Source organism: Chlamydotis macqueenii, chromosome 16, assembly GCF_036417535.1.
Source record: "Chlamydotis macqueenii isolate bChlMac1 chromosome 16, bChlMac1.mat, whole genome shotgun sequence".
In the NCBI taxonomy this organism is placed as follows: domain Eukaryota; kingdom Metazoa; phylum Chordata; class Aves; order Otidiformes; family Otididae; genus Chlamydotis; species Chlamydotis macqueenii.
This window is the reverse complement of record NC_141571.1, coordinates 6,603,204-6,714,140: the sequence shown is the minus strand read 5'-3', so window position 1 is coordinate 6,714,140 and position 110,937 is coordinate 6,603,204. Positions and strand designations below refer to the sequence as shown.

The 110,937-nt window shown below is 41.3% G+C and overlaps 1 protein-coding gene across 2 annotated transcripts; it reads right to left on the bottom strand.

Moving 5' to 3' along the window:
* Positions 1-4,815: 4,815 nt before the first annotated feature.
* EYA2 (EYA transcriptional coactivator and phosphatase 2) lies at positions 4,816-102,790 on the bottom strand. 2 transcript variants are annotated; one of them, XM_086760540.1, is made up of 16 exons: positions 102,697-102,790; positions 62,317-62,435; positions 57,163-57,211; positions 56,399-56,541; positions 53,447-53,563; positions 39,504-39,571; positions 37,317-37,494; positions 35,579-35,706; positions 34,998-35,081; positions 21,625-21,714; positions 15,000-15,058; positions 12,616-12,776; positions 11,522-11,636; positions 10,784-10,905; positions 9,886-9,986; positions 4,816-5,837 (listed from the first exon to the last, which is right to left on the bottom strand). In XM_086760540.1, the coding sequence occupies exons 2-16, from the start codon at positions 62,423-62,425 to the stop codon at positions 5,757-5,759; spliced, it is 1,605 nt and encodes a 534-aa protein (XP_086616666.1). In that variant the 5' UTR covers positions 62,426-62,435; positions 102,697-102,790; the 3' UTR covers positions 4,816-5,756. The 2 variants fall into 2 exon arrangements, with proteins under 2 accessions (XP_086616666.1, XP_086616665.1); XM_086760539.1 differs by lacking the exon at positions 102,697-102,790 and adding an exon at positions 102,257-102,371.
* Positions 102,791-110,937: the final 8,147 nt, after the last annotated feature.

The window sequence follows — 110,937 nt, the reverse complement described above, 5'->3', positions numbered from 1 at the left end:
CATGCATTTGTTATACAACTGAAGTTCATGTTCCCCATGCTGCTGTTTAGAGAAAAGCACAAATCTTGAAAGCCTGATGTGATGTTTTGGCCTTCTCGGTGTAATCTGAATGCTGGTATCACTGAAACAAGCTCTTGTGTTAGGGGGAAAAAGGAAAGAGATGAGCAGGTCAGAAATTGTTATAGGAAACCACACTGCTTTCTGAAGCCTGTTTCAACCTGGTTTTTTCTTTCAATCTGCATTGTTTTTTTTTTCTATAAAAGAGTTGTTTTCTTTCCTCATGAGAAATAATAGGTGACCAAATCCTAGTAAAGATTTATATAAAAATGAAATAGTAACTCCCAGCAAGAGTTATCAGGTCAAGATATAAGTATCATCCTGGATGTTGTGGTGACTGTGGTTTTTTTCCGCATTTTAGCTAGTTATGAAACGAAGTTCATTGTTTTTCTGATGTCTGTTTTGTGTTAACTGACATGAAGGAAGAACACACATATATCTGGCTTGGACAGTATGGGAGGAGATGACACTGATGTGATATGAATGTAAAAGATAGGCTGTGACTGTATTTAATGTATGATTGATTGCCGTGGCTAGGCATAAGCTGCATCCATTGCTTGTGTCTGGAGTATCCCTTACCCTGTGTAGCGTATCCCTTGTTTATTTCAGATCTAAGTTTGCGAGGAATTACTGTACTGGGTCCAGAATGTTTTCCTCTTTCTGATGGTGAAGGGTCATCAGTTGCGGCACCTGACTCAGTCCTGGCTTGAAGACAGAGTCTGGGTGGCTGGCCTTTCGTTGTCTAGCTGCAAAGGGTGGGGCCAAGGATCAGGTGCTGAGTCAATGGGGGCCAGGAGTAGTAACTTGTAAGTAATGAAAAGCCCCTTTAACCATATACTGTCCTGGGAAAACTCGCTTTCACCATTCAGCGACAGGCACTGGGTGTCCCTTGGCTTTGCCATTCTCTGTTGCAACCTACTGAACGACCTGCAGGCATATTACTGCAGATTCTCCGGTACTGGGGAAAAAATGAACTTGTCTTGGAGTCTGAGCTTAGAGATCTTTGTACGACTATGCTCTTCTGTTATCACGTGGGCCTTCAGTTAGGCAGGAGATTGACACTGGTGTTCCTTATCTGCGCCAGCCAACTCCAAAGCTTTACCAAGTGGTGGAAGCGTTCTCCTAGCTTTAGTGTTACTCCAGGAAGGTGGGCACCCGGGGTGCTCTGAGGTTTTTGTTGTAGCCCCCAGAATGTTATGATCGGGATGGAGTTTACCATAGCAAGGTTTCATCACAGAAGCCTGATGTCAGCGTATGGACATGAGCAGATACCGATAGCTGGATCAGCGGCACACAGCTGTGAGCGCTGCAGTAGCCGCAGCCTGGCCGGCAGTTCTGGCTGCAGAGGCCGCTGCGTTTAAACTGGAACTTTATGGGCTGGCTATGAAGGCAGAGGTGAAGAATTTGCCATCAGTTGTGCTGTCACCTTCTGCTGGTGCTTGCTGCGTTAGCTTTTTAGCACTTCAGTCGCAGCAATGTAAGTGGTTACATTGCAGAGGAATGCGGAGCAGCCAAGGGGAGTGTAGTCCTTACAGAGCCACAGGCTCTGAAGTTTTTCATCCTCCTCAGTACGGATGGCCAGTTCAGAGGGGGTGCTGCAGGTTCTGCCACCCACGCTCAGCCGGGGCTCAGCTGCAGCCCTTTGGATGCTGGGGTTTCACCCCTTACACAGGGAGGTAGAGCCACGAGCCCAGGGTCCCTCTGAAGAGTCACCCTTTCCTTGTCAATCACAGAGGCTAGTTTTTGAAATGATTGTACAGCTGCACCTTTATTGAAGGCTTTTTAGAAACAATGATTTCTATTTTCCTTCTCTTTTAAAAAAATCATTTTTATATAAAATGCCATGCTGTACTTCCCCAGTGTTATGCTCGCCTTACCTGCCCAGGTGTGTGTCTCATAGCAAAATGGCTAAATGCTGAGAATATGCTTTTACGTATCCACGGCTTGTCAGGCGAGACGGCTGTGACTCGAGAACTTTGCAATGGGCCTCAAACCCCAAGGTTTTCAGGAGGCTGCCTGGGGGAGGAAGGCGGTGGTGGGGATTCCCGCTTTGTCCTGCGGGGCCCGGCTGCCCTCAGGCGGTCACACGGGAAAACTGTGTCACAAAGTACAGAAAACAGGTTAAACGGTGCGATTCCAGCGGGTTCTTCCGTCCCCAACGAGGAGGTGCTTTGGCAACTATGCTCTCTGACATTTTTGACAAAAATCCTATGTTCTGTTGTTACCGCTGAACTACTCAAAGCTGGGTAAGGCCCAAGTGTGGTTTCTGTCAAAGCTGCTTTGAGAAATGGTCCAGCTCCAGGCCCCGGTTGAACAGAATGACTGTGTGTGAAGATGGGGACCGAAGCAGATATTCTCTTTTGGTGCATGTCATCTCAATGGGTTTTTTTGGTTGGTAAGAGCTGTATTTACTTTGTCTTACAGTCCATGACTTGTTAGGAATGGCAGTGGAGAGCAGATGGGTGGAGAGACAGTAAGGATAAAGTTGGGGGGGGGGGGGGAAGTGTTGTGTTTCCATCCTTCACTTGAAGAGGATGTGTGGCACAACAGGTGTGTGGTGTGGGTCAGTTCCTGCGAAATTCAAGAGTTAAGCTGTGTCAAAGCAGCACATTATGCGGGAGTAGCATGGCAGGTCACGCTGTCCCGGCTCAAAGGACGTGTGTGTATATACGAACACTGCGCATCAGGTAAGGCACATTGCTGCAGGAAGCATACCTGAGCTTTAGGCCAGGCCAAAGCACAGGCGGAACTGAAATGTGACACGCAGAGCAGAAGCCAGTCTTAGAAAAAGGAGCAACAGTAGCAACTCCATCGAGTTCCTTTCTGAGGCCGTGCCTGTACGGCCCAGAGGTGGTGGGAAAAGCAACCATGTGCAGAAAGCCTATTCCCTATCCCTGTCTGCTGGCAGAATTCCTTGACTCCCGATTCCCAGTGACAGCACTGGTCATGAATCAGTCTTCATTTCCGAATGATCTTTGTATGGTTTCCAGTTTTCCAGTGTGTTGCTCCTTGTGTTACTTCTCATTTTAAGTAAGTGTTCAGTAAGTTAAGTTCCCTGTTCTCAGGCCAAAAGGCCTTTATAGCTGAATTGGCTATTGCTCTCTCTTTGCTCATTTTTCAACAACGAACACAGGTAGCTGAAACTCAGAAAAAGGTAAAGACTCTCCATGTTGTTCTACTCACATTTTGCATATTGAAATAAATAGTGTTTTTTAAATCACATTTTGTTTGTTAAAAATAATGCTATCTTCTTATTTAGAATCCCGGCAAGCAAGAAAACCTTATGGTGAGAAGTAAGTGGAAAAGAATTATTATGAATTATTAGGATAAATTCTTGCACAGTACCTTGTAAGTCTGATGAGTACTATTAGATACAAAGCTCTAGTCATGCTGAAGCGAATTAAAACATCAGGGATAAAAGCTGGACTCTGATTAAAGCCTACAGTTTATTACTTATGAACAACTCCAGGAAGTGAGGAAGGTCCTGGGCCGCACCAACTAGACGGAAGCGGTACGCCTGTTTGACAAACACGTGTCTATAATGCTGGTGTACCCCCCCGCCCCCAGCAGCTGTGTTGCCGTGGGTAAGCAGCGATCATTGGCTGGGAGGAATATGGAGAATTCACTTCCAGCAATGGTACGAGGAGCATAGGCAGGCACCAAGAGAGAACGGGCCCAAAGCTCTGCCAAGAACTTTGGAGCAGAAACAAGAGAGCTTGAGAATCTTTAAATACATTCAATAAGCAAAATCTTCCTAAGAAGCTTTAGGGGGGGACCAAAAAAAAAAAAAAATTCAGATAACTGAGTCAAATAAGGCAGCTGTTAAATTTGAAATTTCAAAGAGGAGCAATTAGCTGATTGACAGGGTGTTAAAAGCTGAAGTCATGCCTTCTTAGGAGTCTGCCATTCCTGGCATTTGTTCCTCTTTCACAGGTTTTATTTACAGGTGTGCTTCTCTTGCAAGCATCTGTCACTTCTCCATTGAGTTTGATTTTCTTGACTTGTGATAAAGCTTCCTATTTCTGACAGTCTTACAGCTGGAAAACCTTGAAGGCAAAAATTCTGCCAGACTTGCCTCTCAGCAGGCTCTGAGACAAGCAACTGCTCTGCTATAAAAATCACATTATTTTGTTTCGTGTTGTACTCAAGCCAGAGAGCCAGCGCTTTGCAAATGCCTCCAAAGTCTGTACTTAAAGGATGCTTTTGTTCATGCCTGTTGTTGACAAGTACAGCTAACATCTTCTCCAGCTGCTGCATGGCTGCTGCCTCTTGAGCTGAAGACAGACTGGCCTATTTTGCGATCAGATGTTCTGTTTTAGTCTGGCAGAAAATCCCCTCTCAGATCTAGCAATGAATCTGTTTCCCGAGGTAAATGTTTTCAGACGTCAGGAGCATCGCTCAGGCTCGTAACTTGTGTAACCCTTACTTGTCTGATCCCAGTTCGCATGGGATAGATAAGCGGATTGTATTACTGGCTGCGTCTCTCTCTTAACACCTTGTTTCAGTGAGAGTCTGATCCTTTTGAGATTCTGTGGTGCCACAGCAAGCAAAAATAAGCAGTTCTGAAAGCAAATTAAAGATTCATCCAGGCCCAAAGAATGGACATTTTGACAGCAAGAATTAACAGGCCAGCTCAGCCGAAATCCTAAAACTGAAGCTTACTTGTAGATGCATTTATTTACATAAAAATAAATATGCACAGCTGCAGTATTTGCTTGCCCTTTATCTCCCTTTGCAGGACAAGGCAGATTTGCCAATTCTCTCCCAGCGGACACGGTCGCTGTCTTCAGTCTGTGCCCCACCAACAGCCAGAACAGCTGGCTGTAGGCTCGATCTTGCACCCAAGGAGCTCCGTTCAGTCCTTCTGGCCTAACCCCACCCTGAAATGGGGAGTATGTGTTCTACAGGCACCTCTAAATCCAAGAGTGGCTGGAGAGAAGAGAAGGCAGGTAATACAGTCCCCCAAAATGTAAACATGTTTTTATTTAATGCCTTTCACTCATCACAAGGTACTTTTTTCCCACCCCCACCACCAAGATGGCAGCATAAGGCACGGTATAGACACACGCACAGCCCACATACCATCTCTGTAGGATTTTAAAACACAGCTGTAGTTCTGACCAACAGTACCATGTGTCCTTATTAGTAATGTACACAGTATGATTCTCTCCAGAGTTTGTTCTGGAGAAGTGAGCTATTAATTTAGAATGGTAAGACTTTCCCCACCCACCCACCCTAAAAAGCCAGATTAAAAACACAGGTACAGAGCTTAATACCAGAGTAATGAGATTAGTTCATAAATTAAAAAAATTAAAAAAAAAAAATCAACAGTTTCATTCTTATTTTCAGAAGGTCCCACGTGATGTGATGTACTGTGCAGAGACTCCTTACTCTGTCCTCTTCCCTTTTCAAAAGCAAGAAAACTGACAGGTAGACCCAAGACTTCTAGTTTGTCGTTGACGGCAAAGAGGCAGTTGCAGCTCCAGGCATCTGGCCTAACCATTAAACTGCAGGATCCCCAGCGCGTTATCTGAAGGCTTTTCCTCTGTCCAAAGGAAGAAGAACTTGATACAATGTTCTTTGGCTGCAAGTTCTCAAAGGCTTCCACTGAAAGGGTTCTCCTTCAAAAAAAAGAAAAACTGTAGTTGCTGTGTAATAGTTTGAGTGAAGCCCTCACAGTGCTAAGATGCTGGGGTCTGCTACAAATATTCAAGTTCCAAGGCGTGCCGAAGAGCTTCCAGGTCAGCATGACAAGAGATTCTCCAGAATGGCATGTTGTGCTAGAGTGAAACCAAAAGAGGGTATTTTTTGTTTAATACTGAGATCAAAACAGCTTTCTTAGTTTGCACCCTGAGGAACAGAGCTCTGTGCTTGGGCCACCAGGCAGCCATGGTGTCACCAGCAAGGGGACTCATCTTAGGGATGGAAGGGAGCGGGGAGGGGCTGTTTGCTGATACATTTCTCCTACGCAGAGAGGAAGATGGATCCTCCACAATTTGGGAGTGTCCTGCTTCAGAGATGATGTGGGCTGACTTTCTGAATGTACTAGCTACTGAACTACTCTCCCACTTCTCATGGATTATTAGGCACGTTTCTAGAACCGAAGTACTCCTAGAGACACTCTTCTTGCCACTCAGTGATGTTCACCTACTGTAACAAGTCATACAAGAATGTTAGGACTCCAGAAAGCATCATAGCCCTACCCCACACCACCAAAATTGGTCTGCTTACTACTAGTGAAGGCTGCTGCCACTGCCTCACAGATGAGTAAACAACATATATCACAAAGTTGAGTTATTAACATTTACAAAAATGTAAAGAAAATAACATAATACCACATAAAGTCAAAATGCTTTCTAACCATTCCCTTTCCAAGTTAACTGGAACAGCAGGGCACACTGCACTGTTTGGAAACACTGGAACTGGTAGAATTCCTCAGATCAATTATTTATTCAGCGTAACGCTACTGCCTCAGAGAAAGTCTTGCATGACAGCTTGTCCTCAAGAAACTTCCCTAATTCCTGTTTTTGAGAGACTGCCTTATCTTCTTCTCCTGCCTCCTTGTTTTTCAATTAATATTTACTGTGATAAATCTAAAGTAACGATACAAACACCCAATTTCTAACCAGTCAGTTCCCCTTGAAATCTTAGTGCCTGGACAAAATGTGGAAAGATCAACTATCTGTGACCTACTCTATCTTCTTTATACCTTGTTTCATCTCCTCAAAATTGTGAATATACTCTAGGAAAACCAGACTTGCATTTGCAAGGACAAAGTAGTACATATATATTTTTTTTTTAAGTGCTGTGAAACAAGCGCAGTGCTGTTATGCAGGGGGCCTGAAATGGAAACTGTAATCTGGTCAGGTACAAACGGTACTCCAGCACCACTGCACTGACACAGCTCTGCAACCCTTAGCAACAGCGGGGATCCTGGTGGTCGCCTGCAAAGAGATAACCTCAAAATAATCAGAACTTGCTTAAGTTGTGAAATACAGCTTTTCTCGGTATGTTCTGGCGAGTGTGGGGTTTGAATTGGATCTGTTTCTTATCCAAACCAGTTAAAAGTAGTTTCACTTTACATCAAAGGCACAGCTTGTTTCTGCAGTTAGATTTTATAACAGCATTTGGTATTGTGATTTTCTTAGCTTCCTCCCAAAATACCAGTGTCTGTACAGTCTGTGATATGTCCCCAGTAACAAACGTCTAAAAAGCCATAACTGACAGAACTTACTCCCCTTCCAGTGTGGGAATAAAATTTCTGAGTGTTTTATCACTGTAAATAATTCAACCATAAAAACACTGCTTCTGGATAAATAGCTTAGACACAGCTTCGTACACTTCCTAGGCAGTTTATCCTGATGAAGGGAGATGTTTCTTTCCCAAGTGTACCTACCTGTGTGAAAAAAAAACTCCAGTGGTGCCAGATGTTTGCTTTACAGAGTGTCTATTTACACTCCTCCAATGTTTACATAAAATTCAAGCTTCCCTCTGGTATGTTGCCTACCAGTAAACAAATGTTTCCTTCAAGCTATTTATCAGTGTGTGTAGAGACAGCAAGCAAACCCAGACAGCTGAATCCACTGCTCTGCAATTTCACTTTAAGGGGAAAAGTTATTTCCTCTGCCCCCCTCCTCCCCTGGTTGTTATTAACCCCCTTCCATTAAATTATCTATTTTTCTTTCTTAAATTAGAGGAAAACTTGGCCTCCCGGCCACTCCTGTTGTTCAGCATTTACAGATTTATCACTCAGCAGACAGGTGAAGAAAAATGACCCACTAAACTGGAGATACCATCAGTGCTGTCAGCAAAACAGTGAAAGGCTCTCTGCCTGCCCCTTCTCCACCCTTCCCCTTTTTTCTGTATAAAGCTCAGGTGTGTAGAAGCCTTGAGTAATGATTGTCATCAGTCAAAGGAGGTGACAGCCCAGCAAAGAATCTGCTCTACTAATGGGAGAGCTTCTTAGGCCAGGAGACACAAGCAAAAGGGCCCTTGAAATCCTGCCTATAGACGGTTGTTGAACCTTCCCACTTCTCCACGCAGCCAGAGAGCCCCTGCAGCCTTTGATGCAGTCACGTTCACTGACCCGCTGCCTTTGAAGTATGGCACTGGGCTGCCCAAAGCAGCAGGCTATTATCACTTCATTCCCAGTCACTAATTTTGGACTCTTCTCTGACAGCTCCTTAACCCTTCATGAGCTAGAGAGCCATCTGCACATTTAGTTAGTTTTCCAAGGTGGGGAGAGGTGTTGTTGCTTCCATTGGCCAGGGGAAATACACTATAAAAATGAAGGCCTCTGCTGCTTTGAAGATGACCTGAGATACAATTCTGGGGACAGAACATGTGCCAATCACCTTATTTGCTGGGATCCCTTTGTTCCTGGGCGTATGCACCAAAAAAGCTCAAATTTGCTTGGAAAGTCTTTGCAGGATCTTCATTCAGATGAGACATCAGATCCTCCAGCACAAAGTACATCACAGGAACTCAGCTGAACCATTTTGCACATCACCTGAGCTACAACAGTCATCTGTGTGCCCATTAAAAATGACCTAGTTTGCTGAAGATGGCACTTAGGCAGTCATCTCCTGCATCTCACCTCATGTGCAATGCTCCTGAAGCAAACGCAGCTCAATCACATTTCTGCAGTCACATCAGGAGCACGAGGCACCGGATGCACAGAGACATCTTGCAAATAACACTGCCCATTAAGGAATTGTATTCCTGTCCCTGTAAAGCCAAATAAATGGAGATTCCAGGCAGGCTTCTGTTCTAAAGATCAGGAAATCACAACTTTGGCTGTTCAGTCCTTACATTGTACAACTCAGCTGATGTACCCGATTGCTTTCTTTCGGGTTTTTGGCTGTTGCTCTCCATGTTTCTACCACTTCCTGGGTTTCTGTAATACACTGACATCCCACGAGCACGGTAGAGGGTATTCCTTGCTGGATCTCCAAACCCACCCCTGCTCTGCAAATCACTGTAAGTAGAACGTAAGCTTTGGTCTTCTCAGATTTTGCTTTTATCTTTTTCAAGCTCTGGGGTTCCAGCTTCTCTCCTCTTACAATCTACCCAAAACAAAAAAAGCTTCAGCTGGTCCCTAAAACTCCAGTTCTCATTTCTCAGTGAGTGGCCTGTGGATCCTAATGACTGGAGGACTCAATGGGATGCACAGGTTTTAGTCCATTTAATCCTGTCTCAGGCTACGTATGCCAGTGGGTCACACCTATGCAGTGAGCAGGAAATATTACTGAGGGCTTGTTATTCCTGATTGTCCCGCATTTGCAGTTTCTGTTCTACTTTGTATTCAGTACGACTTGCAAATTTCATTTTGCTTGAGAAATTAATCATAAATGCAGCAACTTGGTACTAGTGATTTGGTATTCGCTCTAATGACGTTACACCTCATGATCTCAATGAGTCACAAATCAAAATACCTGCATGTATATATGCGTGTTCTAGTGAGTAATTCAAAACTAATTCCAATAATTCGGAATTTACAAAAGCAACATCTGTAGATCAGAAATTCACCCTGCTTGCTCATCTGAGTTCACACGCTGGAGTTTTCCTTTTCATGTGTTTAAAGCCATCTTAATTAAAAAAGGATGATTCCTGGAATACGTGACGCAGCAACTGCCTGAAAAGTTGCACTGGCTGTCAAGGCAGGGGAATGTACAGGAGGAAATTTCTCATAAGGCTGTTGAATATTTTTCATATTAAGAAAACAGACCAACTGTAAACTGTTTTAAATGGAGAGAGCTTCAATAAATAAAGAAAGGGTCATGGAAATTAAAACTTGGGAGAATCCAGCATGGCATCCACAAACTGTACCTTTTTTGCTCCCTGTTCCTCTTCAACACCATCTCCTATTACAATGTACACGGCTTTCCTTCCAAACCTTTGCATTATTCTTTCAAAACAGCTCTCTTTCCCTAAGCAAGAGAAGAGAAGACACATTTTTTTATCTGGACATACACAGCAGGTGGGGCTAATGATCAGGTACTGGAACTTGCTCCTGCATTCCTCATTTTCATCTGAAGTTAGAACCCAACTGAATCTTCATCTGAGAAGGACAGTTACTAGCATTTTATCAGCCAAGGTCTCTCAAGAACTGCCAGTTTTCCATAAGCTTTGTGACTGATGCCCTTCTTAGACCTGCAGTCGGTAGACTGATGTGACTCATGGCATTCAGTTTCAAAAGCCCTCTTTTGTTCATTCTGGTTGCAGTAAAAACATTAAAATACAAAGCTCCGAGGTTCAAACTCTTACATCAGAAAGAACAGAACACAAAAAAAAAGCCCCAAGCCAACCCTAGCAGTATTCACTACTCACAAAGCTTTGTGAAGCTCACTCAGCACTTGACCCCTCTGCAAGAATAAGAGAATCCAAACTTTTTCTGTACATAACAGGTCCAACCAGACTGCCCTCCTCCTAGCTGGGTGCAGGTGAACATCACACACACAGCAGATGCTCCATAGGCTCACTCCCTCATGGAGACACTTGGGAAGACTTTGATGGTTTGGTTTTTTTTGTTTGTTTTTTTTTTTTTTTTTTCCAGTCTGTACTAGCTTAAGTGTGGGCAGTCAGGATGTGAATTAGAGATGTGTAAACACGGAGCTAAAAATAAAGCTCATACATTGCTTGCTGCAATCAGGTTGGACAGACGTGCCTGACTTAGGGACAAAACTTCAGTCTGTCTTCAGTGAGGCCTAAGTTAGTGTGCTCTTACCTGTTTTTGTTGCACTGTAAATGTTTTCAATGGGGAAAACGGGACCTAGTCCATAGAGAAGCACTTTAGCGAGAGCTGGTATAAGCTGAGTTGTGGTGACCAACACATTCACACAGTTAGGCCTAGAAAACAGAAGTGAGCAGAAGTTACAACCTGTGTTCCTTTCGTTCACTCTAGACTGAAAGACAGTAGGAAGCAAACCTTTCTTGCAACTGGAAATTCCCAAGCCATTGGGACATTATGCAGCTAGAGGCAGGTAATGTGAGTACTGGCAATGTCTTTTGATCAGCTTAGCAGAAATGAAAAAAAAGCATAAAAAAACTAGTAGCAGCGACACAGCCTTACTGCATGCGTGCCAGGATCTATTTTGCAGGAATTTAAACACCATATTGTAATGTTCGTGCTGCGTTCTTTGAGTGAACATGTTCAGGGACAGAAGGGTCCTTTACTCCCTTTCCTACTCTTTTCTAAATCTGCTCACATGAAGAGCGTGCCACAGATGAGGTAGCCAAGGAAAGGCAAGAAAAAGGACTGTTTTTCCTTTCGTTCAGTTCTTCGTCTCAAGCTCACCTCGACCCTTGATAATTCCAGTCTGGTAAACATGTGCAGACAGGCCTCCCACGGGTTCGGCCAGCAAAGTCCTACAAATGTGTCTCGATTTGTTTAGAGAGTGAAAAAAAAGGTAAGCAAAGGAGATCCTGGATCAAGCCTGTAGGCAATTTTTTAAGCTGTTCTTACCGGGAATGTATCAAATTCAGCGCCTTCAGGGCATGTGTGAGCCAGAGATCAGTCAGCGCTTCAAGTTCTGCTCTTAGCTGCAGCCAGGTTTCCCTCTTAGGAGCTCCTATTAAACCTGTAAGCAGAGAAAGCATCTTTGCAGAAGCACAGAAAGGGAGCTGCATGGCTCTGTATGCAGCATGCCAAAGGGCTCCTGCCTGTGTTCTGAACCCTGTCTCTTCCACCGCCCTTCTCCTGGCCCTGGTGCAGGGCGATGCCCACTGCGATGTCGCTCCAAGGGTCTGCCTTGAGGTACACGAGGCCTGACTGCAGCACACTCCTATGCTACTGCAGCTCAGCTTCCCTCCTCTCTGGTGGAATGGGATCAGTCACCTGCAGGCTGCGGGACCTCGTTAAAACACCTTTCCTGGAGTTAGCACAAAGCTTGCACAGGAAGTGATCAAGAGGATGAAAGAGCTGTGTATAGCATGTAGTGGCTTGAGCTGGGAGACATCTGAAAACAGGATGGTTCTGTTTCTCCTGAAAAGCTATGCACCATTTCCAGTACACGTGGGTAGACTACGCCTTCAAACAAAAAAAAAAAACACCTTGTGGTGACACTCTGAGTTTTGCTTCTTTCTCTTTCTAGTCAAAAACCTGGCACTGAAGTCTTAAAAGAGAAGCAGAGCAGCCTCTTGGAAGAACTGCCTGGAACTAGACGAGAGGAAGGAGCCCAGAGCACTGGTATCTGGTGGTACTGTTTTGGGGGACTTAAGTAGTTATAAGAATGCCTTCAGATAGAGATCAGCCATGTGTTCTGTGGGGGAAAAAAGCATATTTAGTTTTGAACTGTTTGCTTGCTTACCAGACATTTGGGAAAATTGGAGAAGGTTGCTTTCCTGCCAAAGAAATTACAAAATAAAGCCCCACACTCAAACTTGAGTCCTCCTCAAAACACTAAACCACGTATTTTAGCTTGTCTCCAGTAAATCCTGTACAGAACCTTATTTAAGGATGACTGCTGAAACACTTGCTCTGTGAAGTATTCTTATCACGATGCCCTCTACACCTCCACAGATGAAAGGCACGCTTTTTGCCTGGCCAGAGACACTTACCCCCTACATTGTTTTTGTAGGTGTTGTACATCTCTTTCACCCGACGGTAGCGGAATGCTAATTTCCTCATCCAGTCAACTCCCCCGTGAACACCCGAGCCCAGACACAGATTTGCACTGGCAGTTGAACTGTGAAAGCCGTCCGCTGAGAAGTTGTATGTACTGGGAAGGGAGAAGGAAGGGGAGAGGTCAGTATAATTACAGTCTACACAGTGCCAGCAGGGAGTGGAAAGAATTGTAAAGAAATGTGGAGAAAGTGGCAGCAGAGATACACACAGGACACGCTGCACAGAACAGGAGTTCATCTCTAGCACGGTTAGTGGCACAGATTAAAACTGTTCTTACTGCAAACACAACGCAGGTTACTTGGCACTCCCTGCCAATTCTGAGGTTCTCTGGACTACAAAACTGTCCTCAGGTCACTGAAACTCCTCACCTGCCTCTCATTCAGGCTGCCAAGGTAACTGCAGAAATACTCAAACCCTAAAGAAGATTCTGGTGTTTTCCTTCTAACTGCTTGGCTATATTGCTAAACAGGCTCTGAATATGCATTAGAATAAGAAAAAAAATTAAGAAATTCACTGAAGGAGCCTTAATTGCCTGCAATATGTAAAGCTTTTTTTTTTTTTTTTAAACTGAGTTAATATTTTAAAGCAACTCTGGAGTAATTACCACAATGAACTGGGGGCAAGCGACAGTTCCACAAACACCTTAAACACGCAGTTTATCTGAAGAAAGCAATCCTGCCTTCTACCAGGCATTTGTCCCTGTCTTCAGCCCTTCTTGGTGTTCCTTTCTTTGTACCAGCACAAGCATTTCTTCAGCACTGAGGTGAATCAGATCAGGGAACTGTTCCAGTTAAACGATAACACAGCTTTAAAAAAAATCAAGAAAGTTGCTTTTCAGCTGAATCAGTTCCCTGGCTCGGGCGGGAAGTGGGGCAAGGCAGCACACAACGAGGCCGTACCAGCTCATGCCATCTTAAAGTGTTTACCAGGTGACAGCATCAGGATGGGTTTCAAGGTTTGAGCAGATTTCAGACTGAGCTGCGATGGAAGAGAGCAGCCACAGCTCATGGCGTACAGTTGGCTGGAGCAGGTCACAGAGCCTGTGGATTTGGACAAACTGAGCTTGAACCAGAGCAAGGCAAGGGACAGAAAGGCTCAGTGACACAGACCCACCCTTCTCAGCTGCAGCTTGAAGTCAGCTCAGCGTACAGTGCTTCTGACACCTGACTGGGGGAGCAGCTAGTGCTTGTATATTCACATCCTGATTTACTGCACAGTAATTTCCCCTTCTAGAAAGCCCTGATGCCGCTTTATTTCTGTATTAGAGCATCCAGATAGCAGTTTAACATGCTTAACATACTTCAGTCAGCTCAGCTTCACTTGCCACACAGACAAGCCGTGATCAGCTGAGAAGTATTGCTGAAACAACTGAAACCACTCAGGCAGGGGCTCTTCACAGGATTCAAGATACGCTGCTAGCATAAGGGATTTTTTTGTTCACTCAAAGTAAGCGCACTGATTGAGATAAAACCCAAATTAGTGTTTTAATCAATGCCTGAACAAGTACCCAGACTCACTCCCTTGCAGGCCACTGGAGCCAAAGGACCTAAATATACATGTGCCGTTTCAGTGCATTGCAAAGTACAAACCAGCATTTCAGTTACAGCAAAAAATCTTCCAAGTGTTCTCTGCAGAAGAAGTCTCTTCCCTAAAACACTTCATTGTTTTCTGTGCTGATTCTGCACCAATTTCTCATAATAACCAGCCACAAAAACACAAATTGTAAAGCTCTGTATGAGCTCTGCATATTTGATTCTTCTGCCAATTACCATGACTCTGCAGACAACACTTTGGGAAAGGCAGGCGTAATTATATAGAATTAGTTTTTATGTACACAGTGACCTAACTTATACAGATAATGTTTGCTGCAGTTTTGATATAAGTTCCTACCAGTGACAGGGCTCTGACACGGCAAGGTCTACCACGATCCTCACTACTAAGCCCATTCATTACAGACCCAGCAGTGGGAAACTTTTCAATCTGGTTTTGAAGTGGTCTGGCCACACCTGTGCCAACTCGCTGGCCAAATTGTATCAGAAACTAGTGTAGTCTGACTGGAGTTCAGCCTGATTTTAGATATATTTCCCGGAGTGGTTCAAAGCTCAGTATAGACAGGGCTTGACTGTAGGCACTGGCATATTAACGTGAGAAAGGGGACTCTGCACTTCTGTGTGCTTAATAAATGCAGACAGCATGGAGCCAGGGAGGGCAGAGGACACAGCTCAGAATGTAATTTTACATCACTGACCAGCCCCCTGCTATTTTCAAACAGCTGGGGACTACCTGACCTGCAACTTCCAGCCTGGACATCCCGTACCTTAGATCTTGACCATTATCATCTGACGATACATCGTCTATGTGGATCTGGTCACAATCCTGAGAAGTGTATGAAAAAAAACACAGCAGTTAAGTAAATGCTTTGAAAAAAAATATGAAAGAATGTGATGAAAAATTACTTTAACAATAATATTAAGGAGATAAAATCTTACATACAGCTAGTATTGTCTGGCATAGTCTAGCCAGTTAACTGTTAGGAACAGGTATCACACAGCACGTGCACAAAATATGAATAGACAGAGCGTGTGTGCGTGTGTGAGATCTGCTATTATCTAAGGGCACAACAGCTCGTGAATAACACAGTAAGTGAAATTCTTTCCTATGCAGACAGGAGGGAGTTGCTTGTGTTTTAGCCAGGAAAACTGTGGTTTTTTAAACTTTGTATGCATGATAAGGCAAAGATTTGGCAGCCTCTCTCCCTCTGAGAATACTGCTTTGGACAAGAAGTGTATGCCCACGTAATGCTCAAGGGGAAAAGATCCGTCCCAAAGAAATTTCCAAAGATGCCTGTCCTGGTGGTGTTTTCCCAGTTCCTTCTGAGGGAGCTGAGCTTCCTTTGATGTGCAGGGAAGCTGGGCTGAAGCACTGAAGGTGGCACCCTTTCGTAACCCCAGTCAGAGAGAGAGGTAAGGATTAATGTGTGTCAGTAATGAGGAAATCCATGCACAGGAAATTTAACCAGAATATACACTTGGAGCTCAGCCTGCATGAAGTATGTGCTCCAGATCTTATCTCCCTAAATTCTTCATTGTTTTAATGGTGGAAGCCCTGCCTCAAAAATTTAAGAAATGTTATTTTTTTGGTTTCTTTCCTACTCTCAGCATTAAGATTAGAAAGAGAAAAATCAGGAAGCTTCTTCCACCACCTTCAAACTCCTTTCTCCATGACCCTTGCAGGTAAGAACAAAACAGAAAGCCTTCAAGCTGATGAACACTATCTTTTGTTCTGGCTGATTTTTTCAACAGAGGTAAAAGCACTTGGTACAAGAGGACCCTGAAGTCAAAACAAGTTCAGCTAACCAAGGTACAGTTAGCTTCACCACTTCAGTATTCTATAAACCACGGAATTTGTCTTACCTTTCTGAAACAATTATGGGTTTTATAAATAAAACTCTTTCCAAAAAAGAAAAAAATCCCCAAACAAGTAACCAAACTTGCTATCAATAACAAAATGTCACAGATAGCTCTTGTCCATAATCATGAGACTTTCTGCACTTTTTTTTAGGTAATACTCAAAGACAGGATTTTATCTTGTTCTCTTAGCAACCCATCACTGGAGTGTGCATTTCTGTAGGTAATTGCAGCCAAGCAGCTCAACAGCAGATCTCTGCTGGCACCTCTCTCTCCTCCACCCCCATCATTTTTTGAGCCCCTCTCCCAATAGCCTTTGTGAGCCATGCTGGGATAATATTGATGCAGCCCACTCCAGTTGTATGATGCAGGGCATTAAGTCAGGGGAAAGGTATTTGTGGAGGGATCTGTTTCTCTCATTTGTGAATGAATTGTTCTGGACACTGAAGTGTGACAACAGTAGCTCTCACATTTCCAACTTAATAAAATACCATGACACTTGGTGAGACGCTACCTCATAGTCCGCCGGCTGAGCCTATCGTGTTACTGGGTGAAACACAGGGAAGCTGGTTAAAGCACGAATGTGGACCATGTTTTACTACTTGGTTACGAGACTAATTTTTCATTCTTGCAGAATTTCCTTGAAATCTTAGTCAGTAGGGAATCAAGGCAGGATATCTGGGCTGCTGAAAAGGAAGGTCCAGATTGTTCAAATGAAGTCTGCAATGGGGACGTATCACAGTTTTCACATCTGCTGACTTTTAAAAATAGTACTCTAGGATCTTAGTGGTATATAAACTGAGTCAAACGTCTAAGACCTCAGTCAGCCCTTGCCAGCTCTGGGAACTGAACTGTTTTTACTGTTGTGATCTCTCTCGGTCAGTCTGTGCGACACAACCTGCCTCCAGGTGGGATCAGACCCTTGTACCCACGTGTAACAGAGCCTGGGCTAACGCAGCTTTGAAATGCTACTGCAGGCTTGCGGAAAGCCTCTGCTGCCTCCTTGTGAAATACAAGCTGTTCCTGAGGAGGCATCGAGAAGCTCCTTCTGTTACTACTTAGGCTCCCTCTGAATACTCTCAAGGTATGTCTCGTGCACATATGAAAACAACTTATGAACACACAGGTTGTCTATTTGTGTATCAGCACTGTGTTAGATATTTTTCATCTCGTGGATTCATTATCAGTCAAGCTTGCATCCCTCATTAGGCAGGGAGTTCACAGTTCCCAGAACACAGAATCGCCAGGGATAGCTCTGAAAGGTAGTACCTTGTAAACACACTAATCCCCTTGTTTGTTAATTCCTCATCCCCTTGTCAGTCCTCCTGTCCTTAATACCTGTTTTCCAGAGTGCTAGACAATAGTATCTCCAGAGGGACTGTGGGTGGAAAGTACTGTTCTTTAGCCAGCCTTGCACTGTGCAGAAAAGGTGTCCGGGAGAAAAAAAACACAACCCTGGAAAGCCCAGAGTTCGTATTTTAACTTCACTGTGATCTGTAACCCTGGGCACTCCTTTTCTCCCTAATTTCCCAAAGAAGGAACAGTGAGAATACGTCCTTTCAAGTGAATATTCGCTCGTATGTTCTGCTGTGATCAGAGCCCTTTGTACACAACACCTTGCATGGCCCACACTTGCAGACTGTAGGGATTTAATCTGCCTGTCCCGTTGCAACTGCAAGCAGAGATTATGTGGCTGACAGGCATCTAAGCGCTACAGGAGTGGATGAATTAGTGTGGCAAAACCAGACTTGTATGATTTCAACACATGGCTTAGCAAACACAGAACTTGCTCGCCTGGGTTGTGCTGCTATGATGTCCAGAAAGGAGCAGTGCTTGTGTCACTGCATCCCCTGGAAGTGCAACACACTGGCTGCCCTTCTCAAGGTCTGGTGCTGTGATTCTTCGCTATGGGGCAAGCACACCACCAAGCTGTGCTTCAACAAGCATCGACCTCCTACCCTGCGCTAAATCAGCTGGAAAAAAAGTCCAGCTTCTAAGCTGAACAATTTAAGAATTAACTGGCTGACAGAGAATCTCTTTCCACAAAAAGACCAAAAGTGTTTGCTAGGACTCTTAGGTCTAAGGCTTCTCCAGTCACCCACCTGCCCTGGTGACCAGAGATGAGCCTCTGTCTCTCCAACTAGCCCCAGGTTTGGGATGACTCGAATGGGAAACTGGCCTCTCTACCAGGCTGCAGCACTAAGAGAGCATGGGTTGAAGCAGGTTATCTGAATGGACCTGCTGGTTCTTCTTCTCACACATCCAAGATTCCCACTCTCAAGCATGGGAGGGAAAACGCATCCAGACAACGCATCCACAAAACAGTTGCCTGACTCGCTTCCAGGAAACCACTGAAAATGCATAAAGCCCTGGCTAACAACAGGGTCTCAGAATTTTTTTTTTTTAATAGAAAAAGGGGAGTATTCCAGTTCAGGCTTCTAATTCAGACTTCGAAGCCAATTTTTTTTTTTTTTGCTAGGATGTGAAGTCAGATCTTCAGCAGCCTAAGGAGGATCACACAAATGCTAGTAAGAGCTGCTGCTGTCTATGGACAAACGTTTCATCCTCATCAGGCACTTTCTGGGAATGCTTCAAAAGAGCTTTACACCCTGGCAGCACCTTCTGCACAGCACTGAAAACTGCAGCCAGCAAAATAAACCATTCCCTTGTGTTAAAGCAAGGTAATAACTGATTTCCTTGTCCAACCTGCTTCTCTGGCAAGGATGGGTGATATTTCCTCCACTTCTCCCCTTGCTTTTGCTGTCAGGTCCAAGGCCACCCATGCTTTTGTCGGTTCAGCCTGCTATGCCTCCTAAAATGCCTGAATTTGTCTATGGATTTGTGCCAGAGAAATATTTTGCTATGTTGAGCATTTTCTAGTAAAAGTATTATTGCTTTTGTCTTGAATGGGACAACTATCCTACTGCCTTCCCAGTTACAGCTTCTTTCACCCTGCCCCGACACAGAAGATGGTCAGAAATGGTTTCAGCTTCATGTGGTTTCAGCTTGTTCTCTCTTGTACAGGCCAGTGTTATACCACAGGATGGTGCTAATGTATACGGTAATGTTTGTGTCTAGAACTGAATCAGCTTTTGTGCTTGTTTTTTTTTATAAATTTCTTTTTTAAAGAGTATCATAAATCCTTTTTTTTTTTTTTTTTTTTTTTTAAGTCCAACACTTGGTGATGTACAATCCTTAAATATCACTTCGTGAATGCTCAAACCTGACTTATTTATCATCCTAAACAAAGAGTAGGATGGTTAACGAACAGAGACGGATGACTGTTGTTGCAAATTCTTCCAAACTAAAACGGCTTTTTTTGGAAAGTGACATTTTGTAAAGAACATGTACTTCTCTTGAATTCTCCCTCATCCCTAGTTTTTCCTCTTCTCTTTCCAGCTACCTGGGCCATGCATCATCATTTAGAACACTTAGCATTTTTACCTTGGTGCTGGACCTAAGATAAAATTGTCTCACAATGCGATCTCTTTGCTTGTTTCTGTTCTGGCTAGCTGGAATACTACTTGTTTTCAAAAGCCACCTGGGTCCAGCAGTGAGTTGTTCTCACCTTTAGGTGCCTGTGCTGTCCCTTTACACCCTTTGGCAAGTCCATTAAGGCTATATTGACTCACACATTCAGCTGCCAACTTTGTGTTTCCCAATTTTTTAGTAAAAGCAGGTAAGCTGATAAGATAGCCTACGAAATCGGCAAAAATTGCTTTTCTTTTCTCACGCAGCAACAAAACAGCACTAGTAACATAAATGTTATTTATCATAGCTATAGCCCAAACTACTTAAAGATAATTTCCCATAATATTTTGCTGAAAAGATGTGTCCTGTAGCACCTCTCTTCCTGTGTTGGAAATAGAGCCCAGGTATTTTGCAGAAGGTTCTGATTTCTATTTGGACACAGTGCTAAACTTTACCTCTTCACTGGACTCAGTTACAGTTATATTCTTCCTGGAATTGGAGTCCTGTATCTGAGAGATTTTTGTTTAGCTTTTGCTTCCTTATTGTCTAGAAACCACAAAAGAAAAATATCTACAACATATTAACTTTTTGTAATTAAAAACTTTGCTCTGCTGTAGTGGCTGAAGAAGAACTTGAGAGGCCACGTGAGACAAAACTGACCTAAGGACTCTGCTTCTAGCAGTCAAAGCTGTTACTGACTGATAAGTGTGCAGAATTTGACTATGGCCAGACAATGTGCTACTGCATTTCATGTTTTAGAGCGGTAAGTGAAGCAAAGAGAAAACTTGTTTTAAAATGATTTGGCAGCTTATACTCTTGCAGAAGTCTAGATAGGCAAAGGGTTTCTGGAGGGTGGCTCTGTGCAGGACATGGAGCTTTGTTGCGCCACATGTTGAGACCTGATGGATGAAAAGTGCTGGTTGCTTGTTCAATGTTATCACTACTTATATAGCGCCCAGGACTCCCAAACAGCATTTCTTCCCAACCCCCACCCCACCAAGAGAAGGATTTTTTACTTTGCATGTTCTGTACCCTCATCACCAACTCATTTGAAAAAAAGCTGGAAGAACAAAGGTCTGTCAGTTCAGGTGCTATCCACTACTTGTCTTTGAAAGGAAGTAAAAATTCTCAGCAAGTGAAACCTCAGCAAGGAGACAGATGGCAGGAAAGGATGTACCTCCACAGTGCAATTAAGCAGTGAAGGAACCAGAAGGTTCGCTGAACTCATCAGGTACAGAAAAAGTTCTCTCATTTCATCTGGCACAGAAACAAATTCTTCCTTTTTCAAGTGAAGAAAAAGACCACAGAAGTCTGCCCAGGAATGGCAGGCTTTTCACCTCCAAACACCTCCAAGACTCCAAGGTGCCTACAGCACAAACTCCATCTTACTCACTCCATATGTGACTCATTCAGACTATTTCTACTGACTGTAAATGCAACCAACTTTTCATCAGTGCTGTATGACTGTTTCTCAGCTGGTGACAGACTTCCACTAGCATCACTTTGCTTTAATTTTATCATATATTCAAAAGGATTTTCGCTTTGTATAAGGCACAGTCAGCTCTACCCATGCCACAAGCACGAAGGAGTTTTTTCTCTTGGTCTTTTATGTTGAAACTCCCATAGTTTCATCCTGCCGTGTGCCTGAGCTTGAGCAGACCTCCTGCTCTGTGTGTGCAAACAGAGCTGCCTCAACAACAGAGACCATTTTTAAAACCTCTGCATTGGCTTATAGCTAATTGCTACCTGCCCCATATGATCTATGCTAATTTAGCTTAATAAAATCATTAAATAGCAAATTTCAGGAGAAGTGGCAGCAATATCCACATTATTAGATTTAGTAAAACTGCCAAAAGCCATCATTGTTACCGTGTATCTAGAAAAAAAATTCCTTAACAGCATGAAGATGTCAAAGGGATACATTAAAGTATGCTTCCAATAAATCATTTAAGGCCCATTTCTTTGGGGTCAAAAATGAAAGTTTCTTGGCCAGAAAAACAAGTTTGTAGACCAGATGCAAATTATTACAAAGAAAGATATTAAATAAAATAAGCAGCTACATACCTCCAGGTCATTAAAGAACAGATGTGTATCTGCAAGGTTGAAGATCATTTCTTCCATCATAAGACCTATCCGCACAGACGTTGTAGTGTCCTGTTAGGGGAAAATCATGTTTTTTTTCCATTTGCTTTGATTTTCTTTTCCTTTTTTTTTTTTTTTTTTTTTTTAGGGAGGGGAGGTAGGAGATCTTAGAGCAAACATAGGATCTACATGTTCCTGATACATACACCTGATAGAGTATCTACTGTCCTCAGCAGCACACGTGCACCTAGGCAGGAGATGCAAGAGCAGCCACACTACTGCAAAGCCCCTCCATCCCCACTGAAGCTGCCTACTTATTTAACAGCATCAGCAGAGTTAAAACAATCCCATCCTACCCCACAAACCCAATTACAGCACAATAAAATGCTTGTCCAAGTATGACTATTCCTGCTCGGGACAGCGTGTGCTCTGCAGTGGTATAAAGCAGAGCCAGAACTGCAGCCATAAGGGCAGTTACACCCAAACAACTACATAGATAAAAAAAGACAAACCATAGCACATTAAAATCCTGGATCATCTATCACTCCAGCTAGTGTTAGAAATGGCAATGTGCACCCCACGCTCCTGCCTGCGTGGGCTGGCTGACTGGGACGGTTTGATCATTCTGCCATTTTCTTTACCAGCAGACCCCGGCCTAGCTGGGTGTGGGCCTAACTCAGCCCTTCCCCGAGAGGGTCACAAACTGCTTCCTAAAAGGGAAGGAAATGATGCAGAAGCTCTGGCCGCCTGCAGCATTTTTAAAACACACTTTCTTAACGATTAAGAGAATGTGAAAATGCACATGCCAGCAGCTCTAAAACAGCTTCTACACGTTCTCAAGCACGTGTGAACTTTCTCACATCCAGATCCTGCTCCTAACAACATCAGCAGCGAAACCTTAAATAAATTCCCCTGGAGAAGGACTACACTACCGGCAGCTCCACTGTAGTGAGTTTAGTTGATTCGGTTTCGAAAATTAATGTTTCTCCCTGCGCCTTGCTACCCAGCCGAGACACTACAACTGCCTGTGAGAGGGCTGTCACTTCATCTCCCCGCCAACTCAGCCAGCGCAAGCTTAAATCAGCCCAAACTGACGGGGCTGACTCTGCCTGACCAGAGAAGCCACCCACAGACAATCCTGCACGGCAGAAGTGGCTGACACTTTTGGCCAGGCCATTTAGCTTTCTTCTGGCTTGGAGCTACATTAACAGCCGACTGCCTGCGCAAAGCAGATCCACCTGGTCCTCCAAGCCACCTCTGGGAGAGGAGATGGCAGCTGCTGGGCTCCTTCAGCTCTTGGCTCACAGCTTCAGAGCTGCCCAACAGGCACTGGGCATGCCTCTGCGGATCTACTGCTCTTAAACACAATCCAGCGACCCACTGGAACCAGCCTGGTGCGCTGCGATATTAACTGAGTCTCAGTCACTTTTCCATGTCTCTCATGCATAAAATCAACCACCCTTCCCACCTGCAAACAACTGACTTTGTTTCTAAACCCACAGGAAAAGCATAGAAACACACTGATGCAAACAAGGTCATCAGCAGAACATTTTCTTATTCATTAAATACTTCAAAAACACAGGCAAAAATAAACTGTGGTTAATCTGATAAACACTCATAGCTCAAAAGCATTGTGCCAGTTCAAACTAAACAACAACAGACAACTAGGAAAAAAAAAAAAAAAGAGCACTCCCCCAACAGACTTTTATTTGTAATTCATCTTCATTAGGCCAGGGATTTCTCATCTTTATGTTTATGTGGGTGGTTTTCCTCCACTGCAGTTACAAGCCATGCTAAACCAAGGCAGATTTAATGTAGTCTTTGCTCTAATTTTCTGCAGATTTCTGTGGAGTCATGTTATTGCATGACAGGACAGAAATAAATTAGTTGAGGAGCCCTAACAGGGAGCACAATGTTTGGAAGATGACTACATTTCAATCAACCTTCGCAGCAGATGCTGTTGACATGGATGGTGTATTACACACTAACCTAATTATTACGCATTCTTGGTGTAGTTCTCTAATTAGAGCAGAAAGGCTGTGGTTTCAGCCATGTGTGTGATTCACAAGCATTGTGCCCATCTAAAGAAAAGCTCCGTCACTCATGTTTAAACATGCTTGTTGCTGTCCCAGAAAGAAGGGTACTTTCTCTTCTGGGCAATAAGTAAACTTCAGCAGACTTGCCTTGAACATGTCTCTAACTTTATGCCCCAAACTTGCTCCCCTGACAAGGCACAGGGACACAGGAGTAATCAGGGCATCTGACTGTGGCCCCATGCGAACAGCACTGAATCAAATTTTACTACCCAGGTGTAGCTACACGGGGGAATTGTTTTGAAGAAAATATGCTGCCAGGAAGAAATGATTTTGTAAAATAGTTTTTAATGAAGCAATTTATTTTTATACATTTCAAGGATCATTAGCCTTTAAAACTCTTTCAGGAAATCTCATTGGTTGGTATCTGTCATTTGTCCTCTAGGTTTTGTCTTCAGCTTTATTGGTATTAATCACTAATGGGGAGTAGGAAACATTTCCACAGTGTATGAAGTGACCTTCTCTAAAACTAAACAGTATGGAAGTTAAACTGTAGATGAGAGGGGAAAAAAAAAATCTTCCTCTTGAGATAGAGAATATGATGGAATGAAAATAAAACAGAAAAATGCACTTTACCACCCAGAGGGGAAGTAGCTTGGGGAAATGATTTGGCATCACTGCTTTCACAGCAGGGACATTTCCTCTATAGCAAGGCATGCTTCCAAGTCTCAAAGAGGCTGATAAAGTTAAAAGGCAAATCAGCACTCCCAGTATGAAATAGGTGTCTAGAGGCACTAGGCCAGGGTTCCACTGGCAGTTATTTATTTGCATTACTGTAGCATCTAGAAGCACTAGTCCCAGACTTGAACCCCACTGTGCTAGAGGCTGTACCCACACAGAGGAAAATACACAGTCACTACAGCTTTCAATCCAAGTATGAATAAAGAGGAAAATCAGGCTGCCAGGAAGGCACCAAAATGAGATAGGTATAGCAATCAACGTCTTGTTCAAATTCTCTGTGTAAATAATCTGAAAGAGAATGATGAAATTTATCTGAAGATGTGGATGGAGAGCTCTTCCTGGGCACAGAAATCTTGTACCACTAAAGGATATCTCTATGCTGCAGGGGATGCCCTCGTGGACTGCTAATGCCTACATTAGAGCAGTGTGAGTTTAGCAGAGCAACATAAATTTGCCACATTCATACCAATGATCCCTGCTAACACATCCTTCCATTGGAAAAGTGCACCCTGAAGCCCCGGGAACAAGCTTCCTGAGTAACAGATCTATCCAATGTTTTCTGATGCATACGAAGTCCAAGAAGAACAGACCACAGACAGCTTGAAATCAAATCTCCTCCAGGAACCACTTTTAACAGTGAAAACAGATTAATCTAAAACCTCAACCCTGAGTGCTTGTTTAGTAACTTTAGAAGACCGAGGTCCTACCCCTCTGCTAATCCACTGGTCATGCATTCACAAACAAGGACAATGAGAGGCAGGGATAGAAAGTAGGCAATAAACTCCTTTTGTAAATAAAACCTCCAGCACCACAGCGTATCCCTATATTCCTCACCTCTGCCATGCACCATTGCTGGAGCTTCCTTTAGGGGCAAAATTAAAGAGCCACACAAATTACTTTTAGTGCTAACCTCTGGTGCTCAGACATGACAGACCAGGCACGCCCGACACTCCAACACACACCTTAACAGGCTTCTTCCCATCAGCTGCGGGAAATAAGGACCAGGGAAGAAGTGGTCATTTTGAACTGAGAGACTGATATTCCCCCTCCTCAACACAGCCCTCACTCCCACTTTTAATGAACAGGAATAGTAGTTTCAGAGCTGCCCATTTCTGCTTAGTGCACATCTTGAGGGAACTGAGAGGTAAAAAGCCCCCATTCCCTAACACTCCTTCATAAAGAATACAGGATCAAAACACACAAAGAGTAAGATAAGTTCATTTTTAGCATTTTGGATAAAAAATGTTTGCCCTAGAGAGTATCCTTGGACATGTCTCTCTGCTGTCTCTATCACAGCCATGACCTTCAGCTAAGGACTGATGGGCTATTGCCCATTGCTGGCAACGGCCACACCTTGTGAGCAAGGTCATTTTCACTGTAAGCGAGGCACTGCCAACTCCCAGCTCCGCATCTGCTTGCTTTGGGCTAACTGTGCTGCCTGTTCAGCAGATAGTCCTACGAGAGGAAAATACGGGCAACAGAAGCATGTGGAACACGCTACAGAGGAATACAACAGTGTCCATTCACCAAGGGGAACATTTTCTTGCATAACCCAACATCATGAGCTGATATATTTGCTCTGCTAGTTGCACACGCTGTTCCTAATCCTTGAACTAGTTAGGTACGTTTGAAGCTAAATGCACTTTAAAATTACAATTTGAGTTCAATTATGTCCTCCAAGCTAATAACACCTTGCCTAAAATTAATTTGTTTCCATGTTGTCCCCTCATTTTGAGTTACAGGATGACAGAAGATCGCTAATAGGAGGTTGTTGAACAGCCTTCAGTCCGTCTTTGCTTGAAGATGATTTCCACAAAAACTGGAGGTAAGCAAAGAAGAAATATTTCCCTATCAGGGCAGTGAGTTAAAGTGGGAAGTTAGGTCTCTTCACTGCACGAGAAACTCCAACTAGTCTGCATTTTAGCAAAGCAAAGGGAATGCAGAATGTGCAGGCATACCCAAATTAGCTTTAAGCTACCGAATGGGGGTACAAAGAGCTGCAAGTATGTTGGAGCATGTGCTACGTAGGTCACCAGACCCCTTTTCAGGAGCTAACCCGCACAGAAGCCTAAACTGCCGTATTTTCACTACTAAAGGTATTGCCGTTACCTACACAAAAGCCCACATGCAGCAACGCTTGAAACTGCGATGTCAGCATTCTCCTAAATGGCTCTGTATTAAATCCTTCTTACCACTGCTTCCCTGAAACACGGAGATTGATTTTTTCATAAACTGCTTATACTTGCCCTAGAGTATGCATTAAAAAGACATGTATTTGTTAACACCTGCAGCTACTACTAATCCAGTTGGCTGGAGGTCCACAGCCAGCTCTCATCTCTTGTACACTGTAATTTTGAAAGGAAGAGGGAAGCAGACTTATCTCTGGCAATCTCTCAAGTGCAAGTCACTCTCACCTCCAATCCTGGCTCCAAAGCCCATTCCAAGCCGCTGCCTTACAGGTACCCTGTTCAGACTTGCAGGCCATTAGCAAAGAGGTAAAGCTGGCTCCTTTGAGATGGATAACAAATCATCTCGTTGTCTGACTCCGCTTCTATTTAGCAATGTGCCAATTAACCCGACATTCAAAATGTTACGACAAAGCCTTTCTGAGCCTGGATCCTGAATTCAGACCTCCCTCCCACCCCTGCTTTAAAAAAAAACAAAATAAAGCCCTAGTATTTCAAACTAATCAGCCTCTTCGAATCTCTGCCAAATACCTGTTTATGCCATGAGCAAATAATTACTTTTCTACAAGGAAGAAAGTATTAATTAAGAGTATTCATCAGACTCCTATTCTATAGGGTTTATCTGCTACAGGTGTCAGCCAGAGGTGAGAGACGGATTAGTGTACAATCAAGGGCTTTCTAAGTTAAATCTCCTCCTTGTGGTTAGCTGTTAATAATGAAGTTGTCACCAAAAGAAAGAATTTAATAGTTTTAATTGTGTTTAATTACTTGGAAACTCCTGGAAAATGGACCAGCTTGGTTGTAGTATAAAAATAATAATAATAACAAAAGCAAAGATAAAAATGCCTGGGCCACATGTTTGAACAGAACCAGTCTGTGAGAATAATCATTCTTTGGCTGTAACACTTTACACCTTGATCAGAATTTGAGACATGAACAAGGCTTTCCTACAGTAACGGGAAATTAACCATGTGCATCAGTTCTAATTCAAGTAAGCCCAAGTCTTTTTGAGGAAGAGAACACATTTAGCTCTATTACTACACTTCAGTAGCTTAGCTTGCAATTTTATCTTTTTCATAGACACAGGGGACAGCCAGACAAAGCCTCTCAGAGCTTTTCAAGTGAGAGAGTGGGTATTTGTGAGACAAGTTGTTTTAAGTAACTACAGTAGCTCAGCAGCTGAAATGCATTTCAGAAGTTACTTAAGTGACTGCACTTTTGACTTTTTAAAAAAGGATTGTCCTTTTTCAAATAGAATCACTCAGCTTTTGAGGCTTTAAACTTTTTTTTTCCCCCCAAAATGTTTTACTCTAACATTGATATACCCAGGTTTATTAGACAAGCTACCGAATTTAAATGAATAGTGTGTACAGCCACCACAGTGTGACCTTGTGAAAAGTCCATGCTAGATGGAGAGCAAATACAATTTCATCCCTTCAGATACCTTTTCGTATGCACCCTTATTGTAACTTAGGAGGTACTTCCAAAGTATTGCTTATTATTTCCTGAAGGACTGTCTTTTTACTGGCACGTATCTGTTCAGAAATGGTTGGGGACTACACCTTGGAAGTTATGCCAATGAGCAAAAGGGGATGTCAGTCACTAAATCCTCACATTCAAGAGCACACAGAGGCTGAAAAGGTTTTCCTCCCTCTCTAAATGAACGATGATTAGGGACAAGCAGTAATGACTACACTAATTTATCCAGTGTCTGAATTCATGAGTTCTGAAATGGATTACAGTCCTGCGGGAATACTGTACTTAAATACAGGTTAAAAGCTGGGCCATTATGCTTGAGGACAAATGGAAATTATTTTTATTTAGTAATACAAAAGGTTTATGACCAAAAAAATCTACAAATAATTTATTTTTACTATACAGAGCATAAGTGTCAAAAGGAGGAGTGGAATTTAAACCAAATGTGTCTTCATTCCCTTCCCCTCAACACAGGGAAATCACTGTATTTCTATACGTAAGCTGTTAATAGCTCTGTGAAAAAAACACAAAAACTCCTGGAAAGCCTGGTGGAAACACATCGCAGTGTGTAATTCTCAGCACATCTGCATATTTTGCACGTGCAATTCCTAACACAAGTTACATCCCTTTGGTTTTTTTTAAACTATTTTTCCTTTAAAAAAACAAGTCATGATTCAGTGATACTGGAAAGCAAGTTCCTGTTACTCATGCTTGTTTGACAATCTAGCATTGTTTCTGATATATATTTTACATCAAAAATAATCCTTTAATACTTCCAAATGCCACACGTGCACTTTGCTTAGAAAACCCTCTGCTCACCTAAGCTCTAGTACAAGAGGTTACATCTACACGAGCTCACAGCATCTCCCATGCCCACCATCTAAGCTGCTGTGGATCTGGTTTTGCTGTTTCTGCTGCTGCTTCTCATCAGCCAGCACAGATGATAAACACAGATGTTTGCTCCTGAAATACACATTTGAAATAATCAAATGGCTGGAATTATTTACTCCCTTCTCTCCAAAAATGAACTAATCATTGATATAGCAGCATGTCTAAAGTAACAGACTTTTTTATTACCTGCAGTGATTGAAAGCTTTTTTAATTTAACTTAAAAAGGCATTAAATACAAGGTTTAGCCTCCAGTGGGTAAAAAAATCTCCAACTTCCTCAGAAAATCCTTTCCAAATTGTATTCATCTTGACTTAATCCATGATCTACTGAGTGAATTAGGCTCTATTTGTTTTTAAAATCTATTTTATGGAGTTCCAAGGACTGTGTTTTCCTTAGGAAGGGCTTATTCTGCCTTTCTGACCAGGATGCCTGCTAGCAGCCCTAAGCATAGGCCTCTGCAGGTTTTTAATGTCCCAAGGTGCCCCACACATATGACTAACAAAATGTAAATAAACACAGCTGAGCCAGTAAGAAATTGGAAGGTTTTCTCATTAAAGAAATAAAATAAACAGATGTCCTTAAGCACTTTGGCTCATGTTTGTCAAAGGAATGGAAAACTCTCAGATGTTTGAACAGCAGTAGTGATATAAGGCCACATCTCAAGCGAGAGAAGAAGAAAAAAAGCGACGGCATGGCACTTAGAATTAACTAATAGTTCTCAAGGGAGGGCACTTTTGATTTGAACCTTAGCAACTTCTACAAATAGTTTTTAACAGCCGAGCAATAAAATGAGGTTTTATTCCTTCTCAGTTTGTAAAGTAGTAAAGGACAGATTCGGCCATTAGAAGCATGAATCACCATCAGGTTTGATTAAATCCCTATGGCATTTCAACCAGGCCCTGGCTTTAGGGTCCTGCAAGAGAACAAAGCAGGGAAAAGCACAAGCTACTTGACGCATTCAATGAAAGCAGGAAAAAAAAAAAAAAAAAAAAGAAAAAAAATTCAACCCTAGGGTCTTACAAGGATCTTGAGTAGAGCCAAGTAGGAACTTTTCAATGACTTTTTTTTTTTTTAAATTGGAAATTACAATTCACTTAAAGGAAAACTTCTAAGAACATATAACTGCCAGTGAAACTCCTGAGGAATAAGGTTTCTTAGATCCACACCACTTCTGGTGAGAACAAGACAGTCCAGTTCACAGACAACGAACATACAGCAGTTACGACATTTGCTTGAAATGCTAGAAAATCATGTTTATGTCCTGTCCTCAACTGGGCCAAGCAGCAACTTTAGCTACTCTGTCCAAAAGGTCTTAAGGCTCTGCTGTTGTTGAAAGACCCTCCCCTAGTCCTTCACATACCTGTGCCCCTGCCAGTCCCTCATCAGAGAGGCAGAGCCCACGTTCACACAGGCTAGGAACCTGAGTCCATGCCCTATCCCTACCTCACTGATATCTGTCTGCTCACCATTTGGACAAATCTCATGTTCCCACTTCTGAAATGCAAAAGCAATTAAAAACTATGGCTATCATAGAACAGCCGCCTCTACATCAATCAAGCAAATACAAGGCAAACTGCAAGTCCCCACTGAAAGCAGCCAGCGGTCACTCCAGGCAAAGTGACCACATAGTCCAGGCTCACAGGCACAGTGTAACACAAGCAATCTACACACCTTTCAGTTAACGCTAACAAAAATCTAGAACATGACCTTGCATGACTGATTTAAAACTGGGACATCATGTGCTTTATTATTTTTTTTGCAGTATGTTTTTCTTAATTCAAGCCAATTCAACATGCTGAACAACCTCAGAAAGTGCTATGCATCTTACAGGGAATTCTACAGAACGTAACTCCCAGGTACCAGCAGACATCATTAAAGTACTGGTAAAGATCCAACACAATTCAAGAATTTAGACTGTCCTATGTATTCAGTTCTTTAAGTCAGTGCTAAAATAAAATCCTTTCCATTTAGTTCCAGAATTTCAGAGTCGCTTGCATGTAAAGATTAATTTTAACTCCAGATTTTACTTTACTCACCATTCATTCTGACACTAAAATCCCAAGGAGTGTACCAACACAGAACAAGAACACACATTCTGGGAACAACACAAAATTCTGAAAGAAGGTATTAGCTTCACACATGCCCCTCAGCTAGGGAAAACAATGCACCCAGTGCTCCCTTTTTTCTTGATAGCCGTCCTTCAAAAAGCATGGGAATGAGTCTACAATATAATACTTAAAATTTCTCAGACTGGAAGAGATGCAGAATGTTTTTTTTAATGCTTTGACAACGCAGATTATGGAACAAGCTTGCAAATTATGTCAGTCAGGGAAAGGGGAATAGACATGATTTCTTTTTGGCACGGGAGTGCATGCAATCTCCTTTTATTGTGTCTGAATTAATACTACCAAAAGAGGCTTTCTGTACTGCGGCTAGCTGCCTCAAACAAATGGCCAAAGCCCTCTGAATTTTCCCCAGCTCACAGGAAAGCCCAACAGCAGTGTTATGGATTTTGTTAGTCAGTGATTTGGCAGGCAGATCTCTGCAGACACAGTAAAAGACTGCAGACATCTTCCTGTTGAATGGGAGCTCTACTATACATGCCTGAAGGGATTAAAAGGGCTTGGTGGACAGTGCATTAAGCTATAATGATGGTCTACATCTGCTGTGGTCTCTAGGCACATGGTAAATATTCTGCACCCATACAGTGATGAGAAGCCTGCAGAACAGGTTTCTAAACGCTCCTGAATATAATATTCAGGGTTAACTGGCTATGGAACTTTTTTTTTTTTTTTTTTTGCCTTTTCTTGTCAGAGGGCCTCCTTGCTGAGAAACCAAAGGGTGGAGAGATTTCCTCAGGTTTGACAGCTTTGCTGCCCTGATCACTTAGACCGTGACTGCGTATGTTTGTGCAGGTATGCAACCATTCAACCATGGGCAAGAAAGCAAAAGGAGATGTGAATCTGCAGGCCACTGACCGCCACTATAAAGGTTAAACTGCAGTGACCGTATGGGAAAGACATTAAGACCAAATGTCTGATGACTGTGTAATCCATGGGATAGAGCAAAGAGAGGGGACAAAAAAAGAGCAACCTGGGCTGGGCTAGTCATTCATGCTTCAACCTTGAGTAAATGCGTTTTAACTTCTATTAATGCTGGGAGCAAATAATTTTCTAAATACCTGAGATGAACTGTCCATGCTCTGAGAAGCCAGTATCTACGGCAAGGACCATAGAGGTTTCTCTCAGAAACCAAAGAGAATTTTCACATGAAATCAGGTCAGAAAAAAAAAAAAACAACATTGAAGGATTAATGATTAATACGACTACAATTGATAGTCCTTTTTGTAAATTCTTTCCTTTTTTTTTTTTTCTTTTTGTTTTTAAAAAAAAAAAAAAAAAAGTTTTTTTTTTGGACAGCTCCCTGTTGCTGCCATTACCAAGGAGGGGGCAACATGCAGAACTAGTTGAGATTTTGAAGCTAAAGAACATTGGAATTTAGACCCACAGGTCTGAAGCTATGGTTCATGTTCCTCCTCCCCTCTTCCCAGAAAAATCACCCCAGAAAGAAGTGTTATTCTTCAGCTTGATCAACTTCATAGACTAATTCTTTGAGTGGCTGCACAGCAGCTTTACCCATACAACAGACAGGATGATACTGGGGCATTAATGTTGGTCAGGGGAATGATGAAGATCATATAAACTGACACTTTTTCTGGAGGAAGACATACAGAAGAACCAAGACCTCCACATGTGAAACGTAATTCAAAGCATGTGCATGTCTAAATCTTTTACGATCAACTATGGACAAAAATAAGAGTTTTGGGCCTTGATACTTAATTTACTTTGAGATTAACACTTCCTACATTTTTCAAGTTAAGAGATTCTGAAACTCTACTAACCTCTGGCTCACTGCTTCACTTGTACTTGATAGCTCAGCTCACTTAAACATTTTTTAATTGTGTTACTATTTAACGGTTCCCAGGACAGGCTGTCTGAGTATGCTGTATTTCCCTCTTGGTTTAAGGTCTGTTCCAAAGCCCACCAAAGCCTCTGGTTGTCTTTGGATCAAGCCGTTAGCCTATAATACTTTTATAACACAACCATTTCCCTTATAGTAAAGCCCTGAGGAATTTAAAATTGATGAAACAAATGAAGAACTATGAAAAAAATCCTTCTAGAGAAGTCTGTCGTAACTTCATACAAAAGGTGATTCATTAATTAAATAAAAGTCAGTATCATTGTTCACATTTGTGTAAAGAAAACAGCCAACAGAAGTTTGTCATTTTGCACTTTTAAAGGCCTTTGAAACCAGACAATCCCCTGAGTTTCCATTTTCCTGTTTTCCTCTTTCCCTGGTCCTTTTTGCAGGCTGCTGCTCATGAGTGCCCTGTCTTGGCCTAACTGTGCTCTCACAGCCGATGGGAACGGCTCGGCCACTGGTGAGTGCCTTCGATAAACCCTTTCTGGCTCCACTCCCTGACCCCACTTCATCCCCACACCAGTTGCTCTAGAGATGGCAGCTTCTGCCTTTGCGGCAGCCTGTCAGCAAGAGCTCCGAGGTACTGCAGCGGTAGGGCTTCTCATCTCCACAGGGCCATCGCACTCCTTGGTCCATCACCATCTGCCCCCATGCAGCAGATCCCCACACCCTCTAAACTTGTGCAGGAGGCAGCACATTAAGGTGTCTGCTTCAGAGGTTTTATGCTAGGACAAAGTCAGCCTATTAAGAGAATTCTCCACATGCATACTGCAGCTCGTACCCAATGCTAAGCATGACCGCACAGCAGATCCACACAGCCTAAGTTTATGTTTCCTGATCCTGCCTAATTCTTTCTATTTTTTTTTTTTGCAGGCAGTAGGTTTGAGCTTACACACGTATACCTCAGACTGCCTCATTCATTATGTTCCCTGGGAAAAGTAACCACTTCAATTACATTGTACAACATGGGTCTGAATAAATCCCTACTTGGAAACACGTGCTTGGTTTTCAGAGGGTGCTGTTGGAAGTGTTAGCAGCATTCCAAGTGCTGCAGTAGACTTCCACACCACAAACACCATTTTATATCCCTTACAACTGTGCACATCTAACAGTGAACAATAAATCTATCTTACTAATTACACATTCACCTTGTTATAACCATCGTAAAACAAGTACAGCTGGTAAAGCCATGAAATGATGTCAAATCATATTTCTGCTTTCTAAGGAGAAGCAGGGTTATTTTCCAGTCTCCTGATGAAGCTGACTGCTCAGAGCCATGTGTGGAAACAGCTGCCAACTAGGTCATCCACCTTTAATTAGGTAATGATATTGTCTTTTTTCCTACCCATTTAAAAGTGTTTGACATTCTGTAATTCAAAGTGACTTAAGTGTTTATCGTAAAAAGCTGCCTTAGGAAGAAATAGAAGCACACGGTACTAAATCCAAGAACAAGTGTTTTCTCCTTAGCAGCCAAGTTCAATCTGTTCAGCCACAGAGAGAGTTACCTAAAAACCCAGAATTGCTTGCATTTCAAAGAAGGTTTCTGAAGTATGGATAGTTAAAGATATGGTTCCTAAAATCCCTTAAAAATGTGAGCTTCAGCAGCGACGTGGGAAGCAGAGCCAGTATCCTTCATGGTCACCTAGACTGACCAACACAAAATCTCTCCTGAAAAGCTGTCTGAGATTCATAAGAAAACACTGGTCTAACAAAAAAATGTGTTACCTCATTCAGGCTAGTTAAGGCTGTCTGGCTGCTTGTTAGGCTCTTTCTTGCAGAAGACAGACATTGAAAGAACATCCCAATGTCCTATCTAGCAGCAGCTGAATAATACAAGCTTTCAAAAAACAAGGGGCTACTTGGAACTTGAAAGGGAGGTAAATTAAATTTTCACATGTTAGAAGGAAATACCACAGGACATATTTATACAAATATGTCTGAATAAAATCGGCAGCATCTGTTTGAAAAGCTGTCTCATTAGCTGCCCCCACAGTTCCCGATGCAATTTGGCTGGACAAGCAGTAATGCTAAAAAAATTAAATTTTACCTTCCCATATCTGGACGCGAAGGTCCCCGTGAGTAAGGAGTGAAAAATAATTATCGTCTCATCCAAATCCCACACAAACACACGCTGCGATGACAGACAAGGTGGAAAAAAAAAATATAGTTACATATTAAGCAACTGTGAGAATTCATTCAGTCAGGAAATATGTCCTGTTGGACTAGAGCTTTTTAACATCTCAAATCCATTAGGAGCACTGACTGTAGATGCTTTATGAAAGCAGGCAAAATGAAACATCAGGAATTTTGGAATTACGTGTGTACTGGTCATCCTAAGAATCTGCTCTCCTAACAACCACAGAAATCCCCTGTTACACATCAAGCCAGGGGAATAAAACAGCAGACTTACAAAAAGCCCAAATGAAAAAAAAAAGTACATATGACAAACAGTTTGAGATGCTGATAACATAGAAACTGAGCAATTACTTTGACTACCCATGTCTGTAGGCTCCAGTTATATTACTGATTTTATTCTGCCTCTTACTGCTCACCGGTCTGATGGTGGGATTTGCTAATACTATTTATCCTTGCTGGATTTACTATGGGAATATAAATTAAAGTTATTACCTCAATGTCACTGTCAGCTGTAGGGGAAGGATCGTTGCTTCTTTTTGACCGGGCTCGTACCTTGCCATCTGACCCTCTGTGATGTCTGTCTGTTTCTATATCTTTTGCTGGTGTTGTTGAATATTCTCCTTTTATGAAAAAAGACATTTCATAGTAGACTTAAATTTTGCATTGTATCATTATAACTAAAGCATGACACCTTTTAATGGAGAGCACTAGAAACACTGTGAAAACACCATCAGAAAATCTTACTTTTTTAATGTCAATAGCTAACATTGTTAGAGAAATAACTTTTAACTCCTAAGATTTCTTAAAACAATTTCAGAAATCACCACGACTGTAAATGTAACATTTAAAAATGGGTACGTCATTTCAAAAACTTTATCACATTTTTCATTGGAAAAAAAACCCAAACAAACCTTTTTGAATTTTACCCCCCCGCTTTTCAACAGAGAAATTACAAAGGCAATGGAAAAGGAAACCAAGATCAATTAAGTTTCTGACTTATTTTTTAATTTAATGAATGCTCATGATTAAAAATAAACTTTCGACATCAACTTTTATTTAAAAATTTAGAACTAGACTGTTTAGCTGTATTCTATTTCACAGAGGATAGTATTTTAGAAATAACTGAGAAGAGACAGTCAAAGGTGAACTTCCCTTGTATAACGTACCTGTTTTGATTGGCTTGAATTTCATAAACCTGTCCAGATTTCACCCACCTGACATTGCAAATCCTTTGCAAACATATTTTTCTTTTCACCTTGCTAAGTTGCGGCCTCTCCAGCTTCCTAGAATAACCATATTCTTCTTCAGAGAAGCTTGGATTGTGCCTAACAAGCCTTTTTGAAATCACTCTTTCTCAAAAAGGCCGCGATAAGATCTAAGGAACAGAAAATCTCCCACTGCTTTTAGAGCAATCTGTGATCACTTCTTTTTAAAAACCAGTATTAGTTTATTTTTCTTTCAGAGCAACCACAGATGTTCGGATTTGTGTCATAAGTCAGCAAGACCTACAATGGGTGTATACTGTGACAATCCACAAATTATGTGGTGTTTTATATAAATGTTATTGCATGCCAATGAAAACTTCAGTAAGGAAGTGATAGCTGAAGATTGTACTTGAACAGTACATTGGAGGATCATAATCCGTCAGTAATTCCATAAACCATTTAAGCTTTAAGACTTTAAAAATTAAGCACTCAAAGAGAGGCCACAATTTTTGAAGCCTTTTTGTGTTGAATTCATCTCGAACTTTCAACTTAGACAAACAGTTTGTGCTGATTTTTTAGAGAGGGGCATTCTCTTGATGTCCTTATTTAGGAATGCATATATTACATGTTGTTGTAAGAGGTGAACATAAACCTGGACAGAGACATGGGCTAAAAAGTCATCAATCAGAAAACTCTGGGGCTTTTTCAGAACATGTCTGTTTGTTTCAAACTCCTTGCTACCCATGTTAGATCTCAGTACTCATCTGGATTTTGTGTGCAATTGTTTTATCTTTCTGTACTACCTTTAGAGGAGATCAAACCTCGCATACTCAGGAAAACGATCCAGGATGGTTTTAGAGAGGTTGGTTGTTCTCATCTCTTCCCAAAACCCTGTGCACTGTGTAAGCAGAACTTAAGTGCTATGAAATCTGCACATGTATTTTTAAAAATTACAACAAGGTTATAGTTTTTACGTCTACAGGTGGCTGAGACTGCCAAACTGAAAAGAGAAGAGATGCACCTACCAGACAGCGATTCTGTGCTCTGACTGGTGATATTGTGAGAAGACTCCTGCAGAGAGTAAGTGGAGGTTGGGATGGCTGAGGGGCTGATGCTGTTTGCAGACACATACGGAGAGTTGTAGGAGGAGCTGTAATACTGTGAGTACTGGCTTTGAGGGAAGCTTGGATATGATGAATATTCCTTTGAGGAAAAAAGAAACATCTAACTTCAGTGTACCTGGCTTTGTCTTTTGAATTAGTAACTTCTGTGTATCTGGTTTTATCTTATAAATTATTAAGGCACCACAAAGGTAGCATTATCTACACACACAGAAAGTCACGGCTCAGGAATATTTCACTAAAGAACCAAGTATCATTCATTTATGAAATTACATTTCCGCTTCTCCCAAATATACTCCTATTTTACTACAATCGACTAATCAACAAGAAGTCAGAAATCAGGCGAGTTCTGCTCTTTCTATAGGATTTTACTTATCAGCACTGACACATTTTGTATTTTAGAGTTCAACAATTTTAATAGGAGTGAAGTAGGGCAGCTTTTTGAAAAGGGCCAGGATGGAGCACATAGTCTCCGTAAACAACAAAATACCTAAGAAATGAGAAGAACAGAAGGAATAATTGGGTGAGGGAAGGAGCAAAACAGGCTGCCTTTCCCCATGATCAGCAACATTTTCTAATCAGCTGTTAGAATAGGTTACAAAAATGAAGGAAAAAAATAGCAATTGTTTTGCAGAAATGGTCACAGTTGAGATTGTCCAACTATTTCAGCAATAAATGGAGGCCTGAGTAATCTTCCCTACCTAGACAAAAATGAACCAAAAACACGAGATGCAAGAGACCCTGGGGAGCTGAGGTAGCACAAAACGCTTTGTCATCACGTTAAGGCTCCCAAACAAACTTCACACCATTATCTTCATATGTTCTTTTTTTTTTTTTGTGAAAAGCAGGACACTGGAATAGTTGTTTTTTTTTTCTCCTCTGGACAATTCAAAGATAAAAAGGTTTAATTTGTTTATTTTCATTTTAATTGCAACTCCTGCTCTTGTCCACCTATTTGCTTTTTCAGATAGAGAACTGTATTCATGCTCTGGAGACTGTCTCTAAGCAAAAGGTTTTTATTTCCTCAGAAATGCTAATTAGTCTCTGGTATTAAATAAAATTAAATAATAAACAGTCTTTAGAAAGACTAAAAGCACTTTCCTCCTTAAGAGCTTACATCTTTGCCTGTGACAAAGCTATTTCATTAACTTTCAGTCACCAGGGAGCTCTCAAGAACAAAAGACTCAAGTTGCCATAATAACAGTTAAACTAAAAAAGAAATGAGAGAATTCCATTGTTTTATCTTAAAGAACATAACAAAACAATGAAAACAACCCAATTACTTTCGCCCTTCTTAGGTAACCTCCATTCTTCAAAGGCACTTCTATCAGCAAATGCTGATGTTTTTAGCCAAAACTGACGTAATACAGAAATTGCCCACTGTTGTCATTAAAAATACAAGTCAACAATCACCTTAAAACCAAGGAATTGAAATTACTGGCCAACCAAAACACATTTTCTGAGACAGCATACTCATTTGTTTGGTCCAATCAAGAACAGCTGTTTGCTACTAAGAAACATCTGTCTTGCATACATATGCACGGTGTTTATATTTATACACACATTTATCAGGGTATCTGAAGCATGAAGCCCACAGACAGGTGTACTCTCAAAGAAGGAAGCACACAGACAACTCAGGTGGCTCAATATTCATCAGAGCCTGCCAAAGCCTCTTTCAAATTGTTCATATTTATTACACAGTGCCAAGACAGCAGATGACAGGATCCTAGAAGTGGAGCTCTCTGTAAAGGATGGAAAACATATCTGAAAGTTGTAAGATGGCAGAGGAATAATGAAACTCTTGGCATTTCTACAGTAGCACAGCAGAGAGTGCCAGGGCATCCTCCTCCTGCAAGGACTGCACTCTGTGCAAGCTTGTGTATTGGCACACACATCTTAAAATAAACCAAGATACCTAGGAGTCCAGCAAAGGGACAGGCCACAGGAGTAGAGCAGAACAGTGTTCAGCAAAACACACAGCAGTATCTTCCTTAAGTATATGTATACACCAAAATAATCCCTCTGATCTACCAGTCTTCTAAGTGTTTAAAATAAGTTACAAGGTTGCCAACAATAAATGCTGAACCATACCTGATGCACAGCACTGAATCCTGCAGAATTTGCCAGGCCATTGGCTCCCTGGTAAATCCCTGTTGTGCCTAAGGGAAAGAACATCATGGTCATAAAACACACCAGCAATCAAAGTAACAGGATATATTAATACAAATAATTTCCAATAGGAAGTAAAGTACCAACTCCCTAGAAAATTGTATATCACAAATCTTGGCAAATAGAGGCTGTAAAGACTTAGGGCTATTACTGAGGTCTGCTTACTGAAAGGCATTCAAAGACAACCTTTACATACGCTGAAACATCACTTACAGAGCTGGGAAACAAAGCTGGAAAACAAGAATTCAACTCAAATTTAAAATTCAATTACTTTTTTTTTCCCAATAAATAATGGGAAAGTATTTTTTTTATCATCATCTTCTGTAGGAAAACCCCACAGATCACATATAAAACCACACACACTCTTCCATGCAGAGGTATGTCCTGGGATGTGTCCTTATGGACCAGGTACCTGGAAATTTTTAGAAGACTTTGAAAGTTTGTTCCCTGGTGTAGATATCCTAAACATAAGAACAATATTGCTGAGATTTCTCAGACAGCAGGGAGAAAAAACACTGCTTCATCGTGGGATATTAAGGAGAGAAAGGATGGACAGGAGAGTGCCCGTTGTTATGTTCTATATGTTCTATGCCAGGTGCTGTCCCAAATGAAGCAGCTCCTTAGCCTCCTTAGCTGGAAAAAGCATAACTGCAAAAATTATACAGGGAAAGAAGTAAAGGTTTAAAAAAGATACACAGGGACAGTTCTCCTTTGCCTCCCACCAGGGAAGTGGTAGGAGAGCTGCAAGATTCACATCCCCTGGATCCTGCACCCCCAGCAAGTTCTAGCCTTGATTTAACTCCAGTCTATGCATTTTTCTATTTCAAAATTTTCCATTTCACATGAGTGGAGAACTTCCTCTCGAGTTTCTGTGGTTTGATGAGAATCTATACTAAAAATCTTCTTCCAGTGTTTTGCAACAGTGCTTGCTCCAAGAGTTGGCTGTTCATATACAGGAGGCAAAAGCTGCACTATGCCATATTCCAAGGTGATGGGCTCCAACGAGCACTCAGGCTACTGCTTCCCCAGTGAAAGAGGTGTGATTTTGGTGCTGTGTGACCACAGTGGGCACTTGTCTGGGCTTCATTTTGTCACCTTGATGTATCACCAGACCAAGCCCTAATTTGGCACTCAGCCTTTTTTTTTCTTATCTGCTTTCTTACCACATGAATGACTTTCAGCAGTGCTGTTTTAACCATATGTCTTCATGTGGCAACCCTTCTCCAAAGATCCACTTGCTTGTTTTTATTTTAAGACACCAGATTAGCTAGGGAATGGACAGCTGAACAAACTCCACTCTGCCAAGTGCAGCTACAAAGCACATACACTGAGAAATAAATCTAAAGCCCAAGAGAAACAAGAGGGAGGACTCTACCCTCCAGAAATTATTTTCTGCCACATGTAGTCTTCAAAAAGAAAAGGGCAGAGATGGGGGAAAAGAGGGTGCAGGTGACTGCCAGGTACCTGGAGGCCTGAGTCTCCCAATGCCACCTGCATATGCTGGCTGGGGAGCTGAGCCAGTGCAGATCGGTTCAGGTGATGGCTCTTCCTGGCATTCACGCCTTGGAGGAAACTCTGGCTGGATTTGTGTCCAATCTCTCTGCCTCCTCACAACCCATATGGAGAGACTGCCCAGAGCAGCATCCCAAAGACGGCAATGCGCACAGCTATTGGCATTTCCCCCACTGCCACCCACGCTAGGCTTTGCTTTTCTGCAGAGTTTTTCAAAAAGTCACAAGTACGCAGCAGGATGAATATATTCCTGTAGTAAAGAAGGATTTCTCACCACTGCGAAGGGGAGTAATAGAGCCCTAGCGCTTACAGGCAAAAACAACTTTCACAGAACACAAAACAGCTCTTGTACACCAGAGCTCAAAACAATACAGAGGGGAATTTTTGATCTTCCTAAACTGTCATTTAGATACAATCCATCATCCTTTATTAAAGCTGTCAAGAGGGGGATGAGTTACCTCGAGGGACTCACGCTTTATGTGTAAATTGTGATGAGAACATGTTTATTGCTGTGCTACCTGCACATGATACCATAGCTTCCTGGTTTCCAAACAGAGAGAATTATAAAAAGGAGAGATCTGCACAATTGGAATGAACTTACTCTGAACTTTGCACCAGCTCTGCAAAACGAGCATGTCCATGGGAGGGTATGGGAACAGGGAGAACTGGGTAGAAACGTAGGGGTGAGAGAATGGGCAATTACTCGTGCTCCGCAGCTTCCCACAGTACCTTGTGACTAGACCCTGTGTGGTGGATTTTACATTGTGGTTTTGTAGAATAAATTTTTGCCATTTTAGCTGAACTACCCTAGGTCCAAGTTCAGGTGTCCCTACAGGCTGCTGCAGTCTGGCTCCCTCTGCCCAGGAGATTTTCAAAAGGAAAGACTGTGGTGCAGAATCAGAAACTTAACTTCCTAATTTTTTACTTGCATATAAAAATACTTGTGAAAGTACTTAAGACTAGTATTTCCTATAACCTGAATTTCATCAGATCTGGCAAAAGATTTTGGCAACTCAGGTTTTTCACTTATTCTGACCCCTGTCATTGTATTCTGATCAAGTAGAAGTATTATTGGAACACAGTTTGTCCAAACTGAGATCAAACAACTCTTTTTCTGCCCCTACAGCATCACATTTGGAGAATGCAACCTCCCCCACCCCGCCCTGAGATACACCTTGAGAGCTGCTAAGCTCAGTATCTCTCGACAGCTCTGTATTGTTATAGCAGAACAGTAACAGATAAGGACACTTGAGACAACCAAATAACCAAAGCTAGTAACAAGGATGAAAAGCTTCTTCCCAGCTGAACAAGGACGAAAAGCTGTGAGAAACAAAACAAAAACCAAAAAAAACTGCATGGAAAAAAGAGTTCTTGGAAGTTCAGAAACATTTCATTTCAACACCAACCTTTGCCTTGGGGAGTACAGCTGTTCCATGGGCACTACTACAGCTCAGTCCCTGTTCCACTCCAGGCTAGACTGGAGAGACCACATTTTCAATGATGCACAATGAGTTCAAATGGAAGGAAAGCAAACAAGCATCACAGGCAATGCAGACAAGGATAAACCCTCTCTCTTCATGAGCAGAGAATGAGGCCTGCTAGTTACAGTTTCTGTGAGCACCCCTGTAGAATTCAACAGGTCAGAACACAAATTAGAACTGGCTCCGAATGTTTGCTTTTCCTCCCCAAGTTGTTGACAAGAAACAAACATTTCTGTAATAAAAGTAATTCTATCACACGCAATTTCAGTTTTGTGTCAGTAAATTTTACACTCAAGAAATGCTGGAAAATTATCAATAGGCCCTGCATACTGACATCATCACTTTAGCCCTGTTCCCCATGTAACCATTTTTTTTTCGAATGCTTTTCCAGGTAGTAGCACTTCTTGTAATACTCAGAAGTAGACTGGAATAACACTAGAAAGTGGTGCTTACGTGGAATGAGGCACACCTAGGAAGCAATGTACAGGAATGCCTGGGCCCTTCTCATTTCTGAGTGGATACTGAGCACTTCCACAGGACTTTCGCTTTCACATACATTGGCTTTTTTCCCCGACTTCTGAAGACGGTGCACTATCCAAACTGCAGCTGATTCTGCATCTGCCTACTGTAGATGTGTGAGCAAGTGATTTTTTTCCATCTATGCTGGTAGCTCAACGTCATATAATTGCATTCAAAAGCCTACTTGCAAATCAGAAACAAGCCTAGGATTTCTCCCTTTGGATCTTCTCCATATGGAATATGGTTCACATCTGTGTTCAATCAAACCAGTTGGTAAATGTCACAATGCCCTCATTCACAGGTAGCTTAAAGAACATTTAGCTGGTAATAAAACAATCTGGACTCTAAAGAAGGATAGCTCTTTAGATGTACGGTACTGTAAATGTTCCTGTGAAGTATGTATATCACAAACACACTTGCATGAAAAGATGACGCATAAAAGGCATGCATATGCCATGCACATTCAGTGCCATGACTTTTCCTGCATAAACAGATGTGGCCCTTCTCTATGTGAGTGTCCACAGGCAACATGTATAGAGAAACCCTTTGTGAGCTGATTGATGGTGTATTCCTGTTCTCATACAGATGGATTTCATTTGCTATTTTCCTCTCATTCCCTTTTTAATTCAAATATTTTAATACCTCTGCCACAGTCAATGTTAATTTCATTGGTTTGTGATCTGAACTGTGTTCCTGCAAAAACTTTCATGCCAGCTTCTCCTTCTTCTCAGTTTCTCCCTTTCTATCTTTCAGTCACTGCAGTAAGAGGCTGCATTTCTTCCCCTCCTTTCCAGGTAAGAACAAGTAGAGAAAATAAGGGAATATTCATGGTTATTTTCAGTATCTTCAGAACTAAGCTCTGGCATTGCTAAAAGAAGTTTTCTTTCTGCTTATGAATACACAGGGTGACATAGGAATATTGGTGTCTTAGGGAGTTGTGATTACAGAGACAGGATGGGTCTGTGGTATAGTTCTGATCAATACCTGTTTGCGTCCTTGCATTTCAGAGGTCAGAGAGGCCCTGACCTCAGGGAGATGTTCTCCCAGTCTCCTGTGCTGCTCTAAAGAGAATAAGCCGCTATATTTAGAAGAACAGATGGTTTGCACTTCCAATATTCAATTAAATACTCAAAATCAGAGGAGGAGATAGCCAGGTTCTACACATGTGGACAGCAGGGGGTTTATCACAGCTCTCTGGGTAGCCTGCAGCAATTGTGTGTCCATGAATACTCAAAAGATGGAACACTGGACTGAGATGAGGGTGTTCAGAGGGTGGCTACCATGGGCACTTCTGAATATGCTTGAAACAGAACAATGAAGCTTAGATCCAAGCATTTCCTCTAACTTGTAGATGAATTGCACAGCGATTCCAAGGACAATTCTCTCAAAGGATTATTTGGTCACTTAGCACTAATAAAATAAATGCCTACAGGGTTCAGCTGAATTGCATGGTATTTTACAAGCTTGCATATAATGGCTTGTGTATTCTTGCATCAACGAGCTGTTTTCCTACAGGAAACAATGCTGACTGTGAGTGATGCAAGGAAACGCCTCAGTCTAACTCCCAGTAGTGCGTGCATTACTCTATGCTACGAAGAACATCTGGCTGAAGACTTGCATGGTCGTTCAGAAAGGTTCTTTGCAGTGCTTTAGCTCTCTTACAAGCTAATGTTTCCTGTAGTAAATATTGCCTTCTTCAAGCTGCTACTTTTTTAGTGAGAAAAAAAATTACCTCCCACCAGCTATACTCCAGTGCCTTGTAAGGTTCCAAATCCTACAACATCTGCCTGCATTTATTGGGCAAGAAAACTCAAAATGTTGCATGGCTGTCAGCTGTGGGGGTATTTCAAGACTATCTGACCTGTTAAAGGAGAAGAAACATTCAGCCCATATGTACTTTGCAGCAAACTGCTCAACTGTTTGTCATTAGGCATAGCGAACCCTTCCCCAAAAAGCCCTGTATTTCTGTCTGAAAGGGGTCAGACAGTCTAGGGAAGAGCACGCTATATTAACCTAGACGAAAAGCATGGTTCTACAACGTCACAGCACTTGACAAAAGCAGCGTCTATTAAAGGACATTGCTCCCAGAAGCATATGAACACCTCCTGCAGATAATACCCACTAATACGCAACCCATTTAAAATCTGTCCATTTGTCTCCCACTACAATCCCATTCAGTCTCGCTAGCCTGACCAGGTGTTTGAGGGCACTTTCAATGGTGATAGAAACCACACTTTACAGTGCATTTTTTCTGAGTCAAAGCTCTTCCCCTGCTGCCTACTTCTGGGAGTGCTCAACCCACAGAGCCACAAAGAACTTTAACAAGTGATGACCAGAGCAGCTTTAAGGGCCTGCCTTTTACCGGCCTTTTGAGCCTGGTCACCTGTGTATCTCAATCCAGCTCAACAATGATCTTGAAAGTGCTGGGCTGGTTTATATTTACTGTCAGGATCTGAACCATGGGCAAGCAATTAAATTTTATCCTATTTTGAGAAAGTGTTCCTTTTAACCACTCCTATCAAATGACACTGCAGCTATAGAAGGAAATCACACTGGACTGTCTTCAAAAACAAATCACAAGAAATGTTTTGGGCCAAAAAGTTAACATCCTTACAACAATGATGTATACTACTTCTGTGCAATCCTTTGTTCAAAAAACAACTAGCAAAATTGACTATTTGGGCGACTCCATGGACATCGAAGATTAAAGATTCCTCCAGCTGCGGTTTCACCCTAGACACAATCCTCCACTGATAGATAACAAGGCAAGATAAAGGAAAGCTGAATTTACCACCTCCTGTGCTGTTTAGTGGCTATGAGATTACAGTTCCCAGGTCAGCACTAAAATCTAACTAGCCCTACAACATCTGCTGTCATCATCTTCAGACAGTGCAGGTATTCTCGTTGTTCTACGGGTCACAGTATTGTAGTGCAGAAGTTTCAGAGTTTAAACTCTGGCAATATAAACATAAATTACATATAAAAAAGCCCATGCAAGAGTGCTACCCATGCCAACACAGCAGTTAAGAAACTCCTGACTTGCAGCGTCTCTGCTAACTGAAGCAGGGTTAGACCTTATTTGTCCACAAACATCACCACAGTCTTTGACTGTACGACTGCATTCTATTTTTTTTTCCACCAGAGCATTACCTCACACAGTGCCTGGAAATGAGGTACAATGGAAAGCAGCACCAATACTGCAGCAGCAGCATGAATCTGATGTTTCCTAACTTTCGAGTCCTTGAATATGCAGGTATGGATGTTTCTTGATGCAGATTTTTATATGTAATTTTACACTAGCTCTTCTACTGCCTTCTAGGTATTTTCAAGAAAAAATTATTAGGTATATCGAATCAATTATTCAGTGAAGCTTCTGTAACATTTTAGCATATTCTATGCCAACTGTACTATAAGCTGAATAATCAAGGCAATATTCATAATTTCCCAAGATGTTACCATTGTATGCTTTTTTTTTTAACAACCCACAAAAGTGATGAAAATAAAATCCACAAACAGAATTCTCTGTGGCTGTTTTCTATGCTGATTTTGCTCATTAACTCATGGTTTGAGTATTCTACCTGACCTCCACAAATGCTCCCAAGATAGTCAAGCAGCAGGTTCAGGAAAAATCACTCCTTTCTTCTCTGGTGGCTCCCACTTCCTCATCATACCACTGCAGAACTGCATTTTCTTTATCCAGTCCTTTCACTATTGCCCCACTGTTATTGCTTTTCTCTCATTCATAACTGTCATGCCTGCTTCCATCTCCCTGATACCACTCTCTGCCAGCCTGATGACAGAGAGTCAAATAAAACTCTCAAGCTTCCTCCCACACTGCTCTTCACACTGAGGAAAGAGTTCCTCCTAAATATTTGCAAAACTATCCTTTTTTGTGACACTAGGTAGGAGGCCAAGATGCTCAAATTACTGCTTCTAATGCAGATTAGTATTACTAATCTTCCTTTTTACTTTTTCTAGCTCTTTATCTACCCTAATTTACAAGCAAGGATCATAGTTGCAGTGATGATGTACAAAACAGCCATCACCACCACAACTGGGTAGCACTCACATTTTCTTTCAGTGTGAACACCAAGACAGCCAACTGATGGTGGAGCTGGACTTTATGGATATAAAGGCTGATCTTTTGTACAGGACAATCATAAAACTTTATCCAACACTTCCTGCAGTGAAACAATGACTTGTCTTACACTCAAACATATCCTTCTAAAACTACCTGTTGTAGCTCTTAAGTACAGATTTGGGCAGGCACTCTGAAACACAGGAACAAGCTAGAAGAATGAAGCCTCATGAAGTGCAAGCCAGCTTTTCACAGGTGTGGGTGTGGGCAGAGCCCTCCTCCACACATCCCCTCTGGTGAAACCTCCTGTTGAGCACCTCAGCAGACAGCAGACGCAAGATACTTCCAAAATCAATGCTCTGTCTCAGAGACAACTCCTGGTTTTGGCTGCACTGCCATCATCTCTACAATTGATATAATTTTGGCATTACTTCTGAGTTTCCATGGGTACTGTTCAAGCACACGGACCTGTGTCCCCACATAAGCTTTAAACACAAACCCTGGTGTTCGTCAGGGACAATGACATTGACAATAAACCCCTGATGAGCCTGGATAAAGCAGAAGTTACAGATGACTTGCCAGCCCATTTCTCTCTCGCAAACACACGTTTGCTCCCCTAGCTTCAAGACCGTCCACCCTGGTGTCTACTCTTTCCAACAGCCTATCCTCTTCCCAAGTCCCTCCTGTTTAATAGTGACCAAGGAATGAGTTCTGAATGGAACCTCAAAACAAGCAGTAAAGGAGAAAAGTTAAAGCAGGGCTTCCTCCTTGGGTAGCAGTAGCAGTTTACAGTGCAACACTGTCAACACCTTTGCCTCTCCCCTTGACCTCCCTCTCCTCTAAAAAAGCTCATTTGAAAACAAAGTAAATGTACCATGGTCAGCCTCTGTTGTTTAAAAATTTTTGAAAGGGAGCCTGTGCTGTTATTCTGAGGAACCTTGTATTTACACTGTAAAAAGTGAGGTCTGACCGCTCCTGAAGAGAGGCCTCTCCCTGCTGAACTCACCACAGAGGCACAGCTTTACTGCCACAGTTTTAGACTGCAACTAATGCAAACCAGCTGTGAAGCAGAAGCTTTTGAAAGAGACTACTCATTTTCTACTGAGATTTTAATTTTATGAACCTAAGGCATCTGAGTGACAGTTTGCTGAGAACATATGCTCTTGGTCTCCTCTATTTTCTGGGAATTCAGATGGATTCACTATCTGTATGTCGAAGTGTGATCCACATTTTTCAACTGTAGACTGAAATTTCCCCTTCTCACACATTTCATCACCAAGTACTGAAAAGAATTAAGCTTAAAATTAAACATGCCACTTCCTTTACAAAATTCATGCATGTAAAGTGAGCTATTCATGCCCAATATATATTTACAGGCTCATATTAAAATATGTAACACACAAACTGGCACACAATTGCAAGAAATTCAGGCATCTCTTGAAAAAAAAAAAAAATTGTCAAGATTATCCCAATATTAACAAGAGCCAAAATGTTGCCAGTATAAGAAAACATTTCAATTGATTAAATATTCATATTTTACTTGGTCTCAGCCCAATAAGCAATTCACTCCACAAACATAAGCAACGTATATAATGAGTGAATTTCAAAAAAGAAATGCTGCTTTCTATTCATTCATTATTTGACAGCTGATCAGAATGGACTCTACAAAGAAAACAAATACTCAGCAGTAGCAAAGAATTTCACTGCGTAGGTCTTTGGCCTCAAATTTATGTCTGTACTAAACTCAATACTGCTTTGCAATTCCTTGGCAAAGGAAAGTTATCCCAGTTACATAACTGAATTTTCCTTTGTAATGTAAAAAGTATTTTGTGGGTAAATTGATTTAGATATTAAAAAAAAAAAAGTGGTTAAATCTTTTCCTGCCCAACGACAGTATCTGCAGTGGTCTTTGGCTACAGTTTGAACTGTTGTGCAATTTCATAGTTTCATACCAGCTGTCATTTTAGCAATAATAACTGAAGAGCAAGGCATTGTCTAGGAATTAATAACAAGCTGAGAAGTGATGGCCTGATGTGCAATAAAGGGGTAACACATGCTCATGCGACCACAGGAAACGCTCCATAAGCTGGCTGCTATTTGGCGCTCTGCATAGCTGATGGTTTTCTGTGTTAGCTAATGTGCTGGCACAGGTTTCTCTTTGTATTTTACACAGCTCATTAAACGATAAGTTTCTTATACTCCAAAGATTTCCCCCCCACCCTCAGCAACGAGCAGCTTCTTCAATCGCTGGTTAAGATGGTAAGCTCTTTGGAGCAGCAGTTGAATACAATCTTTGTGATTTCTGTTCCATTTCTATCATTGAATAATAATTTTACCAAAAGTCTGAGAAAAATCACTGAACTGCTAAAATGCGAAAAAATGTAAACTTAGAAAAATGTGTGCTAAAGAGCAGTTCTAATATCTAGCCTACAGTGTTATCTGGAGATCTGCTGCTGTAATTGTAAACTTACATGAGGACTGAATAAGAAATGGCATAGACCTTGAAGCAACATACATTTACCAGCATTACAAATTTATCACTTTAAAGAAAAAAATCTAATGCAAGCTGTTACCTCCTTATCTGATTCATGACTCTAAAAATAAATGGCATCTCCAGACTGGTCACATGCATATTTCAAATATCTTTGCTTCATAATGAAACAAATTAATTTTGTAAATATTATAAGGACATGAAAAAAATGCTGTATACAGCACTGGTTAAAAAAAAAAAAAAGATAAATAAAGTCACTCCTTCAGAGTAAGTAAGTGAATACTAGATTTTAGTGTTACTCAAAGTCTGGCGATATATTATCATATCCACTGTTACACGGCAATTAAAGCCATTATTTCAATCTATAGTCTGTTTGTGACATAGTTTCATGTCGTAAACCCATGGAACTTGCCAATCTCATATTTTATTTTTATATACATGTGTGACATATTGCACTAGCTATCTGGCTTACAAACCTTTCCACATTTAGTTTATTTTCATGCTAGGGAAGCATGAAAATAGATTTCCCCTTCTGGTTGGCTGTAAAATAGGTTTGTTTTTTTTTTTTCTTTACCATTTAATGACCAAAGGAATGTTCCATCCTCATTCTTGCTTTTTAGTGGATTCTGCTCCCACTCAAGAACTAATATACAGTTGAAACTGGAGTTAAAGATGAAAAGCTGAATGCTGCCCCAATACACCTGCATCATCTGTGTTTGTAATGAAAACGAACAGACTTGAAAGGGCAGGATTTGGCCTCAGAAGCACTATGTTACTGACAACAGCCATCAGGGTGGTGAGGCTGCAACCTGACACATGTATCCCTGCCAGAGGTAGTGCTGGTACCAAACAAATGTGAGAACAAACAAACCAGCACCAACTACATCTGCACTTACCAAAGGAGAACATTTGTCCTAGAGCCCTGTGAAACAAAGTATTTGTCACCCAAGAGGTCATTTATTCCTTTGTGATTGGTGTAAGACCAGTAGGCACCCAACAATGCCTACTTGCTGCCTGGACCATGTAACTCATAAATGAGGGGACAGTGATGAGAAACTGCACAGGCTGCACAATCTGCTCGAGATTCACTGTCTGACCACCCATGCCTGCTAGCAGGTGACTTCACTACATTGCTCTGGGAGCTGATTCTCAATGGAGGCAAAGGGTAACAAAGTTATTTCACTCATGTACTTGAGCTATTACCATCTTACAATACCTGGAGAGCTTAGCTTAAAATATTTTTTTCCTCACACTTTAAACTACAAAACTGAGTAGCACACACTCCTGGAGACACCTGTCCTTGCTGATTCTCTGTACATAACCCTCTTCAAGGTCTCTCTTTCAACATTTTGTGCTTGAAGTGGGAGTTAAGAGCTTCACTCTTAAAGTCCCCCTGAAACTTGATTTTATAAAAATTTCTAAATAAAAATTTGCCCTTTTCAGCTGGTTATACTATCACCCAGAGCCCCTGCCTGGGTCAGCAACAGGATAACCAAAAGTATGATGTGAACTTAATGAAAATCTCAATGGTCATGGAGCTGGGCAGCATGGAGAGTTGCTTCCTTGCATTACGGAGACGGAGCGATCACCTCCCCACCCCCAAGTGCTGTGGCGTGGGAAAGCACTGAGCACACATTCCTAGGTAGCACTCAGCACAGGAAGGCTCCTGGCTTCTCACTCAAACCTTTCACTAGCACTCAGCAAGGTAAATAAACCGTATGGTCAGGGAGCTTTGGACTGTTCCTCTCATGAGCAAGGAGAAGAAGAGTGGAAATACTTGTTTACAACAGGAAGACACATTTATTCCTGCTCCTTTTGCCTTGCAGTAAGCACCTGCCACTTGCAGAAACTGTTTTCCTCTGTTTTCTTTTGCATTAAAGGCTTAGTGAGCCAGCTGAAATTATCTTCCTGCTATAAAAATCTGAAAAGAAGTGATTTCACCTAATACCATAGCATTGCCCTAGGGAACATTATCTGAAAGCACTCTGGGTACATTCATGCTCATACACATATCTATGAAGTTCCTCCCAGCCTATTTTGGTACAACACATGCTTGAGTCACTATTGTTTGGAAGTGTAACATTTTCAAGTGCTGATGCACGAAGTTTGCTTGCCTAAACCTCTTGATTGAAAAAAGGGGCCATCTTAAAAACTTCAGTCCCAAGTGAGTCAAGAGTTTGCCTTCTCAAACAGCTCAGATTCTCCTAAGCTAACACAAAGCACATGTGGAAGCTGTGTTCTGCAGAAACAAAAACATAACAGAAACCTAGACAGGAATACACTGATCTTCCAAGGCAGTAAAAGAAAATGCCAGTACTTTGTCAATAGTGGTGTTACAGCCATCAGCATCTAATCATATAGCAGTCAGTCAGGAAGCAGCATGGCTGTTGTCGCTCTGGGAGAGCACAGACCCAGGAGTCAAGGGGACAAAAACACCCCATAAGCTACAGGATTTTTAAATTTTTTTTTTGTGCCACATTCAAGGCAGATGTCTTCAACATGTCCCATGAGGGGTTCAAACCACAAAAACCACCTTAGAGATATGTGCTCTGACAAAAGTAGTGCATGAAGTCTCAGCAGAGGGTCACCTCTCAGTCTTCAGCTTTCTTAAATAATTTCTAGAATAAAATGTGTTTTACCTTGTTTCCCAGTTTTCATAACTATTGTGGATTTTATTTGCTCTCAGACTTAAAAATCAAAGTGGATGCACCCATCCACCTTTCACAGGTTGAGAAGAATTTAAAGCACTGACAGAGACGGCTTTACAAGGGTGATAGCTAAGTGTAATGACACAAAAGGGCATTTTACCTAGAGGTTTTAAAAAAAAAAAGATCCCCAGCTATACGAAAAAGCAAAGTGAAAGGCTTGATCTCTCTCCCTTAAAATGGCTTCTACACGAACTTCAGAAAGCCATGCAATTCCTCCTTGGTTTTCCAACCCTTGGAAAATCTCTTAGGGAAGTACAAAGCAAAAGCAAAGCTTTATTCTCACGTGCATTCGCCTTTCCCCCAGCGAAGTCACTCCCTTTGCAGTGACTTTTTTCTTCCAGTGAAAGAGCATCTTGGAGAGCTCGTGCCCATGTGATACAGATGGACTAGCACTGCTGCCAGAGCTGCTGCAGCTGTACCTGAGCTGCTTTTAAACTAGCGAGTCTGGATACACATAGCTACAGCAGGAAAGGGTGCAGCACACTTAGCCTGTGTGCCTGATGGGCTTCCTGACTCTTCCCATTCACCAGCACCTAAACTGGGCAATTTTAAACTACTTGAGGTATGTTCATTTGTGCTACTGTCAGTGTCTTTGTCAGTAATGAACATATTTGCTAAGAAACAGCGAGACTATCTGCATTTTGACCTCTTGGAAATTTTTTTTTTTTAACATTTGGCTCAGTTTGTGCACTCATGGCAATTCATGCTTAATGCAAGGCACTTTCAAATGCAGGTGTGCTGAGGTTTAGCAGAAGACAAAATCTAATCTTTACTTTTTACTAGTCAAGTTCAATACAAACACCTAAGTGGTCTCAGAATATGAGGCCTACAACTAAAAAAAGGCAAAGCTTATATTGATCATACATGGAGTTTTGCTAGGGTATATTAGCGCTAAATCCAATACCTCAGCAAGAAATTAATTCCCTTATGAGTAGAACAGACCTATGAAGACTTACCTCCTCCTCCATTCTGACTGCTTATACCCAAGCTTTTAATTTTAATTGTGAAAGAGGAAGAATTGGTACAGGATTCTGACTTCTCATAGCACATCCTGCAAGGCACCAAGCTGTACTCACCATGCATCTGGTACGTGTACGGTGCTTGTCCGGCAGTCGGGGTACTGAAGCTGGATCCGTAGCTAAGAAACCCACTCTGTCCTGGGGAATGGCTCAGGCTGTCCTCTGTTTTGATGCCTTTGGGGCATATGGTAGGAACCAAGAACAGAACATCAGTCTCATATAAAGGTGTAAAAAAGCAAGTTTAAATATTAACAATTTTTCAGCTAGATTTAAACCTAATAACTTATTTTTCCCCTACTTTTTTTAATTATCTGCATTACCCAAAACAGGTAAATAATAGAGTCAAGTAAACTCATCACAAGTAATACTTGAGTCAGCTACATCCTGCATCCACACCCAAATGAACTTTTGCTAAGATGAGGAAACAACCTTGAATAATATTGTTTTCAAAAACAATTTCTGAACAAACAGTTTTGTTTTAGAACTAAACGAACTCATTGCCTCAGGAACTTTCTGAATGGTTATTAGATACAAGCCATGAATAACAAAGGAACAGGACCTTCAGGGAAATAACCTCAAGACTTCAGTCGTAATCAGAGTTATCTTTTACTTGCATTATATTTTCAGCTTTGGCAGCAAAATATTTATGGGCAAATCATACAGAAGGGTTATCATCTATTCAGTTAGATATAACATACAGTTAAGGAACAACAGGTAAGCCTTGAAGCCACAAAAATCTTTTCATTACTAAAAACAGGCAATTAAACTGACAATTTACAGGGGGAACAGCAATAGCTGAATTAAACATTGCAAAATGAAACCTTTGCTGGAAGTCAAAGGGGTTGATATTTTATTCTGAGATGCTGCCGAGATTGTACAGCTGTATTATTAAAATAAACAGCTGAAAGGTGCGTCTTATTATGAACCCTTTGGGCATGATCCTTCCCTCATTTGCATGCCTATTTCCACAAAACAAAAAAAAGGCCACTGGACACACCCTGAGTGCTGGGACTCAACAAAGACCCTGTTGATGTTCTGGCCTTGGATTTATACACTTCCCAGGCTGTTGTCATCTTTAAGCACTTGCAAGAAAACTTGCCAAAAGACAAGTTGAATTCACATGACTTTCACAAACATGCTGTTTTCTAGCTTAACGACTCTTAAAAGCAACAAGTCTGCATTTGCTCAGATTCGGAATAAGTCCTCCCAAATAATGTTTTCTCTAATAAAAATAACTTCTTTTAGCTTTAGGTGAGAATAGCTGCAACACAATTTGAGTACAAGTTAGCAACACGATGACAACAGTGAATTGTGAAACGCAGGAAGTTTATTTGGACAGTGAATGAACATGTGCTGGTGCAAGCGTCCGGCTCCATTACTGCTGGGGAAGCAAAGGGATTTGCGAGTGTGCGCAGAGAAGCTGCTTTTCATAACATCCCATGCTTTTCAATTACATTAGCACTCCGCATGCAAGCATTCAACCTACCCCAGCTACAATTAATCTTCAGCGAATGGCCCTTTTTGGAAGTCTAAAAATTATTGTCAGACAGCAAAATAACTTAGCACCAAATTAATTTCCACACAATGTTCTGTTTTGTCTAGAAACTGGCTGAGTTTTATTTTTGTGCCTAAAACCAATACTGCTTCATTGTTCTTGGTTGTCAGCCAGGTGGAGTTTTTCATATGCTGTGCTGAGTATCTTAGAGAGGGTATAGGGGCTGGGGGAGTGAAATCACTGCTCAAGGATGCTAAGAGGTCACCCGCGGGATTTATAAGCGGCATATGGGGCTGACACATGTATGCCCTAAAGACTCCAGGCAGTAGCAAATGGCTCTATTTTCACCTGCTCTAACAGGACAACTGTTCAGAGTTTGCCTTGGAAATCAGCCAGCTGATGCAAACACACAAGTAGCTCCAGGAAAGGGTCTCAAAACATTCCTCTCATCATCCTGGTAGAGCTTAGGCTCTGCCAAGCCCATTTCCCTGGCCTTCCAGGCTGTTGCATTGAATTTCCCTTCGGTAAAAGCCTTGTCAATGGCTGTTTAAAAGCTTCTGGTTGGGAAACAATACTGTATTTGCAAAGCAAACGAAGGTCTTTAAGAGCACAAGAGAAAACAGGAACGGAAACAGAACTATGAAGCCGTTTTAATGTTGCAAGACTCAGCAGTCACAGGATCAGCTGTGAATAAGGAGCCCAAAGCTTTCTTTTAAAGAGCCCTACCTAAGCAAGAGCACTCTCTCTTTGGTCTTTAGGAGTGGAAAGAACTTCCCAGCTCCTTCAAGAGCTCAGTATTTCCAAATAGTGCTTGAGGACACTCTTAACACTTAGTTTACCAGGCATTACCCCATCAGGCGTGCCGGTTTAATTAGTCCCTTGCCTAAACGCCCAGCTGCTTCTGCCCAGATTCATCTTCCCAGAGCTACTGGTGAAGCTATGCAGAAAAGCAGGGAACAAAGCTCACTGGGGTTAGAAATGTTTACTGCACCTACAGCTAACAACCATCCATTTAAATACAAACTGTCTTCCAAAACCAAAGTACTCTGTATCATTTCACGCATGCCTTATTCTGCTCTCTGTCTTTGTTCTTCCGTAATAATATACAGAAAGTTTTTCTTGAAGCAGCCTGTATCATTGAAACTCCATGAAGAATCAAGGAAGGCAAAGTGTAATTTACCTAAATATACTATTTACTGCAACAGACTTTGTCTTGGCAGTGAGTCATGGGAACACTCACCAGCTACTGCTCTTAAGTGGCACATCCTACTGAACCTGAGTTTATCATGCTGTCTCATATCCTACTACTGACTAACTCCAAACCTAACTCGTTTGTAAGATCGTAACGTAGGATATCAAGAGCTCATAGACAGTTCAAAGTAATTCCAACATTTTTAACAGTCAGATTTTCCTCTAAGCCTAGGAAGACAATCTAAAGCTTAACATTTCAAATATATTTTTCTAGGAGCAAGAGGAAGATGTCCTCAAAGGTAACATGACATCTGGGTACTCACTGTAGGAGGGTATGCCATAGGGCTGCCCCGGAGGAGGATAAGCAGTGTATGCAGCAGCCTGCTGGATTCCTGCGCTGTACTGAGTCTGTCCATACGTTGCCATTGTTGGGAAAGATGGGACTGTCACTATACGGGGATAATGTCTGTTCAGAACAAGAAAACAGAAGGTCTAAGGCAATAGTTACTGTACATGATCTTCTAGAGCACAGGTAGAACACTTCCAGACATTTTGATAAAATAATAACCAAAGTATGATGGTGAGTATTTTGGGAACTCAGAATTGACTAGACTGGGCCAAAAGTTTGTTTCACTATATGGCTCCTGATAAGAGCTACTAAGATTAAGCTACCTATATGCATGGGGACTTTAAGACTGTGCAAAATATACGCACGTTAAAAAAATAAAGTAAAATCAACACTCTGATTTTTCATGTTTCATTTTGGGTTTGCCAAAAAAACGAGTGTCATGAGAAACCGCTGACATTTCAACATACTCCTCTGTGGTCACTCATAAACACAGTAATATTCAAACTGATAAGGTTTGGATTCCCAGGGGTACGAAAGTACAGTGCACAGTACCTCAAGCCTTCTTTCACTCCATGTCTAACAAGATTAAGAATCAGTTACTTCACTGGGCCAGAGACATGCAGGGGAACAGGTGGATGGGCTTAAAGCGAACGCTTTTTAAGGTGACAGAAGTCTGCACAAAATGGCTGTTCAGCAAAACACAGTTTTTGAATTACAGCACTTGGCACGAGCACTCACTTTGTGGAGTACAGATGGAGAGGACACTGTGGTGCTGCTTTGCTGCTGCCTGGAAAAAAAAATTAAAGAGTCTTAGATTTTCATCATGTTCAGTTCTATGGCCAAGTTGATATCACAGTTTTTACCACTGCTGATTTGAGAAAAATGTACAGGAATTAGAAGACTTTGTTTTTACTGAAACTCCACAAACTGAAGTAGGTAAGAAAGTTATTCTCCACTTAATAACAAATATAGATTTAGTTTTTAAACTGAGGATTATATTGATTGATTGAGCCACCAGTTTCTGTTTCTCATGGGACTGATACCAATCATGAAGCTGGGCTTTGGTGGGATAACTCATGTGCTAACGGCTATAAAAGCAACTACTATGACTACTAAAGTGATTTAAGCTCATTGCACTTTTTGCCCTTTTTGCTTTTGGTACTCTCCTAGACACTGACTCACTGCAACACTGTAGATCTCGTTACTCTTGAATTTTTTGAGTTGACTATAGCCTACTTTATTGACCTGCCAGTAATCCGAATATTAAACCAGTAGAAAACGTATCACAGTTTATATGCGCAGGATGCCTTCCCATGCACCAAACAGATATGTCCTGCAACACTACCAGAGAAAAATGTGCCACCATCTTTAGTTAGGGATAAATTTATGTTTAATTAACATTTAAAAAAATCTAAGGTAAGTTGCCTGCCAGTTGTACTGGAAACACCATACCTAAATGCCACCATAAATATTACACAGGTTGCCTCCGTAATGCCATCCAAATTTTGCTTCTTGGTTCCTGGCTGGAGCTGTTAGATGTTATTACAGCAGTACAAATGCCAAAACACCTTCACAATCATCAATAATGACATTAGGAACAAAAGATTCAGCGTCTCTATCTGCTGGCTGCATCACCGAACACGCCAGACTAATTGCACACAGGGAGAATGTCAAGCATCACATTGTCCATTGATGGCGGCACCACCACCCTCCACTTTGGCTGCTGGCATCCAGAGTGTAATTTGTTACACGAGATAGGAAATATCACCCAATCTCATGCAGAAGATAATCTCTCAACTGCAGCTGCACATGCTGGATGGAAAAGGAGATTCCTGCAGTGCCCTCAATGCCTGCACATTGCTATCACTGGGCAGGAAACGTCTGCAGTGCTGTCCCGTGCACAGGCAAGGGCGTACCCACAATGCTGTAGATGGATTATCTTCAGTACGAAGTTGTCCAAAACAGCACCACTTCATTTGTGCAGACGTTCGTAAGTTAGTGAATTAAAAATTTAAAGCATGTTTTATTTAATGAAATATGCAAATACATATAAAGTATAAATACATGCAAATAGTCCTATGGGTCTGAGTAACTTGTTATGCCATTGTCCTGGTTTCGTCAGGGATGGAGTTAATTTTCCTCTCAGTAGCCGGTGTGTAACCTGGAGAGAATGTCTGAAAAGATCTGACATGCTCACATAGGAAATGTTTGTTCTTCCAGATCTAACTCTCTTTTGAAACTGTTCTTCCCTACACAATCCTTTTTCACAACACTGCACATGGCTTTATAATTTTGCATTGTAACATGTAACAAACTATTTGTAAAAACAGAGGCATTTAATTTGACACCTTTTAAAACTAAATTTAATTTTAAAATGCATTTTTAGCTTTGTTCACTTGTTTATGGAAAAACCTCAATGCAGGTGCATGTATTTTAACTAAAAATATTAATTACTAGATATTCTTCTTTTTAAAGAATGTTAATTTGTATAATGTCTACTATATGTAATAATAATACTGAAAATATTAATTAATATTTTAAAAATCTTGCAATTTGTATGTTTACTGTATACAATAATAATACTGAAATTCTAAATTTCCTAGGAAACATAATACTGAGCTTAATAAGACTGAGCTGAATTTCCTAGGAAACAATAACATTTGATTAAAAGATGGAAACATCTAAAATGCACACTTTTTTCACAAACTCTGAAATCTTCAGCAATAACTTCATTCAAAATAATAATAATAATATCCATGTATTCCTTTCTCTCTTGTCCAAGGTAACTGCCATTGTTTAATAAGAACTAATTATTAGGTTAGAATAGACTAAAAAAAATGAGAATAAAGATGTCTGTGCTTAGGTGCTTACTGAGCTCTTTTCTGCATCTAAAAGCAAACAGTTTTTTTCAGTAATGTTCTCAAGCCTCTCAGCTCTCTCCTTGTCACCCAGCCGAGGGCCTGCAAGCTGGCTGCGAGCACTTTCTTGCCCCACACACACCGTTAGGAGTCTCCCAATTTCACAGGCAGTGTCAGAGCAGTGTTACTGCAGTGCCGTTGCTTTAGGGAAGGTGGCTCTGGTAACAAAGGCAGTGGTAACTGCGGGGAACAGGTTTCAGGTTGAGCTGGCCACGACTTCATCAACACTGCTGCTTACTATCATGATTATTAACAGGAAAACTCAGCTTCGGTACATCTATCCGTGCAGCAAGAGACCCCAAGGGTCACCTTCCGCAAGTCTATGCGCTGGACTCTAACGTCCTTCCCAGCACCACACTGGATGTCTGTTCCACCCTCTTCCTCTCTGGGTAGAAAGAAGAAATAGAACTCACTCAAATATAGCTACTGTGTTCAAATACACTTTCATCACCCACTCTTCACTCTTCCTCCTCCAAAGTGCTTTCCTGTCTCATATACCTCCATTGCACCGTCCTCCACAACAAATTCAAGCCTCGTGCCCTTTCTGATCCCACCTCTCCTAAGCTGTCTCCCAGTTCTGCCAGAGCTGGCAGAGTGTGCTCTGGCTGCGTACACTCCCAAAACACCACAGAAGGGCAAACACCACAGCTACAACCCCCTTGTGTCCTCTTCTAGGGTCCCCCGCAACACTACGTGCTCTGGGCACTGACTCTTTTGCAAAGGACAGCTCAGGTAGGAGGAGGATTTGCTGGGGGATACTGTGCAACCTATACAGCACCAATCACTAACAGAATCACCCTAATCACTGACCGAAACAAAACCGTTTCTTCACGCCCTTACAACCCTGAAAAACCTTAGAAAAGTAAAACCTACCAGCAACCCTGCCTTAGTTCCTCTATCTATAAAATGTAGGTACCAGTAAACTATTTCCCCAGCAAGAGGCAGAGAGGTTTAGTCAAAAAAAAAAAAAAATTACAAAGGATAGTGTTATACAAATGTACCTATTCATTTACATATACAGATATAGAAAAAAGATTGTTTATAAATCCAAAGCTGGGCTTACCTGACTTGTCTTCAAACTCACTATGGAAAATTTGCTTTGACTTACCTGAAAGAAAACAGTTTAGAAAATCAGATTTTTAGATTGTGCAAACAAAAACTATACCATTTCTGTCATACTGCTGCACGGTGCCAAACAGAATTTGCATTGAAGAAATATACTTTTTTAGTTTTAATTAAATATGTAATGCCTTTTACATTTCAAAAACAGCAGGACAGTTTGAGCATAAGCTTAATTTCGTTTCTATTTGAAAAATACTACATCTTCAAATTTTTCATTTTTGAAAAAGCTAAGTACAGAGTAAATACATTTTACAAGAATGCCAAGTGGGGATTTACTGCATGTGAATATGCAACATGCTACTGTCATTGGCAAAAAAAAAGCAAGTTAAACCTACATGTGTTTCTACCCAAAAAGTGCAGGACTACAGGCAAAATGTGCATTTGAGATTTGTATTGATACAGTTGCACATCTCATGATAAGCACCCATGAAAACAGCAGGCCAGACATCTATGTGGACATCTACGTAAGTACTGTAACTAGACTTGCTAAAATTAAAACTGTACATGTAATACAGAGCATACATTTGTGTACATTTGTGTGCATTTAGTGCATTAAAAGCTCTGGCAGTCTGAAACTTGACAAACGCACAAGTATTTTCCTGTTCTTCAAATTAATAATAAGTATCTTCAAGGGAAAAGGCATAATCTTGGTAGAAAAATAACCATAATATTTCTATAAGAAATGTATCAACATGAACTGTCACCAGCAAACTGATGTCCAGCAGTAGTATATGTGCTATGTTGGCTCTTATTTATATCACATAATAATAGTTCCTGCACCAAGAAGGTTACAAAATTATGCATTTAAAAATCATTTCTAGCTCTAATCTTTTCTGCAAACACGTACATTTAAAAGGATGTTTCCTTTTGATTGTTATCCCTTCAGCTGCTCTGGTAAACAGGCAGTCATGATGTATGTGATTTAATAATGCAATTTCTAATGCCTTAGCAAACATGCAAGCAAAACATCTCCTTGGCTTCTAAGAGCCTATAAATGAAGGGTTAAACATACAACTAAAACATAATAGCCAGTGCCTTTTGCTAACTCCCCTCCAACAGGAAGGCTGACAGATCCTGACCGCAGCAAACAATAGCTGGGATTGTACTAGCAAGAACTAGTTCAGCTGCATCACTTGCCAATAATTTTTTTAGCAGATTTAACATTCTTCTGTTTCCTTCACTTGAACAGTATGATGGGGGGAAGGAGGAAGAGAAGAGCAGATAAATTTCCATCAGAGCCTCAACCACTGAAAGAATTTGTCCTTGCTACCTGCCAAATATGAAACTTCAGACCAGAGGCCAGCAGGGCTAAACGTGCGGAGATGCTAGCAGCGATCTCGGAGCGATGCAAATCCGGGGCTGCTTTGACAAAATGTTTTCTGGCTACGTGATACGTTGTGGGCAGCCCCTACACTCCCCCACTGCAACAGCAGCAGCACAGCCACCGAAGCACAGGGCTTATGTTCATGCCAGCACTGGGGCTCCAGTGGGGTTCAAACGAAAACTACCAGCTCTACACAAAGTATGTTTTATACCTGTAATCATTCCAGTGCAGCAAACGTATACATAACACACGTGCATATGTATGCACCTACTATACGCAGACATATATCTACATATCAAACACTCAAATAATTGCTGAACTAAAGGATTCAGCCACAACTGGAATGTCTCCAAAAAAAAAAACCCACAAAAAACCTCAAAAATCTCAGTTGCTCACTATACTGTAGAACTAATTGCCAGAAGAAGAGGCCTTGCATGTGTCCAGTTCCCTTTGGTTACACATACATACATATATACACACACACGTTACGTTAAAGCCCGTGAAGAATAAGCAAAAGAGGCAGCCTACCTTCTATGTCATCTGGAGCCGTAGCATAAATGTTGGAAAGGTTAAGTTTCAGTCTGTCAGGGCACTCTCTATTTACAGTCAGGCTGGGTGATATCACTAGATCTAGCATTTCCTTATACCTGAAGGAAAACAAAAGGAAAATATAATTTATTCATTAATTATGCATGCTTACTAATGATTTAATTTTTTTTTTCCCTAAGAATATAAATATTAAAGCTGATTACCTAAGCCCAGGCTTCATATAAATTCCACATAATAACATTCACTAAAGTTTTCATCAAAGGGAAATGCTGAATGAAAATGAAGTACTTGCTTCCTTGGAGATTACACCCATCTGATTAATGCTTTCCCTTTCTTCCTGGATTTTGACATACAAAAACTAAATTTCCTTATCTCTCATATGCCATCAGAGCGAGAATGTACACACCACTGCCCAGGGAGGCTCCAGAACAGACTGTCAAGGGCTGAACATGAAGTTGACAGCAGTTAACCGCACCATCTAGTCTTACAGGATAAGGTTAGTACTGGTGATAGGATCATCCAGGGGACACCTAAACCAGGCACCGAACTACAACATCCTGACCATTAGGTGGCAGTGATACAAGCACAGTTCCGTTCACATAAATAACTTCATCTGATTTAACTGAAAATTTCAGATGAACGACACATAGGACTTGAGTCTTGAAAGAAAAACATAGTTGTTCATGTGTGCACACGATCTACACTACAATGAAAGGTTACAAACTCTGCACTACACAAACAGTTCAGAAAAGAGAATGACTAAATCATTATTTCATACCCTGCGCACAACGTGAATAGGTCTGTTGATCTAAGTACCACCATTTTCAACATATGTGTCTAACTCCAGCTAGACCTCTTTTCAGAAGTGGGCTGCAAAGACACTTGCTTGAAATAAAGCTGCTTGCTTCCCTTGGAAGTGCTGGATCTTTTGGATGGGTACAAAATACGGCATTAAGTGCACAGACCTGCATACCTATGTTTGCAAGTTTGAGCAAGACAACAGGGTCAGTGCAGTGAGGAAACTGTGTGTTACATTAAATATCTGCACAACGGCTTCTATGCAAGACAGCTTTCCTAGACATCTTCACTCCCATCGAATCCTGTCCTTGTTCCCTGTGCAACCAATGCCTGCAGCTGGAACGGTGAATAAACCATTTGCCAGAGAAAATGTGAAGCTACATTTGTCAATTAATTGTGTTTATTTTTAAAAAAATACACACAATGCCATGGAAACCTATCTGAATTTTCTAAGACTACCCCAGAGTACTCTGCAGCTTTTGGTTCAGGTCCAGAACAAATGCTGAAAAGAGGAGGACTCAAAGATGCTACGTCCTTTGCTTTCTGCAGCCACAGAGTACATCCGCACTTCAGTCCCGCAGGGGCTACCGGGGGGAATTAGGGCTATGAGGGAAAAGTGTAACTGTGCTCCTGGACAGAGCAGGGCCCGGGCAAGAGCAGATTGGAGAGAGGACATACGGTGGTGAGTGATCTGAGGCACTTGGCTGCAGCCTGCATGGGCTCCCGTTTCCGTTCAGCACTCAAAACGCTACCTGCAAAGGCAGCTGGCACATCCGTGCTCTCAGGCTGGGACTTACCTGAGCTGGACTATAAAGGTAGCAGATGGCATGGCAGCAACAGGCCGGTAGCAATCCGTAACACACCCCAAACATCATTAAGTTAAAGACAACAGCACTTAAATTTGAAATCTTGACACTGAGCCTCTGCAATACTAATGACGCACTTCTGGGAGAAGCAAAGAGGTTTATTTTGATGTTCTGCTTAAATATCACTGTATGATTTGACCAGTTTTGAGAAAGAGAGAACAATAAACTACATACTTTTAATCTGAACCTCTCCAATCACTTCTACAAAGCTCTTACAAAAAGAGTAAGTATTGTTATGAACAGGCACAAACCAGATGAAGTATTTTACCTGTAACTGAACAGCAAAGACCAAAGCTGAGTTCATTTTCACTTTCCGCACCTAACAGCTGGAAAGGCACTCTGCCCAGGCAGAAAAAGCACTCATCCTCTGTGAATTTGCAGAATTGCCAAAAATGGGTATGAAGCAGCATAACCATGTACAATGTCCGCAGCCCTAGTCCTCATTTCTCTGAATGGCATCTGGGCTCCTCTTGTCTGCCTCCCTTGAAAATCCATGTGGACATATGCATTTTCACCACCAATGCAGCCTCAAGTCCAGAGGCTGGTAAAGGCTGCCTGATTACGTGCCATGGAGGAGACCTTAAGTCAGCAGTAAACGATCAGTGGAGTAGAAATACGGCACTCTGAATCCAACACTTGTGAGATCCATGCTCCCTACCTGCTGTGTGTTACAGATTTGCTAAGAAAACAAGACTAACAAAACAATCAGTGCTGCTTTGCAGCTGGAGGATCTTTGTTGCTAGTGGGTCTCAAACGGCTCCACCTTCAGATGTGTCCCTGTAAGATGAGCACAACTCCTGCCCTCCCCTCCCTGTTTTAGACACAGACACTAAAGCACAGCAAGACAGAAGTAAAAATGCAGGCACAGAGGGGCCACCAGTTGTGCCCACAACCAGCATCCATGCTACCAACTGCATGGAAATGCAATAAGGTACCAGTTTTGTACAAGGACAGAAAAAAGTCCCTAGCTGTACAAATTGCTCCCTAAGTGACTAGAGTCAGTTTTTGACTCAGCAGAGACAAAACAGCAATCCAGCATTCCTGACCTAACCCTAAACAAAGCACAGCCCATGAGAAACTCTTCTCAGTTCTAAGAGCACTGGAGCAAGTTATGCTCCAAACTGGTACCTGGAGGCAGAGGCTTTACAGAAGCACACGTACATCTGCTTCACAGGCAGCCTCAGGCACGGGGGAAGCAGGCAGATGCCTCAGAGTCACAGACTGTCAGGCAGTAAGGGATGGTCATGGCCCTTCTGCCCACTGTGCTTATGCCAGAGGAAAAATATTTTTCTCATGAAACTGCTAATCTCACTCTTTCGCTGGTACAACCAGGCAGCCACAGAGAAAGGAGTCAGGAAGGTTTCTGTGGTGCTTACTTCTCAGTGGGGAGGAACAAGGTCTCTCCTACAAGCAACCAGGGCTCCTAAGCATCTCTCAAAAGCAGCAGGCTGGGTGGGGGCTCTTTTCCCAGAGGAATTACTTTATTCAAATCCATTGGCACCAAATTAAATTTTGTTTGCATGGCTGAGAAGGCAGGGTTCAGTTTTATACTGAGTTTTCCTTTCCACTGTAAGCAATATGCTTTTTTCCCCAACTTATTTCCTTAATGCTATACCTGAACTGAGGAAAAGCACTGCTGTCGCAGATCCTGTCAAGCTGGGGATGTTCTACATTGTTTTTTAGATAACGCACACCCTTCAGCATAATCCACAACCCCATCATTCATGACACTGCCCAGACTGTTGCTAAGTGAATGGGAGCAGATGTTTAAAGGGAAATGATCTTCTACAATGATGAATGCACTTTAATTACATCATTGTTCAGAGATTTCATTAGCTACTCTCTGACTGATGATTTTTCTATTGTTTTTGCTCTCTTCACTTTTGTATTCACAAAGTCACATTACACTTCTCTGTATTTGTTCTATAACATTTTCATGGGTATTTTTTTAGCTTCCATTTTTCTTTAGAGTATGTATTAGTTGCATGTACAAACAGATAACTTTCCACAGAAATGCCTGTCTGGTTGTGCATGTCACGTTTGTGTTTGCATTGTTAGTGGCTCTGTTTTGCACGCACCATTAACCAATTTGTTCATGTGCATTTCTCACTTCTGTACTTCAAGAGTTTCTGAAATGCCAGTTTTAACAATGGCAATCTACAGAAAATCTTCAGTAAAATAATGGAACTGGAATGTTATTTAACATAGTAAATAACAAGCTGGGGTGTTACTGATGCAAATATCAGGTCTTTGCTTGCTTTTTAGAGCAAAAACATTTTCTGGCTAAAGTAATGTACAGTAAATCACTAATAAAGTTTGCTGAATATGAGCTTTTATTAAAACCAGTAAAGGCAGCATCTAGCATGCTGTGCTGACAGACATCTGGAAGAGCTTTTGGCTTCTATAATTAAGAAGAACCTTGTGTGAATTTCGTGCTCAGCTTTTCCATTAGAATCCCCTACTCAAAATCTAATATTTTGCCCTGAAAGTTGGCCCACAAAATCTTTGCCAAGAACAGAAACTTTTCTCTTTACTAATGTTTAGGAAGGAAAAAAAAAGAAAAATAAAAGTCTTGTTCAGTCATTCTGAAGCTATGAATGCCAAATTAAACATACTAAGGTTTCAATTTTTTGATCAAGGTGTTGGGGTAATCTTCCAGTTACATTGTCTTTTACAATGTTATTTTGAAGACAGTCATTCCAGATCCCAACTCAAAACACTCAAACATGTGCTGAAGATCAAGCTACTGAGTGATCCCACCTCTCTCCAGCAAAGCACCCAAAGATTGGCACAAGTGCAATGCTGAAGCAGGACCCAGGTGCAGACCAAGTGAGCAAGGTGCTCTGGATACTGACGGTAATGAGAACTTGATGGATAATGCTTTGAAGAGACACAACAGGAAACCACCATGGTGTTGTGGGCAGATGTAACCACACCACAGCTCTACTCAGCACAGCTGAAAGGCCAGAAGTCACCAGCAAGAGATGAAGGAGATGCCTTCCAAAGCTTGGACCTCTGCTGCTAGGGCATAATTTAAAACATTTCTCAGTCTGCTCTAACTAGCTGTCAACATCCTCCCCACAATACGCTAAAGGGATCATCTCAGGACCACGGGCATTCCCATCCCCACTGTGGAGGCAGAGTTGTTCCTAGGACCCTGTGTATTTCATTGGTCTCTACTCCATTTCTGGCTTCAATACATACAAGTACATGAAGTCAAACAAACGTTCAAAAGAGAACTTTCAATGTATTTTTAGTAAATAAGACACCTGGGTAGTAAGTAGTACTGCGGTAAAATCAACAGCCAGATGATGAAGAGATTTCAGAGGGGACATATGCAAGGAAGAGTATTTGCCCTGTAATGACAGTAGTCTGTAGGAGAGTATTTGAGCAACAGGAGGTTGATGGTACAGTTCAGAAAGGACACATCAGGAGTAAAAGACAGTGGGGGGGGGGGGGGGCGGGGAACCTGCAAAAACCAAAACAGAATGAGGTCTTCATCTGTCATCAGTGGAGGAACTGATGAGTTAAGAGCCCCACAGAATGAAGCAGGTGAGAAACGAAAGACAAGACTCCTGCCCTTGAGAAAAACATGCCAGATCCTACAACAGGAAAGACAAGATAGTTTAAGGGAGTAAGAAACTGCAAGGAAAGTTTGACCATGAGGAGAAAGGCAAACTAGAAGTGAGTCTCCCTGCAACAACCACACGTGATGATGTTCTCAAGAATTTTTACTTGTATCTGGCCAGAGGCCAAACACAAGCTTAAACCACTAGATCTTCCTAAACATACACATATGCCAACACAGAGCCCTAGGCAGGGGTAGTACAAGCCAAGTCCTCTGCTTTTAGCTTTGCTGGAAGGCGGATGAGCCGAGATAGAGATTGCAGCCTAATTGCAAGAGTAACATTTTTGTCTTGCTTCCATGACTTTATCTGGTTTTAATTACTTGATCAACTGCTTTCACCTTTATTCTCCTCAAAAAATGGTACAGATTACTAAATAGAAATCTGCAAATTTATTACTCCAGTGCTGCTACTCATAAAGATGACAGTCTGATTCCCCACTTTGTTTCAAAAGTGAGTTACTAAGAGGTAACTACAAAAAAAAAAAAAAAAAAAAGTGTGAAGATGGCTTTCTCAGTCTCTCTGATTCAAAGAAAACAACCCCAATCCTAAAAACTTTGCCTTTTCTTCATTCCTAAGAAATATCAAGTTTCTTGTAACTTTTTTCCACATAGGTAAATTTTTTCTAAAGCACCTCCTATGTCTCATTAATTTTCACTGGGAATTAAGACTTCTATTATTTTAATTCCTTGGGAAGCATGGCAGCTTAGACAGCTTCACCAGGACTAATTGCTTGCAAAATTACATTCCCCATTTCACTCTGCTCCAGCACAAAAAAAGGAATCATTCATAAGCAGGCAAAACGCTATTCTCTTGCAGCCACCTTCCAGGTGGTGTAATAATAAGGAAATCTCCCATACTAAAGATTTTGGCTGCTTCTATCCACACATTTCAAAAGCAGAGGGAAGTAATTTCATTTCCTCTGTCAGTACATTCCTCCTTGTTCTGTTAGGACATCTTCTCTCCATCTATAATAGATCCTTTGTTCCTTCCATTTCAAGAACTCAAAAATGCTTCAGTAGATGAAAATCATGATGCTATTTTATCTTTTATAATGAATCTTAGCTCATCCACAAGTACACCTGATAGATATATGCAGGAAAGGCCTGAACAGGCATAAAGTTAAACCTGAGCTGGCATAAATGCTCATGTAGGAGACTGACAGTACAGCTGCGATGACAAGATATCCTTTCAAGGTGACCTGCAGGGCAGCACGCCTCAGGCTCTTCATATTCCCGAGAGCTGCCTTTCGCTGACATAATCGGACAATAAAAGCTGCAGTACTTGTCTGGATTTATCATCACCCAGCCCATTCCAGACACAAAAATTAAGACGACTCACAGTAGTACGGCTTGTAGGACAGCATCTGAGAGTGAGGGTACGTATTTGCGTTATTCTCCAACACAGAATTTCTCAGGACAAGGACTAAGCCAAGAGGAACAAGACAGAAGTTATGGGACAGATAGGCAAGGGATCAAGCACGTTAGGCTGAAATGAGAAATTACAGGGGGTCGTAGTGAGGCTGCTCCAGATGACTGGCACGCAGCCACACCTTCTTGCAACTGCTGATCAGATTGAGTAAAGTATGAGAGATGAGGAAAAATAAATGGGTGAGACAAAGAAGGAGCTGGGAGATGTACTAGCTGAACTTGAGCCCACAGCAAGAAAAATCTTCATTTCAACCGAAGTAGGATGCCACTTACTTTCTCAAAAAGCTGGGCAGAAAGCCCTATCTGAGCAGTGCCTTTACGTGGCTCAGAGAAAAGTGGGCAGAGGCTGCAGATGGAGCACGCAGGGACACCTGAGCCTTCTCTGGCCAGAAGACAGTAGTCTTGAGCTGTGCTTCTTTGCATCCCTCATCACTCCCCTTGTGTATATCTTGTCATACAGTTTTTAAATCTTACTGCTGGTCTTCCAAAACACTAATCTTTTGTTTAGTCCACCACTGGCATAGTTGGCCACAAGGCTATGTTAAAAAAAACTACAACTTTAACAAAGTACAGAGATACACATATAGTGTTTCAGTTTAAAAAAAAAAAAAATAAATCAACAAAAAAAACTTGAAATAAGAGCACAAGCACCCAAGTAAGACCTGAGTCACAAATATGTTAATACAGTAGTCAAATGTAAAACTTTTCACTAAGAAATATAGCCTTTCCTTTTCCGTATTACTTCCATGTATATCTAAAATTATTCACTTAACATTAAAAAAATCTGTTTGGGTTTACATTAAGATTTTCAAATTACTTTTAAAAAATGTCTTAATTCCAAACAATTTTAAGAAAAATAACTAAGAAAATAACAAAATAGACATTTCTGCCACACTTCTGAAACCACTATTGTTTAAAAATACCCAAAGTATTCCAGCTTTAAAATCCTTCCCCATGTTTGTTTGGTTTTTTTTTTAAAATGAGAATTTCTGATCAAAATTTTACTTTCACTTGAGCTTTTCTCTCTTGCTCTACCAGATAGTAAAAAACAGATGAAAAAAAATCCTATTTTTTTTTTTTTTTTTTTTTGTGAGGAAAGCCTGCCTTAAGATTTTTGAGTGCTCAGGACTGGGACTTTCCTGGGAAGTCCTGAATTTCCAGAAGCATTGGCTTGCCTCACCTGGCTTACTCATCTTCAACTCTAGACTGCTTTCCACTTTTTTTTTTTTTTAATGCCTTGTTTCTTTCTTGTCTCAGACCTGCTGATTTAAAAAAAAAAAATCAGCCTGTTTTCATATAAATAGATGTTCTTCCTACTCCTAGCAAGGCTTCACCACTCCCTTCTCCAGGTGCTCTTTCCCCAATCCCCACGTTGCAGATACAGAGCGATACAGAGAAGAAAGAGAGGGGCCAAGCTGGGATGTGATTCCCCTCTGCACTTCCTGCAATTACCTTGGAAGAGATTGAAGGAAGATAGACCAGGGGAAGCATCAGCATTTTCCGGTTGAGCAGTCCAAGGTAAAGGAGATCAGTGCACATAGAAACAAACAAGCTGAGCTGCCTTCCCTGTTTGTTACGAAGGCACAGCCTGAAAGGTAGCCTGAAAATTCAAAGTGAGCTAATGAGCACCACAGACTTTCAATCTGGCAGCCTAACCAGGAAATACACTATCTAATTGTTTTGTGTCATCGGGTGTTTTAAAATTAATTTCAAGACTAGTATTTCACTTACAGTAAGTCAAAATGAGAAAGCTGAATTTTTCAGAATGCCTTTTTTTTGGTCTATTGAACCTGCTTCCTAATGGAGCAACATTTGCAAAAGATCTTAATCTGCCAAAAAATAAAATTGCTCAGCTGTCTTACTGTGAACAACCAAGTACCACACAGAGCAGACTAAGTTGGTAAAGAAACACTACAAGCTTATAGCCTACAGTCATTTGAAAAATAAAATTGTATGTGTATATATACACATATACACACAAACGTACATCTGTAATCTCTTTCAGTTTCCACATTTCTCTTTGACATTCACAAGCTTTTTAATTTCACTACATCTCTTCCTCTTCAGATTCCCCCAAGTGCACCAGGGCTGTGTACAACTGCAGAAAACCACTCCAGCAGCTCCAGCCCGAGAACGATGGTCCGTACTGCAAAACAACTGCTTCCAAAGATGGGGCTTCACAAACCGAGTATGGTAGGGTGACTAATTTGTCACTACTTCGGCATCTTAGTGTAAAGCTACATATTCAATGCAGCAGGTAATAATTTCTGCAAAACCATATGCAGCAGGACAAGTCAAAAGTCACCACAAGTCACAGAGGGCTCAGCAGGGAAAGCACCACGCAAATAGCACACAAGAGCCACCACCAGACAGGCCTGAGGTGGCAGAGAGTTGCTATCACATCTACGACTGCTGGTTGAATACGTCCATGAGCTACAGGGCAACATTAAATCTCTCAGTGCAAACACAACCTGTTTTGAGCCCTGTGTACCACTGAGGAGCTTTTCACTCTGTTTCGGTTTGAACTGAACATTAGCAGCAACTTCATTCTTGCTTCTGCTACTCAGCAGTCAAGGGAAGGAAGAGAGGAGCTGGATAGTTTCTTAACACCAAGAGAAACAAAGACGGTTTCATGCAGTGAAAGTTGGCCATTAGCTGGAACAAGTGCCAAAGGGAAACATTTTCCAGGAAGTTTAGTGCTGGACGGCTTTACCTCGGGGAGAGGAGCACTGGCAGCTGTCTCTCTCTGCAGATGGATGGCTTCACATTGTTGTGGATTTAAATGTGCGTAGTTACCCATAAACATTTATACCAGCCAGATTCTAAGGAAAAACTCCTGATTCAAAGGGTAGCGATGCATCATTCATGAAGTTTCCACAGAAAAATGAATGTACCAGAAAATATTCGCCCCCATAGCTGAGAGGTATGCTATTAATAAAACCCACAGGTAGCTGTGTGTAGGAAAGGGTGGTGCTCACATGTGAACAATTATCACAGAAGATACAGTAAGAACAAATTAGTTCTGCTGCAGAGAAACAGCACATCAAGCCCTGGTCTGAGATGCAGAAAACCTGGTTCTCTGAGTCTCAGATCAGATTCTCCCCTCTCTACCCTGGTAACTCAGCTGATCCCTAGGCAAGTCCTTTGTGCCACCACTGCACTTTCTGACCTTCATGTGCCTTCCCTACGGAGATTGCAGACTGCAGGACAAGCATTCCTCTTCTGTATATGTGAAGCATCAGCCAGTGCAGTGGTGTCCTACTCTCAGTGGGACCTCCAGGTACTGCTGTACTAAATAAGCAGCAGTAACACACACAAAAAAGTGCAGTATAAAGATGCATGTTGTCACAAGGCTGGGTCTGACACCAGCCAGGCAGAACTGTATGTAGTTGTTGAAGCAGACAACTGAGAACTGCAATTCTAGTTTTGTTCCCAAGCTCTGCCACTAACAGATTGGCCAAGTTTCTCAGGACTACATTAAAGCCACAGTAAAACTGGGAAATACAGTATAAACTGACAATTAAGCTCTTTTTGGGGGCTGGAAAGTGCTCAAAAATTTTCAGGTGAAATCTGTTACACCATTGCAGTATCAATACCCATGCCAATGAATAATGACCATCTTGAACATGAGACAGCCAAGACGGAGGTGAGGCACGAGAGCTGTCCTTCAGGGCACGTTCTCTCACTCATTTTTGGTCCAAAAGCTCTCCATTCCCAGACTGTGAGAATTCCTTCACCCTTTTGATTTCCCCCTTAAACCTGTCAAGAGTCCTGCAACGGCTCCAACAACCCACTGAGAAAGGTAAGGCTGCCCCTTTACAGCAGGCCTGTGTCAGCACCTCCATTCTCAGCCTGTAAAGGAGTAGCATTCAGGGAATAATAATTCAAGAGCAGCTATGGGAAAAGAACTATGAAATCTAAGTTAGTAAAAGGACCCTGGATGTGAGGGAAAAACCTAGCATAACAGTACAAGTGAGACTGGAGTGAGAATGACGTGCCCTCTCCTTGGTTAAAACCCCCAAATCAGACTTTCTCTGACCAGAGAAAGAGCAAAGAGGAAGCTCTGTTGTACATGGAGAAGGTTGAAAGCATCTTTCTTTGATTGGGAGTCTCTCCTGCTGCCCTCCCACCCCCAATGAGGGAACAGAAAACTCATCTGTTTAAAGGAACAAACCAAGGAAGATCATTCTCAAGGATTCAGAAGGAACTAATGCCTTATGCTTCATATCTTTAGTACACAGTTTCATCTATTTATGAAGTATCTGGATGAGGGAAAACACAAGTTTTGGCCTCATTGTCCTAAATGCAATTGATGTCCTACATACCAGAAGGAAAAGTGACAGTTTATGGTCTCTCTAAAACTGAAGACACTTTCTTAAAAAACTGGAAGTATAATATAATTTAACAATGTGTCTGAAAACGCTGTACTGCTTTAGCTTGGTCTCATAGTCTGGAATTTAAGCAGCCTCCCAACCACCCCTCAGCTCCTCACATTTTATAAATAAATAAATAAATAAATCTTACTACACATGAGGGAGAACAAAAACTCTAACCCCTCCCAAAGCTGGCTTCCCTAATTACTTTTCTTTATCCAATAGATTTTTTTTTTGTGTTAGGGTTTTTAGGGTAGGGGGGAGGGTGTTGGGTTCTTCCTTTTTCATTTTGCATTTTCTTTGCTGTGGTCTTCATTAAAGCATCACTAAATCAGAACTTGTGGTACCCAAATAACTGATGATTAAGCAAGTCAGTGGCAGCAGTGGGACATAAGCTCTGCTACTTGGTCCAATCACAGTTTGCCTGCCCAAACGACATATTTGTCCCTAGGCTCAACGCTGTGCAGGTGGAAAGGGCTCTTGTCCTGGTTCTGCAAAATTGGGACAGCACATTTAATACCAAAGTCAAGAGGCCCATGCGCTCTCGCAAGGGAAAGCCACCCTTCAACCCTCCTGCCTTGCTTTTCTTATTGATAAAACAAGAATTATGCTGATAGACCTATGAGATTTCAGAGTAAAACTGTTCTGTTAGTGCTAAGTAACAGGTACCTTTATTATGGAAGTACCAGATTCACAAAGCTTAGACCATTCTGTGATCAACAGTGAATTTCTGCCTGGATCATCTTCAAACATGTTGAGTCAAACTACTTAAGCATACTAATGCAAAAAGACCTGCCTCCCTCCTTTTGATCCTGCTTAGCATGCTCTTCTTCACCAATGCTGTAGGCAAAGCTTGTACAGCACTAATGCAGTTGCTGTGAAGAGGACTACGAACGCAGGTGCTTGCTCACCACCACTTAACTCTGAAGCTGCTTTCCAAGTGCATGGCCTGAACGTACAGCTGATTTGCTCCTGAATTATGACATCCAACTGTACTCTGACATACTTCCCCTGTTTTGATTTCAAGTAAGTCAGGCTATCAATCCAGATTTAGTAAATATTGTGGTTAAATAAATCAAATTTATAAACTTCTAATATTCACTTAGTCACAATGCTTTCTCCTTGTTTGAAAAGAGCAGAGAGTGTTCTTGGAAGAGAGGCTGTCACTCAGCTAAACTTCAAGAAGTTATTCTTGCCTCGTCTTGTTCACTGATGTAATTAAAACCATAATTTCCCCCTCTTTTGACTCTTAATAAAATAAAAATCAAATGTCATTATTAATAATTACTATTAATCTCAAATAATTTATCTGAAGAAGGAAATGTTTTCTAGAGGTTATAGCCAGGAAGTCAAAGGTTTTCATTCCCAGCTCTGACACTAACTCATTGGCCATACACAGCACGTCTCCTTTGCCCATTCCCTATTATAGGGCTGTTACAGGTTTATTTAACTTGAGAGCAAGCAGTTCTGCACACCAGTAATTCTTGGTTACGGGAACTTGGGTATCTGCATGTCCAAGTCCTAGGTTCTCCCAAGGGGAGAAGGACTTTACTCAGAGTAAATGTTCACATGGTGTGTTCCTTGATATTTATTCCATTATTATTTTGTTTCTGTGGATATTTGGAAGTCAGGCTAAAATAACAACAAATAGAAAAGAAATAGAAAAGAAAAAACAAATGGGACAGTTTGATTCACTTCGTGGGTTCAGGTGGGCTGAGGTCTGATTTCCCAAGAGTTCTGGTGTGACAATAGGCTGAAGCTTTTTCTTTAAGCCCAGGTGAAAGCTAAGCTGGACCCAAGATCCCAAAGCTGCTAGTATCAGGTTTATTTTCAAGACAGAGGGAAGAGATTTTTACAGGGATGACCACAGGATATTACCAAACAAGGAAGAGTTACGCAGCACCTTTGCAGAGATCCTGCCATCCAGTCACTGACACATCACAGGGCAGCAGGGAAGGGAAAATACCAAGTGACAAATGCACCAACCCAACGCCACTCACACAAATGTCCTTGTTTTTCTTTGCAAAATCTGATCTGATAAAGAAAAACACTTCCTGAAAGTGCCATTTTATGATATTAAACAGGCCTCAAATGACTTAGCAAAGTACATAGGGACATTGACATTTGAACTGCAGGAGTTTTGTTTTCCGTCTTGTTTTTCCCCCCTGTGACTACCGCATTTGAATAACTGGAATTTTTAAAATCCCTTTTCCTCCTTTCACCATGATGTAATGCAACTGTTACACAACACTAACAATGTAGAGCTACTGCTGCTGGAGCCAAGTTTGGCACCAAGAGAGATAAGCGTTGGCACCAAACACCATAATTTTTAAAATAAATTTGGCAGACACACTGAAAAGGTTTGCCATTGCTGCCATAAACAGCATACAGAGCAGTAAACGGAAAAGTGCTGAAAGAAACCATGGTTTTGTTACTGGAAAGACGTCGACTAGTTAACCATTTAATCTAGCACCTACTTATACAGGGAAAGTAGAGAGTTTTACAACGGCATGTCAGAACTACAGGCAGCAGCAGGGATCAAAGCATAACATAAAAGTGCCTTTCGTATGTCCATCATACCAAATTGACCCTACAAAAACCACCAGCTAGCTACCTATTAGCCAGGAGAATCTCTGTGCGCAACTGCAAGTTCCACTATTTTATTCGAAGAATAATACTTCATCCATGTAAGAACACATCTGTCTGAACAAATTTCTCTTCCCAGTACTTTTCAGTTATGTCTTCCTCAGTGGGGTATTTGCTCCTACTCAGCGATGCTGGAGCAATACTCTGGAAATCCAGAGATGTGTATGTGAATTTTTCTTTTTTAAATATAGATGGAACGGAGAAGAGAAATGCAAGTTTTCTTCACTATATTCCCCTCTCCCAGCTTGAACTGAAAGAGTGTGGGCTGATTTTCTGTACTCTATATAAGGGTCCAATGATTTGTGATGTGGACATCTGCCTGCAACTGGACTGGTGCCACCAGCTTATTTCACACAGACAACTAGACAGCCATGTAACAGTAGTATTTTTCAAGTGCTACTATTTTTAATTCATTACTTTTAGCAGAAAAACTCTGTATTCCATCTCAAATTTCCCCAAATTTTAAAACTCTAAGCACCCACTCTCAAACAAGGGACCACCTTCACCAGGCAGATAAAAGCCAGAAGTGTGTGTGGTGCCATAACAGCTTTTTGCCAATCTAGTTAGTACTGAAACACGTAAGAACATTCAAAGCAGACTTCAAGTGAATTATCTGATCCTCAGTAGTAACCACGCACTTTCATAAATAGTACTGACAAGCACTCCTAATGGGATATCCAACAGGGTGTTTGTGTGTGGAGGCATCTAAAAGTTACAGCCTCTTGTTGCAACTTACTTCAGCATAGACGAAAAGCAAGAACTGGTTTAAAGGTGAAAACTTGACTTTTTTTTTCCCCACCCTCAAAAAACAAACACAGTGAGAAAAATAGGATCCGATTACTATGACCTAACTTATTCTCCGACAGCTTCAAATTCTTCACATAAAACTGGCAAATCTGAAAACTGAGGACAACTTTAAGTGATCACAAACCATGCTATCTTTTACTGGAAGATGTTAACAGCTTCAATGACAAAACTAGCATCTTAAAGCCCACTTCGTTTCACTAAAGAGCAGTTTTGACCTATCATGTTATATACCACTTACCTTGGGATCATCAGTTCAACTCTCAAGAAGCTCCTCTGCAGTACAGCTCATCACCTCTGAGGCCCCCTGTCAACAGGAACTGCTCAAGCACAATGCCAAATCAGGGGACTGCTCAAGCACAAGAGTGCTGGGATTCAAAACAGCAACAGAGATGAATGATTCATTTACAGGACTGCAAGGCAGCTCAAGAAAATTTTCTACAGGTACAGAAAATGGCAGCTACCTTGAGTTCATTCAAATAATTTAAGAAAACAGTTTTATCATCTGTACAGATTAGGAAACACAGCTGCAAGTAAAAAACAACTTTAGCTTTTTGGATATTTGAGAACAAGCTTACATATGCCATTAAGAAGGTGACTGCCTTTGACTTAAAACTCAGATTTGATCTGCAATATCCCTAGCTTAAAGGCAAATTTCTCTCACACGCATGGGACTCCAAAGGCCCTCAACTTTTCACAGTCCAGAAGAGTAGCCTGACAGCCTGGTTCAACAGCTGATGCATTTCCTGACATTGGACTAACTTCAGCTTATCACCTTCAGCACAGTTTGTTTCTGACACTTTATGGAATAACTTCTACAACAGACAAAAGAATCAAGATTATTTCCATATCCAAATGCAGTGCTTGGCTTCCAGAGGAAATATAGCAGCTCACCTCTTTTCTCTCTTCCCAGAAAAGTCCTGGTAACTGTAGTGAAAGACAATAAAAAAAAAAAAAAAAAAAGAAGTGTATGCCTAATTTCAGTGTTTTTTCACTAGCGCGTACACAGGAGTAAACCAAGAATTGGAGTAAGGGGGTTTGAGCTCAGAAAAATTACAGTATTACAGTACTACATAAATTTCCCCAAACTACTAATTAGAGAGCCACCTTAAAGTACTAACACCAATAAAACTGCAATTAGGGAAAAAAACCACTTTTTTTTCCTCAAGTGGAATTGTGAGAAATGGCAAATTTGACGCCATTATCCTCAATAGGGAGGCTTGGATTTAGTTCTTTGTCAGCCACAGGTTTCCTGTTACTGGAGTATTTTACAAAGCCAATTCACATTTAATCTGCTTGCCTCTGTTTCCCTTCTCTGTAGAGATTACAGCATTTTTCCACTTTTGAGCATGCTGAGCTCAAAACCATGAAGACAATGCACTGCACTCAGGTAAGTGAGCACAAGGGTGCGAGGGAGAAAACTACACAAATGCCAGAGTCAGAAAAGCAATCCTACACCTACTAAAAATGCCATACCACCAGCATATTCTGACTTTTCCTTACTGGTTCACAATCCTTGCTGCTCTCCTGCCAATGTGGAGAGCAGACACTCCCTGCAGTTGTCAATACAGAACAGAAGCAGAAGTCTCACATTGCTGTTTTCTCCTAGACCACATAACATCTCTTCCCTTCCTACATTCAACTTTTGCATGGCTAAATTCTCCCTTTAATTCCCATTTGGCTGTCTAACTCTTCTATCCCAGTCATTCTACTCCAGTTGGTCTGTTTCTACCCTCGAGCAAGAGGTGCTAGGTATGTTGTGCATCTTCTGTTAGCACATGTCCTGCCACGGTTCACATTAAGCATAACCAATCTGCTAACCCCTGGACAGCTGCTGGTTTTACAGGCTGTCATCACAAAGACTGTCTGTGTGCCTGCTTGTAGGATTTTGATTCTTTAGGAGGCCAGCAACTTCATTCATTCAGTTCAGCTGCAATAATTTAAGCATGGAATTGAAATGCCACAATTAAGAGAACCAGCCTTGCTTAGTTTTAGTTTCTCTTCATAAACTAGTACAGGGGCTCACCTAACATCTTAAAATCCTGCATCTTTCACTACTGGCATAGTTCCTGAAGGTTAACAGGGTGCATTTTCAGCAACAGATATTGCAGAGTAAATGGGTGCAAAAAAAGATCCCAAACTGCAAGCTTTCACAAGAGAGGACAACCTGTACTTCTCCCTCTAAAACTGGTCTAGGAACCACTTCCTTACTGTGTATGTGCATGTGTCAGGAGAGTGGAAGCTAAGAGAGTCAAAAATCAGTGAGAAAACAACACAAAACCAGAAGAATGCGTGACAAAAAAGTAAAGCTCCTGGGACACAGGTCTGAGAAACACCTTTTGAAATGTTAGAGTACTACTGAAAAAAACACAATCTCTATTCTTTTCTGTGCACTGGAGTAAAAAAAAAAAAAAACAAAAAAACAAAAAAAAAACCAAAAACAAAACAAAAAAAACCAACCAAAAAAAAACCCACAAAAAACCCCACCCAAAAAAAACCACAAAAGCTTTCAGTGCAATTTGTAAACAAACAAATCAAGTTTCTGCTAAAATTACACTCCATCTATTTTCCTTTATCATGGCATTGTCCACAAGAACTCAAGTTTCTGGCTTGTTATGGAAAAGGTTAACAGTCTAACCGAAAAAGGCGTCTTTTTCCTTGTTCTGTCACATACCACTTTGCCAGCAAGTATATGGGACAAATACTTTGACAAGCATGTACACACACCTGGAGCAAAAATCCAAGTTTTAAACGCCATAGTCTGAAACTGAGAGCTGTAAGAGTTACGATTCTTCTCAAAGCTAAGCATACATTTTTCCATACAAGCAGCTGAATCATGGATGTTTTATAGAGTAGTTTATTAAGCACAATATAGCCTATCTCCAGTTCAGCTCTATAAAATATGTCCAGTGTCGTACAAAGCATTAAAAAGCATTTACATTTGGAACTGACTGGCATCCACTGGCACAGCAGAAGAATTGAGAGAACTAATCTAACACTTGTCTTGAAACACAGCAGATTTATACCTTAGGTTTAGTCATCAATTGTGCTTACCTGACTTCTACCAGAACACAAAATGAGTAGTGGTGGTCTCTGGACTAATGGAATGTATGGCAACACCCAAAATACATTCTCCTGACTCCAGGCTGATGAAGTTAGTTGCATTGCTTCTTAGTGGAAGCATTCAATTTCAGTTAATATAAAAGTGTGGTCAAAGGAAAAGGCCAAATAAAGCCTATATACAAGTCAGTTTATCAAATATCTAGACACAGAATGGTTCTGTTGGTCTTTTGCACTGCTATAGCACTGAATCTGCAGACAACACCCACCAACTGAAAACTGGCATGATTTAATAGTTCAACACTTTTTTTTTTTCCATGTGGTGTATATATATGTTTATGTTTATTTTTTAAAGGGAAGAAGAGATAACATCAGAGAAGCAGTGGTATAAACATTACCCTTAGCTGTATGGAAACTTAGATTTAAGTATGTATTCAAGAGTACAAGACATGGGAAATACTGCTGATTGGTTTTAGAATTCAAAATTGAAGGTCAGTGAATTCAAGGGAAAGAGTTACATGCATACTGCACGAATCTATGAATAACTGAGTGTATAAATGAAACTCTAGAAAGGCTGGCAAAATTACCCTCAGTTACACCAAAACTTTGGGTTCATGCCAAGAAAAGCTCTATGGTTTTCAACAGAAGTACTCAGGTAGGCAGAACTTCAGGTTTAGTTCTCACTCCAAACCGGGGTTTTCCTGTGGCCTATAAAAATACTGCACGATCTCTACACTTCCTTACATTAGAGCAGCCTGATCAGCATTTGCACTCCAAGGCTGGTGGATGGCAGAGATGTTACAGAGTTGGAAAGCAATGAGCAAACTTTTGTGGATGCTTCCTGTAAGGACGGAAACTAAAGATGTCAGAACCTGATTTCAGTCCTTCCTCATATTCTGCCAAGACCATAAGTCAAGATGCTAAGAAGCTTTTCACTGTCATTTTGTTTAAATATTTTTAAAGACTGCTATCAAGGACAACACTGAGGTAATATGAAAGCTGAGCCTGGCTTCTCCTCTCCACCTCCCATCCTCCAGGCTGCTCTTCTCTGCAGTTTATTTGGCAGAAAGGCATTGCACAGCATCTCATCCAACATTGCTACGGGAGTGTTCCTGAACATGATTAATTTGCTAATGATACAAATCTCCAAACAGCATGTTAGTACGGCTGATGATTTATGAAACACCAGAGATCATTCTCTCAACAGTGATAAGCTCTTTCAAGCGGGTGGTTTTGCATGAAATCTCTTGCAATTGCTAAGACCATTCTCATCTAAGAATTGCTCCCAGACAGTGCAGAGGCAGAGGGCTGCAGCAAGGATTTCTCTAATGAATTGCAGGTTATATATACACATAAATAATATAGAGGGTCAGATTAAGAATTCTTGCATACTTTCATATGCAAAAAGCCCAGAGTTTGCTTTGGAACAGCGACAAGCCTCACTGGGCAAACGCTCTGCTTGGTCTGCTCTCCTCCCAGGATGCAAATACACACCAGCAATTGCAAAACTAGGGAACATGTTTCCTTTTCTCAACTGCTCACAATATTGCCCTTGGCACCCCAATGGCCCGAGATACATGAGTAGAGATTCCAAAAATAGTCTCAGAAACATCAGTAGTTTTTCACATTTCTTGGCCAGATATTTCCTATGCCGTACAACGCATCTGAAACCCGTAACATAATCCCCATAAGTTACCCTGCTCCCAGTATCCTCTTGACCAGAGAGCACTAGTGATACCAAATTGCCCTCAGTTATGATTTGATTATTGCGATCAATGACATATACAATATGTTTTTTCTTCCTCAAACATTTGCAGTCAGCTTGTGGTTTCCTTGTGTTTATTCAAATTTATGCAGACCATCAGTTATTTTTACCTATGTGGAATAATCACAGATAGCTGAAAATATTTAAGACGTGAGATCTTCAGTATGACCAGCCAAGAATCCTATGGCTGCTTTTTCTGTTTCGACAAGTTAGCCCTTGCTTAATTTTTCAAAATCAGAATAGCAGGGATTTATAGGACAGTTTTGGAACTTTTCCCGAATCATACAGACTGTCATTAGCTACTAATTCCTATAAAACTAAGCTACTGCAAGATATCTTTGCTGAATGCCATTTGAGCTTGGTTTTTAGTTGCTACCTTCCCACAAGTGCACTGTTTCTGAAGGGTGCGGTTAGCTCTCCCCATAGTACATTTACTTGTCTCCAATATGGGTGTGCTGAGACATTGCTGGAGCTCTATTCAGTTTCATTGTCTATAAAATAAGCCATTAATTTGTAAGCATTAATGGACATGCCATCTATCAACATGTGCACGCCCAAGGCTAGCCAGGGGGATTTTCCACTAGCAGTGCCTACAAAGCCAGACATTTGAATCACCTTGTACACCACAAGTATGGGGGTCACTCTGAGCCTGCCCTGCATGCTTTCCTGGCACAGAAACAAGTCAATCTGGTCAGACTTATACGTGTAAACATGATTTTTATATTGTTAAAAACATTTCTCAATCCTATCACTATTCCTCTATCCACTCCTCATGCACATTTACTACACTGAAATATTTCAAAGAATCCCATTCAGTAGTGCCATGCATTTCTCTGCACTGTTACAAGCATCACATCTTCTCTAAGGCACTCCAGACTATGACATTGCACTGAGACCATCTCAAATCACCCCCAAGTTATTATTCCAAGCCAGCGAGAAGTATAAAACCTGAATTTAGAACCTGAATACACAGAAAAGTAACAAGCAGCAGGACGAAAATTCCATTCATACCATAACTAAAAATGACAATCCAGAATTCAACTGCATATATACTCTCTAGTAACTGTCATGGCTTTCTTTTTACTTTAGCACAACTGATTAATGTGTATGCATTTAACACTAGGGCACTACCGGTTATAAAACAAGAGTTGTACACTTGACAGAACAGCAGCTTTAAACTTGCAGTTTGTTTTGTAAATCAATGCAATTCTGGTTGCATTCAAAAGGCAGGAGAAAGGAAGAACTTTATATATAACTTGTTCAAACTTACTTCTGTGCTCAGACAGGCCTCAGATTTGGTTGTTTCAAATCTACAGTTCTGTCCACAAACTGGTATTGCCACAGAAACCTCACAGAGACAATTAAAAAAAAAAAACAAACAACCAAACACTAAAACCAGAACAACCTATCTTCATCTGCATGCACAGAGTCTTACTGAAAAATATGCATGCAGTCAAGCTACAATCAGCTCTGAAGACTAAGATCTATGATGTACAGATCACCTGCAAGTTATGCCATGTGTTAGGCTTTTAAACCTACTAGACATTTAACTCCAAATGGGCTCCACATTGGTACTCTGCTTCCAGCCTGAAATGAATTGTAACTTCAGTCACAGGAGTAAGACTCTAGGACCAACACTGCTGCACTCCTGGAAGCAGAAATGTTTGAGCAAAGGTAAGGAGGTCAGACAAGGGCAAAGTCCAAAGTAATTTTAAGTGGTTCAACTAAGGAGGGAAAGCTAATGGGAAACCGTTTTAATTTATTACAGTCATCCCTAGTGAATAAAAGGACAACGTTTTTCTTCAGCAGCTTGATTACAAAGCAGTAAATCCCTCTGTGTATATAAAAAAGACCTATGAATAGTATAGATCAAATGCCAAAAAAAGGTTTGCACTATATGTTGAACGCAGGAGAAAAATATCAGAGTTGGGAACAGTTTTAGATATTCAATTATTCTAATTTTAAAATATTTCCAACATATTTTCTGTATATAGGAATAGACACATGTACGTAATTCTGCCATTCCCATATACAAAAACACAAAGTAATGATGTTTTCACAGCACACATTTTTAGTTCTTCCCTTTCCTAAAAAACTTAAGAAACATGCTCTTGAACATAGGGAAGGATGACATGTTCCTTTCTCCCCACAACAGTTTCTGACTCTTGCTGGCAACAAAAATTTATGCTGCTTCAAGTCCCGGCTGCAATCTCTAATTTATAGACCCTAGGCAGCAGTAAACAAGCAAACAAAGCATAGCTTGAGGTGACAAGATACTTCAGCAGCATAAACATCTTAAAGTAAGAATAAGGCCAGAAAAGAATTTTCTCCAATTGCTGACAGGGTTTTTGTTCAACATACCAATTTCTTTTTCCCTGAACAACTGCCTGTTCTGATAGACCCATAGGCCTACATACAACCAATAACTCTATTCTTTGCACTGGTCTAAGATGAGATTGAAAAACTTTTAAAATGGCAGAAGTAGCAGCTACTCAGCCCCAGGTGGTTCTTTTAAATTTTTGTTGTTGTTGTTGTTGTTTTTTTTGTCAGAAGCAGGATTCCTAGGCTTAGAAATAGAATGTTCAACCATTAGGAACTATTAAGCTTTCCCAAAGCTGTAATTCAGAGGCAAACCCTAAATATTTGGCTTACTTCACAACAAAACAATGTCCTGGTTATGGCAATTTGTACCTTGTGTCCACTCTGGGTTTCCACACATTCTTCTCTGGTCGGGAGAAATAAACTTTCTGAGGCAAGAAAGCACTTTAATTACACCTGCGTACAGAGCAGGGCTGGGACCTCCACCTGCTGCTGTAATACAACAGCCACCAAATACTGTCTGAAGCATAAAACATCTTTTTGTAAAGTAATTGCAGTAATGCTTGCTGAATAGTTTTGTTGACTCAAATTTTCAGAAATCTTCTTGTATTGGGTTGGCCTCTTGTTGATCAACATCAACCAGTCCTACAGCTTTGGAAACACTTGGGGTATAAACCCTAACAGCCCCCAGGGACTACTTACAAGAGATGTTAGTGTCTTAGCACACCCTTGCAATAGGACAAGGGGCCTTCACAGAGGTCTGGGGACACGATCACATTTCCAATAGCTCAGCTGTAGGGCGGCAATGCTCCTTGTAAGGATTACTTACCTTTTCCTAACTAAAGGACAAAACGCTTCTGCTGCTGGCACCTCTAGTGAATAATGCACACCTGCTTCATCAGACACTCACCTCAACACTTCTCACCTTTGCTGTCTTGAACTAATACTGTTAGGTGCATCATCAACCAGGTTTTGGAAACACCACTCCTGTCTTCAATGAACCTTTCTATACAGCAGCGAAGTTGTATGCCACAGGCATAATGTAATTTAAGATGTTGAATTTTTAACTTTCAATCAATTTATCGTCACTAAAGAATTCTACAGCAGTTTAGACAGGTTGGTATCGACTCTTGGCTAAAGTAGGCTTCTAGTGTTTTGTGTTCTGTCTGCCCACAACACTTCCTGACATTTCTACCGGCTAAAATGTTCTTTTCTGTGGTTTTGCAAAGTGTCCCTCCCTGCTGTGGACTATACAATAACAGTTGGGTTTCACCTCATATATGGCTCTTTTGAGCTCATGGGGAGCAAAGGGAAGGAGCAAGAACAACGGGGGATGGGACCGAAAGCTAAATAAATCAGTGTTTCTTTGATCCTTTGGGATCAGGATGCTGTAAAAACACATGGTTATTAGAACTGTGAATTTATCGGTGAAGGAGTTGGTTACTGGCACTGTATTTCAGCATGAACTTACATTATGGTACTAAGTACAAAGCATTCATTCTGTTTGTGGCTACGAGAATTAATCTCTTCCATGTGCAGAGAGGCTGCGTGATAATTTAACTGAGACTCCTGTTGGTAGTCTGGGCAAGCGCTCATCAGCTGCAGGGCTTTCAACAATACACAAGCAACAGCTCCAAGAGCAAATGATGTAACCAACATCCATCTCAGTGCTAGCAAGCAGGACTAGAGGGGTCTGCTCATTTCAGGGTTTTCATCCAAGTAGGTTATCAAAAACCTGAAACTAAAAGGTGAGTTTCTCCCAAAACACTTCAAATGCTTAACTTTGGACAGGATTCAATAACTAATGGACTTTGAATGAAATTGTATGTTTCTAATATCTTGCATTTGCCTCAATACTAAGAAAAGGTCTGATCCTGATTATTAAAAATGAAAAAGTAATTTGAAATGTTTATGTGGATGGCAGCTTTATATGCAGGATAGAAATGCTCCAACTGCCTTTTCAATCCAGCTGGAACAAAGTTTTCATTTTTCTTTTTTCATGAAATTTCATTTATTATGAGTACTATGTCTTAGTAAGGCAGCTGTTGGCAGTAAGCTGTGAAATTAAAGTTCAGCTGGTTAGTACTAAGAACCAAGACATAATATGCTTTTGTCAGAGAGAAGTTTTTCTTCTATATACGTAATCTACATTCAGTAATTAAAATAGCGAGTCAGTCAATCCTACTAAACCCACTTGAAGGGAGAGTTAATGCTACTTTAAAATTCCCAAACTGTACAAATTACAGCCAAAAAATTGGGATTGCTATAGCTCATTTCAGTGAAGTCTTTAAGTAGTCAATGCACCAATGACTTCAGAAACCCAGAAATTAGGGATTCCTGATTCTCATCACTGTCCTAATAACATGGTTCTAAATTTTGGGCAAGTAACTTCTGACAAGATCCAAAATGGGAATAAAATCAGGATCAGTGTGTCACCATTATCCATGGAGGAAGTCACATACAGCCTACATCTGGAGGAAATAATCCTGGGCTTCCTATGACTGGGGCAAGCACTCTTATCATTCAATACACAACCATGACTTTCCTCCAGCTTCTCTAGCTGCCTTAGAAGAAAGCAGCAGTAAGCTTCATGTATTGCTCTGAACCTCCTCTGGAATGTGCTGAAGATGCATATTTCAAAAATACCTACCCAAAAGTACTCTTGGGAACCACGTGAGGGAACAGGACAGGACTTGGCACGTGCTGTTGAAGTCCAAGCCAGGTAAGGGTTGGAATTTTATATATTAAATGCATAAATAAAAGAGGGAACATGAAAAAAAATGCCTAAACTAAAGCATCAAGCCGATTAATCCTCAACAACTAAGCTGACTACACGATGTAAATTGACTTCTTTCCCAAATTGTTGCCTGGAAGTTCCGTTATTAAGGGTAAAAGCATAGCTGTCTCAGGATCTGATGGGCTTCAAACGACTGTAAAAATTCAAAGACCTTACTTATGACCAAAGATACAACCATGTTCTCTCCCTGCCCCAGCCACAAACTCTTGCAGACTCCTGCAACCACACAAATTTGTTTACAGCCAAACCAGCAAACTGATATTTTTCTGGCTTTCTTCTCAGCTGGATCAGCAAGTTGATCCAGTTTGAAGCATGTCCAATAGCACCAACATAGAGGAGGAGAAATGAACACGCACACAGGCTGAGGAGGACACTTCTTTCGATGCCAAGACAGCCCTCGGTTAGCTTAATCCAGTCTTGAAACCATACCTGCACTCTATCAACACGACTGCTGCAAGGAGGGTCCCATTGTTCACAGGGTGACTGCAGTTCTAATGCCAAGTAAGACAGTCTGCCCAAATTACTCCACTGCTCAGGTGACAGCTACCTGTACTTTTCTGTAAACAAAGGATTACAATTAAATACTCCAATATAGTTGAAGTGGGCACCACTTTTACTATTTTAATGTTAAATGACAAACAGATTAATTTAACATGGCTTTGAGAAGCCTTCCCTACTTAACCCATAGACCCCACTCATGAGCTGCCCTTGAGTCAGCTGACTTCTGACCTGACTTCTACTTTAGGCATCTACAGCACTGTCCTATTTGCAGGGGTATCAAACTCCGTTGGGTGTTTACTTCGTGTCATGCGTATACTTTGGCAGCCATCTACTACAGTTAAGAACAGTTATCTACTAGATAACTAGAAAATGAAATAACATTTAGGAATTGGTGGGAGATTGCTCACTGGTGTTTAGTGTCAGTGAACATAGTGGTTGGCTACAGGGTACTCGTAAGTGCTTTTAAGCAGAAGGTGACTCGGCAGGTTCTTTCCTCCTTGCAATTATTTTTCTGAAGAGCTTTTTAAGGGATAAGCATAGGATTTTACTTCTCTGAGATTACACACATTGTTAAAAACAACTGGATTGTATCTTTTGTATTAAAAAAAAAAAAATCTGACTTGTCAGTATCTAGATAGTCAAAATCCTCAAATCAAAAATGCACTTAGTATATCCTTGAAAGATGAGAGCTGGTGGCCATCACTCCACAAGTATTGCCTCGAAATACAAACTCACAGATTCAAAGCAGTATAAAACACAAGGCTGGCAAGAAACTGGAATAAAAATTTTTAAAAAATATGAATCATGTATACAACTAATTAAACATGAAATTGATTTTATAGTCACTTACCTTCACCATTCTAAGTTAACATTCAGCACAACAAATTTATGCAGTGTATTTTGGACATTTACAATCTGGGAAAAATATTTCTTTTGAACTCATGTCAGGATAACTCAGCTTCCTTTCCAATGATTGATTATTTCAGGCCTTCCTAACCAAAGTGAAAAATGCTTAAGACTGAACACAAGCCTTGGCTGACAGCACTTAAATGAGCCTGGAAATCTTCATATTTACAGTGTCGGGAACTGCTGTGTAACTTCTAGGCTAAGACTTCAGGGCAAAGCATACCTATATTCAGTCAACTCAAAAGTTAAAGTATTTGGCAACTAAACTGGCTTCCGTTTCGCGTAAGTAATACTCCAACTTCTAAGCACTGCACCGTTCACTGTCAGGGGACCATCTGAAAAATGCCTCCACAAGTCACATCCCAGCTATTTCTTCTTTATTAACATTTGATTTGTGGATTACAATCCAAACTGCACTTTCAAAGGTCACAAGGATACATCAACCATTTGAGGCACTACAAAAAAAAAAACAAACCCAAAAAAACCCATGACAACTCAGGGCTTGATTTTCAGTGACTCTGAAAAAAGTGCAGTATGTATTAACCTCTAAGAGTATATAAATAATTACAGAATTTTAAGTTCCAGTGACCACAAGATTGCAGGTTCCATACTGCTTCTTCTGGTAATGGTATCTGCATCAACACAGAGAGCATCCATTTGAGGAAGGCCAGAGAGCATCGTGTTGGCACAACAAAACCCTTTCATTAAGGGGACATCTGGGCCATTAATAGTATGTCTGCTGGGGGAGGCAGCACCTCGCTAGATTGGGTTTCAAACCAAGTTCTGCATGAGGTGTTGAGCAAAAGAGAATTGGCTGCAAGCAGGACAACACAGGCCTGGTGGGTTTTGTTTACCATATAGTTAAAGGACCACTGAATGATTAATGAAAGGCTGACAGTTTCTTTGTAGAATGGCAGACAATATTTTGGAGCAAGACTTTGGCTTGTCAGGTTAAGCATAAAAATGCTTACGTAGAGCTCTCTCCTGAGCTGACTGTCATTCAAATAACTTTACTAACTTGGTTCCCAGGACAAAGGTATAATGTAAGGCTCTCTTGAGAAGAAAAAAAAGAAGCCCTACAAGATCTTAGTTTGACAACAGAGCACCTGGCACATTAATATGTGCAATAACACTAGCACCATATAGTCATCTTCACTCACCGCCTTGTTAGTGGCTACAGGTAAATCTTTGGCAAGATCCTTCTCAAACTAAACGTATTTCCACTCTCCCCTGCACACTCCAGGCTCTTCCCAGGCACAGAGCCACCATCATCAACAGGAATGGCAAGTGGCTTATAAGGAACTGAACATGGATTTTTCTTTGTAGCAAAAATCAGGTAGAAGAACAATGCCATACAAGCTTCAGGTTAATGGCTTAGAAAGCCCCGAAGATCAACATCTGAAGGAAATTTTAAATGTTATTTAAGCCCTGGACACATAGTTAAAATCAAAGGACGGCTGCCATTTAATGGCAAGACCACCTCATCTGTTTCTACACTCCTGATGTGAATATTAATAGAACACATCCAAAAAAACTGAAACATATAAAAAGGTTTGGCCTCTGGAGAGATGCGGAGGAGGACAAGTCTCCTACAGTAGCCTTTCCCATCATCAGAGGAGTTACGAAATTACAAGCCACTTAAACCCAAAAAAAAAAACTCTCAAGAAAAATCCTGAACATGGAAAAAACATGTCCCCAGTTCAGTCATTTAGAAAATAACAACACATTTCAACAGCCAGCACATTACTATACAAGTGTGATTAGATTATTTTAAAAAAATTCAGTCCTTAAACACCAGTCAAGCACAAGTTCAGTTTTCTGTGCAGGATGACTTGTGCCCACAAGATGCCCAAATAGCCTTTTAGCATCTACTCAGAGACTTTTGAAAAGATGGATCTAATTTTAGCTTTCAGCAACCAGGGATCGCTCCCTACTTTCAGACTTGTCTCTTACCTCAGCTGGGCTGCAGGATAAGCAAGGCTGACCTTCTTCTGTCACCCCTCCCTTTTCTTCCCTGTTCTAAAACGCTCTAAAAACAGTAGTGATTCGCACAGGGTGGGATGTGGAAGCACTCCAGATCACAGTTCAACAAAAATTAATAAAGTGCTGATTCTGTCATGCTGTAGCAGGTGTCTGTGCCCGGGCGCTGGCAGAGGGGGCTGCACAGGCCTCTGTGAGCAGAGGCCAGAGGCTGCCCCGTGCCTGTTCCAGCCGGTTCCAGGCAGCCCCGCAACAGACCCACAGCAGGGCCCAGCTGAGCCCGTCAGGAGAAACCTGTGGCACCGCTGTGAAAATGTGTTTAAAATAGGACAAAGCTCAGCAAAACTCCTTTTCAGAAAGGAAAAAGGTGAGAGAAACAGCCCTGCGAGGCCTGCACTGAGGCCTGAGAGAAAGGCGGGAAGGAGGTGCGCCAGGTGCCAGAGCAGATTGCACTGCAGCTCCTGGAGAGGAGGCTGGAGCCAGCTCTCCTGAAGGGAACCGCAGCCCACAGAGAGCCCACGCTGAAGTAGGGGAGAAGTGTGAGGATGAGGAAGGAGTAGTAGAAGGGAAATATTTTATACCAACTGCAATCCCTCATTCCCTATCCCCTCACCACTTGAGGGGAGGTGGAGGAATTTGGAGCGCAGGAACGAAGTTGAACCTGGGAAAGGGGATGAGCAGAAGTGTTCTAGTTCTTGCCTTTGTTTCTCATCATCCAATGCTATTTTAATTGGCAATAAATTAATTTCCCCTAATTTGAGTCTATTTTGCCTGTGATGGTAATTGGCAAATGATCTCCTTGTCTTTATATTGAGCCATGAGCTTTTTAATCTTATTTTCTCCCCCTGATCGGCCAAGGTTAACCCACCACACATACAAAAATGTTTCTTATTCACCTCAGTGCTCTGACTGAAGAATACACTAAAACTGAATGAAAATAGCAAAACCACTAAATTTCCTTTCCAATAATCTGCTTCTGACAGAACATAAAATCTTCTTTTTCTCCAACTAACCATAGAATGGCAGAGATTAAATTTTACTCTCTAGTCAGAAAAGAGAACTGTGTTAACACGGCCTGGAATCTGCAGGACACGCCAGGGCTCCCCCCAACTACACAAACACTTACCACAAAGTTGTTGTGCATGTTGTTTCCAACACATACATTGTTTGGTGCAGAACTTGTTACTTCTTCCCCAATCTCTAACATCACTGCAATCCTAACTCTGAATCATTACTTCTGGCGCAGACATCGACTACTATCATGCTTCCTCAGAGACTTCTGCGGTTGTACTAAAAAGTAGAGGAGGAGTAAACCAGAAAGCCCTCAAGAAGCTAGACTGCTGCTGCCACAGGGACACAGGATAGTGCCCTATCTGCTCCATCCGAGAGCATCCACTCCTGAAGTGGAAAGCAGAGGAGCTGCTGCGATTCTTGTACCAGTAAAGCAGACAACAGAGGCTGCTTGCAGATACTCTGCTGCCACAGGCCGACATTTTGCTGCCATTGCCAATCATCTACTTCACATTTCTAAAGCTGGTCACAAGCAAATGTCTTATCATATTTACATTCATGTTTCACTCTGCCTAATCGCATATGACACAAGTGCAGAATTGGTTTCTTAAGGGAGGGAGATAAAAATCCTCATTGCAGTCTCTCCTGATCTTGCGATGGCTCACACTCCCCCTCTGTATACAGAGATGTTGTGAAACTGCAGTACTAGAAGGACAGGAGTGGAGTCAAAGTTTTGTTACTGTGGCAAAAGGCAAAGAGATGACGCTATGCAAGTGTCTGGACACTGGAATAGTTCTCCGCTGGGAAAAGTGACTTCTCGAGACACTGATGTGGCAGAGACACCGTGATCTCTGTTGGCAGGTTTGAGCTGTCAGTAGCTGCAGATATTCTCTAGGCAGCATTTTCATCTGAACTAGAGGTCTTGGACCCAGTTCATTTAACATTGTGATAAGAGTATAAAAGCCATTAGTGAGCAGAGCGGGACTTTTTTAAACAACACAGTTCCTCCTCAAACAGTTGCCAGGATGCAGTACGTGCAGTCTGGAGGAGAACAGAGCGTCAGCCTGGGTATTACTGCATGTCAGAGCTCCTCCTCTGGAGTCGGATCGAGTGACTTTTCTCCTCGAACACGTCCTAATGAATTCCACTGAAGCCCGCAGGTAAAAATCCTTCCCCAAACATTTTGCCCTGAATGATAACTTTAGAGCCTTCCTTCACACTGCTTCAGCTGCCTTCCAGACTTTTATTTTTCTCTTTTTTTTTTGCAAATGTCTGCAAGAGGAAGTTGCACTCAGTTTTTTCACTGTATGTTTCTCTTAAAACTGACATCTTTGCATTGTAATGAAGGACCCCCTGGGTATTAGTGACAAATTAGTCACCAGCTAAAGAATATTTTCTTTTCATTTATATACCAGGTGGAAGATATTAAAATCTCTAGAGGAATTTTGCCTACTTTGCTACAATAAATCATCACACAATTTTCTTTTAAAGTGACTTAATTTTATGACCTCTAAAACTTCAGCACAAATAAAGAATCCCACAACTGTGTTAATGTAAGATTAAAATAGTCCCATGAACTTGATCAGGGATCATAAAGAATATGTATTTAACTTTACTTTGAAAATTAATGTAATTTTGTCTTTACATTTCAAATTGTATTTTTAAAATAAGGAATTATTCCTTTCTGAGAACAAAAAAATCATGTACCTACCACAGGTAGAAGTTTCATCTTCAAAAAGTTAGCAAAAAAAAAACCAACTCTTTTTCCTTCTTTAATTATTTAACTTAACAGGGAACAGTGTTTTAAAAATCTACAGAAGACACCAAAGGTCCCTTCCAACCCTAACTATTCTATGATTGTAAAAGCTGAAGTCTTGCAATGATTATTCTTTGTTGAAGAGGTTTTTTTTAAGTAGCAACCACAGTAGAGAAAAAACAAACAAACAAACCCCAAACTCAGGTAGTTTGCTGAACTCACAGGCCACTGAAATATAGCAAAACATTCAGTGAAGGCACAGCTTTCCCTTTTTTTTTTTTCCCCTAGAAAATTGTAACATGTTACCAAAAGTTGATACTCAAAATGTTAACTTCACAACTATGCAGACTTTGTGTCCTTTCAGTGCGGTTTTCTACTTTATAAAACAGATTTAAAACTTCTGTAGTTTAATATTAAATACTACACAAGTGGCTTATGGCTTCTGATTAAATGGCTTAACATACAATTTTGTGCTCTTAATAATCAATTAAGTCAATTTTCCATATTATAATAGGCTTTTTTAAGAAACCCAGACAGTAAAAGAGTTCGTTCTATAACTGAAAGCAACACTAGGACCAACACAGAAATTTAAGAGTCCTGTCCCACCAGCAAATGGGGGAACAGGAGGGTGTCTATCAATAAATACAGTACATGAAGTCTGCATGCAATTGTTTCTTCCTCTGTTTGCCAAGGAAAAAAAATGAGGAGCAGAAGATCAATTAAAAAGCAGAAATGTAAAACCAAAGCATTAAACACGGCTAGATATTTAAGATCCCGCAGTGCTGCTTAGAAGCACAGTGCATCACTCCCCCTCTTCTCCCAAGGGAGTTCCAGCTCCAATAATTACTTTCTGTCTGCTCACAAAGTTCAAGTTCAAAACAATATTCGTTTTCCACTTCCTGTCCTAAGCCAGGGCACAATGCTTCTGTGCATCGTTAAGCAACCATCCCACTCCACCACAGACACGGTTAAACTGCTGTTGCGATTGAATAATCCTGATTTGTGGCAGGGGGGACTGGGAAAAGGAGAAGCACTGGGCTTTAAGAAGGAAAGCATCAGGCTCCAACATCAATGCATCTGACTTCTAGCAACAGCATCCTTTGTTACTTCCAATTTCAAATCAAGTATTTGTCTCCACCACCCACCCCTATTTTGCAGAGGGGTCTAAGTGGTGTTTCAAAACTAATCTAGCTCAGAAGTTTTGCTGGATCTCAAATATTTTTTACAGAAGACTCAGTTTGCTTCCCTAGTCCTCATCCATTTCTCTTCCTCAAATTATATTCATCTGCTGCAGTGAACAGGAAGGATGGTTGCCAAACAATCAAAATTAAATCATATATATATGATAATAGGCAGAATACGCCTTCTTTCTAATCACTACTTAAAATTTTCAGGCACAGAGGTACTGAAGAGGGCAAAGTCATTTTAAGGAGATACAGCAAAGGTCTGTCAGAATTTTCTCATAAAAGATATCTTACATTGCCTTGTACAGGGTTACACGCATTTACAGCGTTGCTGAACGATTATGTATTTTAGGTCAGAGACCTAAGCTTGCCTCTTTTTCTGAGAGAACTGAATTTTATTAAAAACAAGATTCCTCTAAAGTAGACATTTACACAACAGGCCATCAAAGCTAAACAGAATGAGGATCTTAACTTTATTTCAATAAATAAAAAGAAAATTGGTGCCTGCTCTACTTTCCTGCTTCACACATAATTCTACCAACACACTTAAGAGTATTAGGTCAGAAGAGATGTTATACCAAGCCATATCACTGCAAAGGTGTTCCGGTGCAGGAGGTCACATCCACTGTCACTGCAGGGGCTGTGGTACCTGCCTCTCAGGGACCTGCACCGGCTTCCCACTCGAGTTGGATTTGTTAGCTTTTGCCAACTGCTGCCGAGCACGGATAGCAAATGGCGATTCCCACTCCTGTTGTGCAAGGCTTAGGCACTGAAGAAGTCAACTGGACTTGTGGTTACAATGTGATTCTTTACTCAGGTTTTTTTTTTTGTGTGTTTTTTTTTTTTTTTTAATGCACTTGTGCAACAAATAGAGATTTAAAACTGGTCCCTCTAAATAAGAGGCCAATCCTTATTCGAGTGAAATGACTAGAAACTGCAGTGGCAGGACTGGATCCAACACACTTACCCACATTTAAACATAAGGAAGGAGAACATGAATCTATTTTTCTACAAGTATTAAAGCTGACTTACTTCTAACCCTGTATCTCAGTGGAGAGGAGTAGTATCAACGTAGCACTTGCCAAATGTAAGCTAGCAAAAACCATGCTTTTATAAATTAAAAAAAAAAAATAAAGTTAGCCTACTAAAAAAGGGAAAATTTAGACACAGCAAATATAACATTAAAATGTTTTACTTATAAAGTGTAATGTTTCTTTAAAAAAAAAGGTGCTTTTTAGTTTGTTAACGCGTGGAAAAACAATCTCTTTTTCAAATTAAAAGTATTGCTCAATTCTAAACAAGATTGAGTTGTTTCAGCCACAGAAAAGGGAAAAAAACCCAATAAATTTGCATAGCAGTACAGTTTACAAAACTGAAGTACACATTGTCAACATTTACTGAAAATAAAGTATTTTGTAAACACATTTTGACTTAAAGAATCATCCGATACTCACAATTAAACTCTAAAGATGGTAATTTAGCACAGAAGAGCGGTTGCAATAGGAATCAAACTGGTGATACAGATCTATACTCAAAACTGATCAAAGTTATTTTGAAGTAGCTGTAGGACAATTACACAGCAAAAAGCTCAATCAAATGTGTCATCAAAAAATGCAATTTGCAATAGATGCAAAACTTGCCTTTAAGACAGCAGATGAGCCTCTCTGCACAGACTAAGTTGTAAATAACTGGGGCCCTCAGATTGCTTTGCTTACTCAACCTATTTAAAAAATAATAAATAAAAATAATCAGATGCCTGCCCCACTTTCCCCTCACTGTTTCTTGTGGGTGCCTGAGTAATCCTAGAGGTATTTCCAGTTTTTAAGGCATTTGCTGAGTTTAAGAAATTTTCCCCATGTCCTCTTGTCTTTGTCTGGAACTACCAGGCCTTCCTACTCGGGTTGATTTTCTTTGTGAAGTCTGCCCTTTCCAGCACAGACAGAGCTGTCAACTCTACAAGTTAACTAGTTACTATCTGGGCTGATTAGTATGAAATTGTTCTTTTTATTTAGGATTTTTATTTATTTATCTGGGCTGTTTTCCTTTTCAAAAGCAGAGATGGCAAGTGAGAATTTCTGCACCGCATGACTGAACACCTAGAGTTAGCACCAAACAGCATAAAATTATCAATTTTCTTAAACCTTTCTGCACATCTAAGAACAGGCAATTAAATGTAGACCTTCTTTAATTACCGCAACCCAGAAAAGTAGTTCACTGCCAGGACCGGGCACCAGAGAGAAACCTTGTCTGCAGAGTGACTTGGCTCTGGCCAGGCTTGCAGGCCATAGCATTGGTTTATTTTAAAACATCCCCAAAGAAGTCTATCATTGTTGAAATAATTCAAGACTTCCATTTCCCTGAATTAAGTGGCGTTGCAGAAAAGGCAAGCTGAGGCTCTACTGCGCATCAATTTCCTTTCCAAAAAGCAGAAGGGAGATGAATGACACCGGCATCTCATGCAGCACTCACAAAGACACGGACGTGAAGAAATCTCAGGTTTGTAACCAAATACTTTAAACCTTCATTTCCTTAAGGAGAAACCAGCTGGGAATAAGTTTGAAATGGGCTATCATCAAGGAAGTTTCTAACATCTGAAAAACAAACGTCAATCGATTTCTAACCATTTCTGTCCATCAATAGCAAACCTTTCACCTGCTTTCGAATTGCTAAGGCCCAAATAATATCCAAGCTCTCCAGGCCTCAATCCCATTTTCACTCTTTGTATTCAAACCTGGCAGCAACAACAACAACAAAAAAAACCCCTCAGCAGCCTTTCAAACAACAAAATCCCACACCCCAACGAAACACGCACTCTGCTTCTACAAAAAAAAATGTCAGTCAACAAATAGGCACAAATTTCACAATGGCTGAGGTCATTCCCTTTAAGTCATTATGGGTTGTGGGTGAGTTTTCCTGGTGGTTTTAACATTGGTTTCTGTGATTGCAGTTATGCTTATTTGTGCATTTAAGGCATATGATCTAATACACTTAGGTTTAACTACTTCATTCTTTTGACATTCTTTCCAAATTATAAAAAGGATTCTTGGTGTTTTCACTGCCTTGGTAAAGAAACAAAATTGCTGTCCACATAATTTCTTAAAAATACAGAACAGAGTAAGTACTTGTTGAAAATAATTCAAAGAAAAAAAAAACCAAAAACAAAACACTATACCAGACATTCCCCCCCTAACATAACGCTTATTTTCGTTCTCTCTCTACGCTTCTGAGGGAACCTGCTACTTTTAGAAACAGTTGTTTCGCTGGCTTTTTTGAAACAGTATTCAGGCCCTCACTGTATGTCAGTTACAAGTTATAATCAAAACAGAATTTCAGTTGGTTTTTTTTCTTTTTTTAAATCACTTCCATTTTTACTGGTTTGCTTTTAAAAAATTGCACACCTGCACTACGTTTCATTCACAGTGCATCTTCCACAGCCTCTTTGATCTCTACAATAACGGTCATTTTATTCAATACCTTTTGGTTATGATCTATCAGGGATTCTTGCTTGATAAAAATCATAAAGTCAATTTTTTATTAAAAAAAAAAAAATTAAATTATATTCTCCCTGCAAGGCAAAAAAAAAAAAAGCCCAAACAGCCTCCACCATCCAGTTTGGGCTGGAGAAATTCACCAACTTGTCGGAAACATTGAGAAACATTTTCAAGAAGCTCAAATAAAAAATGAAATTGTGTATATATGTGTGCGTGCACATCTCTCCATCAACCCTGTGGGCAGTGCATGGCTATTAGTCATATACATAAATCATATTAAAATATTTTAAGTAATCTTTTCAAACTTGAGGCTGTGGTTACTTCTACAAGGTATTTCCAGTGCCCCTGATACCGTTTCCTATATCCAAGCACGTTTCTAGCCAACAGTAGAAAGCGCAGAGAGCACCCCATAGCTTTGCAGGAGACTGAAGGGCCCGTTCCCACTCCATCCCCTGCAGATGGAGGTGCCACCTCTTCTCCTGGCTCTCAGCTCAGCATCACCACCAAGTCCAGCTGTTTTGAGTCCAACTGCAAACCAGCCACACCGACAGCAACAAAATGTTACTCAATGGCCCACAAAACGCTCTGAACTTCCCAAGCCATCGACCCCCATCTCCCAATTCTGTAAAAGACCAAGATTTACAGCCACGCACTTTGTGGGCACCTCGTCAATGTCTCAGGCTCCCTTCTCTCCTGCTCCTCCCTTTCCAAGCCACTTTTTCTAATCAAACCCCAACTAAAACAATCCTCCACAAATTACAACAAACCTTCCTTAAAATTCCCCATAAACCTTACCGCAACTCTGCAGCAGACTTCTGGCTTTCCACTGAGCTTCTGTACGTAAACGCGAGGGAAAATACTTCATTAGTGCCGTGCTAAGGTATCTCCTGGAGACAGCAGAGGTGACAAACAGAATGAGAGCAAAGCCAAGATGCCATCTCGACTTCAGGCAAACAACCTCTTCTGACCTCTGGCAGCTCCCACACACTATTAAACAAAAAGTATTCTCTCCATGTTAATGAACCATGTACAATCTAACAGATAACGCTGATGTTAAATAAACATGTTTATACGTGACTCCTAATTGTAGGACTTAAGCAGCTGCAGACAAATAATATTAAATGGGAAAGACTATGCCCATGTAATATTTCTCCTTTTATTTTACACACTTTGAAATAATTGAAATACTTAATTAAAGCCCAAATAGAAAGAGTGAGTGAAAATGAGGTTTGATGATTTTTAACCAAATATTCACTCTGCGAAACACTCACTGCAACTGTCTACAAAGAGACCACTATTTTGCATTCAATTTTCTTCTCACACCTCTCACAGCTGTAAATCAAGAGCAACTGAACAGCTCACAGAAGAAGGGAACTGGATCTGATTTTGTATGCTGTGATCAAAAAAAATATTTTGCAAGTTGACGGCTTTCTCCTCCCTCCCGCCTCAATACTCTGGCAGCACCAAATCTACCTGCAAATGGCAACACCTCCAGGCCCCAAATGGCCCAAATGAGAGGAGCAATTATTTGCATCCTAATTGAGGGGCTTATCCTCACCTGATTAAAACAAGGTGTTTGTTAAACATCATTATTTGAGTTAAGATCTGCAAATAAAGACCAAGTATTGTTTTAAGAATTAGACTGCCATGAACAATTGTTTTCTGATGAGACCTCTTCAAAAACAATCCCAGCCAGGATAGTCAGTAGCAAAGGGACAGAAAGAGAGTTGCTGAGTTCTACCTGTTCATAGCAAAGTGAATATTATGCCAAGAGGTTTGAGTAGTTACACCTTTTTAAGTAGAGATACACTTAAAAAAATTAAACTTGTAGTTTTTACTAAATTAAGCCACTGAAATGGATGTATCTGAAACTGGAATGCCTTTTCTTTGGTATATGCCATTGTTTATAGCTTTGAACATTTTTTTTTTTTGAGCCTTCCTGCTATAACTATTTTTCTGTCCCATCTATTACAATTTTGTGAAATTTGATTATAAGAACCTGATTGTTACTCCAGGAGACAACACCACGTACTGACCAAGTTTATATTGCTACTGCTGTGAATAATAGACATGCACATGGTAGCTATACATTGGAAACAGCAATACAAGATTTCCCTACTTGATCTACCAAATGACCCCTCCACTTACAGGATATATCTAAAATCTTCATATTAAAACTGCAGCATTCCACAGTTTATGAAAAGGATTTGCATTTGCAACTTCATTTAACAGTCCGTCCCTAACAAAAGTTACTCCAGCCAGGCAAAATTAATTTAAAAATATTTTCTTAGCATTCTAAGAACTTTTGCTATTTTTCACAAAATTTTAACAGCATTTTTCACTGCACAAGTAATCTTAACAATCACTTCCACAGATTAAGTCTAACAACCTGTGAATTTATTGCAAAAGAAATTTACTGCAAGCAGTAATTAGTCTTCAGCACTGTTCTTGCTTGTTCTCCAGCTGAAGACACCTTAAAACCATCTGGTTACTGCAAAATTTGGCACAGAAGAAACAAATCTTACTGAAGAGAATTATAGCTGATTTCAGAATAGCTGTTTTACTATTACACTTCATAAATAACAGTTGGGAAGACAGCAGAAAATTACTAACTTCTTTAATTGTTTTCTTTGTCAGCAGCGTGTACGTATACACACTGACACACAAATACAGCCGCACCGACTGCGGGAGAATGAATGCCTTCCAGGCTTGAGGTTAAACATGCAACTAATTTCTCCAGGATTAAATTATTACCTTTTCAGAAAAATCTAGCATATCAACCAGCTAAACACAACAACGCAGCAAGACACAAGACTCTAAGTGCCATTCTGAGATCAAGTTTGCCGTATGAATACCCGAGTTTAACTCCTTTGTATAATCAAGGCATAGCTGCACACATCGCATAGTTGAATATGGGACTTATTGTTGGAGGGGGAATTATCAACAACATTTTTATTTCTCCCTAATGAAGCTTTCCTAATGAAATTTAAGACTGCCAAGGTTGTGAGATATTTGAAACAGGAGCCCATTTCAAACATTTCAACCAAATAATGGTGATAAGATTAGTGAGTCATGGGAATCAAGTCTCTACGCAGTATTTAAAAAAAAAAAACCACGCTGAGGGGAGCAGGCTAAACAAAGCAAAGCAAAACAAATCAATGAGCCCCAAACCAAAAGAGTACACCACTTGTTATTTAGGCAAATGTTTTGACCGGTTGGTGGGGAGTAGAGGATGCACAAGAATTCTCTGGACAGTTTGACTCAATATTTGACTGAATAACTCCACAATTTAATTTTGCATGAAACATTAAGTTGTTTTTTTATTTTTATTTTTTTAAGGAATCGAAGTTAGAATAATTTAATCAAGTTATCAGCTGCTGTGCCATTTCAAATGAATTTTCAAAACATGCTTAAAAAGTTTCTGGAATGCTTCCAAAGTTGCGAGCACTGACTATTTTCAAGACATTTGTTCTGCAAGTCTTTCCTATTTGCCTGCGTAACACTTGAGGCCACATGATCCCTTGAATTTCAAAGTAGAAATAAAAATTCAGCTTTGTCTAAGAATAGAAATGGCTTATCCAGGTCAAAAAGGATGAGGAGAAAGAATTTATCTTGTATGTAGCAACAACTAACAGAAAATAATGCAATACTAAATATATAGAAGGATCTGAGAAACATCAGTTTGGACATAAAACAACTAGTCTAAAGATATCCCACCTTTTGTGGACCAGACCGCCCTAATACACAGAGATGCAGACAGGCAGAAAAAAATTTAGACATGTTTTCTCAATATATTGGGGGGAAACCCTTCTATGGATGGGATTGCAGAGGAAAGAAATTATCAGTAAATTAGTAAAGACCACAAGAGAGATTAAACAATAAACCATTCCTGCCATTGCCTTTAGCAGCGCTAAGGGATGTGTGAATTTAATGCTACGCTGAAAAAAATTCCTGCTAATAAATTTGATGTAGACCAATAAATTGTTTATTGGTTAACCGTATGTACTTTAACAATAACAATTTTATAAACAGAATATATCATTATTTGAGATGTCTGAAAAACAGCGGTTGTATACCATGAATAATTTCCTTTAGAGGCCATTCACCGGGCTCAAGCATAACTTAACGCTCAACAAGTTTACTTAAACTGTGTAAGTCAGCAGTGCAAGTTCTCCTCGTACAAGCAACCGCATCAACTAATTTTATTTAAACGCACGCTTCGGTTTTTAAAAAAATTACTTAGCAGTTCTGCCAGTTTTAAGGCAAAGTCAAGCGCCGCGCATTAATTAACCGCCTCGCGTAATTGTCGGTCGCAACTCCGCAGGAAGCACCCCAACCCCGCGGAGAGGCCCGCGCTGCGCCCAGAGTCGCTCCGCGCCCGCGGAGGGCAGCTCACTGCGCTGCCCCAACGCCGCCGCCCCTCGACAGCTTTCGGGGCGAGCGCCCGGCTCCGCGGCAGCGCCCCGCTCCGCGCAGGCGGTTTCAGGCTCCGGGACCAGCCGCGGGCGGGCAATACCCACTCGGCAGCGCACTGCCGCCGACCCCCTCCGCGGGCGCGGGGAAACCGCTCCGCGGCCGTAGCCGCCCCCCCCCCGCCCCTACTCACCGGAGGTGCAGCGCGGAGCCGCAGCGCTGCGGAGTGTGCGCGCCTGCTGCGGGCGCAGTGAGCATGTGCGAGGCAGGCGCGCATGCCCGCGGAAGGGAGCGGAGCGGGGTGGTGGCTCCGCACCCCGCGCTGCGCCCGAGGCGCGCCCACCCTCCTCCCGCCTCGCCTCTCCTCCCCGCCGCCCCTCCCGCCGCGGGCTGCGCAGGGGTGCGGAGCGGTGCGGTGTGCCCGGCTGGGCCGCTGACACACGCAGCACCAGGGACGGCGCGGGGATTTTTAATCTGACCTGTTGCTTCCCCGGTGGGGAGGCCGGAACACCCGGCTCCTCCGCCCCCCACGGCAGCCTGTTACCGGGGCCGCCGGCCCCTGCCAGCATCGCGGGGCTTTCCCCGGGGTCGCCCGCCGTCGGGGGTGGCCGGGCCGCGCTGCTCCGCACCTACCGCACGCGTGGGGCCGCGGTGTGTCCCAGCGCCCGCCCGGCTGCGCTGCCCGCTGCAGAGGAGGAGCCTCCCGGGGGTCCCGCACGTCGCGGGGCCTGGCCGAAGCGCGGGGACGGCCTGGCAGCCCCTCTGCTGTTGTCCCGAACCTGCCCGTGTCACCCACCGGCGCGGGTCGGGCTGTCCCCGCCGCTTCCCCCGCGGGTGCTAACAAAAGCCGGTCAGTCCTCTCCCTGAGCGGGTACCCTCCGAGCAGGCTTTTCTGCTTTCGTAGCTACGGTTTTATCTTTGCCAGTGCTGTCGGTGTACATTTAGCTGCAAGTTTTTAAAAGAGATTTGATTCAAAACTTGGACACTTGAAAACCACCGTATCTGTAGGCTCTGCTTCAATTAAAGTAACCATCGTCACTGCAGTCCTTGTGTTACTGATCTCTGGTGACAATTTTTAAATTTAAAAAGATGGGCTTTTGTGGGCATCTGTTTTTCTTACGCGCACTGTGCCACCGAGCTGTAGGTCCTGCGGCCCTGCAGAAATACCTTCACTTGCACAAGCCATCCCTCTGCACTCACAAACACAGAGCATCGCACAGCTCCTGGCTCCCCAGGAGGTGAAAGCCCCCCAGGTGATCTTGTTCCTACTCCGATGTCCTCATGGGAACCAGAATGGATTTGTGGCCCTACAGAGGTGCTTCCTCATCACCCATGTCAGCACAAAATCAGAGGCGGTTTCTGCCACGTGCACCCTGAGTGGGACCTCTGCTCCTGCCGGATGGCGGGTGCCTCTATCAGGTGCATCATCTGCTTCTCCACACAATGTGGAGGCATCTCCAGGCACAGGAGGGTTTCAGGGCATGCAGGCACCTTTGGAGGGCTCGTGCTGGGGAGATGGTGCTGGGGCCTGCCACCGCGTGCACCCTCCACACATCCCCTCATGCTGTACACCGTGCCCACAGCTTCACCTCGCCCGTGCCAGCTCCGACCACACGCACGGCACAGGTACCATGCAGCTTCCCCTTCCCATCAGCGTACCTGCTCGCTGGGGCTGAGGCCCGGCCACAGCAGCATTGAGGTGTTTCATTTCCACACTCAGCTCTTCCTCTTTATTGCCCCCTTCTCACCAGCCTGAGGCAGACTGCAGCTCTCCAGTTCTGTCTCTCCAGCACTGGGAAGGCATCGGAGGAGACCTGCCGGTCCTCACCCCGACGGCTTTTATTACACCTAGCCCTTTCCTCAGGAAGGGGATATCCCACGAACCGCAGTGGAAAAGCCAAAGGAGTACAAAGGGTGTTGAGTTCAGGGTTTGAACAAGATGCAGCCCACTCATGGGTTTAACTTAAAATTTTGACAATGGAACAAAAACATCATTGCAACGAGACAGCTGGTTTTACTATCAAAATCTCTCAGATCAGTTTGACTGCAAAGTGTGTTCCTACAATCCAAAGGAGACAAAGCTCCCAGCATCAGTTCAGAGCTGGCAGGCTTCCTAGCATGAGCTACCTCCCGCCGGCCTAGAAAAACCAAAGCTTTTTCAGTTGTTATTCCCCATCAGTTCTCAGCACTAACCCCCTGATTTCCCCATGGATTATCTGCAGTTCTGAGTTTACGCCGCTCTCACATTAAACTCGGAGAGATCGCTGGTTTGGGGGACTTCCTTGCTGCCTTTCTTGCCTGTAATCATGGTTCTGGTGAGGAGTCTCTGAAGTACAAGAAAGCCTTTAGATCTGTCTTTAAAAAAAATCTTTTCCTTTCCCCTGCTGCCCTGCCCAAAAATCTGATTGCCACATTAGCTCCTTTTGAAGCTGGTCTTAACAAGTAAGTTCATACAGACTAATCATCTAAAAATGCCTTGCATGCAAAATTCACTTGACCCCTGATTTCACAACATATTTGAATATATGCTTAGTTTTATGCATGTGAATAGTCCTACAACAATCAATACAATTATTTACTTAAGTGCTTAAAGCCAGGCAGGTATTTAAGAATTAGTATTGTTTGCGGTAATGCCACAGAAAGCCAGTCAGGGACCAGGACCTCACTGTTTGTACAGCACCCCTCACACAAAAAGACACTCCTTGTCCTTTTCAGTATAAGTAATTTTTGTAACTTGTGAATTGGTGCCAGAAACACCTTTCTTGAGCTGGTGGGCAAACATTATTTGTCTACTCTAATATCCTTTCCATTTACTGAAAACATTGCATGCAATATTTAGAAAAGTAGATATGAGCACAGTGGGAAAAAGGTGCAAAGCGGAAGATAAAGGATATTTTCCAATTAGGAATTTGAAGTATTTTCATTATTGTTACTATCCAGCAAAATACGTGTAGACCTTAAAAGCCATTTAGAAAGGTAAGGGAACAAAATGGTTTCTGCCCCACAGACAGACTGTGGGTCAGGGTGCACAGGTGATTCAGCTGCACAGGGTACCAGGCTGCAAGACAAGATGAGTGTAGGAGCAAGTCCTAGTAGCTGGCTCAGTAGACGTCTCCATTTTGTCAGGCTGGGTCATCGTCTGTCATATAATGCCAGGGATTTCTCAGAGTGATGGAATATTTTTTTCTTAAAGACCAAGCCAGGTTTAGAACGGAGTTTGCCTGACTTGTGCTTATTCCCATGTACCGTAAACTTAAAGCACAGAGGGAAACTGTGCAGAGGGCTCCACATAAGAATCTGCAAATGGAAATGCTCCCAAACACCTGGCTAGGTGATGGTGTCCTGGACAGACTGAGGAGCTAACGGTTCCCTTCTTTGGGCACCCTGGGGGCACCTGAGCAGTCAGCCTGCACCCAGTCCTTAGGGCACACAGGGAGCTGCCTTCTGCCAGAGCCTGGGACCCAGAGAGCTTATCCCACAGTGTGGGAGAGCCTACAGCTACACCTCTGCCTCTTCTCTGAGGAGGCAAAGAGCTAGATCCCGAAGTTTAGTTACTATGGAAAGTGTATTTCCCTTGAGGAAATATTTCCAGTTTCTGCTGTCTGCCTCATCGTCAAAATGAACAGAATTACATCAGTAAAACTGGTTCCATTTTTAGAAATAAGAGATGAGCCAATATTTAATTTAGCAGCCTCTCAAACAATATGTGATGCCACCCTCTGGTACAGCCCACGGTGAGAAGCTCTCAAAAAGGATACAGAGGATTTATTGGAGTACTGAAAGTGGTTAACTCCAAGCACAGAAACACCTCGAGTCAGACCCTGAGTGTCATGAAATTGCTTTACAAAGTAAAAGATTTTAAAAGCACTGAATTCCAGGCTCTTACTAATTGTTCTCTGGCCCTTGAGTTCATGTTTTCAATTTCTTTTTGCAACCACAATGCTGAGTAACTTTCTCATCTTCTAAAATTAAAACTGAGAATCTCACATTTTCATATTTTCACATGATGCCAGAGCTCATGCTTTGGGAAAAAAACAAAAACAAAAACAAAAACACAACCAAAACACCCCAACCCTCACATTTTAGAAGACTTTCAACAAAATTGCAAAAGTTGGCAACCATAATATTTCCTAACACATTATTTTGTGGACTCCAGTGAAATTTCATTCTCAAGGCTACTGGTTGCTTCCTCTCCGGTAAATGCCCAGAATTGCTGCTGCTGTTATTGTTAGAACATCATTAATTTATGCAGTGCTTTAAAAACAGAGGAGAGGTACTCTGTCCTCAAGTAATTAGAGGATAAATAACACAAGCTAGGGACTATTTTGAATTTATTTTTTTGCATGGCTAAACAGAATTACTTAAGAAAGAGCTATTTTGTGTCTTAGTGCTCAATCCTGCAAGGTACTAGGGGTCTGATTCTGGAAACTTTAAACATATGTTTAATTTTGATACTGCCAAACTGAGCTCAGTGCAATGGAGCACTTACTGTGGGACCAGCTATTTCACAGCAGTACTATCTGAGATGACTTAACGATGCTATACTGGGTTGCACTTTTGCTGCTAAAAGGCTCAGCACTTTGTAGGATGGGTTCTTCCAGGGATGACAAGAGCTGCGTCAGGATCCCAGTGCTAACATCTCAGGTTCAGCATTCAGAACCAGAGCCATAAATTTTAAGATTATTCTTGTTATTTCTAAGAAATACTTGTTTGCAAAGTCGCAGGCTACAATATTAAACAAATTGTGTTGTTTAGCCTGCTTCATCAAAATTCGGAACATTTGTAACTGATAAACAAAGTGCATGTTAGCTATTAAAGCTCAAAATTAGGCAGGCAGTAAAAAGTAATCTGAGAGGAGGACTGCAGCTACTGATACTATTGAAGCTGGTCCTAAAACATATGGTTTCCAATCATTGACACAATGCACAAAAATAAAACCCTGCAACTGAGGAGTGCCTGATCTTTTCACCACTAAATGATCAAATATGCCTGTTTGTTTTTTAGTTTTATGTCCCCTTCCTCCTTCTGGTTCTTAAAAGTAGAAGCTTGCTATTTTATATTAACTGAAGATTTGGCCCTTTGTACCGGCTACAGACGGGCTTCATTAATCAATTTCCACTACTGGCTTGAAATGAAAAAAAACCAGAATTTTTTAGTACTTTTTTTTTTTAAATACCCTCCCACTATTTTGCTTGGAATTTCTCCTGTAGAAACAAAAGATCTCTCTACTCCATCCTTCCTGTTTCCTTGTGCTTTAGCAGAAAAAATGATTTGTACTATGAAGACAATGACATTTCACAAATAATAAATCCATGGAGAAAAAAAATTATTTGTTGCAGGATGCGATGCTGCCACTCCTTACTGCAGAGTCATTCTCTGTAGGAATAAAACCAGTTTCACCTGTGAACACAACTGCATAACAATTTGCATGGAAATTTATTAAAATGGAAAATCAGTTTTATGGCCATTTTGATCTTTTTTTTCTCCATGAGTCTTTTTAGGAGCTCTTTTAATAACATAATGTGACAGCAAAATTCTTGTGTTGTGCTGCATTCTTAGCTTGAGATGGAGCATTTTATGCAAATAGATGCTTTCTGCTTGCTCCCTTTGGCACTTGCAGTTACAAACCCTGCTCTGAACATGGGAAACACCACGGCTCTGCTGGGCGAGGGAATGTTGGTCTGCAGGAGAGATTTGAAAACCTGACCTGAGACAGAGCTAAGGCAGTATGTTAAAGTTAAGGTTTGATATGTTATTTCAATTATCAGTAATAAAAAAAAAAAAAATCACTAGGAAGAATTTGGACACTGATCTATTTGGAGAGGAGGTACACAATTGTGGGGATTTTACACTACAGCAGAGCTGGAAAACAGCCAGTTTTCAGTTCTAATTGATACGTGTATTATAAGTCAGATTAAGAAAATGTGTATTAATATTTCATAGAAGAACATTCCCTTTGAAAATAGGATGTATTTGTGGTCCAAAAGGTAGACACATAGTCTGCTCATGTGGCTGTGAAGGAAAACAGGAGGTATTTGTGCAGTTGTTTTCTCATGGGTCGTTAGCTTCTTTTTTTCTTTTTTTTTTGCACTTCAGGTGAAGTATTTTGTAGATATCAGCTTCCTCCTCAGGGAAGACTTACGAATTCCATAGACTGGCAAACCTACTTATAAATTACAACTGTTGGCTCTGTTTCTTTATGACTAGAGCAGCATGCATGAGGCAAAATGTAATTCAGGGACATCACTGAAGCTGCTTCTAACCCATATAGTGTTGCATCTGCCTCCAGGTAGATGTTATAGTAAGCTAAAAAAAGCAGAATTTTGGGTGGGCTCCAAATTAGGCACTGGTTAGCTTTTGATACAAGAGCATCAAAGTCCCTCAGCTGTTGCTGTGACAGCAGCTCAGCAGCACCCCTGGTACCGAGTGGCTGACTGGTCTTCCAGAAATCTTCCATTTAATTTATCTTGTAGAATTGACAAGTGTTTGGAAAGTTCACACATAAATCAAAAGCCATCCTTCTTCCAGGTTCACATTGAATTTTGACTGCAAGGAGGAGTTTGATTTTAGGAATTTGAATGCAAGCACTCTTACTTTTTTTAACGTGCCTTTCCCCGTGGGAATAAAATCTCATTATTATGTACATTAAAATTGACAATCAAAGACAAGTGCTTCACTGTGTTATTTTAAACTTGGAGAATGTTTACCTAAATTCTATCTATTTTCGTTCAAGAAATCTCATCTGGCTTTCCAAATGATACTCTTGTTTTAGCAAACTTTTCTTTAAGTCACATTATACTTGATGGAAAAACTAGGGACAAATTCTGTTGTACTTTCAATGTAATTTAACTACACCATAGAAACAGGTTTTCAAACTTTTCACCGAACTGATTTACGAGCGGAACTAAAGTTTGCTTAGTACAACATTTTCACAGTAAGAGTTACATTCCCACAAAAGGGAATGCTGTCAGGTAGAATGACCATGAGTCAATTCTGCCAAAGTAATTGCGCTGTTCAGATGAGTCAATCTGGCTGCCTCAAAACTTTAATTGTAAAATTTAACAGAATATTTTAAAAATTGCTCTAAAACATGGCTGTTAAATATTTTAAAACAAACTGAGAATACAATAGATGCATAAGAGGATTTTGCTGTTTTCCTGTCATTAGTATTCATTGGACTTTTAAATTTGTTTTACAAAGACATGAAAGGGTAGAATGAAAAACTGGAAAGTACCAAAGGAGATATGTTTCCAGAGAGCAACTTATACTACATTTAATGAATGCATGTGATTACAAGCTGTAAGATGCACCTCAAGTTAAAAGAATAAATGATCTTTCCTAACTGCCATGCTAATACACGGGGAAATTTAAGAAACTCTGATCTTGTCATGTAGTGCTAGGAAGTCACAAATAGTCTATTCCCTTTTTTTTTTTGTTGAGAAGAAACACATTAATTCTCTTTATTACAAAAGAGAGATAATTTGCAATCCATATTAGAGGCAGGAATAAGCCACATATTTAGTCTGTAGGGTTGGGGGCTCTGTGCACCCTTCTGATAACTCCTTGGCCAGCCTTTAGAAGTGTAAAGCAAGTAAGTCAATATGATTTATAGTTTTGGGAGCAATTCTCTGCAGATCAATTTACCTGGGATAATTCTTTTAAAAACTGACTCTGGTAAAATATTTCCTTTTCTTTCTGTGCTCAAGAAGATAATTAGACTAAAATGTTCCCTTATGCGCCAAAAATGTGACTTCTTATGATCTAATTTTTACTTTGTTTTTGTTTAAGCCTACATGCACCTTCCACTACCATGCACTAGTGTAGCACATGCCCAGGCAGGAGGCTGCACTTTGGGTCCATCCTTAGAGAGAGGGGACAGGCAAATATCTGCTCTGCATGGCGCAGTTCACATTGACCCAGGAGATTCACTCATCTGCTCTGCTATAAGCAGAATAACTTGGGGCTTTCAAAAAGAAGTTGTTCTAAATTGTGGGAGGTAGTATGATAAGATCTCCATCTGGCTTGCAGCAATTTGAGTACTTCTACTGCCTTGTTTATACCGTTTGAAATATCTAATGAATACAATATGCTGTCCCCAAAATAATATTGCATATAAGGCCTGTAAATTCAGAGTAAAAAGTTTCTTAAGAGAACTTTTGCACATTACCTCTCTATAAACATTAACTGAGTGCTCCTCATAATGTGTTCCTGAGCTTCTATTACACCCAACAAGCAGGCAGGGCAGTACAGGCAGCAGGGATGCTGCAGCACCAGTGGAGATCCAATCCAGTAGTCAAGCTTTCTTTCCATTGTAGTTTGTTGCTGCTTTTCCACCCTCAACAACTTTTCACTTAAATAGTCCATTTTTCAGGGAGCAGCAAATGCCAATAGGTTCCTAAGGGAAGGTGACTCAGGAGCTAAGAGCGACTCTGGCACAGGCAGTGATGGGTGCTGGCAATGGGGCCCACTGAGACCCCCAGGCACAGGCAGCAGTGAACCAGGTCCAGGGTCTATCCAGATAGCCCAGTCAGGTTCAAAAGCAGGAGGGGCTGAAGATCAGAAGGACACAAACACCGCCAGCCCAGGCAGGGACTGGGTGTCCTAGGGCTGAGCTTAAATGGAGCTCTGGGGCCGTAGGCAGGGGCTGTGGGTGGGGGTCCTAGGTGAGGCTGGTCAGGGCAATTAAGGCCTCTTGATACATTCTAGGCCCTAGTGACATCTGGAAATAGGTGGGGTCCAACTTCATCAGTTTTTTTGCTTGAGTTTGGTACAGGGCGTGAACAAACAAGTCAGGGTAAAAGGGGAGCCAGATAACAGCTTAGGCCTGAGTCCAATTTTTCTGCACAAGGTTGTTGTGCAACTACAGCCCCAGTG

Excerpts from the sequence above, each read along its gene's own strand:
- EYA2 (XM_086760539.1), bottom strand. The coding sequence starts at position 102,321 with ATGCTCACTGCGCCCGCAGCAGGCGCGCACACTCCGCAGCGCTGCGGC. Across the intron at positions 39,572-53,446 it reads GTACACGTACCAGATGCATG|GCACAACAGGGATTTACCAG; the intron begins GTGAGTACAGCT and ends TCTTTCCCTTAG. Across the intron at positions 21,715-34,997 it reads TCGCGTCCAGATATGGGAAG|GACACTACAACGTCTGTGCG; the intron begins GTAAAATTTAAT and ends TTCCCCTAACAG.